Source organism: Motacilla alba, chromosome 2 (assembly GCF_015832195.1).
Source record: "Motacilla alba alba isolate MOTALB_02 chromosome 2, Motacilla_alba_V1.0_pri, whole genome shotgun sequence".
In the NCBI taxonomy this organism is placed as follows: domain Eukaryota; kingdom Metazoa; phylum Chordata; class Aves; order Passeriformes; family Motacillidae; genus Motacilla; species Motacilla alba.
Window position 1 is genome coordinate 68289763 of NC_052017.1, and position 118166 is coordinate 68407928.

At 43.8% G+C, this 118166-nt stretch overlaps 2 protein-coding genes and 1 long non-coding RNA gene across 5 annotated transcripts; 2 read left to right on the top strand and 1 right to left on the bottom strand.

Moving 5' to 3' along the window:
• Positions 1-248: 248 nt before the first annotated feature.
• LOC119696911 lies at positions 249-17333 on the bottom strand. Of its 2 annotated transcripts, none has more exons than XR_005255687.1 (3): positions 10743-17333; positions 7435-7751; positions 249-6693 (listed from the first exon to the last, which is right to left on the bottom strand). It is a non-coding gene; the product is annotated as an uncharacterized LOC119696911 (long non-coding RNA). The 2 variants fall into 2 exon arrangements; XR_005255686.1 differs by having other exon boundaries at positions 249-5312; positions 5895-7751.
• Positions 17334-17542: 209 nt separating this feature from the next.
• DUSP22 (dual specificity phosphatase 22) lies at positions 17543-60990 on the top strand. The gene is made up of 7 exons (XM_038126843.1): positions 17543-17808; positions 23753-23786; positions 31373-31455; positions 47157-47206; positions 52503-52577; positions 54092-54263; positions 57159-60990. The coding sequence occupies exons 1-7, from the start codon at positions 17788-17790 to the stop codon at positions 57342-57344; spliced, it is 621 nt and encodes a 206-aa protein (XP_037982771.1). The 5' UTR covers positions 17543-17787; the 3' UTR covers positions 57345-60990.
• A 17261-nt stretch (positions 60991-78251) lies between these two features.
• On the top strand, positions 78252-93867 carry IRF4 (interferon regulatory factor 4). 2 transcript variants are annotated; one of them, XM_038129501.1, is made up of 9 exons: positions 78252-78401; positions 79988-80285; positions 80749-80935; positions 81701-81789; positions 82334-82475; positions 84256-84363; positions 85742-86095; positions 89991-90103; positions 92028-93867. In XM_038129501.1, the coding sequence occupies exons 2-9, from the start codon at positions 80082-80084 to the stop codon at positions 92169-92171; spliced, it is 1341 nt and encodes a 446-aa protein (XP_037985429.1). In that variant the 5' UTR covers positions 78252-78401; positions 79988-80081; the 3' UTR covers positions 92172-93867. The 2 variants fall into 2 exon arrangements, with proteins under 2 accessions (XP_037985429.1, XP_037985430.1); XM_038129502.1 differs by having other exon boundaries at positions 78268-78401; positions 79991-80285.
• The last annotated feature ends 24299 nt before the right edge of the window (positions 93868-118166 follow it).

Genomic DNA, 118166 nt, shown 5'->3' on the forward strand with positions numbered 1-118166 from the left:
GTTACATGGTATATTTATAAATGTTCTTTAGTTGCCAATTCACATTTTTATTTTCTGGCAATTTTAGGATATTCCTCTGTGACAGTTCTTTCCAATTACGCTGTTATAAAATTTCATTTATAGATCAAGAATCTTCACTGTTTATATAAATCCCTGTATGCAAAAAGCTTTTATTTTTCTGCTTATGCAACAGCATTGTCTCTTCACTTGGCACTCATATCATATCCCAATAGTGGCATATCTAGACATTGTCCTGCAATGCATTGGATGCTGATTTATAAAAAAAGGTATTCTAAAATAAATCTGCTCAGGTGTAAGTGTTAGGGAGCTCATCAGAGCTCTTAATTTGTACTGTATTTATTAATTGCTTATTGATTCCCAGAGTTTCCAGACTGAGCATACATGTTCTATGGAGTCATTATACTTGACTGTGGTGAAATATGGGATGCATCTGCTCTAGCAAGTAAATAAGATTAAACTAAATAACTTGATACACAGTTATTTGCAAAGTGCCTAGAGTACTTTAGAAGTAAATTTTATTTGGAAAATGTGTAATTTACAGAAGGATTATAGTATTTAGGAACTCTATACAAAACCATACAATAATACAAGGACAAGACGTAATTAATTTGCATATATTTCTATAAAAATATTATTTTTATTTAGGTACCATAATCCCCTTTGCTGTCAAGGTGGTTCTTTCATCTTGGAGCTTATAATCTAAGAGTAACCCAAAAGCATAACAGTGGAACACAGTCTGGTAAGGAAGATGGAACTTAATTTTTCCCTGTTAGCATAATTGGGACTCACATGTGTTGTAATGGAGCGTTTTACAGGGAAACATGAAGGCACACATCAGCAAGATAAAAGAAAAAAGCAAAGGTGTAGATCTCAAAATGTGACAGGTGTAACAAGATATTTGAAAGGACCTCTACTACTCAGCATTTCAATAGGAAACATGCAGTCACTAGATGAGGGTCTAGACTGTGATGTGTCCTACAAACAGAAAACTGGTTGGGTTAAATCTCACATGATTTAAAAAAGCAAGTATAAGAGGTGTCTCAAAAAAATGAGATGAAATAAAATATCTTACTGTAGCAAGTTTGTCTTTGCTAAAACACTTGTGAGGTGCAAGACTATGTTGTCAAAGCCAGGAAAAGCAATTATTGGGGGAGAGCAATTAACCATATTAAGCTTCCACTGATGATTATATAGTCAGAGTGAGCTGTTGGGAAAGATAGGCTGAGTTGTTAGCCTGGCTAAAATGATTCATGGCTAGAGTGGAAATGTGGATCTGTAAGTGATGAGTATGAAGCTGTTAAGTGAACCAGGGAAGTGATTATTCAGAGGTAAGGGGCAGGAGAAGAGAAGGAAACCAAACCCAGGGTTTGATAGAACACCCCATCCTCCTTGCAGTGCTGAGGTGAAATGAAGATACCTCCAAAGAGCTTTGTGAGCTGTTATAGAGGGTGGAGGAGAATCAGGAGAGAATGGAGACCCTGAAGCCAATGAGTGTGAAATTTTCAGAAATTATGTGGTTGTGCCAAGAACAATCAGCAGACCAAGAACTGGAAACCTGCAGTGCTAGAACTGTAAACTGCAGGTAAGAAGCCACTAGAGACTATGATGAAAACAGTTTAGTTGAACTCAATTGACAGGAACTGAACTGGTGGAGGCCTGAGATGTAATTAAAAAAGCCAGCTCTAGACAGTGTGCTTACAGGAGCCATGTGCAACATACCTGGAGTATCCAAAATCATGGGTTAGGTGCATTTGCTAAGTAGAGACCATGTTACAAAATAATTCTAAAATAAAGTTCTTCCATGTTTCAAGTATCAAGCCTGCAAGAAATAGCTCTAGTAAGTTCAGGGAGAACACTGGTAGTGCAGGATGAATTACTTGAAAGAAATGAAAATGTGGTAAGGAAGAAAAACTGAGTAGATTATTTGGAAAAAAACAAACTCCACCCAGCATGAAAACCTCACCAATGCAATGTAAACTAATCAAAACAAACCCAAAGTAATAATGGTACCTAGTGAAAAAAAGGGGAAAATAACACAGCTGTTGGAAAGTAACAACTAGAAATAATTTATGGAGTTCAGAAAAAAATACATTTTTAAAATCAACAGGAAAAGCTTTGTTTCCATTGCACTGATTTCAAGGAGAAAAATATGCTGCTCACATTTCTGTCAATATCCTGTATGTGAATATTGGCAATGTGTATGTGAATTTTAGGCATTTTGCCTTATTGATAAAAATTGTATTTATCTGCTTCCTAATGAATCTTATTCCAACAGAAATGAGAGCAAAAAGTCTGTAGAAGTAGCAGAATTAAGAATAGAATATAATCAAGGTTATTTTTGTTGGGAGGAGAAACAGGCAGACAAGAAAAGCTTGTCTGCAAAAGAGACCAGGAGCTGGAATAGGAAAGGATCATGATGGCAAGACAAGATGTTAAATGAGGAAAGCAGATAAAAAATTAATACTTGTGAGGTGAGAAGAAGGAGAAAGCCAAAGAAAAGGCATGAGCACTTGAAGGCAAGCTAAAGCGAGGAGGAAAATCACAGTGTATTTAACCAGTTATCACTGGAAAGAAACTGATGACTTCTGGTATGATTTAGTACATCTTCTATGATATCCTAAAAGTTCTCAGCCAGAAAAGAGACCTATTAAATTACACACTAAATAGCTGTAAGGACTCATTTTAATAGTTTTTCCTGCTGGGCCTTTTTTGTGTGAAATAAATTTCTTATCCCAAGTATGTTCTTTCTGATCACAAGTTCCAGCTCTAACTAACATTTGCCTTTTTCTTTTATTAACTTTTTTTTTTTTTTTCCATGCGAGAAAGATGGTTAAAAGCATTTGCTTTGTTCTGGATTATTTGTTTACTCTTCAACTCTCACTTTATGAACCTACACTCTTGTATTAGAAGGTTCTTCTGCTGACCACAACTGAATGAGTGGTATTTCTCATAGGGAGAGATAGGGAAACTACCTTTCATCTTTTATTTCCAAAATGGTATCAAGAAGCTGTATTCTCTATGGTTCAGTTTTCTTCAGTCCTGTTAATTCTGTCTTCATTGCCTGTGATGGAAGATCAATTTTTTATCTTCCTTATTCAGACTAAAAGTCTTCTGGAAATCACCAGATTTGTTTGATTGTGGTCTGTATCTCAGACACAGAGGTAATATTTTAGGGCTAGCTTCACAATAGAAGGCTAAAGGGATAGATCTGAATGGTGAAATGAAACTTGGGAGTACTTGGAACATCGCAAGACAGCAAACCGTAATAAAATATTTTAGGTTCTAATTGGAATGCACCCAAAACTAGCAAAATGTTTCAGTCAGGAGAAAAGGGTGAGAAAGGCTTTGGGAAGTTCCTGCAAAAGCTGAGATTTGATTAAAGCTAATCTTGAAGTTCCCCCACCCACATATGTCACCTGATATTCAAAAATACTCTCAGAAAACAGAAACTACATGGAAGATTTTAGTTTCAGCTGCATTTCCTAGCCTAACTTACAGGACCAAGATGAAATTACAGAAGTTACTCTCACTGATTTTCTTAGAAAGTGGAATCTCTTCTTAAAGGCTGCAGCATAGGAAAAGATGCATTTCTTAAAGGGCTGCCCTTTAAAAGCTGAAGCAGTACAACCTGATGGTGGTGTTTTGTTGTTTGGAGTGATTTTGGGGGCTTTTTTTTTAATCTCTTCACTTATTCAAAAGAGTGAATATCCAGTTATTCCTTGGAAACATATTTTAAAATATATTCCTTGCTGGAAAGAGGTTAAAATTGTCATACCCAGAAGAAGGTTAAGAGGGTGGAAACAGTGTTATCCCCATTTTTCTGAGGTGCAGCTTTAGCTTTAGGTTATGTTTACCCTTTAGTCTTCAATAGGTAAACAGATACCAAAGGTAGGTTAAAATAAAGAACTCTGCTTTCAAAATGTGAATTAGATGTCTCAAAGTCTTCATGTATTTCAACTGAAGCACTGCTAATTCATATGAAGCTCTGCACTGTGGACTTACTGAAATGCAGGAAACAACACCAAGTGTTATGAATCTTAAATTCACTATCTTTGCAACCACCCTTCCTGTCATCCAATAGTAAAGATACGACATGAGAACTAGAAGGAGAGCTAAGACCATGGTGTTCATCTTAATTTCAGTTTTCAGAAATTACCTTTTTCAAAATTGTCTGATTAAGACAATTAAAAGATTAAGTCTTTTAATAAAAGAAAAAACAAATGGAAAGCAGAAAAAAAAATCTGTGAAACTGTAGAATATCTCAAGTGAGTCATCAAAAAGTGCAGAAAAAAACCAACCAAATAACTCCCACAAAATGATGTACAGAAGTAGATGTAATACTAATATAAAGCTCACATCTCTGGAACCCTATCTTGGGCCCTTCATTACTGAAAGGGAGGGATGAGTGTAAGAGATTTGATGTAAAAAGGAACGACAATGTTTAGATACGGTCGAATTTGTAGCTTCAAAAAGCTGGATAAGAAAAAGATGGTACCTAACATTGAGACTAAACTTGAAGGATTTTGGAAGAAAGGCTTGAAGTTCTGTCTGTGTTTTCTTTAAACTGATGGCTAGACACCATGTGAAAACACTGAAGCAGGGTATTTATTAGGGAAAAACAATTGTGAAAGGCCAAGGCTAGCAGGGGAGAACTACAATAGCTGCATTTTTGTGTGAGATCTCCCATAGCAGTGGGTGGTACATGGGAAAAAGAAGCAGAATCATTGAGTCCAAGACTTACTTGAAGTTGGAAGGAATCTCTGGAGGTCACGTAGTCCAAGCTCCTGCTCAAACCAGGGAGCATGTCACAGATAGATCAGGTTGCTCAGGCCTTGCCCAGTTAGATTTTGGCTGCACACAATCTCTCTGGGCACCTGTTTGAGTGCTTAACCACCCTCCCTATGACCAGGCATGAAACTCTAGAAGACTGTGTAGGATGTTGGATAATGGTACAATCATTAATTTTAAAAGGATGATTTCAGCATTAGGACAAAGTGCCAGAAGTTGTCGGTGAATGAAGTTTCAGAAATGGCAGGTCAAAAGCAATTTTGTACAAGTCCTTGAAGTATGGCACCAAAAGAGTTGAGACTTTTAGAAAAGGCTCCTATGAGCACTAGGAATAAGAAAAGTTAAATTTTATTTTAATTGGTAGACAGATAGTTAATTCTTACGTGATTTTGCAGATGTTCTTGCTTTCAATGGTTGACCTGTCCACATTTCTAAACCAGGTTTTTGTCCCCATTTGTCTGATATGTTCATAGTCAGATACTTTTCCCAATGTTTAAAATATTCTGGGGAAGCAGAGACAGAATTAAAAAGAAAGATTTAATTAGCCAAATGCTTTCAGGAGCAGGTCTTCTTTTGGAGGTTCTTTTTGGCCCAATACAAGATGAAATGCTTTATAGTGCACAGCCATCACCCAAACTCAAGGTCAATAAAAATACTGTTGATTTGTTGAAAGCAGAGTTAGGCTGACACTTTGCGGTTTTGATGTTTTAGATGACAATTGAAACCACTCAAAATATTAACTGTGATGGAAAAAATGCATAAGTAACAAAATTTGAGACTGAGAGTTACATTGCACAGCTAGTAAGGCCATGTACTTGTATAGGTGCTAGATCAGCTCAGTTTTCTCACCTCCATGTCACAGGCACTGTGACAGCCAAGGCAAGGCAGAACTATTGTATTATAAAAAGAGTGTCTCAGGGGGCCACAAAATAATGGAACAATAGCTTCAATGTCATAGGCACACAACAAGCAAGCAAAGCATGTATCAGGCCTACAAGTAAACAGCATCCTGGATGTTTTTTCAACTGCTGAGTAAAATTTCAGGTCCTAGGGAGGGACATGCACCTTGTCTAAGTTTAGATTACCTGCTGGAGTGTACATTAGCTCCTCACAAGGCTGTGCATCTAGGCTTCATTGCCAATGTGCCAGTGAGTGTGATTGTGAGGTGAGACTCCAGTCAAGCTGATGTTTGGATGCAGCTAAGGCTGCATCCTGGTCTCAGGAACTGGATAGTTTTCTTCTGTTTCTTAATCTTGAAGTAGCTTCAAAGCCTGTCTTTCATTTTCAAGAAGTGTAGTGCTTCTGATTTTGCTGCTGCCCCATGCAGCTGTCACCATTTCTCCTGCATTTTTGCTGAAATAGCAACCTTCTCGCTGGTCAGCCACCAAACGAACATCACAAGAGGATCACTGAAGGCTCACTAAAAAGAGATCTGTGTTTAAAGCCAAGAAGAGCCAAAGGCCACTTTAAATATGACACTCTTCTGAAGTCACCATGGAAGAATTCCACCTTCTGTAGGAGCAGCTGTCATCATCACTTGTGCTGAAGAAGGGATTTTCCCCTGATTTTACCTCTGTGCAGCTAGGTGACTAACTAAAGGAGGTGATACTTGATTCAGTTCTGCATGAAAAAGTTCAGGCTTTGGAAGCAAGGACTTTAATGCCTTGACTCAATGTACACAGGAGCACTCCCTTTGTGTCACATTTTATTTCGGCCGCTCTGAAAGTGGTGGGTTTGCATAGAATCTATTAAGGGACATAATATAATACTCTGAAGAAAAGTTTCAAGAAGGAAAGAAGCCATCACAAACTTTAGAGATCTGGCTGAATTTATGCTATCAGACTGCAGAAACAAGGTACTCTTTCTTCCACATAGGCAGAAAACCTGTGTACAAAATACAAAAGCTGTTGTATTGAGTGATGATTCATTACTGCAACAGAAATTGACATGCAAACAAATTTACACTTTCTCATTTCACATGGGCAGAGGAAAATAGCTTCTTAATTTTAAAAATTAGCATCAAGACTTTCAGTAGATAATCAAGTATGCATTGAAGGTGCCAGACTGCCAAGTGCACCAGAAGGTGCACAGAGACTGAAATCCTGCCTGTAACCACAGAAAGGCTCACAAAGGCAGTAGCAGTGTAGACTTCCCAAACACAGACATACAGCAATCTTGTTCTAAGGGTATAATTCCTTCCATCTCTCCCTCCCTCCTTCCCTAGTACTAGAAATGGCTGAGTGATCTCTTCTACGTCAGCAATTTGTTGGAAACCTTTCAGACTTAGGGGCAAGTGATACAGCTCTGCTGATTTCAGTCAGTGTTGCACTTGATGGACTGGAGCTGGCTGATTGTCACCTTTTGGTTTCCAAGAGAACCTAAACTACATTGGCAGTTTTTGAACACACAGTCATACAATAGTTTGATTTGACTCAATAAAATCAACCCTTTTTATGAACATTATATTTTGAATTCCTTTTACAGTCAGAGAGGCACTGAGTATGCAGCATGGGCAGCATGTCATAGCTCCTGTTCCTCAACAGTTGGTGCTTTGCCCTGTTCTATTTCCTGATGAACTGCGCAAAAAATTATTTCCTGTCATTTGTGCTCTAAAATTATACCCACTGTTGGAATGAATAAATCAAAAGAGGTCTGCTTGTTTCAGAGAGCATCCTGATGCTCCATAGGCTGTCCACCAAAATGTCAAATGGAAACACTTCAGTCAGATCACTCCCACGGGTGTCAGGTGCGTGTAAGTGGAGGAGGCTTCAGCAAGGACGGGACAGAACAGGCAGGGAGTGGAACAGCTGTTATCTTTTGTGAGAACACTTTTTCCCTTGAACTTCTTGAGACTGGTGTTTCAACTAGAGATGTTGCCATACCGCTTCAACCATAAGATATTGCCACCCGGACTAGCATCAGCTCTGCTGCTCAGCTGAGACCTGTATCACATATAACAGAGATATAGTCTTGGGACAATCAGACCAGCAACTATTTACCCCAAGGAACATGTAGCTTTCATTTTCCACCAGCCCTCCCCCTTCCTACATCCTTTCTCCTCAATACAACAACACACAAAGAGACATGGAGAAAAGTTAACTTGCTTATCTTTCTCATGTTGCTTTCTGTTTCCTATATTGAAGGATACAACATATTTGATTGGTGACCCCAAGGTGTGGAATGAAGGTGAATCTAGTGAAGATGTTTGGATTCATACATTGTATTTGTAAACTTCTTCAGGTTTGGAAAAGCTGTGGGGTTTTTTTATATGCCCAGGCATATTTTCTGGGCACCGAATCTCTGGAAACACTTCCAGGAAAAGGGATCTTGTAGTCCACCTGCCTGAGGTAATTTTTCAAAGCAGTTTTATTCTAGCAGCTTTTGACTCCATTATTTCTTTCCTACTGTGATATTTTATGCTCAACTCTGCAGAAAACCTGATGCCATTAAGCCAGAGCCACCTCATTGTTCTGCGGTGCTTCCAATTTGCATGGAAAATTATTCATGTTAATAACTCCCCATTGTTCATGTCTTATCTTCCTAAGTCATGTCAGAGAGCTACACAATGCAAGCCCTGCTATCATAAGGTTTCTGTACACTTAAAGGCATGAAGCCATTTGCCTTCAGTGAATTCAAATGAATTAAAGGTTTTAGGGACTTATGTAAAATCAGACAGAATTGTTAAGATTTTCTTAATTTCTCCTCAGGTCACATTATCCACCTCTGCCTCTGCTAGCAGTCTTTGACCCAAATACTCCTGCCTGTGCTACTGCTGAGCCTTGTGTTCCAGAGGGAGGCCACCTGTCGTTCTGCGGCAATGGGAGGTGTTCAGCCCACAGTGCAAGGGAATGGTGCTTTCTCAGCTGTCATCAAGTTAAGGTGTTGATTACAGATGTCACTTGAATTCAGCAAACAATATTTGGCCTACCCTTTCATTCACTGCGAAGGAGTTTGCCTGTTTCTACAAACCATAAGCATAACTGCTGGTCAAGTGAAGTTAACAAGGCTTTTAGGTTTATTGCACTTTTCTCCCATTAGCACACATGCTCTAGATAAAAAATAGTGGGTTTTAGCAGTTAGGTTCATAAGCATGTTTTTTTAATCTTCAAAAATTGCTGACGTGCTCATATTACAATAAAAAAGTGAATATTTGACGGGCATAATCCAAACTACAGAACTAGCCTGATATAAGAAGCAGTGCCTTGGACATAATCACAGAAAACTCTAAAATTATTTTAGACTATAGGGGAGTGCTTTAAAAACATCAAAGCATCTTTTCAGTTGCTGTTTAAAACCACTCTTGTTTCTCAGTTTTTAAGCACTATCACTCAGCACTGGTTTTGCTTCCTAATGTTGATTTACTTTGAGGTGAGCTTTTGTTTCGCAAACTTTGTGAAACACACCTGTTTAAACCCTTTGGCAATATGGAGCAAATCTGAAAATGGCTCAGTATCTATTATTTCATAACTGAAACCCAGTCAGGTTTCTTTTGTATTTTAGTATAATATTGTAAGCCACACAGGAAACCTACCTTCATTTCTATAGTGACTTATTGTAGAATATTGTTCAGATATTATCAACCATATGATATATTAAAATTACTCAGTGTTGGCACCACTCCTAAATACAAGCCCATGTACATGCATTATAGCTCTATTCGGATATTAAGTTTCATTTTCTGACAGATGACAAATAAAGTCACCATCAAAGCAGGTGGAATAATAATCAAATGAAAAAAGACACTGTGAAATTTCCTGAAACGTCTTCTTTCACTATTTACAAAAAGATAGGTCAAGTGTATCTTGTATGACAAATGGTGCTCCTTTTCCTACTGAAATCAGTGACTAAGCTACTCTGACTTCACTGGCAGCATAAGCTGTTCCTGCCAGGCAGTAAAAATGCAAACCCTGGCTGTGTCTTCATGGACTTCAGTATAAACTTGCATTAACCCCACCCAAGTCTAACTGGAGTTTGAGTATGGCATTCCCTTCCAGTGGGTTTGACTCCTTCTGAACAGAGTACAATTGTTCACTATGAAGACACAAAAGTATTCTTGCTTACAAAACTGGGTTCAAAGAAATTAGTAAATGAAAAAAAACCACCTTTGTAATTCTACTAATAAGCTGAACATTCAGCCCATGTTATCAGCATTGCCAGATGGATTCAGTGGAAATATGCTGCCTTTTCACAAGTAGTGCTCTGGAAGACTACACCATTTTCTCAGGTTAAGGGGAAGTTTAAATATAAGAAGACTGAAACCTTTCTGGTCCCAAAGGCAAATACATATTCTTGCTTTCCAGCACTCCAATTTCCCCCAGCATTTGTGTAATAGCATTTTTCAGAAATTTTTTTCAGAGGATTCCCCAAACCTCAGAAGGCTCATTAAAAAGCCTTCATTTGAAGGAAGATCATTTTGTGAATTAGTAATGGATTAGAGGATGAAAAATAAAGGTGGGAGCTTCTGATCATCAGTTAAAGGAATTTTCAAAAAGGCAAGCACAGGAGATCAAGACAGATCCTGCATTGTCCAACACATCCACAAATGGGCTGGAAAAAGATGGTGGATAGCCAAAGTGGCTAATGATACAAAGCTGTTTCCAACAGTCAAAACTGAAATCTGCCTGAGAAAGTAACACAGGGATCTCACATTATCAACTGACTGGGTAGTAAAATGGCACAAAAATACAATGCTGATAAATACAAAAGAGTGCATATGAGAAAAATACAGCCCTAATAAATGCAGCTCAATTAACTGCTTCTGAATAATCAGTTGTCACTCAAGAAAGAGCTCTTGCAGTCACAGTAAATGTCACCACAAAAACACCAGCTTAACATTCAGTCCAGGGACTGGGTGTGCCCTTGGCTCACAAACTTGACCTGCTGGTTGCCAGAAACTGGAAGATATAAAAGAGGAAGGAACCTTCTGTACTCACCCTGTTTGTCATAGGTATCCACTACTTGCCACTGCTGAGAGAAGATGGAGCTGGATGGATCTTTGCTATGGCCTAGAACAGCTGCTCTTATACCCTTATGTCGAAGGAACAGTTCGAGAGACTACATCTAACCTGGAGTCACAAAGGAAAGTGAAACCATGGAGGTACACAACCTGAGAACCAACGTCTCAAGTTCCAGACAAAGGACCAAAGCCCCAGAACAAACAAAAAAACCTCAGAAGAGACCACAAGGAGACCCTGAATTAACCCTTACCAGTTTAGAAGATTACTGGGTGTTCTGGTGCTTTAGCACAGGGTTGATGACAGTCCAAAATACCACAATAAACATGACAGTAAGACCTGAAGAGTTCAGAGACAGATGTACCAATATCTCCTGCAACTGCAAGGGGTTTGGTAGATGCAAAAAGAGACAGACATTGGCTTAGAGAGCAGAGTGTAAGCAGAGAAGAGAGTATCAGCAGTTCCAGGAGTTTTTCTCTTGGAAGGAGGCACTGATTGAAAAGAAGACCAATGAACTGCCAACCTGAAAGCAAACAGTAGCCATTCCAGACTAGTAATGCTTCGGTGACACAGCTTTACTGATGACTGTGCCTGTAATGCCAGACAAGGCATATTGGATATTATAATATCTGAAAATATCTTTTGCTTAATGACCCTGAATTTACACCATGTGCAGTGGAGCACAGGTTTACATATCAGCATCAGGTGTCCATCTGTACTTAACTGGGTCGCATCAGTGGGACGGTCTGTCAGCAGTGGATACTTTCCTCAGGAGACACAGCGCTCAGCAGGGGATGATGATAGAAGAACAGGGATTTTTCCAACAGCAGAATTTGAAGTCCTGGCATTGTTACTGCTTCCTGAGCTTGACATGATTCACATCCACAAAGGTATTTAACCATTGCTGAGAGCAGCTGCAATCATACTGATACAGGGTGTCTCAGGTGGCCATATACTTGGAGAGAAAACACATTTTTAACTTTAACTTGCAGAAAGCAGGAAGGAAAGGGGCACTGAGTTTGTTGCTTAACCTAAGAACATCTAGAGGGTTTACACCTACACACTCCAAGAAGCACGTTTCTTAGCTGTAAACATGCTCTGTGCTCTGCTTCCCACTCATCTCTTGTTCCCAGCTGTGCTACAAACCACTCCCAGACAGCACAATGAAGTGTCCTGGACATGCTGAATCACAGACGCACTGAAGCCAGAATTTTTAGGTAACCATGTAGCTTGGAAGCAACTTTGGAGCAACTCTTCTCACACAGATAGCTGCAACCAGCTAAAATAGTGAAATCAAGTGGAAACCCTGCAAGAAAAATCAAATACTTAATGCTCCATGAAAACACTCTTGTACCAAGAGTGAGCCAAAAAAGCAACAGTGCAAGGGCCTCACAGGGTAACTAAATGTTCTTGGAGAATGTGGTCTTATAACTGTTTGTATTAGTTTTTCATATGTGGTATTTAAGGGCTATTATCTCAAATTTTGGCCAAGAAAACAAAACAGAATTGAGATTGTTTTCAATTTTTCAAAAGCAGATCTTAAGACAAATCCTATTAAGGAGAGGCTATTGGGAACATTCCATCAAAATAAAGATCTCTGTCCAGCATTTTGCCTGGAGGCAGGCCCTGATTACTGAATACCACACTGTACAGTGAGTATCATGTGATGATGGAGGGACAGGGAATTATCTCCTGGCATTGACCACAGCTTTTTGTTGCACTTGATTCAAAGATTTCTGCTGATTTTGGGGGGTCAAGCCCTAATGCCTCTCAACTAATGGCTGAAAATCTCAATGATGTTCACTGAGTTTCAGTGGGAAGATCAAAAAACCTGACCTCTTTCTCCTCTGAAGAGTTTCCATGGACCCTGCAAGAGGAGTCCAATGGCTATAATGGTCTGTGGGCCTCCTCCATTGAGGTGTTGTGAAGGCTCTGTTGTGTTTCTCTAGGATTGTATGTACATGGCCTGGAAGCAGAGGTTAGGCTATTATAACATTATTTTTCCATTTGAGGACACTTTGACGCGTGCCCAGAGAGAGGAATACATGCTTAACTTATCAAGGGAATGCATTTGGATATTTTCACTCACACTCAGCAATGGACTATTCTTAGTAACTAATAATATGCATGTGCCTTGCAGCATGCTCTTTGATAGCCTTGTTTCTATTCCTTAGGGATCTAAGATTTTACAAGGAATCCTGGAGTAAAAGAAAATGTCTTTTTCTTTCTATAACATGGCAGTTTCCTGCAGTGAAAAATAAACAGAGCTGCTGCTAAAACCATTTTCTTTCTTATAAACTCATTTGAGGTAAAAGTATCAGGTTGACCTGATAAATACCAATCATGTCAAGGCAAAGCAGTACAAATGCAAGGTTAAAACTGCCCGCTATGACTGTTAAATAAATTATGTATTTTTTAGCCACTTACTGAAATCAGAATTTTCAAGGGCTATTCTTTTCTCTATCTCTATTTTCTAAATGTTTAAACCAAGCATCCCACAGCAGTTCCAGTATCTGCACATCATTTGCAACCCCTCATGAATTTTAAGGTGGTTTAATTTGCTTTAAAGCCTGAAGTACATACAAACAAAATTAGCTGCTGGTAGGTTTAGAGACACAGAAGTGGAGTAATTTGGTACATGGTTGCCATGGCAGCTAACCTACATCTAAATTATCCTACATGCTTCTCGCAGCCATTCTCTGGCATTGTTCCTTCTGTCTGAATTGTTGGTTCCCCCTTTTTTTTTTTTTAAGCCCTGCCTTCTGCAAAGTCCTTCTTTGTGCCACCTTGGCCTCATCTGCTGGCTCAGCCCTCATATCCTGACACACTCTATAAGCTGCTGATATTACCCATTAATGGAAAGGGGAAGCAAGAGGAGTACTAGTACACTCTTCCAGCTACTCTGCCTGTTGAGAGCAGCTTCCTGAAGGCTGATTTTCACTGAAGTAAACCACAGTGGTAATTCCCCTCATTTTCAGGACTTAAAGCTTGCTGCAAAAATCATTGATTTTGATGAAGCTATTGCAGATTCACAGAGATACAGCAAAAGCCAAATTTCGCCTTAAGACAGTGAATTTATCAAACGATTAATGAACTTTGGTCTGAGGCTACATGGCAGCAAATCAAGGTGTTATCTCTTCTATCCAGAGAAAACAGCTTTTGAAATGCTTCGGCAATGTTTATTACCAAGTAGAGATAATAAAAGGAAGGGCTTGAGTCCTCCAAGATCTTTCCCTACCATTGATCTCCCTCTCAGCACAGTTAGAAAACAAACCCAGTGCTATTTATGAATGTTAAAGTTTTGCTATTTATTTCTGATGAAACAGTTCTTTTCTATAAAATTCTTGTTTCAGAGGAAAACCATCTCACTGGCTATTTCTGACCAACCATCCTTTTTATCTCCCTTCTTGCCACCTCTGAGAACTAAGTTGTGACGCTGCTTCCCAGGAACCCAGCCCAGGTCTTATCAGTTCCTGACAGATCACAGATAGCTGACATGCCTTCTGCCTATGGCTGCATGAGACCTTAGGGTTTAGAGAAAGTGAGATCAGAAGATAAGAAGCAGAGAGTATTTACTTACTTAACATAGTAAGCTCAACATACAGTCAAAGCAGAAGTTTTATCGAATTTTTAAGAAGGTTCAGTTTCATTATCAGTTTGGTTGGTTGTAGTTTTCAGGCAATTGCCTAGAAAACGGTCACTGCTGTTGAAGACTTGACATTGCCAGATAATTTGTGTGTGAAGTCAAGAAGTGGGGATTACTCTACTTATGATCCTCATATCACAAAGAAGTAGGAAAATCCCTGGATTTGTGGGATTACAGGCAATGCTAAAGTGATCTCTTTTCAGGGATACTGACTGAAGACTATGAGATTCAGACAGAGCTTTTTGCTGGTTTCTGAGATCATTTATTCAGTCCAGTCATCTCAGGATAGCTTGCTTTTTAGAATGAACTTTCAAAATAGTAAGAACCATGCAGATACTAAGCCCAAGGAATAAGAGAAGTAACAATGAATCTTGAGAAGTGACAATGAATAAACACGTTATGAGGATTTAGGCTTACAGAAGACCTGCCCCCATAAATGCATTCTGCGGTATTTTATTAAACAATTGTCTGAAGAACTAAAACAATCACTTTTTGGAATAACTGGGTAAGAGAGGCAGGTCTGGCAACAGTATCAGGATTCCCCCTTGTAGATCTGTGGAGAGGCAAAGGATATACTATACACAAGGTTTACGAAAGAAGTGGATTTCCTCTCACTGCTTTTCAATTTTGGTATGTTATATTCTTCCACTCTAATTTTTGTTCTTTCACTGAAGAACACTGCATGCATGCAATAAAAGTTTAATATGGGAAAACAGTACAGGCTGAAGTAAGCATCCTGAAGAGAGTCACAAAACTTGAAACTAAAACAGAGGATCACCCTTCCCATACAGAAGAATGAGGATGTTTAACACTTCCTATTTAGAAAAATGTCAGATACTAAGTTAGATATACTTGTATTACTTGCATCTGTATTGCCTAATATAATAATTTCATATTAACTCCCCATGCACAGTACTTTTCCAGGGCTCTTTGAAAAAACGTCAGAAATATTGTTATTCAAGTTTTTCAGATAAAGGAACTGAGTTATGGGGAAGTAAACTGACAAACCCAGGCTTCCAGAAAATTGACCACAATGTCTCCCAGTTATCCTGGACCAGCACAACACAGATCCCTGCAGTTATTATGGATATTTTTACTTTTTATCCTTCTTGCCAGAGTCTTTGACAACTTTCACTTTGGGGATACAATGTGTTTAGCAGTTATTATGGTAAGCTGTGATTCATACTGTTTGGACCCCATTCATATTTTGTGTGGCATGAGAATAAAGTAAATTACATCTTGGAGAGCTTTGCCAATGAAATATTAAAGCCGATATCTGAGATAAAGCTCACTGCTGTGCTTTTCAGCAGTAGGGAGGGAGAAGGGGCAACACATTAAATCTGATGGCTATTCTTCCTGGCTTTACAGAGACTGCTCTGATGTTTTTGAGGCTGATGATGACACGATACAGCCCCCAAACTCTGTGGAGCCTCAGGGAAGGAGAAATTCAGAAATGGTTTTCCATCTTTTTATGTACCCAAACTCAACTTCTGCTGGCTTTCAGGCGTGCCATTGGCTTCTGTGGGAACAGCATCAGTTCTTGATCAGGCTGGCCCTGATCCCTGTCTCTGTGTGCACTGGTCTGACCCCACAGGGAATGGGTTTGTGATTCTTCAGCTTTCTACAGGGCTCATTCTCTGAATTAGTTTGGTCTTGGGTCAGACAGGTGTCAAAGGTTGCCTAAGGAAAGGGGAACAGAGGTGCTGTCAAGGGCAGCATGAGAATGCCAATGTTTGATTGCAACTGGAGGTTGTGAAATTGTTCCCTTGGAGTTTGCTTGTATTGGCAACCACTGACACTAGGTAAGACTCCCCTATCACTAATCTATCCATTAGAGTTCATCAATCCCTTATTTCATACCTGGCCTGGCAGCCTATTGGCTTTACCATGTTCTCCATCTTTCACCCTTTCACTGGACTGTGCTGGACTGCAGACACCCCTGACCTGCCCAGTCCTACCAAGGTGTGCCCAAAAACATGACATCTTCACTTTTTACAAACATCTACCACTGACACAGGTATAAATGTACAGGGAATCTGATGACGGCCACACAGCAGCATCCTCCTTTGTCTTACACTTGAGCCACTAAGGATTTCAGGTTTTTTAGGTAGTGTTACTGCACTGGTTAATTGGGAGAGACCTTATCCAGTAGTATCCTGTCCCTGCATATTTGAACCCTGTGTATCCCCTATCAAATTAATTCTTGGGATAAAATTTCCACCAGACCCCCATCACCACACCTCGAAAAAACACATCCCCATGGGTAGGGGGATGTGACTCTATCATGTCACGCTTAGCTGTGCGTTAGGGAGCAAAGCATGAGGGTGGAAGTAGTGAGCATGGCTTTGAAGCCACGCCTGCCACGGCTCAGCAAAAAGCGTCTTTCCCTGCTCGAGGAAGATGGTTGGAGCAGGCAGCCTCCAGAGGTGTCTCCCCATCTCAGTCACTATGATCTTGCGATGTTTGCTTCAAATTATTTACTCTCTCTTGTGTGTCCATCTGTTTGAGTTAAGAACACGAATGTCCTTTGTCTACCTGCGATCCCATCTTGCCCGCAGCGTGGTTGGGATGACAGAGCAGGAGCCACCGTAGGTGCCCTTACAGGGCACAGGCGGCCGGGCGAGGCTCAGCTTCACGGGTGGGCAGCGGCACACCGGAGCGGCACGGGCTGGGAGCGGGCAGCTGCGGCAGCAGCCCCCGGTGCCCAAGGCCTGGTGCCTCCTGCCAGAGTCCTTTCATAGCCGGAACCAAACGGGTTTCGGGATGGCAGAGGCTGGCGGGCAGCACCTGCCCGCTCCCGCACCGCATGCCGCAGCCCTGCCCTTCCTGGGCGCACTGGCGGCGGGCGATCCGCGCCGAGGAGCGACCGCAGCCAGAGCCGCCGCGGCCAGCGCTTATTCATCCTCCCCGGAACGCCCGCCGGGCGCCGCCGGCCGCGGCAGGTGGGGCAGGTCTGCGGCGCGGGGGTCGCTGGGACGCGTAGTTCCTTGGGGCGGGCGGCGGCGGCGCGGCGCGGCGGCGCGGACTACAAGCCCCAGGGCGGCCCGCGGGGGCCGCACCGCGCGTGGGGCGGTGGCGGCGGCGGCGGCGGGAGGTGGTTCCTGGCAGCGCGGCCCCGCGGCTCTCGCCGCTCCCGGGGGCGGCCGAGCGGAAACCCGCCCCCAGCCGCCCGGCATCCAGGAGGGCGACGGCCGCGGCCAGGGCGAGAGGGATGAGCCTCGCCCTGTCCGACAGCGGCGAGCAGCGGCCGCCCTTAATTAGCAATTAGCCCGTCCCCAGTCCCCCCTCGGCAAGCACTATCCCATGAACGCCGACCCGCCGCTGGCAGCAGCGGCCGACGGCTTCTCCCGCGGTGCTGGCGTGCGGGTCGCTTAAGCCATGGGGAATGGGATGAACAAGGTAACCCCGCTCGTCGATGTCGCCGTGCGCGAGTGCATGTGCGCGGGCCAGCGCAGCGGAGCCGGGGGCGGCTGTCCCTCCCGCCTCGGGGCGGGCGGGGTGCCGCGGCGCCCCCGCCTTTGTCTCGCCCCTGCGCCGCGGGCACCCGGTCCAGGAACAAAGGGCAGGGCGAGAGGGCTTTTCCCTTCGGTTTTGGGGGTCCCCCGCCTCGGGGTGAGGGCGGAGGGATGGAGACCGCGGCCGCGCCGCTCCCTCGGGGCGCGCCGTCCTCTCCTCCCCAGGCGCAGGGCGGGCGAGCGAGAGGGGGGCCCTGGTTTCGGTGATGTGCCTGGGCTTCCCCTTCCCGGGCGAAGGGAGTTCCCGGCGGTCGGCGAGGGCCGCCGTGTCCCCGGCGCCGGGCTTCAGTGCCCTCTCTGTGTCCCCCAGCCCCGGGGGCTGCCGTGGAGCGGAGCCGGCACTCCCTGACGCGCGGCAGGAGCCGGGGCGTGCGGTGTCAGCGAGCGCGGCACCGAATCGGGTCACTTGGGCACAGCGCGCTCCGCTCCCGAGGCGCGGAGCAGCCGCTGGACACCGGCTGTCGCTGGAAGGCTGGGCCCGCCCGGTGCCGGTGGGACAGGAAAGCGCTCGGCCCCTGTGGAGATCGCAGCGAGGAAGAGGAAGGAAGATGGATCTGTTTTGCAAAGGGTGTTGGCCTTTTGGCAGTAGGGGGCTTATTGTACGCCCCGATTCCCCTGGCATGTCATGGTGGTTACCTAGGGGCCACTGTGATTTTTCTCAGTATCTCCACCTCTGTTTGAAACCCAGGTTTGAAAGTGTGGTGGTAACTAGCCTTTTATATATAGCTTACTATCAGGAACAGAAGTTGAGTCATCTCCTCTGTCTTACATCCTGCTTTGAGTGCTTTCGGAGTAGCATTGCTGTGTGGCCTCTGACAAAGCAGAGGAGAACAGCTAGAAATAGCTCCTCACATTTTGTCCCAGTCTAACATCCTTGCCCCTGGAAGTCAGATTGATGAACATCCAGAGTGCTTACTGTGCCACCTGGAAGGGGAAGCTTTTCCATCCTATGGGACATTGAAATAGAAAACCTTCGGCAGGGAAAAGATCTGGCTGCTGAGGAATCGAGTTAGTGTGTAGGAGGTAGAACCTCCCTTGGTCCTTTTCTCACTTTTTACTTTCAAAGTCTGGGAATAATGCTGTGATATTAGCCACTCATTGATGTTAGCCTTCTAGGAATGGCCAGTTAGGAAGAAATACAGCTAGAGAAACTCCTTTGAGGGTTCTGGTATATGTGTAGTATTTTTCTTGGAATGCTTGAAATTATCAGAGTAATTAGAGGGATGCAATATGGGGTGCTTAAGTTGCTGTCTGGGGAGAAAAAAAAAACAAACCAAAAGGACAACTCTCAGCCCTTTGAAGCTGTATTACATTTTATTGTGGTACTGTGTGGGTAGGAATTGGCAATCTGTGACTGGCCAGTTTGGTCATTTTAATTCTGTTAAATGTTGCCCTGACATGTACCACCTGGTGCTTTCAGGACAAGCATAACACTACTTGAATTTTTCTCTCCTTTCTTATAGCTGTATCCAAGAGGTTGATCTGTTCAGCAGTTTGGGAAGGGCTGGCTCCTTTAAGGAGGCTACAGTCATGTTGGGTACTGGCCATCAGGGTTTATATTTGTAGGGGTCCCACATGTTGGTCTGGAACTTGCCACCTTCTGATTGCAGCCCTGGATCATCTCTTCCTCCTGATCTCGTGAGTCGGTGAAGCTGGAGGGGCAAGGGAAAGCATGGAGCCATGAGCACAGATGGCGGTGGTATTTGCTTGACTCAGTGGAGTCAGTCAATACAAATTGCCTTAGTTTCCTACTGAAGTGTGTTTCTTGTGGTAGAGCTGTATACGGATGGTAGGAAAAAATAACCAGCTTATTTGATGATGGATTATTTCATTTTAAGAGTCCCTTTGTATATCTGCCAAGGGAAGAGGATTAATGATGGCCTGGAAAGGGTGTGGTAAGAAAGAGCTCCAGGGACTGCTGCAGCCTCTGGATGCTGATCCTTTCTCAATGGCATGGTCCCCTCTTTATTTTTCTGTCCCATTATACTGATGTATTTCATAGCAAATAGCAATTGCACGTGACTTTATGTGGCCATTAGAGTGATAAGGGCTGGAGGCCTGGCATTCTTTTTAGGTGAGGTTTGTCTTTGCTAATTTTCTGTGTAAAATTAGCCTGGCCTAGTTTTTTTTTCTAATGCCCATCCAAGCCTTCTGACATTTCCTGAATTAAACTGAAAGCATTTGTTCATAGATACCTTTTTTATTCTGTTCGGAGAAGGAGAATCAGGTTGTGAATGTGCATTGACCTGCCTAGTATTAATTTTCAGTACTTCAGTGTTTTTTCTTGTATTTTTAAGATGTATATTTTACAGAATGAGTAATGGAGTCTGACTTAGGAAATTGTCTCAGCAGTCTGATTTGTGTTCATGGTTAATGTCTAACTTTGACTTGTATTCAAAGTTCAAGTTGAAGTCTGTGGTTGAAATGTAGAAAGATGTTTTCCAGGAGCTGAAGTCTAGCGGCTGAGATGGTGACAAGATTTGACTATCTGTGAACAGGATCTTGGTGAAGAGCTCTTCCTGGGGTTTAGTTGTTTAGTGCTGTTAAAGTTAACTGACAATTATTCATGTAAACTCTTCAGAAGATTCGAGCATTATCTCTACAAAAAGAGCAGATAAGCCCTGTTTGTTGTAGGAGCGGATTAATAAGAAATTTAACCCAATGTGGCTAGTTACAGCTGAGGTCGCTAATTTTATGGAAGTCAGAGAAGCTGTGCCAGTTCATGTGAGCAGCAAATGCCCCTTGCTGATGTGTGCCAGTCTCGTGTACTACTGGACAAAGGTAGGCTTGTCTTCTCCTTTTGCAGTGCCCCGACATCTCTAAGAAAGCCCCATGGACTTCTCCAGAGCGCCCATCAGTACTAACACAACCAGAAGCAGTGTTAGGCAAGGAGTTAGATGCTTTATTATAAGCATTTGTTGGTAGAGGAAACAGCAGCAAAGTAGCCCTTTAAGCCATTTTCCAGAGAGGCGTGTTGTCAGAGAGGACTGACAGAAGCATTAGCAACTACTGTCTGTTCCAGGGCTCGGTCTTTGTGCAATGTGGAGAACGTGAGCTGCTCTCATGTGCGGTACAAACTAGGGCAGACGTTGGTGTCCTTGTCCCTTGGTTGTGTATTCTTCTACATCGGTTACTTGGTCTGTGGTCATTTTCTGAATGTTTCGGATCATATAAAGAGGCTACTGTTTTTATTCATATAGCAGTGGTTGAGGAGTTCACAAAAACAACCACGTTATTTTTCTACTCTTCTGACTCCCACCCCTTCTCTCTCACACGCCCCTAGCTGCCATCAGCCTTCATTTTGCACAGCGCGGAGTTGCAGTTACTGAAGGCAGTGTGAGATGACACAGCTGAAAGTTCCCAGCCATAGTTGAGTGCTGAAGTATTAGTCAGCATGACATGAAGATTCACTTCTTTTCAGGTAGCTTTCACCCATAGTAATGTTTCTTGCTTCCAGAATGACTAGTACAACAGGGATAACATCTGTCCTTGGTTGCACGGTGTCCTAATTACCTGTCTATCATACAGCATTGCTTCCTGATGCACAAGTGCAGACTTCTGGATTTTTCCTCCTTTGCCAACAAGAAACCTCGTTCCTGCAACCCCCCCAGTGTTTCTCACTATCTTGATTTCTAATGTCAAAGTTTAATGACTGTGAATTGAAATTAGGCTTTTATTCTCTCTTGAGAATGCACATTTGATGCAGAAATAATCTCTAGGAGTATAAAATGCTATAGTCTTCAGTGGGAGTGGTGTGATGGAAGATTTGTGCTGCAGATAGGAAATACCAGACAGCTATTTACCAGAAAGCTTTTTTTCGGTTTTTTTTTATACTGAAGTTGAGGGTGCTCACTGGAATGATCTTGTTAGTGAAATTCATTCATAACTTGAGTCCCTTTTGCTTTAGAACATGATTTTGTCTGCAGAATTTATCCTCTTTGGCAGTGACTCTTGAGTACTGTCCTCTCTGGAACAGCTACTGGCTTCTTTTTCCTAACCTAGGATGCAGCATTAGAGCTGCACTCCTGGCAGTGTCATAGAGAGTGCTTGAAATACTGAATTGTCCCTTGAAACCATGAGTCTTGTCCCCGTGGACGGAGCCAGCAGGATGTTGTAAAGCTTCTTTACCCTACACGAAACTCTGGCTCTGGAAACTGCCCTGGGCATTTTTGCTGTCTTTGTAAGAATGTTGAATTTGTACAAATGAAGAGGGAAGGGAAAGGGAGAAAGCTGTCTGAGCTTGTCTTTGCAAAATGTACAGGTGCCTGGTTGTACAAGACTAAAGAACTGTTTTCTTGATGAACCAGTGCTGTCAATCAGCCCTTAATTTTCAAGCAAGGGTCTACAAGCAGTAAGGTACAGCAAGGGTCCTGGAGAAGCTGTCTTTTTTATTGGAGGGGGAGTTGAGCCCTGTGTTCCGAGCTGGTGTGACACAGCAGGCAGAGTGATTGCCCAGCAAAGCCTAAAGGGAGGAATGTTAGCACAAACCAAAGCTGCAAGGAGTGCAGGAGATGCTGCAGCCTTACTGTTTCCCGCAAGGCTTGATAAATAACAGCGAACATGATGCTTTGACCAGATGAAAGCCGTGAAGTTAGGGCAGGTCAGAAGCTGTTTTACAGGCTCTTCTGCTGGCCCTGCTAACCTGTGTATGGTGAGCTGGGTCACCTTTCAGCAGGAAGGCTGCAGTGAAACCGAGTCTGTGGCAATGATCCCTGATGAAAAGTCCTTCATGACTTTCCTAAATGGGTGGAGTTTTCCCTTTAAATAGCTGTGCCTGAGAGGCTGTTGCTGCTGTTGTGGTGTCACTGGGGTGTCGCTAAGTCAGTGCTGATATATCTGTACTGGTGGTGTGCTATGCATGGACTGAAGAAAAATGGATCGTATGGTTTCACTGCCACAGTTCTGATCTCCTCAAAGGATGTGGGTGTGGGTCAGGGACTTCAGGTGGCAGAGAACAAAAATCTTGGCCAGTTGTTCGGTGTGCCTGGCAATTTTTTGCTGTCTGTACTGCTGTTCCCAAGTTTGGGAGGGTTATGAGAGAGTAGGAGGGGTAGCACTACAGTGTCACCTGCCTCTGTGTCTGTGCATGCACGTGCCCTTAAGCACATGCTGGTCCTTGGGCAGACCTTGAAACTCCTTGATACTCCCCAAGTACCTAGTACCTGGTGCTTGTTATGGAAAGAGGCTGAAGTGAAGTTAAAGAACGTCCTGTAACTGACACCTATGCAGGCATCCGAGAGTGTGGGGTGAAGGGGTAGATCTGGGAGAGAAACATGCATTTCTCAGACTTTCAGCAGTTCCCTTGCTATGTGAGCACACAGGTCACTTTTTGCAGTGATTTCCTTTAAGAGCTCCACAGTGCTGTAGCCCTGACCTGCATGGCTTTGCACTTCAAAAGCCTCAAAGGATGTCATTTTGCAGGGCTTTGTCCAGCTTCCTTAGCAACTTTAGGCAAATCACCTTTGCTGTGTGAAGTTTCATCATTAGTTCCATGAGGGTAGCTGTTACCCTGCTGCGGGGGGCAGGGGAGGGCTGTGTTGTGAGGCTGCTTTGTAATTTGTAAACTACATTTGCTGTCCTTGGAGAGCCTCCATTAAGTGAAAGAATCCTCACGATTAATAACCCCCATCTGCCAAGGAATGCTGTCAAAGCTCAGCATGCCTAGAGCTATCTGGTTTGAGAAGGTTGCAAAAGTTGTCAGCATGTTTTAGATTGCATTTCACAATAGTCTGCTAAAGTAGTATGTTCCATCCTGTATGCAAATTGAACTTTGTCAAATTGTCTTACCACAAGATATCTATATTTGATACTATATTTCTTTCTCACAGATTCTGCCTGGCTTGTTCATTGGCAACTTTAAAGGTAAGATTAGTTTTATTATTATCTCTAGGATTACTTAGCATGGGTCTTAAGGTGTTGTTTTGCAGGCACTCAGAATTCTCTGGTATCTCTATAGCTTTTTAGCCCCATCTTGCTTCATGTCTGGATTCAACTGGTAGCACTTAAAGAAGAACTCGTTTACTCTCTGGTCTGTGTGCTGTGCTGCAAGTACTTTGAGAAAAGTAAAATGAATACCATCTCCTTGGAGCATGCTTCAGCTGGAATTCCCAAACATTGCCCTGCCTTAAACGATTCCCGTGCTTGGCAAGGAAGCCTGTGAGCCAGGCAGATTCTTTGTAAGGCTTATTGCAAGTCCTCCTTATAAGTAAAGGCTTACTATACCTCTGGCTCATTGCTTTCATTATTTTGGTTATTTATAACAACTGCTAAAGAGTTCTGTTGTCACCGCTTGTGAGACTGATATGTCTGCTGGTTGCAGCCTGACCACTGATACTCACACTGTCTCTGTTGCAGATGTAAGTTTCTATGGATTTTTTTTTCCTTCATGCATGAGGTTTATTTTTTGTGTACAGAAAAACAGACACGTTTAGAAATCACAGGAAACCTTATGCAGACATCCAAATAAATGACCTGTTCTCAAAACACTCTTAGCAGCAGTTCTGGCTGACTCTCCCTACTCAGAAGTAAACCAGTTGTGCATGTACAGTTGTTTTGATAGATGTAGACTCCATATTTCCTATGCTCGGGTAAAACAGCAAAGTAGGGCTCACAGGAGCTCCTGCAATAGATATCCTGTCCTTCCTGGGCTGTCTGATACCACACCCAGTCTGTTAAGGCTGGCAACATCTACACTGAATTTAGATGGTGCTGCACCTTCTCTCTGCCTCATGCCCACTCTTCCTTCCATGCCTTCCCATCCCAAAACCTGTGAGTTCAGTGGTTTTTGCCTGATTTACCTGCTTCTGGATCTGCTGACCCATACTTTGGATCCAGTGCTTGCTGCCCCTTGGGACATGGAGCTAAGATAAGTTTGGAAGGCAGCCTGGAGGTACATGTGAGGTTAAAAACTGCCTTTTGCCACACCATAAACACAAGTACAATGGCTACTGTGTGAGGGAATTAATTGTGCCATGGTAAGGAAAATGAGAGGATAGAGGTGATTTCATGCTGATAATGAAAGAAGAAAAAAGAAAAATATAGGAGAAAAAAAGAAAATAAGGCCAAGAGGATAGTTTTGAAAGCCCTTTGGATGGACCACTGCATGGTCTGATGACAAAATTAAAACTTGATCACAGCCATGTTGCTTCCTCTTTTTGTTTTCTTTTCTCTTCCTGAAGTAATTCAGGCAAGGGGTGGAATTGGGAAGATGTTTGATCATGGAGTCCTTCAGGTTTCAGGTAGGGTGGGCAGGATGGGCTCTGGTAACGTGGCTCCCAGTCAGTCCCTCTCACCACGGCCATCCCGTTGGTAAGCCCTTGCCCAGGGGAGTGAAACTCGGTGGGAGCATCTGTTTGCTGGTGCAGCTCTGTTCTCAGAGCAGGGGACTTGGCCAGGGTTGCAGAGTGAGTCAGCATCTCTGCCCACGCCAGGCCTGTGGCCCTGTGTCTCTCGGTGTGCCTTGGGAGCGGCCCTGGAATGGCAGGGCAGGTCACGCCCGCGCGGAGAGCAGAGGCGTGCAGGTGGAGCTGCTGTGGCTGGGGAGTGTTAATGGGAACCTGCTGAAAACGAAGCAGAGGGTGTAATGCTTCTGCTTACCTCCGGAAAAGAGAGGATGAGTTAAATTTAACCCCTCTGTTTGTTTTATGGAGTCTGTTTTTTAAAATTGATTAAAAACACAAACAAAATGTCCGTTTATTTACTGCTGTGACCTTTGCTTATATTGCATTTAATCATTACATTCTACCCTCACAAGTACCTGCTATAATCTCAGATAAGCTACCATACCTGGTGAAGAAAAGATAAGTGTTAAAGTACTTCACTAATACGAGAGTGTGCTTTTACAATTGTTACCCTTTCCTGCATTCCTTGTCCCTCAGCATCCCCTTGCCTCACTGCTTGGGAGCAGTTGCAGCAAGCTCTCTGTGCGGTGAAGTCATCCCATTTAGGAACAGGTTGTTGGTTAATTACCAGTGTATTTTTATGGAGGAGTTTGATCCTGATGTTCTTGGGGCGTATTCTGCTTTGTGAGGCTTTTTTAAAAAGTGACTGGTGAGTGTTGAGACTGCCACGAAGGGGATCACTGACTGAGAAATACTCAGCAGCATGTGCAGTTGGGATTGGTCAGAGTATCCTGATTTAGGCAGCTGAAATGACTAGCTACTCATGAAGGGAGGGATTTACAAAATTATTTCCTGTAATGCATTTTTGATCAGTCTCCCATTCTTCGGCTTAAGATTGATAGCTTGAAATTGGATAAAGTTGCATCTTGTCAGTAAGAGGAGGAAACTCTGAATCCCTGGTGTTGTGCATCTTGCCCAGACACAGGGCTGAGAATTCGAGGCACTGTCTGAGTCCCTGAGCTGGGGTGGAAAAGAGGGAGCTTCTCCTGAAGCTGAGTCAGGGGAATGTCTGTAAATCGCTCTGATCTGCCCTCTGGAGGATAGTTTTCCCCAGTGGCTCCTCAGGGAGCCTGGGCATGCAGTTTCCAGAACTAAATCAATGTACCATCCTACTCACACTCCTGCCTCGCTGCTGCATGGGAGACCTCTGGGAACACTGGCAGGCTGGGAAAAGGCACAGTTCTTCTAGATGGGTGCCTTTCTGCTGAGTGAAAGTAGGATATTTGAGATGTTAAACACTAATTCTGGAGGGCTTTGTCTGGAGAAGGCATTCAGGAATTGCTCTGATTGGGGAATTATTATTCACCATTCAGCTATATTTCTGCTTTTAGGCCTAGTAAACTTAAATGCAGTCTGTGACAGAGTAGTGCAAATTCTGCATTTGACTGGGAGATAAACTGAGGCCCAGAAACAGCTTGTGAAATGAACCTGTGGCAAAAATGGGAGCTGAGCTTGCTGCTTCTGCTTTGTTTGGTGCTGCACAAACCTCTAAGCTAAGCACATAGACTTGAGAGGGGCTTTAATAATCACCTTAATGGTTTTTAGGGTAGAAAGTTACATGTAGTGCTGATTATGGAAAGCACTGAAGTATCTCCTGAAATCCCCCTAAGTCGACAGAGCTTGAGTATGTCTCTGGAAACCTTTCCTGAATGAGCACAGATCTTGGCATGTGTTCAAGTGCTATCTTACAGGCTCTATAAGCATGATTCAGCTCATCAGTAGCACATGAAAAGTGTGGTATGCTCCTGAGAGGTTATATTTGAGATTGCACAGCTAGAGGGCAGAAAAATTCAAGAAGAACCATAGATGTCCATATAAAATACAAGACTTAGTCTGGTCTGAAAGCCCAGAAGGAAACAGCACTTGGGATTTTTCTGTGAAAGTGAAGGAGTAGTTATTTCTTTGCAAATGGCAGAGTAGAGGGCTAAGAGGGAAAAAGAAAGAGGAAGTTAACTCCTCTTTCTGCCTCTGGTTTTGGAGAAAATTTGTTTTGTTTCGTTTGTACCTTACAGATGAAATGCAGTCCTCTCAAAAGACAAAGAATTCATTGTGGGACTGCTTGTCCACTTGTCTTCTGCACTGGAAACCCGATGGCCCTTGAAACTCACCTGTGCTCACAACAAAAATGGTTGCTTTGTTCCTTAAGGGACTGACAGGACAGCCTGATTCTCTGCACAAATGGAAAACAAAATCTGTTTCTTCTGATGAGAGATTCTTAGTGGATGTTCTGTTTGCTTCCAAACCAAGAGGTGTGGCAGTAGCAGAAACCAGACACTCAAGAGTGTTTCTACCTTGAATATTCAAGCACTTGTGTTCTTCCTTGTTTGTAATCATTCAAGGTTTTTTCCATGGAATATTTGGGGGCTTTTTAATTTGAAGGGGAAAACCACAATATGAGGTTTAATTTCCCCAAAGAGTCCAGTGTTGCTGTGGATGGTCTGGAGAGTCTTGGGGAAATTTCTGCCCTTCCCATTACTAAGTGTATAAAAAGGCAATGCCCACCAAGTAGTTCTGCTGTGTTTCTAAAGTCAGTTAATTCCTGTTCTCATCTGCTTACTATTTTTTAAGTTCCATTTCCTAAGGCTTTATATCAGATACTGAAAACAGGAGAAGATGGAAATACCATTACCTTTTTCAGCTTCACCTTTTGAAGGAAGACTATTGGTACTCCATTAAACAGAGTACTGACCTCTTTTCCCCACCCTTCTTGCTCCTCAAAAAGGTTCTTCTGAGAGGATGGGACAAAATATATTTTAGAACAAAGCATGAAGTGGAGACAGGAGAGGTGGAGGTTTTGTTCATGAACACAGATTGTGTGTGTGTCTGTAACTGCACATAACTGGATTCAGGAACAAAGCTCTCCTGATGGGAAACCATTCTCAGTAATAGCTCTTAGTGCTCTGAACCACTGCATAGGATATTCTTCTTTAGGTGGCTGTCTCTATATCTAGCTCTCTCCAAAGCAGAAGAGAAAGTGTAGACAAAAATTTGCCTTATATAATAAAAACAAAAAGATTTGATGATGAAGTTGTCTCTATACATCTGCAGATTGAGACTTAATACTCATGTACATGCTGGACTCACTTGCCTTGTCTGAGAGGAAGTCCTTATCCCTCACCTTGCATTTCTGTGGAGGCACTAAAACACTGAAGTAAGAGAGCATGGTTGTAGGTACATTTGGAGTATTGGAGTTGTTCAGTCATTGATGTGCTTTAACTGCAGTGGTTGGAGCTGTGTCTCTCTTTTGCTGACGGGGATGGAAGCCCACTGCGCTTGGTGATTTTCTCCCCAGCACATAGTAAGGCTTCCCAGAGCTGCAGGGAGACAAATTCTGAGGCCCTGGTCCCATTTTGATGACTTTGGCCTTACTTTTGTGTATAAGTGTTTGCAGCTCTCTGCACGAATAGAGGTTGAACGTGGAGTGATAGTATGAAACGGAGGGAAAAAAGGCTAAATGTGGGAGGGAGAGAGGAAGACTTCCCCTGTGTGAATTGTGTCATTTTGTGTGAAGAGAGAATTTCCCAAAGGCTTTACTCAAAAGTCCAGATCTGCATTAGGCTGAGAAGCATTTTTCTGTATTAAACAGAATGCTAGGTAAGCTGTTGTTGAAGAATAATACCGCATTTGAGGCACCCTTTAGGGGATGCACAGGAGGGGGCTCTAATAGTAGGTTTAATCCTAACATTTGAAAATGGAGTGTTTCACACTGTGATTTCAAAATGTGAGCTGGGATGTGCTTGTACAGCATTGTGCTACAGCAAAGAAATTAGAATTGCTGTGGTGGTGGTGGTTCTTTTGGTTTTTGGTGGTTCTTTACATAACTTCTGAATTTTTTTTTGTTATTTATGGTATGAGACAGGATATCTTATTTGTACTGCCGTTTAAATAGCCTTATCAGTAGTATCTGTAGAGACTTAAAGCAGGTGCTGGGGAACCAGGGGAATTTCTTTTGTAAGCTGTTTAAAATTCAAATCCAGATAGTAGCTGGGAAGCTTTGTCTCCTCTGCTTTAGTGAATTGAATGCTTATTTCCCAAAATATTAAGGACTTGCTGGCTACCCAGTGATGTAGGTCTGAGATGGCCATTTCCAGCTTGTTTCTAGGGATATCTGAAATCTCAGTGTATAGTTTTGATTTGCTGAAATTCCTTTATCCAGAGTCTCTGTTAACTGAAGAACTAAGGTATTTCAGTCACTTTGAGTTGTGCTATGTCCATTAAGCCTTTCAAACTGGTTCAAAGCAGTCAGCATTTAATTTGGATCATACCTTCTTTTAAAGCAGTTTGCCTTGTGTGGCAAGACATTTCTTACCACATAGGTCATACTGATAATTAGAGATTGGAGTCTCATTGTGCTAGGTGTACCTTAACACCACGAGTTCCAGCCAGCAGGCTCTGAAGTCTGCCCTTCGTCTTGGTAAGACAGAAAACAGTGATTTTTAGGGGCACTTAGGTTTCTGGGCTTCCAAATCGTTCCTGCTTAGGCATTCCCTAAGGAATTGAGACTGTCCTACAAACTGTTAAAAAAATCTGAAGGTCAGGTGGATTAGAGGACGTCGCCTGGCAAGCATTAGTATTTCTCCTTTGAAATGTTTTCTCTGAGATTTTTAGGAAATTTTATTTGTTCTGTGGAGCTAGGCTTTAATTCTGTTTCAGACACAATTTGTGCTAATTCTCTCTTGAAGGATTAGGCATCTGTGTTGATCATGCAGGCTTGAGCAGTAGTGAATAAAATCCTTGCAGTTTTAACTCTTTTCTTAATTTTATTAGCTGTAGAGAAGCTTTCATAATTGGATTAGGTTTAAATTTCATTGCTTGTTACTGTGCTCACTTGGATCCTGTCTATGGGGCAGTATAATTAAATGTCCAGCTCTTCTTTGTGATGTAGAAAAAGCATTGAAACTTTATAGCAGGTGGATAAGACAACCCAAGAGATGCTAATTGAACTCTTGCATGTACATAAAGAACGTACAGGTGATGCTATTATTTTTGTACCTAGAGAGAGCCGTTTTGAAACCTTTGTGGTCAGTGCTCTCTTTTTGTGTGCAACCAGGCTAATGTGAAAAGATTGTATGGGCAGGTTTCGAAGGCAGGTGTTCCCATCACAAAACCACTGCTGTACTTACCATGGTGTGCTGTGCCATTTTCAAGTAAAAAGGTCAAAAGTAGATGGGCACAAGCTAACTTTTACCTGTATTAGTGGTTCTTTCAGGTCGTTTTTTGACATGCTGATAGTTTAGTATGGGGAAAGTTGCTTACTGATGACAGATAGTCTGTTTTACCCTTTTTTTCCTCATAGAATCAAGCCTATGGTGTTGCCATATCTAGCATCAAATTTTCAGTCACCTCAGTTTTCTTTCCAGTTTTGAATGTCTGAAACCCCTTGGTTACAGGTCTAGGAACCACCTTTTCAAAACTGCAGTTCCTTGCTGTAGTATTTTGCTTTTTCATACATTCGATGTCTTTATCACCTGTCTCTCTTTAGACTTAAAATTATCATTTGTATTGGCTAAATGCACATTTTTCTCTGCTGGTTCACAGAAAGTAAGAATCTTGTTATTGTCTTGGCTTGTCTACAGAGACCTTAATTCAAGTGATCTGGTTGGCTTCCCTTCTCAGACCTGGATATCACAGGGTCTGTTTCCCCAGTGAAAATGTATTCCCTGAAGGGGGATTTGTGGGTAGAGAGGAGGTCAGATACTTCTTGTACAGCTCTGAGTGCGGGTTCAGATGGCCATCACCTGCACACAGGCATGCACAGACTTACATTTCAGATGCAAAATACATGAAACTTCTGACTTGAGAACACATTCCTGAGTCACTTAAGCTTGGTCTTTATATAGTATATAATTTGTTTTGGAGTTAGAAGTGTGTCTTCCCATTACCCACTCTGATGATGGTGTTCTAGAACAGCTGCATTTGAGGTTTTGCCTGACTTCATGCAGCTTCAAAAAGAAATGTATCAACAATAAGTAACTTTTCAACATGCACAATGGAAATGCTATTTCAAGAGATTAAAAAAATTATCTTCCTTTTTTCCCTCTATCACAGATGCCCGAGATGTAGAGCAATTGAGTAAGAATAACATTACGCACATTCTCTCAATCCATGACAGTGCCCGCCCTATGCTTGAGGTAAGAGTTGTGGGGGACTCCACAGTAAATCCTTCCTTTGCAGTTGACTGTCACAGTCATCTTGGGGTTAATTTTTTGTTCTGTGCAATTGATGTTTTAAGACTGATTTTCTTGAAAGCTGTAGTTTTGAGATCCAGCCACAGGTTTTGTTGTTCCTGCCGTTACAACAACAAGAAATGTAACAGACAAGGGAATAGAACTACACTGGCAATCTGTATAACACAATAATGGGATTATGTTATAATTTTAATAGTAAAGGTAAGTTTCCTTCTGTGTGTAGTTTAAGCATCACATAAACAACATTCCTTCCCCAGTACTAACCCTTCTGTGTACTCTGGCTCCTTCCTTGTATCTTTATGGCAGATGGGTTTGCAGTCCATTTCTATGTGAAATTGCCTTATTTAGGCTTGGAGTGTGGGAGGAACCAGTGATCCTCACATAATAGATCTAAAATAGCAGGCCATCTCCAAAACTTTACATAAAGTATTATTCCCATTTTACTGAAGGGAAACTCATCTGAAGACCTGTATTTACTGTATTATCTTGAGCAGGGAAGGAGCTGGGAACAGGATACAGGTCTGCTTTGTTGGAATGCTATGATTTCTTCTTTACACCAGCTTACCTTGGAGGGGAGTCTGCCTGGGCTTTGCTGCATCTTAAAATCTGGCTATTTGATTTATGTCAGGAGATATTATCCTCTAATATTTGTTTATTCCTTCAAAAATGTGGGTAAGGCAGTTGTTGGTGTTAGCCCTCATATACCTCTGGGAATGTCTGCTTTTCTTTTTCTTCATGCAAAATATCTCCAGTGATTTCAGTCCTTAAACTACAGAATTTCCACTTCTCCCAGGCAAGTCAATAGGTAAGCCAAACAAGAGGTGTTCCCAGCAGTCACAGTAAACCCCAATATCAAGATAATGGTGAACTCTTGGTTGACCTTGAATTTATAAATGTGCTGAAGCAGATTTGTAAATGTGCTTCATAAAGTAAAATGTGCTTTAGCTGTTGACTTTGTTACGCTGTCCATTTGACTTGTGTTGTGCCTGATGCTTGTTAAGTCTGAAACAGACTGACTTCCAAGAGTGCTTTAAGTCAAAGAGATAAACATTGTGCTGAGTAAAGGAGGTGTCATGTTGCCTCTAGGGTGCTGGTCTTTCAAATGAATGGAATTTTGTTTTGTTTTATCATGATTAGAAAACTCGAAAGACTGATTATGGTACAGATCAGCTGCAGCCTTAGGCCAGTGCTTCTGCTGGTGGTGGTGGTGGTGGTATTGGCAGCCCACACCCCACCTCCTTGCTTGTGGTGATGCATCTGTTTGTGAGGCTGCACGGTAAATAGAACTGGGAGCTTTTGTGGTTTAAATATAACCAGGTCACCATTTCTTCCTCTAGTTATCACCACAAAAGACATGAAGGATTGTGTTTACCCAGCTCTCTTCCCAATCTGGTCCACAGCAGTGTCTCAAAAGTAATAGTGGCACATGAACAAACACATGAAAAACACGACTGGTTGAGGATGGACTTGTTTTAATCACCCCCTGCTTCCAACTGTGCCTTCAATTTTCTCTGCATGCAGTATAGCTCCTTTAAAACTCCTCCCCAGTTCCTAAAGTAGTGTAAGGATTTCAAATTCCATTTGTTTGGGAGCTGAGCTAATTTTGATTACTTTATCAGTCATGGTCTTACTGCAGTGATTGTTTGCAGTGAATGCTTCTGTTTAGGAACAAGAGCCTAGAAAACTTCTGTTAGGTTTGGTTGCTTCCTTTGTTATTTACATCCGTGCCAGGTTTTAGGTGGGTTTGTTTACAGCTTGTGTGTCCACATTGTGCATGGGGATTGTTCTCACGTCCGCTGAAATCAAATAGGAATGTTTTCCCTGTGTGTATCACTCACCACCTTTCTCCCCAAATTTCACTCGTGGAAAGTGATTACTTTTGTGTTCAGAAATCATCTGATGTTATTCAGACTTCTCAACATGCAATTGCAGTGATAAGGGAAAATATTTTCCTTGAGATTCCCTGTTTCATGTGTTTGCATTTATGTGAATACTGATCACCTGTAAAAAGCTGCCTTTGCTTCTGCAGTAGTTGCCTTTGTCTTTAACTAAGAATATTTTATCTCCAGTATTCCCTAGTCGTGTAGGAGATGTAGGAATCTGTAGGAAATTATACAAATAATTCATTAGACAAAGCTTTCTGTGCATATTAAGGAAGGTAAGTGTTTTTAGGCATTGAAAAGCCAGTACTGTTTTAGTAGCTTTTATCAAAGAGAATTTGGTCTTTTCTGCCCCTGGATGGAACAAAGAATATGGATGCATACTTTAGCTCTCAGAAGTCACAAATTAACCACATCTTGCTTGTCAGATTTTGAAGTTTCATCACTGTTTTGATGCAATAATACCCCTGAGTGGAGCACTTAAAGTGGTGTATCAGAAGTACTGATTCTATACACAGTGGGTCTTGTGGGTAGAGAATGAAAATGTCCAATTTCTCTTTGTCTTTCATAGTCAAGAATGCAATACTGGAGAAATGGAAACAAACATCAGTTTATGCAGTGAACACCAACTTGCTACAGATTGTAAAACTGTTTTCTACTGTAGTAACTCAAGGCATTGTCCCTCTCTGTGATGTTACAGACTGTATTTACCTGGTTGTTTGAAATTCTCACATTTCCTTTTAAAAAGTGCTTTCCTGTGTGACTTCGGTTTTGGGTATAGGTTGCTTCAGTTCCTCGTAAGTTAGTAAGCTATTAGAAAATGATTGAAGAGTTTCACAACCAAGTATTATATTGGTTTAGGTCACATGTGCCTACTGAGATATACTTAAAAAGAAAGTTTTCTTATAGAAATTTGGTTTTGGACATTATCTCAATCACCATTTACAAACCCTTATGGATGTCTGATTCATGGTGGCTCATAATCAAAGTTTAGGAAGTCATGAGTACTTTCAAGCTGGAATAACAGGAAAAAGTAAGTATAAAATTAGTTGGAGTCAAAGACTTCTTCCATGTTCTTTAGACATGGCTAGTTTGCATTAAGTGCATGACACAGAATTGTTTGTAAGACTTCAAGTGATTTACACTGGAAAAAAATTGCTAAAATTTGGCCTGAACTATCTTGCCATATTTCCCTTTAGTTCTTTTTGTATAAACTGTTTCAAAGAAGTTTTTCCTCTAATAAAACTGAGTTTGAAGTATATTCAGCGAGCATTCTAAGGCTGTTGTTCCAACGAAGCGCACCGTTAGTATACAGGATCTTAACCAATTTGGTGAGAATTTTGTAGTTTAAAGATGCATGTTTATAGCTCCTGTGATAAAAGTATCTATCATGGAAAACCCTGTGTACAAATATCTATCACTTGCAAAACCCTATGGGTAGCAGGTAGCATGTCCAAGAGAAAGGTGTGCCTGCAGTACGGAACGAGGTTTGTTATTTCAGATGTAATGAGTGAGAGCGGTGTCCAGCAGCACCATGTGTGCTCCTTCAGATGCACAGGGGCAGCAGCCTTGGTGAATCAAGTTTTTTCCTCCAGAGCACTTTGGATGGCTGCCCATGGGACACTCACAGATGTTTTATAAATCCACATAAGAGCCATGAACAGAGGAGAATAATTAGGTTTCTTGCCCCCTGCTTTTTCTATTCTATTTCTCCATTAGTTTAGGTTTTAAAATTTTTATTCAGAATATGAGACAGTGAAAGGTAGATGGGGGAACATGTCTCCAAATGTGCTTTAGATAATAGTATGTCTGGCAGTGACCTGTAGGATCCATCCAACAGAGGTTGTCTTGTGTCTGGACTTCTGTAAGGCCTTTGACATGGTACCCTGCAACATCCTTCTCTAAATTGGAGAGATGAATGTGATGGCTGGACTGTCTAGTGGATGAAGAATTGGTTTTATGGTCACATCCAGAGGGTCAGTAGTTCAATGTCCAGATGGAAACCAGTCATGAGTGGTGCCCCTCAGGGGTCTGTATTGGAACCACTGCTGTATAATGTGTTCATCAGTGACATAGACAGAGGGATCGAGTGCACCCTCAGCACATTTGCAGATGAGAAAAATTTTTGTTCCAGTTGCTTGAATTAAGGTATGTAAAGGTAAATCTTGATAATCTTAACAGAAAAAGAAGGCTGCAGGTCCATTGAGGTGTTTGTCTCTGGATTTTCCAGGTGTTTACCACTCTTCTGGGGCTTTCATGGAGATGAATCTGAGCCCAAACTAAATAGACTGTTGATGTGGATTGTGCAGCAGCTTCAAAACAGCTGTATCTCATTCTGGAAAGTGTAGGCTGTGGTGGGCAGTCATGTCCAAGAAGCTGAATTTACAAGCATTCTTATTCATTCTCTCATCATTCCTGCCCACAACCACAGGTTTAAATGCTGGTAGAAGGAAGAATGCTTCCTGTGCTGCATTGGGCAGTGGTTGCTGTTTGTAAAGCAGGAAGGAGGACAGCGTGAGTCCTGGGAGAGGGAGGAGTACTGAGCTGTTCTTGTCAAACAGGTGCTCAGACCCCGTCCCAGAGAGGTGTCAACCCCAAAGAGAGGCAGGGATGGATAGGCATTCTGTGGATCCCCGTGTGGAAAGTCCACATCAGGACTGCATGTCATTGTGGCTGGCAAATGACGTGTCTCAGATGCAGACTGGAAGTAAGCAAGACTTTGAGTGTGCGGGTTAGTAATTGCTGGAATATATTTCTAGAGATAAAGGTGGATTTTCTCATATGCTCCATTTTTGTGTGGAAATTGATTCAGGTAAGGTTGGGTTATAGCAGTCTTTAAGCTTTGCATTTTAGAGCCAGAGCATTTCACAGTCTACGGTCTGTCTGAGACACTTTGAGGTGCCAGTTGTGGTGACTGTTGTGAGCATTGCAGACACCTGTCCATCAGTCAGGAAATGGACTGAAACCAGCAGCTTCTTTCTCACAGTCCACCACACATTTGTCAGTTACCAGTAATTTTGCTGCTGCTCTTGACCTGCACCAGAGGTTTGATCTAGTAAATGTATGAATCCCTTTACCAGTTGCCTGTGATTGTGGAGTCCTTTGGCATTAATTTATTTATAGCATTATTATTGTCAGATTGACTCCTGTTGTGTCACAGGAAGCTTTGATGCTGCACTCATCTGGTAGACATTGTTAACAATCACAGTAATGTAGATTTTAAATCAACAAGAGTTCATGTGGGCATGCCTGTACTGTCCCCTGCCACAAGCTCTCAGCTGTTCACTCAGTTAATGAGGAACTGCATTAAGATTAGCTTTTTGCATGTGTGCTGCCTCTGTATGCATGTCAGTTTTCTTTCTTTGTTTTCTGTGGCTTCAGAATATTTGTTTGGTTTTTATTTTCAGTATGTTGATTTTTCCCCCTCATTCTGCAGAGTTAGCCAGAGCACCCTAAGAGGACAGTTACCTGTTTTTCCTTTGTATTCTGGTGCCATTAACAATATCGTCTCAATCTGGTACATGCTGTCTCCAGAGCAGTGGTTTTCCCCTCTTTTTTCCTGAATTTGACTACCTAAATAAGTGTTGATATGGTGGGTGGGTGGAGGGCTGGGGAAGGCAGAGAAAAGCTAGTTGCTGACTGAACTACTGTGTGTGGTTTTGTGCACCACAATATAAAAAAGACACTGAGCTATTGGAGAGTGTTCAAAGAAGGGCATTGAGGGAAAGCCTTCTGAGGAATAGCTGAGGTCACTTGTTCTGTTCAGCCTGGAGAAGAGGAGATTCTGGGGAGACCTCAATGTGGTCCTCAGCATCCTCACGAGGGGAAGTAGAGGTGCAAGTACTGATCTCTTCACTCTCATGACCAGGACTTAAGGAAACAGCATGAAGCTGATTCAGGGTAGGTTTAGGTTCGTTTTCAGGAAAAACTTTTTCACCCAGAGGGTAGTTGGGCACTGGAACAGAATCCCCAGGGAAGTGGGCACAGTACCAAACCTGTCAGAGTTCAAGAAGTGTTTGGACAACACTCTAAGGGAACATGGTGTAACTCTTGGGGTGTCCTGTGCAGGGCTGGGAGGTGAACTGAATGATCCTGACTGGTCTCTTACAACTTGGCACAATCTATGATTTTATAATCTCTTTTGCCTAAGTCTATCAGCTTATGCAGCCAGCACAACTTAAATGAAATGTGTCTTTGGAAATAAAGAACTTCTCAGACAGGTTGCCTTATAAAGAATTTTAAATACTTTCTTCCTTTCAAATTCTAAAATTTTTATCCTAATAGAAATAGGGTTTCAAAGACTTAGTCTGAAAGGGAACAACAGTTAAAAAGCTCTGTGATGATCTTTTAGAAAAATCTTTCATACTTCCTGAGTAGACAGTCAAATGCATTAATAGAATACAGGCAATGGAAAAAATGCTGTAACTGGAACTGAACCAGTAAGTGTGAGGAATAGAAGTTGTGGAAAAATAAGGATGCTGTGGAGAAGATGTATAATTTCTCTGCACCAGATTAATGACTGCTGAATGCTGTGATATACCTGTTTTATAAGGTATTAAGATGAGAAGCTTGTATCTGGGGAAATCACAAGAGGAAGTGCTGAGTCAAGATTATGAATGAAATATAAAGTGTACAACTGGCTGCTAAATTCAGACCTTTGGAAGAAAGTGAGGAGCTAAACGACTGAACACCTATCAAAAACTGAGAAATGTTTATAAGATCAAATGGTCATAGCCTGAAGACCTGGTATGGATAATGGATTCATACCAGCTTGCATTAACATATGGAATCTTGCTTCATATTTTTCAAGCCTGGCTGTTTGTTGTAAGTCTTAATGCAGTTTTAGCTGAGCTTGATAATCTTGCATGTTTACCTGTGATCTTTAGACGATATATGTGTGTTTTTTCGAGAAAGCAAAGTCAGCTATTTTAGAAGAACTGAACTGGCAGCTCTGGCACAATGCAAGTAATCTGGTTAGCACAGTTTGTGGATTGCATTTTTGCAGCTATTTAGGTTCTGACTATAGACACCTATAATATTTGCAGTTAGCACTTAATGTGATAATTTTGGCCTTACCTCCTTCAAGTTTTCTAATTCTTTCCTTCCATTACAAGTTTGGGGAAACTTCTTTCTCTCATGGCTGCACTTTCTGGATTGACTTAATATTTTTATGTGTATGTATAACAGGAATTACCCTTAAAAAAAAGAAAAAAAAAGGTCCTTTTTTTATGCCCCCACTTTCCCCAGCTGACAACTTTGGAAGTGCTGAAAGCTGCTTTAGTGATTTGTTTTGTAGTCATAGATTCAGAAAATGGCTTAGGTTAGAAGGGAATTTAGAGACCATCTCCTCCCAGCCCCCATCTGTGGACTGGGACACCTTCCACTACACCGGGTCGCTCAGAGCGCTGTCCAGCCTGGCCATGTACACTTCCAGGGATGGGGCATCCACAGCTTCTCTGGGCAACCTGTTTCAGTGTCTTACCTTCACAGTAAAGAATTTATTCCTAGCATCTAATCTAAACCTACTCTCTTTCAGTTTGAAGTAATTTTCCCTTGTCCTATCAATACATGCTCTTGTAAAAAGTCCCTCTCCTTTTTTCTTGTAGGCTCCCTTCATGGACTAGAAGGCCACAATTAGGATACCCCAAAGCTTTCTCTTTACCAGCTGAACAATCCCAATTCCCTTAGCCTTCTAGGAGAGGTGCTCCATCCCTTTAAACATCTCAGTAGCCCTCCTTTCCAGCAGGAAAGTGTGCTCCTGTGCTCCTTGTGTTGTGGCCCTAGAGCTGGATGCAGTGTTCCAAGTGGGGTCTCAGCAGAGCAGAGCAAAGGGGCAGAATGCTTTCCCTTGCCCTGCTGGCCATGCTGCTTTGGATGCAGCCCAGGATGCTGTTGGCTTTCTGGCCACTGAGTGCACATGGCTGGGCTGTGTTGAGCTTCTCATCCTCCAGCACCCCCATGTCCTTCTAGGCAGGGCTGCCCTTGATCTGTTCCTCCTTCGCTGTCTGAGGACTGTCCTCACACAGATAGTAGTCCAAAAGCATTTGTCTGGACTCAAAGGCATATCACTGCTTAACATGAACTAACTAAAAAGGGAAGTACTGGGAAACCAATCAGCTGTAATTTTCTTTTTTTTAACAAAACATCAACATATGTTTATTCTGGAGAGATGCTGCTCAGGAAGTGAAAACAGCCAATCTGTTAAAAGTGTATTGCAATATTGGATAGCATGCAGAAGTCTTGAACTGTAAAAGGCCTTTCATGTATGAAAATTGCATCTTGATGACATGACAATTGAAGGCCCTGCTGGGTATCCCTGGGCAACATGTGCAGGCTCTGTTGTCATTGAGATCCAACCCAAACACTTATAGGAACTGTTAAAGAGGGAGATGGCACGACAGCCTTCAAAATCAGAGTGCTAATATCATATAGAAAGGTCATGGCTGTTGTATAAAGACCAGCTCTACAAATTAATAATTTAGTCAAGTTGGACTGTTGCATTTCCATCCGTAGCACTAAACTCATATATCACCAGTGTTAGAAGCTGTTGGTTTTCAGCCATTGTGTTAACTTCAAGAGAAAGTGGACAAGCACTTCTTCTAACAAAAAACCTTAACTTTCCTCTGCGATGTTTCGCTGTCTTTTCATGGTAAAGGTTTCCCCTCATGAGATGTTTCAGAAGACCATGCTGAGCAAAACAGCTACCATTTTTCTTTCAGGTGTAGCGGCACCAGATGATTCTAGTTTGAAGTAATGCCCTGCCTGGGGCACTGATTCTGCTTGTGAAGTTGGGAGTTCTGACTAATTTTTCAAATATTACCCCAGTAGCCCACTAAGAAGCCACTAACAGACTTCCATAAAGCAGCTTTTAAAGTGTGTCAGGCCAGGCCTTCATGAGGGGGTACCCCTGGCAGAGGCTGCTCTGGTGATGTACTAAATTAGTTCATAGTTTGACTTGCTCATCACACGCGAGCTGTGTCAAGGGAAGCACATTCCTGTCATGGTAGGTGGCAGGGAGGAGAGAATGAGGACTGCTTGGAGCTTTCAATGGTGAGCTCTTTGCGTGAGGGATGTTGAGACCAGTAGATGTCTGGTGTTTCTAATTGCTTGGTTGTGGTGTTAACCAGAACAGGACAAGTGCTCTGACCTGCCTCTGCAGAGGACACTATATGGAATGTGTTTACCCACGCTTCTAATCACAGAATCATAGAATGGTTTGGGTTGAAAGGGACCTTAAAGATCATCTAGTTCCAACCACCCTGCTGTGGATGGGCAGGAGCACTTTCCACTAGACCATCCAATCTGGCCTCAAACATTTCCAGGGATGGCGAATCCATAACTTCTCTGGGTAACCTGCTCTAGAGTCTCATCACCCTCGCAGTAACGAATTTATTTCTGGTATCTAATCTAAACTTCCTCTCTCTCAGATTGAACCCATTGCCCTTTGTCCTGTCACTATGTGCCCTTGTAAAAAAGTAAAGTGAGCTTATTCCAGAGGTCTAGTGATCATGTTCCAGCATTCCCTTAAAGAAAGAGGCAGTTGTGATATATTGTTTTATTTTAGCACTCAGGGACCCCCTTGAGGGTTCAGGGATAAGTGTGGTTGGTAGTGCTCAGATATGCCCTGACGTGCCTGGGAGCTTGAATAAATGTAGTCAAGGCAGACTAACAAAGTCCTCTCAGCTGAAGTCCTGTAAATACTCTTTGTGTGTCCTGAAGGAGATAAACCACAATTTAATACAAAGTCATTAGTGTTTTCTCCCACTCTGCATTCTTTCATGAGAAAGGTTAGAATGAGAATTCAGGGTTAGAATTAGAAATAATAACCACATATCTGTGCAATTAAAACAAAATCCTTAAATTTTCAACGTTTTCCTCCTGTAATTTTAGAGAGGAGAGATGGGGAAGGAGGGTTTTAACAGGATACTTTCTATTTGTGATTGGCACATTCCAGCCTTAAGGAGCTTTTCAGAAGTGTCACTGAGACTACTTCCTAAGAAAACTATGAACCAGCGTTGTAAAAAACTCTGACATTGTATTATTCCTGAGAGCAAGAATGAAATGTATGAATTCCATTGCAGAAACATCCCATTTGCTGCTGTTCATATTGTTCATGTAATTGCAATTTTGTTTATGATATTTTTTAAAGCCAAACCTGAGTGTGTTGTTCGCTAAAGTCAATCAGTAGTTATCCCTGGCTGAAACACAAATGCATTTTCTATGAGTCATTAATAAAATCAGCACTAATGGTGATTGCTACAGAAAGTAACTGAAAGGACAAACAAACGGTTGAATGGTTTTCAGTTTAGCAGGTTCAGTTCAGTGCATTACTGGACTAAACCCTTTATAAACTCTCATTGGTTTGGCTTGAGGAAGCTTTGTGCCGGCTGTTTCCCACTTTAGCTTTTTTGCTGAAATGTCCCTAAACAAAAATAAGTCCTCCTGTCCTCATCTGTTGATGTGACGACTCAAATTAACACATGGTTTTTGACTAACCTGAAAGAACTTGCCAGGTGCTGGAGGTTTTCTATTTGCATCTCGGTTCACAAATATAAGTCTAGGGTTTTATGTTTAAAAAAAAAATTCTTGGAAATTGTTGATGGTATCTTTACATAAATTTAAATAGAGATCTTTAATGCCAAAAATACAATACTGCTCTTTTTGAACTTCTTTTTACAGACCCTTCCCCCTACTCTTTGCCCTTGGAGAGCAGAAATTTTGTATTTTGAAGTTCTTTCCCCCTCTCCTCAACTTTTAAAATCTGATACTCTAGATTCAGCCTTCCAGTGCCAACTAGAACCTCAGAAATGTATGTACAGCAGTGGCAAAGATGATATTCTGAAAAATGTCTGTAAAAACATTACTTGGAAAACCCACTGAATATGAAATAATGACTGGCACTTTTAGTCCTTCTTATTCTCATGCAAGCTGTTTTGTGAGTGCTCATTTTATGTAAGAATCACTGGACAGTTTCCTTTCACATATAAAACATATTAGTATGGTTAAGATGTAATCAAACTGATTATCATTCTCATTGACTTCAGAATATCTTCGATCATTGCAAAGGAGCAGCCATCTGTATAGGTGCTGCATTTGTCTTGCAGTACTTTTTGCACTTTATCCTGTTCAGAGCCGAAATCATTCTTGGTATTGTACAATTGAATTTGCGTGTGCTCTGCAAAGGTCCTGTTTTCAGTCATTGACCCATTAATTGACATTTGGCACTTAGAGATATGTCATTCTGCTACTGCAAAATTCTACAAGTTCTTCCAAAAAAACCCAAATGCCAGTTTTTACGAGTTTAGTTAAAATTAATTCGGAGTTTTTAAAATAAGATTCTGTTTAAGTCGAATAGAAACAGAGTTTTCTCTATACTGGACTTCTGTGTTCCTTAGCACTGAATGAAATACTGGATTTAATAGCAAAGATGTAATTATCTTTTTTAAAAGCTAATGATATTGGGAAAGTCTTGTTCTTTAGTCTTACTGACTTTTCCAAATGTGACATAACTGTTCTGTTTCCGACCTTAGTAGATCAACCTCTAAAATAATTAGGAATTTGAATATTGACAGAATTCCATTAATACCTTATTGAGTGTAGTGTAAAGCTTCTGCATATGTATGTATGCACCTGAAATCTGGTTTAATCGCTTGATAGTCACTGCAGTAGAACTGGCTTATTAATTCCAGAATCTGTGATGAAAGTGTTGTTGTTTCTCAAATAACAGTGAATTTTAGAAATTTTACTTTACTCTCCCTTGTTTCAGCTTTGACAATCTTGAAATCTGAATACTTGCCATAGTTTTGTTAGCTCTCACTGTATCGGTTTAACTGCAGCACTCAGTTTCAGGGCCTACAAGAGAAATCTAGTTTTGGTGGTTACTCTGCTGAAACAGAAAACAAAAAAGTAAATTATATTTTATTTTACTGATTTTTTTGGGACAATGATAACACGTTAAATGACCAAAAGAAATGGAAGCACAGCTTTTATTTGATGTGGGCATCAGTTAGGCTCACCATGTAAGTAATAAGCAAAAATTCTGGGGGGTGTCTGTGTTGGAAGGTAGGGGTGTTTGGTGGTAAAGGTGATTGAGGGAGAAAGGAAAGTGAGCAGTGATTTCAAAGTAACAAGTGGAAAGTAGTTGTGAATCGAGATAAGCAGAAAAATGCTGTGTTCAGCATCTCATTGCCCTAGGAGCTTGGGTCTGTAGCCATTCCATATGTTTGGGATGTTATATTACCTAATAAAATACATAAATTCTGTGTAATTAAAAAGGCTGGATCAATAGATTTTAATTTGGTACTCTGAGGAAAAGTGTGTTTGGAGAGATAAAGCATGACTGACATAGCTGTCAGCTGAAGAAATTTTTGAATAACAATATATATGCAAGAATATGCAATAAATAAAGGGGATGTATTACTTTGTATAGGATTTTAAATGGTGTTTCTCTTGTCATCAGTTTTTAGGCTTTGCAGGCTTTTCCCTTTGTTTCCAATAAAAACCATGCCTTGAAATGAGTAGGTGCTCTGTTGCACCTAATTTAGTGTGTGTAGGTGAAGTTGGCACAATACTTGTTTTGAATTGTTCTGTCCTTCCTTCACTAAATAATTTTACAGAATTGTCATTCTTAGGGAACAAAGTGTCCTTAATTTAAAAAGATGTAAATAAAGACTTCCATATGGTTGACATAAATTTTGTATTTGTCTTTCCATCTTTATTAATAAGTCATATTGGTTCAACTGGGATATTGCATCTGCAACTGGATTCGGGTTTATTTAATGAAACCGCTGACTAGGACAAATTTGGAGCCTGTTGAAATTTTCACAAGAAGCTGGTTTTAACAGTCTTTGATTTAGCTTACTCTGTTATAGTCATTGTTCCAATGATTGTTGCCACCTAACATTTTATGCTTTGCAGTTTGAGAATGGCAAACAAACTTCTAGGTAAGAAAATAGTGGGGTTTCTGTCTTTCTTGCATGCTAGTACCCTACACTAAATGTCGTAGGTAGCTGTTTGTTTGCTTGTCAAAACTTTTCTGCTTGAAAGATCCCTTTGGGGACAGTTCTTTGACGCTACCCGCAGGCTTTGTGCACAGGAAAGACAGTAGTGTCTTGGGGCACAGATATACAAATATTATGATCCTGGGTAGTTTTTTTTCCAAAAAGAGTCACAAACAGCAGGGCTCAGCAATTGTCTTCCTATTGCTGATATGTTTAAAACAAAAGAAAGTCTGTACAGTATGTGTGAGGAAAATCTAATTCCAGCAATCAACATAGGAATATCTACACAAAAAATCCCGAATCTCATGTGTACCTGACTCATACAATCTTGTGGTGATGTTGTATTTCAAGTATCCAATTACGATGAATGGTATTTGATCCTATTATTATAATTATTATTTCAACCAAGAGAAGCAAAACTAGATGGTAGGGTGGGATCCTCAGGAGTTACCAACTCTGGCCAAACTGTGTTTGGCTCGAAGTTGCTGAGAGTTTCACTGTTGATTTTTGTGGGAGATGGGTTAGGTCACTGCCCAGTACTTTTGAAATCCCACCTCTAACTATTTCTGAGTTGAGTGTGTGATTATTTCCTCACAGGGAGGAGTCCATCACCACAGCCTTCCAAAAACACAGGTGATATACATCAGTCAAAATACCAAATTCCAGTAACTTACACCATCTCCTTTCTGAAAAGATTTATTAATAAAGCTAACAGGCTGATGCTGAGCATTTGCAAGTCCAGTAATGAAAGGTGTGCTGTGGGCTTCACTGGAAGTTGTAAGTGCTGAAGATGTCCAGGATCAGGCTTTGCATGAGCCATTTGGGACCATGTGTGGTCTCTCATAGGCTGGTTTCATGCGTGCTTGCAGTAGTTGGAACTAACCAGCCATGACAAAAAAAGGAACATTGCAGGTCTTAAATTTGTGCTGGGTGCTACTTCTGCTTTTAGAGTGAACACGATCTGAAAGCCCCTCTGCACTCAGCCTGTGAAAAGCACTCAGCATGTGCCATGGCTTCTGAAATCTGCGGAACCACTTGCATCAGTGCGTGCTGGAGGAGCGAACCTTCTGGCATGCACTGTACTCCAGAGCTAACCCATCTCCTGCCCTCAATTTTCAATTTTTCAATGGTATGGAGTTGCTAGAGGTGATGGGCAAAGAATAGCATGTAAATTTACTTTCGGGTCTCAGGCCCTCATTCTACTGGAGTGGCTCACTTGAAGGGATACTAGTGTCCAACATAATCCTCTCAGATGTGTCATACAAATGCTCATTATCGTAATTAATCTGTCAATATAATTAATTATCCTTGGCTCAGCAGCCTATCAATATAGGTATTGCTGCTGCACTCTTTCTAAATTACTGTGTCTGTACAAGTTGTTTTGGATCAGCTTTTGGCTGTGGAGCCCTCCTGGCTTCCCACAATGTTTCTGACTGTTTCTGGTTGTTTCCCACAATCTCTCTGACATAATGGTGAAGTTTGTGCACCTGGCAGAGGTGTGTCATGATGCTGGGGTCAGGATCTCTTGTAAAAGGGCTTGCTCTTTGTGCAATGGCAAATGGAGAAACAAAGTATGTGCAGGGGAAATATGGAGGGGTTTCTGAGCCAGCAAATCAAAGGGGTTGTAGATAGTGCTGCCTTAGGTAGCCACACACTTGAGCAGTGAAAATTCCTCTTCTTTCCCCAGCTGGCAAATAAAATGCCTGGTAGGTGCAGATTGTGTTCCACCTTGTTGTCAAAGGATCTCTTGTACATAATTATGCAACTTTCCACGTGTGGTGTTGAACATGTGGGATTATTACAGGAGTGTACATCATTACAAAAGGATACATTTAGGTGCATTTTATAATGGCCCTTTTGCTTGAATACTTGTTTTTACAAGTGCATCTGAAGAATTCATAACTCAGCATCTGAGATAATTCATTAGAGTTCTCATGAATAATGTAGTTTTTGTGTGTCTGAGCTGCAGATTGTATTCTTGGAAGTCCTATTTGAGAAGTCACCTAAATGTGCTTTCAGAAGTGTTCCATTTCTTAACAGTCATAGGAGCAAAAAAACCTTTGAAAATAAAATGACAGTTGAAATGAGCATTGACAATGCAAAGCAGTAGTGTAGGATTGTACATATGTTGTTTTAAATATATCCAGTAACATTTTTAATGCATCAGAAATGGTTATCTAACTTCCCTACTTGATCTTGTTGCTTACTATGATAGCTGACTAAGAAAGAGAGGCTAATTTTGTGGAAGAAAAGTATGAGTTTTATGGTTGTCCTTCTTAAAGATTTCCAAAAATAAAAAAAACAAAATCCATACAACAAACATGTTTCTTCTTTGGAATACATTTTGTTTGGTTTATCAACTGCGTAAAGAAAAATGATTGTGTGATTTAAAAGAAACCGCATATCACAATTTCAGGTTGTAACATCTGTTCAGAGAAAGGGAAGGGCAGGAGAAGATGCAGCTTCATTTTCCTAGAAATATAAGAACAACTGTGTTTTTAGAAAGGAGTTTAGATCTTTTTAGTAAAGATGCTGCTTTTTTTTAGAAGCTCACTATTGACCCTTGGGAGAAGCATGACTAAGCTATATGTTGGTGCAAGTGTTTTAAAATCTGTATAGACATGATCTCTGCTTGTCTGAATGATGATGTTGCTTCCTCAAAATCATTAATATTCCACCAGTGTCGAGCAGAACTTGTGCTGTGATGGATGAATGTATTTAACTTGAATCTTTTCTTCTCATACCTTTTTGCTTCTTTACACAGGGAATGAAGTATCTGTGCATTCCTGCTGCTGACTCACCCTCGCAGAACTTGTAAGTGTTTTTAAAAGTAAATCACAAAACCCCAGAAATCCCATGGTACCGTGACGCCTATTTTAAAATTTGCTGAAAGCTCTGATTCTGATCTCTAATGAGTTTTACATAAATGTGGGGTCTAATCCGTTAAGAAAACACAGTAACACTTCATTTCACCCTGCTTTTTGTGTGTGTTTGGAGGAGTCTCAGTATGTAAACACTCTTGATTTGTGGTCTTAAACTTCAGGAATTCCTTAGTGAGTCTGGGCCTAACTCAGTCACAGTTTATTCTAGCCATTGTGTTTGTAAATCTTTGTGTTTGGTTCCTCTTTTTTTTTTTTTAATTTAATTTTATTTTTTTTAGTGCCAACTGCAGCCATTAACAAAACAAAATATTTGAAAGAGGTTTGAAACCTGGTGCCTCAAAGGTTGAAATAAATTGCTCACAGTGGGCCTTCAAAACAAAATCCCTGTATGCAAACTACCCCTGTGACAATCTGCTGGGGACTTCTTGAACCTGCCTCAGAAGTCCCTGCTGCTCTTAGTACAAGCTGGCGTGGCAGGGAGTTTTCTGCCCTGCAGTGACTCTCACCTTGAGGACATAGATACTGCAGCTAGGGTATCCAAGCCTTGCTCTTTCTCATCTCTGCAAAAGTTCACATAATGCTAATTGATTTACCTCTGGTTTTAATTGAGCATGGCAAGTCTTGATTCCAAAGAGAAATCAAAACAAAAGAACTTGGATGGTGACCAGCTCTTTTTTCTAGAGCTTACTCTTTATGTTGGGGAGAGATGAGAGGGGTTTCAGCCACATCCTGCTACCAAGTTCTGGTAGAGAAACAAGTAGTGGAAAGAGGCCTGGTAGGTACGGAAGGAAGTGCAGCACTGCTTTTCTCTTGTATCACAGCAATTTTCTGGCTCATGCTTTTGGGCGATATTTTTAGAGCATGTGTTTCTCATACTCTAGAAAGATTCCAGTGTGGCACTTGATGTGTGATGACTTGCCTTTTCAATCTGCATTTATGTCATGATTTTAGGGGAAGGGAAAAAAAAAAGCACCACACCCCATCCGCAATAAAAAACACCCTAATCCCGTAAATTTGGGGTCTGTAATGAGAAGGCAGAGCTAATGTCTTTGTCATGGACAACTTCCATGGCCTTAATATTTAGAATAAAAACAAATACATTGAAAGAAATATAATTTTGGGAAGCAAAGCTAATATGAGATAAGAGGAAAACATTCACTTGTCATTAATTGTTCATTGGCATTTTGAAGTGTTTAGCATTTTTGACAACATTTTCTAAATTTACTTCCTTTGTTAATAGAGATAAATTTGGAAATGGAAAGAGAAAGGATGGCATTTATGATGAACATTAATCAATGTACAATTCCCTCACTGTTAGGTATCAAGGAGTTTTTATATTGAAAAGCCAGCTCCTGTGCTCGAGCTGTCTGGCGCAGTACCAAGGCTCTTAAGGCTTCAGTAAGAAGATAGAATATTTGCATGAGTATTGTTTCTGTTACGCTGCAGGCATCTAAAATACTTGCTTTGGTATCAGGTGGTTGCAAGCAAACGTCATTACTTCTAATACTGATACATTCTATCACTTAAAATAAAACTTGATGAGTAACTGATTTTTCTTCTTTTACTTTATACAGTCCAGGCCTTCAAGTAAAATCAAATCATGATGCTCACAAATAGCACCATCGCTTGCTTTGCACATGCAGTCTTCTGAAAGAAAGAGGAACTTATTTTTGTTCAGCCTGTGAGGACTGGAGGTAGTCTTATCTAGGAGTGGTTAACCATACTGCCTGTGCCCACTGTGGAGGGAGGGATAGCTAGGGAACAGGAAGGGAATTGGTCCCTCTGCAACATCTTTGCATGTCTCCCCTCTTCTTCTTGAAGAGGGATTATGTTGGTTTCTTTCCAGGGAGAAAAAAACAACACAGCAAGCAGCATCCTGTATTGCAGGTCCTTGTGTTCTCTTAGCAGTGGTTGAAAGGCACAACTGACAGGGTGCATTCTGCTCTCTTATCTGTTTCCCAACAGCAAGGACCAACTGGAAGCCTTTTACCCACTGAATTTTGGGACTGTGAGCTCTTAATGCACTCAGTTTTTCTGAAGGAAACCTCTGGTTTCTTTTGTGTATGATGCACATTTACTCCTAGAAAACTTGTTTAGTGGAGTTCTTTTCCTCAGAGGGATGACTTGCCAGGGAAATACAGCAGGGATTCCCCTGTTAGCATGAGGGTGTTCACTAAAGTGTCTCAAAAGCTTTATTTTACTCCCCTGTTCTGCCCCTAGCAAGCATAGGGAGAAAGCAATCGCTTTTCATACTCAAGGTACTTCCTAGATGTTAAATCAACATTTTCCCTGGTCTGTGAGAATTTTACCTTGGGCCAGTAACTGCTCCAGAAATGTCATCCTCTATAGAAGTCATCACTAAAAAGTTATCTCTATAGAAATAAAATCTTCCCTTCCTACCCTGTTCCAGTTAATTGTCTTTGGCTGCCTGCTTCTAAGGAATTAACCTCCAACAGTCAGGTGGTTAGTGGTGATAATGCAGAAGCCAGATGACCTATTTAGAGGAGAAAATTTTGGTAGATTTTTTTTCTTTTACATCACCAAAGGAAAGAAACATCAAGATGCTTCGTCGTATCTGATTTGGATGCTGTCTTTTTAACCTTTGTAAATCTTTGTAGAAGTCTAACTAGCAGCGAATGAAAACACAGCTCTAGTATCATAACTCTGCTCTTGGTCTGGTTTTGAATTATACAGCGTTCTAATGCCTAAGTTTAGATAACTTCTGCAGCATACTGGTGGGGGCATTGTACTGGTGGTTCTTCCTGTGGTGTTTTCCCACTGTAAAGATGATGCAGTTCAGGACCCAGCTTTCAGCTGGGAGATGCAAGAGCCAGATAATCATGTAATAAATTGTCCTGAAGTCCAACAAATGGGCTGCAAATCAACGCATTTGTCAAGTGCTTTCCTGTTAGAGATGATAGTCAACTGTTCTGTGGTTAGTGTAAGACTTACCATTCTTCTTTGTGTCTGGCATTTGCCACACAGCTAACTGGTCCTCAATCTTAGTTTTCATCTAAATGTGATGTTACCATAACCTCGAAAATGAGTTTAGGCAACTGTGTCTGCTGCTCCAGAAGAGACGCTGATGCCATGGGGCTGTGGAGGAGTACGTACCTCCTATTTTCTGGCTCAAGGTGAGGAGGGGCCAGCGTGCTATAGCGCAGCACTAATTCTAGATGTGACTATTTCTCTTCTCGTTTTCATGAATGCCTGTAAACACATGTGAAAGCACATCAGCAGACTGAGCATCAGCAGTGAGGAAGGGTGAAGAAAACTGGATGAATGGAGTTCACGATGTTTAGTACCTTGCAAGGGTGTTATGCACAGCCACAGATATTTTTCAAACCAGTGTGGAAAGTGTCTTACCAAAACTTGTGTGACACCATTGAAACAAATTCACTGGTGCGTGAAGCTGCCCTCCTGGCCAGATTTTCTAGAGAAAAAAAAGAAAAGATGAGAAGCTCAGGTCAGATAATACAGACCTAACCAAGGTGCATCTGAGTGAATGCTTTCAATCTCAGCTAAGCTCTTCATTGTGCAATAGCAAAGCCTCTTGCACACATAGCCAGAGATCTCATTTGTCCTCTAAGTTTGTTTATGTAAAACCTCTTGTGCTCCCCTGGCAGATCTGAGCACCATGATTTGTTAGAACTCAGCCAGTGACAGTGGTTTGGCGTGGCAGTCCAAGTACACGTGCATTAGTAAGCTCTGTCTTCACTTATCCCACATGCTTCATCAGTTCCTTGAGAAACATAAAAGCCTCAGTTGCCCTGCTGTCCTAAGGCTTGGGAGTGCATTGTGCCTTGAGATTTTCCAAATAAGCTGCTCAGGTCTTCTCTAGCTGTGTTTTCCATGTTGTATCCAGTGATGCAGGAACTGCATTGGAGAGGAAGTCCCGTGCTTGGGGTCTTCTTTTTGTTTATTCCAGTTAGATATCCTTGCCTTTGCAAGTTCTGCAGGCAGTGACACTCTGTTGCATCAGCGTTGTCCTTCAAGACAGGAGTGTTTACAGTATCAGCAGCTGCACTGTTAGGCAGGAAGGGAAGCTTCCTTTTATGTGGGTATTCCTGATTTTTGTGTGGCTGCTGGTGCTGGGCTGAGGTTCTTTTTCTTTTACCCTTGTGGTATAATATTCACCCAGAAAGGGGAAACATCTTGAATACAGGACGTTGTGTTTCATGGGTGTTGAGCGCAGTGTGCTTTCAGGTTTGACCTTGCCAGCAGGCCTGGCAATGACTGCCCCCTAAGAACCTCTTTCCTCTGCCTGTGTTGCCTACACTGCTACTGCTTGTGAGCTTGAATTGCCAGGCACTCAAAGGCCACCATGAACTCCGGCTCTTCTGAGCTAAGAGGTGCTACTTGCAACTGTGGTAAACTGCAGGCAGCGCCAAAGGCTTTGCAGTCAGAAAGGCAGGGTGTGCAACTTGGAACTGGGATGCAAAGAGGCAGTGCTGCATATTCACTCAGATGATGACAGCTGCCTGCTTGCTATCCTTCATTGTGCCCCACTTAAAGTGAAAAGGGCATGTGTAAAGGATAACGATATTATAAACCCTGAAGTTTGTGAACGGAATCTTCTCTAGGTTTTCTCCTCTGCTGCTTTAAAACAGGCAGGCTGTAGGCTGACACCCTGAATATGGGCAGAAGGGGTACTGCTGTCTGAAAGGAGAAGACTGGAAGGAACTAAAGAAAATAGGGCTTGAATTGAGAATTTTTTCATAGCAGACACAAAAGGGAGTGATTTCACATAGCCAATGTTTAGACATGCCCTAGCACATGGCTTGAAGGAGGAGGTAGAATTAAAGTTAAGCATAAGTTTGGGTAGCAGGTAGTGTCTCTTTGTGAGAGACATTATATCTGGAGAACTGCTTGTGTAGTTGTGCCGAGTTCCACCTGATATCTGAGCACACAAGGATATCTGAGGTCAAGTCACATGCTTTTAAGAATCAAACACAAACCGAAATACGGACGACAGTCATCAGAATAAAGTTTATCACACTGTAGTGCCTAAAATACCAGTCTCTTACTTGGATAGAGGGGCAAATAACTTACACCAGTGAGATCTGTGTTTCACTGGCAGACAATAACTTTTACTTTGTAAGACCTGTATTCAGTTCTAAATTCTAGAAACAGCGTGAGGTGAGCTTTCGGATATATTTCTTTCTTTCTAAGTAGTGATTTTACTAAATGCAGCACTTTCTTTATCCTCCTTCTGCTTTTGTTTTCAGAGCAAGGCATTTCAGAGAGAGCATCAAATTTATCCATGAGTGCCGGCTCACAGGTGAAGGCTGCTTAGTTCACTGGTATGTATACTGCTCGCTAAAAAACTTTTTAAGGGTTTCTCTACCTTGATTTGGATGTTCATAATTTTAATAAATTAGTGGTCATCTCTCCTCTGCAGCAAAATCCTCTTGCACTGATTCGACCCCTTTATTCAAAAAGCCCCAGGAGATTTGCAAATGCTATTAAAGCCTTTTGCTAGGACTTCCAAGTCTCTGGGGTGGGCAGCTGCTTGGAGATGAAAGGAGCCCAAGAAATTCTTCTTGACCTTCTCTTATCAAATATTTTTGTAGGATTGACTAGGAATGTGTTGGCTGAAGACATACTATTTATTTCTCATCATTTTATTCACTGTATTTCTAAATGTGATTTCCACAATCCTAATAATTTGATTAGTTTCTCTAACAGCTGTTTTGGGGACTTCAGAGTTGTTAAAAAACCTGTCTGAACAGAAATTGATTTTTTCCCCCTCTTTCTTTTTTTAAACTGCTGAAGTATTCAAATGTTGCATTTGTTAATAGCAAGACCCTGATTGGAGAGATGGTCCTGGGACTGTAAAGAATAGAAAAGGAAATCCCACCCTGGGTTTTTTCTTGCTCTCTGCTATTGGTTGTGGTCTTTGTGCTGTATGTCCAAAGGACATATCTGAGTCTATATCTGGAATCAGAGTCATCTCATGATTTGAACACTGGACTCATACACAGGCCCTGAGTATAAATCCTCACTTTGCTATTGACTCATGACAGGGCTATGCATGAGCCATTTGGTCAGTCTTGGTGGATGGAAAACAGTAATAAGTAGTATAAATACTGATAGAGTTTTAAAAAACTTAAATTTGTGAAGTATTCAGAAACATAAAATGGTGAAAGAGTCTGGTAACTCTACTTTTACTGTGGTAAATATAACTCTAACACATTCTTTATACTCTCAAAATAGAAATGATTCTGAGTTTGTCCAGTGTTGTCCAACCAGACATAATGAATGATTCTTACTCTATCCCAGCTTTTCATCTGGGGAAACTGGAGTCCTGAGAGTTTAAGCTGCACAATGCAGTCGATAGTAGAAAGAGGAACTCAAGCAACCAGACATATGTACCTCTTATTGGTTCAGTTAAAGTTCATTTTGGCCCCATGAAATTGCAGCCTGTATTCATGGTGGAGAGGAAACAGTCTTATTTCACTGCTCTGATCTTTATAAACAGAAGAAAGAAAGTGGGTGACTTACTTCTGCCTTTTTAAAACCCAAATCTAACTTAGAATGTGTGCACTGTCCCCTTCTTTTGTGACTACTTCATACTTCTTTCTTCCTTTTCAGCCTCATATGAGTTACCACTCAAAACCCACTTTCTTGATCATGGAGATTTTTTTTCTACTGCATTTGAAAAAGTTGCACCAAAACCATTTAACTCAAATATTATAATATTTCTTCCTCATGGCAAGCAACACGGCAGTTTGTGATGTTTGAGAAGCAATGCTTTTAGTTGTGACAGGTGAAGTACAGCACTGCTTCAGTGTATTGCACCCCCTTTTCCATGCAGCCTTGCAGGTGTCTCCAGGAGTGTCACACTAGTGGTTGCCTACATCATGACCATCACAGACTTTGGCTGGGAAGATGCGCTGTCTGTTGTCCGCGCGGCGAGGTCCTGTGCAAATCCAAACATGGGCTTCCAGAGACAGCTACAGGAATTCGAAAAACATGATGTTGATCAGGTAAATGAACTACAAAAAAGAGCTGTGAAACACAACTCCAAGTCAGATCGTGGGCTACTTCTCATTATTTTGTGGTCTGTGTGGTTTATCTGACTCCCCATTTTTGCTTTGAGGGCATGGCTTCTTAGCCCAGCCAGTTCCACGAAGGAGATACAGATAGATCTGAAGGTATCAGGGCATGCTGGATGGGAGAACGGATTAGGCACAGCATCTAAACACCTCCTGCCAAACTGTGCTGTCAATCTGGTGGTTGCTTCATGTGAGCTAAGACACAGTTGGAGATTAACACCTTTAGAGGGATAAAAGGCAAAGGGTGAGTTCTCAGAACATAGGTGAAAGGCCAACCTGTAACTACCAGTTGTATAAAAGTAGTGAGTTTCCCCCCAACACATTCATTTGGAATAGTAAGCAGGAAAGAAATCATCATCACAAATCTTTCATGTCCAGGAGTTAAACTAAGCCCTCATGATTTGTGTGTTATGACCCCCCCCTCCCACCTTCTGTGGCTAAGACTTGATAAATTTTCTGATCTTTAGGGCAGCCTCAGATGGGATCCTTTTATCTCTTATTAGCCTTTTGAAGGTTTTGCAGGACTAGGAGAATCAATGAAAGGGTAGGATTGCTAAAGGGGTTTCATAAAACAAGAATTAGTTTCTTACTCCAAAAAAAACCCATCCTACGCAAAAGACCTGCACCCTGTGGGTGATTGGTGACTTCCACTTATGTTACCAACCTACTGTGGCTGTCCCTTCCATTTTCCATTGCTCAGCATGTTGTTGTTGTTGTTGTGTGGGCTTTTGTGCCTGTTGTGCTTATTAAAAATAACAACAACAGAGGTGAACCAAAGTCGGAAAGCAAAATGCATGAGACAAAGGATGTTGTTTTTTTTTTATTCCATCCCTGTCATTGTGCTGCAGAAAGCTCACAGTTTAGAAATGACCATTTGTTTTGCATGATGCAGTTAGCAACTGTAAATATTTGCGTTTTTTTTAATATTTAACTGAATGTTTCCTGGATCATTTGGAACTGGTGTAAATGGTAGAATAACTGATTTTTAAGAGACAAAATTCAGAGAGGGACTTTCCAGACTTGTCTCCTTCCTCCCTTACAGTCATTTCTACTCTAATTGGTTTGGTCTAACAGCAATGACAATTAAGGCTGTATGCAAATAGCCTGATAAAGACAGTAACGAATCTCTTTTTTCATCCATCGTGGACTGTGCATTCTGTCTTTATTCACTGAGGGGGAGGCAGTAGGTTGCAAAAAGAAGTATCCACCTGTATTCACTGGCTGGGCTTAGTTTCTTACTGTCTCTTAAGAGCAACCACATCCTCAGCAGGTGTCTGTTTACACACCTGATTTCGATGGAATGATGCCATCTGCCAAGGGCGTGAACTTTTTTCAGATTTCAGCAGCATTTGGTGTTTTGCTGTTCCGCTAAAGGGTGGTGGTATCCTGTGGCCTCTCTGGAATGTTGTCCGCTAGATCTTGGTCTTAAAGGATGAGGTTTAGTCACTAAGGTCACGACACAGTTTGCACCTGTTCCAGACATCCATATGGTAGCCTGAGGCTTCAGATTTGCCTGAGGACCTCTTTAAGGAATGAGAGCAAGTATCTGTGTTGAGGTCTTGTCTCCCAGTATCCTAGTAAATGACCTTTATGGATCAAGCTATTTCATGAGCCCCAAACAGAACAAAGCTATGAAGGTTAAGGTCTGGAAAATTAATATTATCCCCTTTGGGACACAACAGTTGGAGTTTACTAGAGTTTACTAAACAGCTGTGTTTACTAGCTGCTTCTGCAGTTGAGCTCAACAAAATTGTCAGGAATTGGACAGTTCCTCAGCTGAAATTGTCCTCAGCTGGACTCAAATTCTCCAGCAAGCAAAGAAGTGTCAGAGCTGAGTGGATAGAAAAAGTGAACTTGTGAAATTTCTACTCTTTCCTATGAGACAGAGTTATCTGTTGGCAGGTCCAAATCAAGGAAAAGGAGCGGGGGATTTATATAATATGTACTTATGGAGCTTGTTGGAATACAGGTATCTTATGGCTAAAAACATGTGGATTTAAAATGAGATCTTACGACAAAATAATTAATTTGTGTTATCAGACACAAAGATACTGCCTTAGCCTCTGAGAGCACCTGAGCTGAAAATTGCTGTAAGCTGAGGAACTGGCCAGGGAGAAGGTCTCAGCATTATTGCCCTGCTGTTGCTTGATTCTTTCCTCATCATTTATATCTGGTTACTCTCAAAGCGGATACAGAGCTGGACTGACCATCAGCTGGGCCTGGTACATATGTTACCATGTACCAAATTCAGTCATTCATATCAGTGACGTATGGGGTCCTGTTCTATAGCTTGTAAAACTCATAGACTGTTTCTTCCTAGAAGACACCTATTAGAATATCCACACTACATTTTTTACTACTGGTGTTTGTGAGCTCAAGATAAAAAAACCTGTAAGAGTGGTTCACTTTCTGATCTTCAACCTTTTTGCAGCCTGTTGTGACCTGGACAAGTTGGCCGATCATATTGGCTTCCGTGCTAATTCCTCTTATCATTTTGTGTATGCATCAGGAACAGGGAGATTTTTAAGTCCAGGATGTCCTTTCCCAGCAGGTGTTCCTTACTCTGTATTACTCCAGTCAGCCAAGCTGTTCCACAGATGTGTCATTTCAGGAGATGTAAAAGGTCTCAGTGATTTCAAATATGTGTCCCTGTGCTGTGCATTCTGTGCTGCTGTTGAAGGACATGCAATATTTGCACTGCTTTTCTTTAAACTATATATGATCCTAAAGGTTGTTGAAATTCTGTAGGACAGGAAGAACAATTACTTCTCCATCCATTTCATGTTACTGTTACATCATTTTGTATATGTGTTCTCAATTTCTCAGTTCAGGCAGTGGCTGAAAGAAGAATATGGGGAAAACTCTTCTCAGGATCTGCAAGAAGCCAAAAATCTTCTGAGCAAATACAAAGAGCAGGCAGAGTTGCATCAGACTACTGGAGGAAGGCAGTGGAATAACAACTTCTCATCTGTGCCATCACTCTCATACAGCAACTACACAACAGAGACCTAGTTGCAAGAGGTCGATTTTTTTTTTTCTTTCTACTTTTGCAAAACATCTTGCCATGTTTTCCATCCCATCTTCAAGACTTTCAGCAGTAAACCATGCAAACTGTTGATTTATAGAAAGCTTCTTGATGACATTATGTGTGTGTGTGTATGAGTGTGTTTCACACAGTTTGGTAATTCGGGCAGGATCAAGCTCTGTTTATGCTCAGAGACAGGATCCAGTTTCTGTGGCTGAGGCAGTCTATCTGCCAGCCACAGTTATGTCCCCTTCTGCCCTCATTGCCTGGCATTTGCTGTGAGGTTAGCTCAACTCCTCTTGTTGTAGGCTAGCAAAAAGGGCTTGGAGAGATGAAGTCTGGTGATTCAAGCTGTGGCAGTTTGGCATCTCTGCACTCTTAGTGTGGCCAAGGTGTTACTGCACCTGAGGAAGGGAGCTCAAGTCTGTGTCTCTGCTGCTCCTGTTCACAGTCCATTGGCAGGTAATAGCGTGGAGGTGGGTGTGAACTTGAGTGCAGGCTGAAAGCTGGAGCAGATGAGACAGGGGCCCAAGTACCTTTCCCCCAGCAGTGGCATCTAGGAGAGAAGTGGGACAGACAGCTCTGAGTAATAACACCTTCAACCGCCACAGTTGTCTTTGCTTCAGTGCCCGTGAGACTGAGCTGTTGGCAGAGCTGCCACAGACCAAGAGCACCCAGGCTGTTACCACAGCTCAGCTGGTGTGCAGTGATTTAAGCCGTGGTCCCTTGACTTTGCATCTGGTCTCCCAACATAAGCTTTTCTGGAGAATAGTTTATCATGTCTCCAGAGCCACTGAACTTCATTCCCCACGGAACACGTGCCTCTTCAGCACACGCCCCTGCGCACACGATAACGCGTCTCCAAAGAGTGGGCTCGGTGTGAGTGCGAGCACCTGTTTCTTTGCTTGTGCTGTGGTTTGCTCTTTGACTTCAGCTACCTCAAAAATGCTGTTCTTGTCATTGTGGTTGTAAATGCAACCTTGAAAATTGCCTTGTGTAATCTTAATCTAACACTGAGTGAAGTAAGTGGGTGCGTGTGTGTGCGAGAGTGCGTGTGCATGTATATTTCAAAATGTCTGTATTTGAGAAGTTTATTGTTTTATTTTAAAATTGCCCATATTTCTCACTGGTTTAAAGATTGAGTTGTTGGAATTCAACTTTCCTGCCATTTAAACACCACTATATATTTTGCTGTGATCAGATTTATGGGAATGCATTTGTACAATATATTTTAAACTAGGCTGAAACTAGGGGCCATACTGCGCTCTTGGTAACGCTGTGTTTTTCTGGAATGGAGCCATTGCCTGACTGAAGCAGCTTGTAAGAGTGTAACTTCAAACATGTCAGTAGGGATGCTGGGCAGTGTATTGATTTCTGATGGTGTAATGTGGAGTGGCCCCGATGCCAAGATCATGATTTCTTGTCTTTGACTTGGAGTATGAAAGGCCTACTTTTCTTGAAGATTCTAGAAAATAAAAAATACCATCCAAACAGCCAAGATAGAAAACTAAAACCAAATCCTTCATTTGTTCAAGTGTGGTGTGTATCATGCTAAAAGCTGAGCTCTGAAAAGCAATCAGCATACTAAATAGTATCCAAATTGTGTCTCTTTCAATTTCTTCGGTACTCTGGCCTCCCATTCTGTCACAAGACTCCTCTACCTGTGATTTCCTGCTTGCAGGTGGCAGTGAATTCTTTGGATTGGAGCAAGGCTTTTGGGCCAAGTAAACTCTGGCTGTTAAATATCTGTTGTTAAGTATCTTAAAAAAATACTGGCTTGTTATGGCTTGTGAAATACGGGTCGTGCATATCAATAATTGCCTAAAAGGAAAAAAGGGAATGGGGTGGAACTGACCTGTCCGTTTCATCTGAGGTCAAGCCTGCATCAGGGTTCTCATTGCACTAAGTGCTTGAAGTGTACTGAGCACGATGAGAGCAGGATAATCATATCTTTGTTGCAGTAAGGGATGTTGCTGGATTTGGGAAAAGTGCTGGAACTGACCTTGTTTTCAAGCTTGCAGCTAAATAAACTGCTGCCTGTTTGGTATATCCAGCAGTTGCTCTGTGATTGCCTGGTAAGAGAGGTATTTAGCTGTTCTGAAGATGTTGATCTCCAAATAATAGTCTGGTTAACAATTCCAGCCCAGCAGTGTCCACGTTGGCAGTCCCTTCTGTGCTCTGAGGGTAGATGTAATAATTGGAAAACGTTTTCCTCGGTAACAGGGTCTGACACACGTTCAGGATTCGGGTCCATTTGTTCAACCCTCTACTCATGATAGGATACGTAGGGCAGCGTCAGCCCATCCCGAAAGGGCAGCTTTGTCAGAAGTATTTGCCTATGGTCATGCAGGTATCCAGCCAGTCCTTCTTGTAGCTGGCTGCCAACGTTATGTATCCTATAAAACTCCTGGCACTCTTGTCCTTTCAGTAGTAACGCTGTGGGTGCTGGTAAGTTGGCAGTTCTTTTACTGTTCTGACACGTACAAGGCAGAATGTGAGATATCTGTTAATTTTCATGTGTCCAAGATTAATCTGCACTGTTTTTTTTTAAATAGTTTGGTTATCTCCAAAGAGTCAGTCCCTTGAACAGGATTTTTTTTGGAACTGAGTTTGGCTTTAAGGCCATATAGCCAACATCAGTGTGCGTTATGCTGCAGCTCCAAGGCAGATACAGGGTAAGCTGGGAAGACGGAGCAAATGCTATATTGTCAGTGAGTGGAAGTGCTTCTCTCTTTTTGAAAGGCAGAAGAGGTATTTTCTGCAGTCTTCACCTTCAACATCTTGTGTAGTGGTCTTTGTGTACTGCATACTGCAGGTAAGAGCAGTATAGGAGCAACAGCAGCCTAAAAAAATTTGAATCTGGTTTGTCCATGTAGAGAACAGAATGATGGTTTGCTCCCTAATTACCACAGGTGCAGAAGAAAGAGCTTCAGTTCTCACCTTTAGCCTTTTAGAGAGGGAGAGGAGCTAATGCAGACTGAGAATGTGACATGATTTGTCTTCCAACCAGCCTTTCAGTGGCAATTTGTAGGACTTTCCAGCTATCTGGAACATGACTAGACCCAATTCACCTCTTAGTAGTTGGCCTTTGTAGTGTAGATGATGCATTCAGTTATTTTGTTTCTGTACTTCAAAACACTGTCCTCATTTTGATGTTCACTGGAAAATGTATAAAGTTTATAACACCTTATTGGATATTCAGATTTGAAATGTATAATCGATTTTTTTGGGGGGCTAAACTTGATATCCATGTGTGATTATAAGCAAATGTCTAGTGTTTTAGAATGTAGGTAATGGGTAAATGCATCAATAGTATTTATTACTAAGTTTTTTAACCTGGAAAAAGTTGCTTCCTTACATTTTGTGGTTGAATGGGAAGATATGGCAAATCATATCTGTTTTTTAAAAGGGATAATAACTTTGGTTGCTGTAATGGCCACCACCTATAAAGATGTCAGTGAAAAATGATAGCAATTATTTCACTAGTTTAAAAATTCTAAATCTGGTAAGCTTCTTGATTCTGTCTTCCTCTTCCTTGGCCATCTTAGCGAAGCCTTGATTGCTTTTTCCAAATGTTTGTATTTAATATGTTCTACAATTTTTTTATAAATAAAATTAAATGTTAACACCTGATCTGCTTTTGTATTTCTTGAAATCAATGATAGTGTCCAGAAGGTTTCTACTTGCTGTTTGTATCCCTGCAGGTACAGTAAGAGTACAAGACTAACTAATTTTGGTGTTTTGATTACTTTTTCCTCCTGCACACAGACTTCTTGAAACTACCCCTCTTTTCACCAGCTACTTCCAGGTGAGTTCAAGAATCTTCAGCACAAGCACCTTTTGATAATCTCCCAGGAGAATCTTGCATGTTTCTGTCTTACTGATTGTTGCTGGCCCATCATTGAACAGGGTATGTGGTGAATCCTATGTTTTTTATTATTTCAAAATACCTTCTTTTCCATTGCACACTGATTTGGGGCTTAACCAGCTGTAAAACTTACCTAGTTTTCAGGCTGCCAGCGTTCAAGGCTCTCAGTAGTGGTCTGTCAGAGGAAGCTGATGTAAGTGGCAGATGATTCTCAGGGGAAAACATGAAAAAACTTAGGGTGTAAGGGAGGAAATGCCCCGTTCAAATTCCCACAGATAACTCACTGAATTTCTGGTTTGACACTACCTCTGCTTAGAGAGCATTTCTGACATTTGGGCAATCGGGAAAAAAAATTCCAAACCTAAACCAAAAAGCCCACCAACCTGAGATTATAATCAGTCAGATCATAGCCAGATCGCATGGCCACTTCAATCATTGCTGAAGGCTGAACTGTTTTTGCAGAGGGACTCCCTTATCATGAAGGCAGAATTAGATGCTCAGGCACAGTGAGTTCTGAGTCTTCTCTTTTTTCCCTCTCCTTCCTCTCCCAGCACTTGTTATTTTATATACTATTGGGAATGTGTGATTCCTAAGGAATCTTGGGCATTCAACTAATCAGTAATACCCTCCACTAGAATAAAGTAGATGTGTCTGTAGATAGCTCTGAAAGTGATAGATGCATCTTGTTCAAATACATTTCATTATACATAATTCATCTTCAGTGTAAATGGGATGACTCGGATTTTATTAATGTGTGTTTCAGTCCTCTTCATGTCTTTCTGTGAAGAGACTTTGAATTCAGTACAGCCTGCTAGGTGACACTTGAATTAGTAGTGGCATTACTTTCTTTCTCCCATCTCTTATCCACAGAAGTGTCTTAAATGTATGTGCTACAACACTGATGAGACAGAAAACATGCTTAAATAATCCCTTCTGATCTAGGGAAACCTCATAAGCTTTAGAGAAGGCTTCTCCTCTGCCTAAAGGAAAACAGCAGTTTCCAAATGAAAAATGCTTTACTGCTTAATCTTCCTTTTGACTACTTAGTACTTTTCAAGGGTAATTTTTAACCAAATCACATGCAAAAAGTGTGCTGGAACCGTAGTGCTGTAGTGGTGTTCCTGACTGTGTATCTCGTTCCCTCCAGGGTTATGTGGAACTGTTGTGAGTTCTGGAAAGTGGCAGTTTTGATCTAATTCCTGGAGTCCTGTCCTACCATGCAGTCAGCTGAGGGATGTAGAGGGCAAACCTGCATGTCCTTAGATGTGCTTATAGCCTGATAAGGGGTTTTGGCTTTGCCAGGAAATTATGAGAGTCCTTCCACCTCCTCAAGGAGATTGCATTGGCAGAGGGAAAATGATGATGGTCTGTAGAAAATACTAGCATGAGGAAATGATGTTGCACTGTGCAATGTTTCTGTAGGCACCCCTGGAGACACAAGGCACGTGACAGAAACAGCTAATTTCACACTTTGTTCCCAGCAGAGCTTTAAATGTGGGTCTTGGTTTCCATATGGCCCAGCTCCTGTGCTTAACTATTTCACTGCTACATTAGCTGTTCTGTGCAATATTATTATTCTGCCCTCAGCCAAGGAACAAATTCTTCTTTATATATTTGAATGTGTGCTTAGCTCTAGTGAATTGTGCCAGCTGTGTTTTACCAAAACTGAGTAGCTTGTGAATAGCTACAGGTCACTTCCTGTAGTCACTAGAGGTGACTTCCTTTAGTTTTCCATTTAGTTTCTAGTGTAAATATTAGGAATGGGCATTAGTGAAGTGTGAGCAAGAGGTGACCTGGATTTCCAGCCAGACCTGAGCCCAGTTTCCATTTTAGATGAGACAATTATCAATGTGCAGGTTTGTATCCTCCATTATTTATTGAACTATGGGTAGAGAGGTCAGAACCAATATACTGAAGCTACTTGAAATGTGAAGTGTTCTTAGGTTGTTTGCTTGATTGGTTATTATTCATACAGGCATTGGCCACACAGTGTTAGACCTGGGAGGAAACATTTACAAATGGACTCTTTGAAAGTCTGAGTTCTGATTCTCTTTTTTCCCCTTCTTTCCCTGGAAGCAAGTGAGTTTTTATTTAATTTGTCAGCGAATACGGCAGTGAATGCGATTTTTGTTACAATTTATTGCATTTCTTCTCCTCCTTACATCCTTTTACCTTTGTTTTCTGTGTGTGGGTTTGTTTGGGTTTTTTGTTTGGTTTGGTTTTTTGTTTGTTTGTTTGTTTGTTTTTAAATAACTAGTATTTATGCCAGACTTCTTGAGTCAGGGTAAGTGCCAGTATGTGGCTTGCAAACAATTTGTTTCCTATAAGTCTGTATTTATGTTAATAAATGCTCTTGTTATAAGGTTGCTGATTTACTTAATTGTATTAGCAAGTACACTTTGGCTGTCTGTGTATCTGTCCTGCTATGGGTTGGGGTGGTTTTCTCCAAAACCTGATGTGCCTTTTGTTGGATGTTGTCATCTTCTGTGACCTTCTGGCTCTTGTACTGCACTGGATAAGTAACACTGATCCATGAGAGTGTTGAGCCTCTCATTAAAAACATTCAAAAGGGATATTTTATTTCTGATTTCTATGCCAAAAAGCAATGTTCATTGGTGGACCTGCATCCTGTGCAGGTTACTACTAATTGCAAACATTTTACTTGATCCTCTCCCTTACATTTTAAGGCAAGATGGGACTTAGTTGAAAGTTGCTAAGTAGGGAAAACTCTGTCCTGTGTTTAGAGGAAGTATATGTTAAAGGTGTCAGAATTATGGCTGTGTATATGCATGCTCACTCTGAATTTTTCCAAGGATTACATTTTGGAAGTCTTTGTAAGTTAAGTCTGCAGCATGTGACTTTCCCAGCTAAACAGCTTATAAAATCCTTCAATGTCTCAAAAGAAGTGAAGAAAAGAGAAAAAAAACAAACAAAAAATTCTTATTTTTGCACATATTTTTTACAGGCTGTGCAAGTGTACCTCTTTCATTTCTCAGCTGGGTAAGGCTGTATGAAATTAGCCATCAGTAATAAGTCTGGAGGATGAATGGGAAAAGGTATAACCACCAGTGGGTATTAATGTAATATAGTAATTAATTGGAAATGCACTCTAACTCTGCTGTCACTGAAAGAGTCTTACATACTTTACAATATTTTCTTTTCTTTTAGAGTTGATCTGCATTTCCCTGGGTTGGTCACCATACATCAATGTTTCCCTTGGGAGATCTCACATATTTCTAGCTGGGCTTCTCTCCTTTAGAATTATACCTCCCTGATAATGCACAAATTGCATTCATGGCATAGAAAGGGTGGCAAGAGCACCAGTGTTGCAGTAAGACAGGCTTCTGAGTTTCCATAATCCTTTTTGAAACAAAGGACTTGTGGTTTTGATACCAAGAAGGCATACTGAGTCCCTCACCTTTGTCCAATCCATAAAATGCTGGACTGAGCAGCATTTAGGATTCTGTTACCAAATCTCCTACCATACATCTCCTACCATATGATTATGCAAGTTATTTCAGTCTGGTTTGCTTCATTTCCCAGTAAAATGGGGAAGCAGCTACAACTTTCCCTGGTACAGCTTTGCGATGCCCCTGCATGAAAAGCACTGCATCAATGTTGGTTGTGTATTGTCAAATGAGGCACCTGCCCTCCATCTCAGGGGTGGTAAAATATGTTTGTAACAGAGAGATCCTGAGGCAGGGCAAGGAGCTGTGGAGGTCTCAACACCTTCATCCCACCCACAAATGAAGGTGTGCAGGGTGATGGTTGGATGCAGATGGGAGAAAATTTGAGATCTTACTCCCCCAGGAACCGTTTGCTGTATTTCAACATGAACAATAAAGTGCAGCTGTCTTAATTTCTAAATGAGAAAAAAAAATGGAGTGAAGAGAAAGAGGCCCAGAGCAATTCTGGTTGTGACTGTCCTAGGTGAAATTAATCCCTCTGGTACATTGGTTGGACATAAAATCACAGGTAAAAATTAAATGTTTGGGGTATGTAATATGCTTGTGATTTCAAGAATGATGGGGGGAGCAGGCAGGCAAGGAGGAATAACACATGGCAAAAAATTAAAACATTGGAATAGCTAAGGATAACGTGGTTAGAGCTCCTGAGGCATGTGCTGATACCTTCCATGTACTCCAGGAAAATGTCTGCAAGCTGAAAAAAAAAAAAAAGGGATTCTCCACAGTACTTTGGGTATATGGCTATGGTGATAGAAAAAAAAAAAAGTGTTGTCCTGATTTTCTTCTTCTGGAAAGAAAGTGCATATGGTGAATACATCTAAAAAAGGCTGTTCTGGCAGATGAGAACTGGAGGAAGAACAAAATCAGTGTCTCCCTGGCCAAGCTGCTGCTGCTACTTTTGGACTGCTTCGTGGAAGACATGAATTTGATTAATTTCCAAAGACAGCTTGGAAACTCCAGGCAGCAGAGGAAGGGACTCCCCCTTGACTTAGCTGTTTTTCTTTTGAGTGCATTGCATTCTGTGAGATGCCGTCAGTGCCACCTCTCAGGTAATTTCTGAAGGAAGGTCAGTGTGTGGGGACTCAGACTGAGTGATCAGGGAGCCTCGGTGGCTGGAAACACATTGAACTTCTTGCAGGGTTGGGGAACTTGCAGTGCTTGCTGTGGGCACCCCAGTTTAAAAAAAAAAATCCTTAAATTTCCAGCTGGAGTAGATGCAAACTATGTATTGGAGAAGCCCCTGTCTCTCTACTGATGGCCAGTCTCCTTGTCCACTCCAGGGCTGCCTCGAGCACTAAGCTGGGTAATTAGGATCCTATTAGTCCCTCCAGGATTTCCTTCCTCCCTTCAAGACTGAATGGAGGTGGTTGCTGGATTCTGTGATGATCACTTGTTTAAGAAAGCCTAACAGTTTAATCCACTTTTAATTACGGGAATGTATATTAGGGTGATTAGAAACTAATAGATTATTTACCTAGCTGAAAATAACATGTGTGGGGACCAGGCTGTGGAAATACCAGAGGTAAGAGTAGGGAGAGCATGGTTTGGTGAGTGCTCTGAGTGTGATTTGCTAGCTCTGATGGGAAACAATAAAGGGGAGGAAGAGACAGTAATCGGTGAATCAATCCGCACAGCTCATTTAAAAATACCTCCTTTCTTGTGGCTTTGGTTACAAGAATGCTTTGTGGGCTGTAGAAGAAAGGCATTAGTAGCTGTTTTAAACCAGCCATATTCTAATTTAATATTTCATGAAGTATTGTGAACCTCTGAGCAAGAGAATTTCCACCTGTGTGCTTGCTGGGAGAGGGAGGGCAGATGGGCAGTGGATATTTTAAACAAGAGGTTGCAATTACAGCAAGAAGGAGCCTTCTGTAAGTAGTGCTAGGCTGCAGCTGGGTACTTTTTTTGAGAAGGGATGGAATGACACACTATGGAATGACACAACCCCATTTCAATAGAAGATGCCAAGAGGATGCCTGAAGGAAATACTCAACAATGGAGTTGTGTGAAATGGCTGCATTCTCCTGGGAGATGGTAATAAATAGGGTCGTGTCTCCATCACCTTGAGTGAAACCTGCACAGAGAGGAGGGCTGCCAGCTGTGCATGCCAGCTGAGACACAGCATGCCCTGGCTTCCCAGAGGGCTGATGAGCTGGGACAGGCCCACGCCGCGGCTTACTGGCAAACTGCATGAGCCATACCCTAGGGAGCTGGGAGCTGATTGTGCACTGGTTCAGTCTGGGAGAGGATTAGCCTGACCACCTGCAGGGGAAGCTTTAAACATTTGAGTGCAACCCTAAGATAAGCCTTTAATGCACATTTTCAGAAGTCAATGATGCTTTTGGCAGTTTTGCTTTTTGGCCATCCTTCAAAGCAGGGTGATCAATATTTGTGGTCTGTCGCATGTTGCTGCAGCTTCATGGAACAGCAGCTTCACGTTTCAGGGATGACTTTAGCCAGGCCCTGCAGGTACACAGTCATTCCTGGAGCGGAGTCATGGCAGTCACAAAAAGGAAGACCTCTGCTGTGATAAATGTTCCTTTCCACCTGTCAGTAATATCTAGATGTGGGAAGAGATTCTAAAGATCTTCTCTAGAAAGGCATTATTTATTTATTTAGACAAGACTACTGACAGAGTATAGCCCAAAGTTAGGGTTTCAAAAGATCTTCCAGCAAGGTGATGTATCCTGACATCTGATAGCAGGAACAATGAACGAGAGATTAGTTTGAGTTATGCAGGTATCTACTGGATCATCTTTAAACATAACACGTAACATTTAGTAGAATAGAAAAGCTCGTAGTCATTGTAGGACTTTGGGCTGTCATCAAATTTCTCTTTCCTACAGTCTTCTAGAGCTTTGCATCAGTGACTCTCAGTTTCTGTCACTGTAGGTGTGTTGGGCAGCCATGGTGCACACTTGTTAAGCCCCTGAAGTGAACAGTCGTAACAGACAGGCTGATCTTAAGGGGGTTTATAGTGCTCTAGCTTAGTGAAGGTAAGGAGAAAAGCAAAATGACATTTTTAGAGGAAAGCCAAGTCAGGCTCTGATTTTGGTCTGTTGGTTTCCTGCTGCTTTATTACAAGGGAAAAACTACAAGCAAATAGTGGCACTTGTGGGAGCTGGAAGGAAAAATTGGAGGAACTTCCAGGAACTGTGTAAGTTTCCTGAGAAAGACACATGAGGTAGAGTAAAGGTTTTGTTCTGGAATTAATGAGAGGGCAGAAAAGATGGCTAATATTGTATGTAATCAGAAAGGTGAAAGGAAAAGGACACTTACTCGGAGAATTACATTGACTATTTTATCTCAATGTACCAAAAAGTCCCCCAGAACCCAATAATGAAAACATGACCAAACTGATGGTTTTAGTCCAGAGTGAATACACAAACTAGCTGCCAGTGAGCTGCACTTGACAGGCCAATGGTTAGAGCACCATTCCAATATTGTGGAACAGGAATATGAGGAAGGAGCATGAATGCATTGGTAGAGAAAATTGGGCCCAATGCTGTTCAATATCCTCATCAGTGATCTGAATGATGAGATCAAGGATACCCTGATGAAATTTGGTGATGATACCAAACTGAGAGAGGATGTGGATACTGGAAGGGAGAGCCACCCTGCTGGATAGATTGAAAGAACAAGTGAACAAGAACCTTATGAAGGACAAGTGTAATATCTTGTATCTCGGAAAACATAATCCAAGACTGTATCACAGATTGAGATCTACCCCGACCCAGGGTTGGTCTTGGTGGACAAACAGCTTGAGAAAAGAAGGCTCAGAGAGGACTTTAAAATCATGTCCCAGTATTTATAGGGTGGCTACAAGGAAGATGGAGACCCCCTTTTAAGAGGAGTCATGTGGAAAATATGAGGGGTAATGGGTATAGGTTACTCTTGGGGAGATTACTACTGGTCACAAGAGGGAAATGTTTCCCAATGAGAAGAATCAAGCATTGGAATAATCTCCCCGGCCAAGTGGTGGATTCCCCAACACTGGATGCTTTCAAGAATCAGCTGGACAGGGTGCTGGGCCATCTTCTCTAGACCATGCTTTTGCCAAGAAAGGTTGTACCAGATGAGACTTGAGGTCCCTTCCAGACTGGTACTCTGTGATTCCAGGGTAAGATTTAGTACTTAGAGGCTTAGGCTACATGAGCCCATGCTGACTTCTGATGTTCTGAGCAGATCCACTTGGTACTGATATTTTTTATTTTAAACTCCTGCCCATGTAGAGAGGTGAAAGAAACCAACAACCTCTTCTCCCTTAAGCTCTGAGGAGCTTCATGGAAGTGCACTGAGGTGAACAGTTTTTCTCAGTTCTGCAGGTATAACATCAGATCCTTTGCTTGTGCTGTTTAGTGGCACCAACAACTGTCCTCACCCCAAGGCACTGGAGGCATCTGTGACCTTCTTTGAATGGCTTCTCTGCTCTGAAAATGTGAGTTAGTATTTTGAAGTGTAAATTTATAGACTGAGAGTTGCTAAAAGAATCCTATTTGATCTTCTGGCGAGTGTCAAAATTATGAGAACTTGATTCCGGGGGACCTTTGAGGGAAGAGGAAAGAATTGGTCCCAAGCAGAGCCCTTTTAATATGGATTTCCAAATGAGCCTTGGGCAGCAATAATGATGTTCTTGAGTTCCCTGTCAAACACTTTTTTTTCCCTAATGAGGACAGCCTGTCCTGCTGCTTCTCCAGTACTATATTATATGTTCCTCATTTGCCTTATGAAAAATAAACACCAGTCTTGGAGCTTTCCCAGAATCTACATGACAGGACTTTATCTGACTGCCTGATGTGGAAGCACACACCTATCCCTGGCATGGGGTGACTGGACTACCTAGGCATTGGTCTCTGTTGTACATTGCACATTAAATGGATATCGGTCTAGGCTGGAGTTCAGATGGATTGGGAACAACATCACTGAAGCTGTGTCCTGGGACTGCTGTCAGTCATATGGTGCTGTCAGTGCTGTGCTGACTTGGAAGTAACTGTGGCAGTAAAGTCCTTGCCCCAGAGATGCCTCAGAAACCAAATACATCTGCCATTTTATGTGGAGCATTTACTGTTACTCAAGAAGCTTTACTGTGTCAGCAGGGAATTTTATTTGCATCCCCTTAAATGCTGCTCTGTCTGTCCTTTTAAAAAAGTCTTTTTAAAAGTCATTGCCTTGCAGCTGTGGAGGGAAACCTCATAATTCACAGCTACTGGGACAGTGTAGCAGCAGGCAGCCCCTTGCACTGGCAGCACTGGGACTGTCTGTCCCTGTGCAATGGGCAGCTCGTGGCCTGGACACTTTGTTCCCAGTCAACAAAGAGGGGGAACTTCTCCCCAGTTCAGTGACAGGAGGAGTAGCAGTTTAAGGCCACCAAATGGTCATTAATTTATTTATTTTAATCCCCCCCCCCCCCCCCCCCCCGCCTTTCTAAAGGCAGCCAGCTGCAGTACCAGTGTGGGGGAAAGACTCAAGTAGCAATAGAGAGATGTAACAGGATTTAAAGAAAAGGGTTAGAAAAAACTTTAAAACAATGTAGCACACTTGACAATATGCTTCTTACAGCAGCCAGTGACTTGTGTCCGGGACAGCAAGAGCTGGGGAGCACTGCAAGGGGATTTTGAAGGCCTTTGTAAGGCTGGCAGGTCTCAATATCCAGGGGTGACCTGTCCCATGATGGGCCTGAGGTGCTGCAATAAAAGCAGCGACAAGGTGTTCATATCATCTTGCTGGGACCAGTAGCCCATGATGCCTTCCCACTCAGTCACAGCTGAAATTGCATTTGCCATAAACAAGCGTAACAGACAGCTGGGTTTTTTAAGGGGCAGTGTATTTAATGACCCAATCCACAGCAAAAGGGAAAGAAAAAAAAAGAATTATGTAACAAAATGAGTAATGCTGAGTGGGTGAGGGAATTTCTTGGTGTTTTCTAGCATGCAGCTACCTTCAGCAGAAGTGTGTGTGGCTAAGCTTTCATCACTGACAATGTGAAAAAAAAATATTTTGCTTCAAAAGGGAAGCATTCCCCCATGCTAGTAAGTCACCCTTCAGAGCATCCTTCCTGTTCATGCTAACCATGAGTAGCCATGCATGCAAAGATCTCTTCTTTTTCACCTCTAAAAGAGAGCAACTTGGTACAAAAGTCAATGAAAGAGGCCATCCAGGCAGCATCAGCTGTCAACAGTCACTGCAGCTGTTCAGTCCTCAGAAGGCATCGTGGGCCTGCATCAACTGCCAGGCAAAGTTAAGAGAATATTCTGAATTTTTCTGAGATAGAGTGAAATAAAGCCATGCAGGCAATGTGTCTAATAAGGGGAGTATTTCCCATGCCACTGGAAGTAAAGCAGCAGTTCACTGACATTGAGAACTTCCCCCTCTACCTTTGCAAATCTGCCCTTGGTGATCCCAGGTGCTGTTCCACCGATTTGTTGTGGATACAGCGCTACACTTGCCATGGCCCTTCCCTTTCCAGTGATACCAAAAGCTGCTGTGATCTGGGGTGGAACAAGGAGGGAGGAGATGTAATAGTGTATCCTTACTCTAATTTCACATATTTGTTGTTCTGGGAGACATTTCCAAAAGCAGCCAAATCTCTTATTCCGAAGTGTCCACTGTGTCACAATGCTGTGGAGTTTCCTCCTGTCTTCTGACAACATTTCAGCTCTTATGAATTTCCCCTCACGTTTAGTGGGTTTATCCTGCATCACCCAGGATGAGAAAAAGCTGCCAAAGCTGCTTTAGGCTGAAAGATGCTGACATCCCAGGAGAGAGGGGTTACTTCAAGCTTGTCAAGCACTCTCCATGCTCTCATTCCCTTTCATTTATGGAGGTACCTGACAAGGAGGACTGTAACACAAACGTCCCACTTGACACAGGACTGCAGAAGGATGAATTTCCCCCTGCAGGATCTTGCATTAAAGCCCCTGCCCAGGAGAGCTGGCCAGTGGAGGGCTTTGTGGGGCCTGCTGATCCAAGGGCTAGAGCTGAAACCACTGAGCATCCAGTGGTTCATCTGGTATTGTGCTGTAAAGTGATTTCTGGTTGGATTTGCTGTTACATGTTTTTGAAAACTTTTAGAACGCCTTCCCCAGTTTATGTATGTGCTAGACTGATCACTGATAGCAGGAGAAATTCTGACTTGCTGCCACCCGTTCTCGCCCTCCACCAAAATCCTTGTTTACAAAGTCCTGTTTCCTTTTAAATCATTCTCCTGCACATCTAATAGGGCCGACCTGCTTCTTTTCAAAGTGAAATACCACTGCACATTCATTTAGGGCTTGATTGCTCATTCCCTGTAGATCACAGCCAAACTCACATTGCGCCGCTGTGAATGATGAGCCAGGTCTGCCCTCAACAGAAAATGAAGGCATGATATTTTTGTTGCTGCCTAAAGAAGAGCAATAGCTAAATGGGTTTTTCTTTTTCTTTAAATACTTTAGGTTATAGCTCTCCTTGCTCAGTAAGTATTTTTCCTTTGGGGCTCTGGGTTCCTCTTTTGTCTATCAGAAAGAAGAATGTAACAAACTGTTAGACCATCACCACCTCCTTCTCACAACGATCTGCATGTCATCACCATCTGTTCAGTAAATCAGGGCTGGGGATTTACCCCTCGCTAATCAAGACAGGATGAAACCGAATTATGCTTGAAATGGTGAAGCTCCTTCCACAGTGTCGTTTCTGCCCCAAGTGTGCCACAGGCAATCCTCCCAGTTTCCTCAAAGCAGGGAAATCCTAGTGGCACCCACATCGATGACTTTTGGGGAACTTCTGAAAGCTCCTTTCCACCTGAGTTCCTTTCTCTATAATTTTAATTCCGGCTTTGGACTGCTTTTCAGAAAGATGCTCCAGTTCAAAAGGACAGAAACTCCAGGTAGTTTTAAATTTAATGGACAATTGTAGTAGGCAGCAGAAGCAGGATGGATGACACATATACAGTATATATCTTGTGGGTTTTTTAATATTCAGTGCTTAGTTTTTAATGAGTTTTCTTGCTGTGCCACCCTAATCCCTCCCCTCTCCAAGTAATTTTCTTTTTTAACAGGGCTCCTTGCAGCTCACTTCCTTGGAAGTGGAACCTCAGCCCCAAAGTATACAAAACCAAGCTGATCTTTTGAACCCAGAAAATTATGTGGGTTTGAACTCAGACAAAAAGGAACCCAAGCACATTGCTTACATTTGCTGGTATGAAAGCTGGCAACAGTTGGTTGAGGTATTTAAAGTGGTTGTATATGCAGCCTTCCTCCCCCAGGGCATGGGGCTCTCACAGCGTCCCAGGGTGTCCAGCACTTGGAGTGTCATCCAGCCACAGACTTGACAAGCTCGGAATGTGCCAGGAATCAAACAATGTGTCAGCCACACAGTGCTCAGTGCTCCCCAATTCCCTGGAAACTCCTTCCTTGTTGGAGGAATGTATTTAAGACAGTGAGCAAGATGCACAGGTGGCAGCACCCCTGTCACCAGCTCTCTATATGTCCCACAACAATCAGCCTGTCCCTCTCCTTGTGTGTCCCACAGTTTGGAAATGGACTCCAAACATGGAATGTTTCCAAGGCAGGAATTCAGTCTTTATCTTGTTATTTGCTGTAATAAATCACATTTAGATCAGCTACCACCTCTGGAGCAGTCCCACTTCTCCACTATGGTGAGAATCCATCCCTAGTCTGGCCTTACTTCTGCAATCAAATTGCAGTAAGTGCTTTTTTGTCAGTGCCCTTCATATTTGGGATGGCTTTGAGTGCAGTCTGTAAACTGCCTTTATGGGAAATACTCTGAGGACACAACATAGTTGAAGAAATTTGGTCAGATGGGCTGTTGGCCTGAAGCTCCTACCTGTCACCCCATCTTTTTATTGCAAATAAAGGAGGTTGGAAATGAAAAAAAAAGATAAATCCTATAATTTGGATTTGCCTCTTCCACTGGATGAAGGGTAGCACAGGTTCCCAGGTGACAGTGAGCTGGACCTGTTACTCCAGGGAATAGGGGACACATGGCCACGCTGTGCCTCACATCTCTGGCAGAGGATCATGATTCCCGTGCCTCCATGCCAGCAGTCCCAGGCAGTCCTTGGTAGCTGCCCTGCAGAGATGGAAGTCTCAGATTATCTGAGTTCAGGGAGAGGTTGCTCTCAACAGCTCCTGGCCTGCATTAGATGCTTTCCTTTTTTTTTTTTTTTGTTTTAATTTGAAAACACTTATTTTTTTTCTTTTCCTATAGTTTTCTTCTTCTTCTTCTTCTTTTTCCTTCTTTAGATTCATTACTGCTGCTTGCTGATGAAAGTAGCTGGAATACCAAAGGTTGAAATGCTTTGGGGAGGTGGGTAGATGGTTCAATCAGGAAGCAAGGAGCCTCTTTGCTTGAGCTTCCTTGAGGAGCAGGAAGTCCATAAAAATTTTGCTGCTGGTTTTCAGAGGTGAAAGTGTGAACCCATGGTTTCCAAGCTCTTGGCCTGACATCTGGGCACTGGGGAAGGGCACCACACTACTTGTGTGCCACACTGGTTGGGTGTGCTTGCCAACTTTTTCTCCCCAAAGGAAAGCCACAGAATAGCATTTTAATGTGATGCTGATTTGCAGGTTTTTCTCTAAAAAATAGATTTTGCAGTTCATGTATTGTCTTATCTTGCAGTGGACTTGGCCAGTGCTAGGTTAACAGTTACTGATTTTAAAGGGCTTTTCCAACGTAACTGAATCCATGATTCTATAATGATTTAGGAATGAGGACAGGTGGTGAAGGGCTCTTTCAGTCCCATGCACAGGCTGATGTACAGAGACATGAAAGCAGCCTAATGGGAATTGGTTTGAAATATTCTTGGCTATGAAGCAGAGGGGAAGTATCAGAAAAAAAAACAAAACATCCACCAAATCCACCTAAAATAATGTCAACTGGGCTGTGAGACTCTTCTGTTTGAAAGACATAGCTATGCTTGCCAGTTTGCTTTGTTTCTAGTAGTTTAAAATGTCTCTGCAATAAGTATTATGGAAAATATATGACCGACTAATACTGTTTTAGGAGTCACTATTTTAAATGGAGGAACTGCAAATACCCTTCCAAAACGAGAAGGCAGATCTTATGACAGAAATTGAAGTTGCTACAATAGAAGATGCAGAATAATAAGAAGATGCAGAAACAATAAAATTGTTGCTTTTGTTTGAGCCATGTTAGACTGCTTACAGAGCAGGTGCTTTGCTGGAATAAACCAAAGTAATCAGAAATCTGCCCCGAATTTCCACAGTGCCTCTGAATTCATTCAATTACATCCACATACATATTTCTGATGTACGAATGATTTCTGAACTCAACCTCATGCCTCAGGGCTGTTGACTGAAGCGTGGTGTTGGGAGGCTTTAACAGTGCCCCTGTTTGGGTCTGAGTTGTGCCGCTGCTTTGGGCAGTGGAGGACATCATTCCACAGAGACTTGCAACCAGGGGTTGGCAAGGACTTCTGAGGGATGAAAACCCCACGGTAGAAACCTGTGCCACCAGCAACCTCCATCTTGGGGAACAGGTTTTGGGACACCTAAAGGTATAGACAGGTAGCTGCAGGCTTTCAAAAAATACTTTTAGGGGCTTAATGCACTCCCAAAAATGCTTTACCAATGTTATTTGTCAAAGGGCTTCAACCCAAGGTTTGCTTGGTTTCTGAAGAGCCCTGGTCAGGGTGTTCACTTGAGAGGAGAGCTGGGGAAGGAGCTCGCTTGCTGCCACGCTCCTGCTCACTGGTGGGTCTGCTCTGGGCTGCAGCCAGAGTGCAGAGGGCCAGACCTTTACTGAGCACCGGGAGCTGCCCCCATGAGCAAACTCCCAGCAGAGCCACGCGCAGATGGAATGCCAGGGCAGCCAGGGCAGAGGAGCGCCACGGAGTGGGTGCCCCTCACTCCCCTCTGCAGGTTCCTCTTCTGCACCGTGGAACTCCCCCGTGCTGATGCCCGAGGGGATTTCACGGTCTCTGGTGCAGAGAGAGCCCCTGAACAAGCCACAGTCCTCAAAAGGTCTCTGCTGCCAGACTTATTGTCCCAGGCATACAGGGGACAACAGGTCCCTGTTTGGCTTTAGGACTGAGTTCACCCAGTGGTATTTTAGGGAGACAGGAGAGCCTTTGTACTCAGAAAGGAAGGGAAATCTTCCTGAAGGAAAGGAGGAGTAAACTGCTGGGAGCAAGAGCATTTAATATGTGTCCTCCATGGCTCTGCACTGCCCCTTTCTGCAGGGACCCACTTCAGAGAGCCCTTGGCAGCTGCTTTGACATGACGTCTGTCTCTCTTTGCTTTTGTACCTTGTGTGCAATTCCCAGGTGAGTCAGTTGGGACTTCAGAGGGGTTTGGTGAAAGCAGAAGCCATCTTTTTGTGCACTGAGGGCTTGTTAGAGACTGTTGAAAAGAAACAGTCACTTTTCCTGGCATGCCTTTAGTCAGTGTGACCTTAAGAGTGTGAAAAACAGGGGGCCCGGCAGTGACTGCCGTGGTTAAACAGCAGCAAGAGCATTTTCACAAGAGGACTTCAGTCATTAACTCAGAAAACTTCCATGAAGGCAGCAGGGCTTTTCACTAAGGTTTGAAGAGTCAGGCACTCGCAGTGGTGTGGAAAACACCAGAAATGGATGAACAGGCTGTGAGGTGCTGGAGTGTTCGTGTTACTAGCAAGGCTGGTTAGGGAGCAATAGTCTCTTAGGATATGCAAAAAGCACCCAGTGATGCAGCATTTAATGAAGACACCACAGCTGAGTTATTGGTCAGAGCTTTCTACTTTGCAGACCAAAATGGTGGTCCTACATATTTTTGCCATCCTAAATGGAAATGGGTGATGTCCAGAAACACTGAGTAATGAAGTCAGCAAAGCTAATGAGATTAGAATGTCTTACTCATGAGAAGACTGATTTGCAAAGGACGAGTGTGCATGTAGGGGTCTGGCTTTAATCATCTCCTCTAGCATTTAGGCAACTGGAGACAGTTTTCTAATAGAGTTCTAGTTGCACAAAGCAACCAACCACCCAGCCAGGTAATTTCCTACATAGGTACTCTCGGGGGATTTTATGAGTGACTTTATCTTCTCTTAACATGCTACTTACCTACCTCTCCATCTATACATGGATTTCTTTGGACAAGAGCTACTATTTTTTAAAAAAATATTTTCCAGTGTTTGAGAAAGAAGGTTTTTATTTTTCTCATTAAGGGTTTGACCTAGTGCAGATCCAATCTGCATGTATCACCTTGGTCCCAGATTTGCTGGTTTAAAAACCACAAAAGAGAAGACATGAGAAGCGCTCCTTTTACAGTGATATATTTCAAGATGATTTTATACTTGGTGAAATTACATCTGGCACCCTGAGTACCACACAGTCTTAACCCTACAAACTGCAATTGGATTTCTAGGAAGTCTTTCAGATGCCTTTTGGTAAAGCTGTGGTTACTTGTCTTGATTTATGGTAGCGGTCACCTCCAATATCAAAGAGGTATTCCAGTGTTCCAAAGGTGCCTTGGCTCATGGCTGAAAGGATTTCATACTGGCCCTGCCAATGCTTTTTTTTGGAGGATGGATGGTGTGTTACAAACCCAATACCTGAAAACGCCTGCACTTCTCAATTCTCCCTCCGAACGCAGCGATAATTACATTTAAATTTCAGAAGATGGCGTTGAAGATTTGCAATTAATATCCTAAACCTCCGGCGCAGCGCGGTGACAGATTCTGTCACCTGAGACGTTGCAGCAGAGAGGATGTGGATGGATGTGCGCTGGGGACGTTAGAACAGACCAAAACCAGAGTGTCGTGGCACCACACACGTGCTTGAAACCCGAAAGGCGGCAAGAGAGACTTTCATGCAAGCCCGGAGCTCGCTCCTTCATCTACCAGCTCCCCACCACGTTAGGGCAGGAGGCTCTGAAGGCAGGAGAGCCAGTGGGCTCCAGCCCTGGCGCCTCAAGATGGGCTTTGCGGAGGCAGCATCCCCTGGGCTCAGCGGGGAGGGAGCCGCTCCCGGCCGGAGCTGGTGGCTGTCCCTGCTCCGGCGGCTGCCGCCCCGTCGGGGTTCGCTGCCACCAGGACCGGCGCCGCTGGTGCCCCCCACTTTGCCCCCTAGCTCACACCTTTTGGGCTGCAAAACACGCAGTAGGCTGGGCGGGGAGAGCCCGAGCCCTGGTGGGGGTGAAAGGAGGCGGGTGTATGTCTCATTCCACTCCGCGATCCCGGCTCTGTGGCCCGAGCAAAGAGGGGCTGGGTCGCAGAGGGTGCCGGCGGGGGGTAGCGACCCCGGGCACGGCGTGGGCTGGTGGGCGGATGCCCCCGCGTCTCCCCGAGCATCCCGGGGGGCCGGCCGGCGCCGTCTAGGACGATTCTGGTGGGTGTAGCGAGCTGGGTCTTTACAGTAAAAGCCGCCCGGCTCTCACTGGTAGGAGTTTCCCTGGGCTATTTATGTATGTGCGTCTGTCTGTAAAGATTTTAAAAAACCCAACCCAGCGGGGACGCGGAGGGCGCCGGGCTGCACGCCCTCCCGCCCTCACCGTGTTTACCAGCAATGGGTATGTGTCACTGCCTCAGATGTTTTCCAGCTCGCCTCCCCTCCGCCGGCTCCACCTCCGGGCCCGCCTCCCCCCCCGCCCGGCACGACGCCCTCCATCATATAAAGAAACTTCCCGGTGCCGTCGGCCCAGTCGCTCCGCGCCCCGTCTTAGCAGCCGCCCGGCAGCCGGCGGCCCCTGCCCGCTCCCAGCGCCGCGACAGAGGTAAGCGAGGGGCGGCCGAGCCCCCCGGGACCCCCAGCCCCCGGCGGGCACAGCGCTCCGCCGCGGCACCCGGCGGGCCGGGCAGGGAGGCGGGGTGGGCGGTGCGGGCGCCTCGGTGTCCCGCGGTGGGCACTTCTCCTGTGGCTCCTTGTCGGCACCTGAGCGAGCCCTTTGCCCTTTTTTTTTCCTTTCTCTTTTTTTACCTTTTATTCCGTCCCCCTCCCCCAATTATATTTTTTTTCTTAATTTAAAGCAAAAGAAATAACACTCCCCCCGTTATCTGCTCCTGAGGTGAAGGCGCGCACCGGCCCCCAGCCCGGCCGGTTCCCGCCACCCTCGGGAGGGTCGCGGGAATGTGGGGGAGGGATCCGCTTCGTGCACAGTGAAAGGGGGGAAGTGACTTTTTTGGGGTCTTCGCACGGGCTCCTATGGGCTGCGCGCTGGGGAGCCGAGGTCCCGAACGCGCCCCATTCCCCCAGACGCACCGTGTGCAAGGGAGATGCCGGGGAACCGGGTTTGGTGTCCGGGGGGATGCTGCTCCTGCGGAGGCGCGTAAGGGGCGCGGAGCGGTGCTACCCGGCTGCCCTCAGTAGTGTGCGCCTGTCTGGCAAGGGTCTCGGAAAGGCTCTCCGTGGGTAGAGGCAAAGATTCCTGGGTGAGGAATCGCTTAATTTTGTTAGATGTAATAGAGAGTGGGAACCCACCAAACTGAGATTTCGGGCATTCAAGCATTTTCCTGATCGGTGAGACAAACCAGACGCCAGGTCCCCGTCTCTGGTGCCGGTGTCCTGGAGTTCGCACCTTCCCTGCGGGTGCCCATCCCTGCGGAGCCGCGCCGCTGTCCGTGCGCGCCTGCGCCTCTGCCTGCAGCTCTAGGGCTCTGTGTGGTGGGCTGCAAGCTCCCACGTCCCTGGGGACATAAGTGCCCTTATGCCGGGCTCTGTGGGCTGCTGTCTTTCCACTTTTAGGTATATGCAGTGTATAGATTTGAATGTTGCTATGTGTGCGTGCTGGGAGCAGTTGGAGGGGTAGATATGTATAGGACATCACATGTTCAAGTGTGTCTCGCTGAAGTGAGCTTGTGAAAGCTACTTTGGTGTTATAGATAGATGCCATATAAACTGTAGCTGCGTGTGAAGCCCTCCAAATCATGTGTGTGATATGTCTGATAGCACATACGTGCACCATCGTATGCAAGTCTATTTCAATGCAATTTTTTTCCTTGTTTGATTGAAAAGTAAACTGCCAGTTGAACTCTCAGCAGGACAAGGGAGCTGTGCCTTAAGTCACAATAAAAATTTCAACAAGCGATGTCTGTTCATGCATAACAGTATCGGGACAGGGGGAAGTCTGTCAAAGTCTGCAGCACAGGCAGTGCCTGGGGAGGGCCGTGGGGGGCTGTGCCTGGTTTCCTGAGGCTCTGTACCGTGTTTCCCGAGGCCCCCAGGGCCCCACTGTGCACCATGGCTGCTGTTTGGTGCGGTGCATGTGGCATCAGGGACTGGGCACCGCTGGTGCGGACTTAGCCCAGAGCTTAACCTGTGGGTTGGCCTCTTCCCACATCCTGCCCATTTGCCCCTCCTCAGCAGCCTCCCAGAGAGCCGGTGCTTGGACGTGAGTGGAGAGGTCAGCTTGGTGGGGCACCCCAAAACCCCCTGCCCAACCTCTGACACGAGTGGCATGAACTTGGAGCCGGGCGAGTGCGGGATGAACTCAGTGAGCTGTGGCAATGGGAAACTCCGCCAGTGGCTGATCGACCAGATAGACAGCGGCAAGTACCCCGGGCTGGTGTGGGAGAACGACGAGAAGAGCATCTTCCGCATCCCCTGGAAGCACGCTGGCAAGCAGGACTACAACCGGGAGGAGGACGCCGCCCTCTTCAAGGTAAGGCTCAGCCTGGGCTTGGGATTGCGGAACACTGGTAGGGCAGGAGGAATGCCCCTCACCATCCCATCCTTGCCACCTGCCTCTGCAGGCTGGTTCTGCTGGTTGGCTGCTGATGGACACTGCCTGGCTGGTGGAGCTGGCTGTGCCCTGGTGTCCCTGTGTTTGCGGGACAGCCCACCCTTCTCCAGTTCTCTGCGTGGAGCTAAATGCTTCTGGAACCACAGCACATCTGTTTCCACATTCATTCTCCTTTCTTATGCCCACTGAACTGTTTTTTTGTACCTTACCATGCTGCTATTTTTTAGCCTAAACATGCAGGGAGTAAATTCATGAACAATTCATGCACATGTAAGCACACACACATATGCTGTTTCAAGCATTGTGCCTTGTACTTGATTCTTTTTTCCTTTTTTTTTTTTTCCCATTTTCCTGCTCTTTTGATTATGTGAAATGTTTCCAGGCCTGGGCTCTTTTTAAAGGAAAGTTCAGAGAGGGCATTGATAAACCAGATCCCCCTACCTGGAAGACAAGATTAAGGTGTGCTTTGAACAAGAGCAATGACTTTGAAGAACTGGTGGAGAGAAGCCAGCTGGACATCTCAGATCCCTATAAAGTGTACAGAATAGTGCCAGAAGGAGCCAAAAAAGGTAAAGCATCTCAAATTCCCTGTGTAACAGAATGTGAATATGTCTCGTTGCAAGCATATGAGGACTGAAGTGTGCTTTTCTGGAATGACCCTGCAGCCTTTTTAAGTCTTTTAAGGGACCAAAATGAGGGCTCAAGAGCAGCTTGTTCTGGTGACTTGAGAGGCTGGGTCTGCGGGAGGACTGCTGGCGTTTGAGTTGGAGCACTGAAAGGGAGCCCCTGCAGGAAGATGCAGACAGGCGCCTGCACATCACTGGAGGAATTGCTCTTTTAGCTGGAGCCTCCCTGCCAGTTCTGTGTAGTGAGAGCCAAGCAGGCGGCTCAAGGGACAGGCAAAAAAAAAAAAAAAAAAAAAAATTGCATGCTGGATCTAGGTTCTGAATACAGGGAAGAGCAATTTTGGGGCAGACAGTAGGTAACTGCCTTGGGTGGAAAGAGCTGGAAGTGAGGGATGCCCAGCCTGCAGCCTCCAGGGCAGGGGTGGGGCCATGCCTGCTCTCCAGGAAGGCCCCAGTGCCAGGCAGGGCTTGTGAGAGGCAAAGGCTTGGCATCATTGTGCACTAGGGGACACACTGTGCTGTGGGGCACTGCAGAACCCAGCAGGACAAGGGGGGCCAGGGAATCCAGTCCCAAGTGGGCACTGGAAGGCATTTTGGTCCTCTCTCTGTTCAGTGGCAGGTTGTATGGATTTGTCTTTATTGTGCGGATTTTGGATTTCCTTAAGATCTGGTTGACGTAATTTATTTTCATCCCTCTGGTGAGCACAGGTGCAAAACAGATCAGCATGGAGGAACAGCCATTGATGATGAACCATCCCTTTCCAATAACATCTCCTTACACTGCACTACCATCCCAGGTATGGCATTAGTTGAGTGTTTTCATTGGTGCCTCTACGCTGAGCAGCACAATTGTCTGTCCTTGCTTGTGGGGCTCTCAGGTTCTCCCTGTGAAGAAACTTCATTATGAGAACTGAGAAATTGAGAAGCAACTTTTCTAATGTCAGATGAGGCCACAGGGCAGTTGATTTCCCTTGGTGTTGTTTATCCCAGAGTAATAGCTCTTTTCTGTTGGACAGCAGTTCCTAGTGCACTGCCATTCTCTTGGTGCCAGAATGCGAGCACCCAATGAAGCCTTGCTCTTTCAAGCAGACATTTACCAGCAGTGCTTTGACTGCCTTTTGTTATTCCACTCCTCTTATTATTTACACCAGTGGTGAGAAACTCATTTGAAAGCCTCATTGGTGGTGGTGGCCAAGTGCCATCCGCGTAGCCTGGGCACAGCTCAGACCTCCATGGGCTTTGGCAGGGAAAATCAAGGAGCTGAGATGAGAAAGCTGATGCAATGCATAGCATTAGTTCTGACAGCTGCCTACTGAAAGAATACCTCATTAAATTGAATAGGTACCGAACTACATGGTGCCCCATGAACGGAACTGGAGGGAGTTTGCCCCGGAGCAGCCGCATCCTGACATTCCGTACCAGTGCACCAGCATCCCCTTCGCCGCTCGCGGTCATCACTGGCAAGGGCCCGGCTGTGAAAATGGTAAGGCACCCCTGCTCAGGACTGGTTGCTGAGGCTGGTCGCCTGGAGAAACCCCAGATTCATCAGGCTTATTATTTGTGGCTTTGATCGGAATTAGCCGATGTGGATGTACAGGAGTGCTGGCTTCCCTTGAAAGGGACCCACCTTTGTCCTGGCTCTTGCATCCGCTGCCACTGTATGTGTGGTGTGTGGGCTGTGCCGTTCTCTGCATTGATAGAAATCAGCCCCCAAAAGTCCTCAGCTGTCTCAAAAGCCCTGAGCAATAAAGAAGGCAACCAGCCCTCACAAAAACCCCAAATGGGAACATATGTTCTTTAGCTTTTTTCTCTGATTTTGGACTTTTTGAGGCACACACCAGTGAGGTTTTCCCTCCAGCCTTGTGGTTTAGACTGACATTATTCTCCCTAGGGGAAAGCTGAAATTATTACTTTATTTTAGTGCTGTGGCAGTGGGACAACTTGTCATGGATTGAGACTCTCTTGGGGCTGGTACAGCAGAAGCAGAATAAAGGAATGTTTCCTTCCCCAAAAATCTCGCAGTACCAGAGCCTAACACAGTCATGGCTTTCAAAGCTTTGCATCTGTAGGAAAAAGTCCAAATTGTGAAAATTGGCAGTGCTGAAGCTTGCAGGGAATAAAACATAAGAGAAAGGGAACTGTGTGCTGTAGACCCTTGCAGGGTAACTCACCTGAGGATGCAGGCATTTGCTTTGTGATGAGAACCACCTGGTTCTGAAGGGCAGGAAAGGATGGGAAGCAAGAAAGGATCTTGGAGTAGGTGCTATATTTTCAGAGGACAGCTCTCTCCCGGTTTTGATGCAGAGAAGTCTTTGGATCTGCTAAAAAGTAAATACTCAGTGCACTGGAACTTTTGCTGGCAGTATATTGGAATTACTAGGCAGAATGTTTTGATCTTTAGTTGAGTTATTTGCTAATAAAAAAAAAAAATCAAGGTATCAGAATGAGCTCTGCCCTGAAGTACATCTTCTGCAGCACTTGCACACGTTTGGATCCTTTGGATCCTTTGCTGAATTTGTAGGCTGTTGTTAGTGGTTGATACTGTGTTTCTCACTGGGCTATAAAATGCATCAAGAGATGTGGGTGTTTTTTATCCCAGTTACTCCAGGTCCTGATTGTGGTGAGTTTTGCCACTGGGAAAGGTAATGCTTTCTTGTCTGCAAGTCACTTGCATCATCCTCCAAAGACTTTTATTGCTATTAAGAAGCAGAGGAAAAACATCAGTTGTCCATGGTATAATCCACTTACTCAAAGGCATTTGTTGGAACAGTTTAGTAGTTCTAAATAGTAGTTTTGCTAATAAAACCCTAATAGTCTTCTGCTGCACATATTTCTTCACCTACATTTAAACAGTGTTAATCCCAGCTTTATTGTTATACCCTTCATTAGTAAAGTTTTTTGGAAATATGAATTGTTTCATGCAGGTGACTTTTAAGAGCACTGTAGTCTAGTTAAAAATGTAAATTATTTCTTTAATGGAATAACATGTTAACTAAGGAAAAGGACTAGGAGGAATATAGAAACACTAAGGGACTATTTCATGCAGACCCAATTGAAAATATAGTCCAGGTAACATCTGGAGTGATTGGTAGAGTTGGCCTACCCAGAGGAATTAGGAAATAGGACCTTTTTAAGAAGAAGGGGAAAGAGAGAGAGTTCCTGTTGGGGCCCAGGAAAACTCACTTTTGCATTGCTGTGATCTCTGCCCTAGCTTTTTCTTTAGGATTTAGGCCTCTGTCACTGACTTTTGTTTGTGAAAACAGGTTGTCAGGTGACAGGAACCTTTTATGCTTGTGCTCCTCCTGAGTCCCAGACTCCTGGCATCCCGATTGAGCCAAGCATAAGGTCTGGTGAAGCCCTCGCTCTGTCAGGTAAGGTCCATAACCCCCCGGACTTCTGGGGAGCCTGACAAGAGACTCCCACTTCTGACTTGCCCAGGCACCATCTCTTCTTTCAAATTAAAGAAGAAAAAAAAAAAAGAAAGTGAATCCTTTTTAATGAATGAATGAATTTGGCTGTATGGTTGTAAGTCTGTTTTCCAGGCTACTTAAGCACTTCCAGCCCCAGCTCCAAGGGATGGAGGTGGTTAAAACTTATGGAAGTGCTTTGCTGGCTTGTGGTGTTAGTGCTGGGTTGCTTTGGTGAGACACCAAATCAGGCCTTCCCAGGGGCGTTTGGCAGTTTAGGAGTGTCAGTGACTTAAGGCTCAGGTTTTCATTTGGGAGGAGCCACCACCCCCCCCCCCCCCCCCAAAACTGGTGTTAACCTGGTTACCTTGAAGTGCTCCTTTTGGTGCCATCTGGCTTTGCTCTGCTTTGTTATTCCTGATGGGGGGAAAAAAATACATTCAGGAAAGAAAAGGGAAGTTATTTCAGCCAGGTTTGCAGATGTCTGGGTGCTGGAGAACTTTCTAAGTAATTCTGGGAAAAGGCGTGGGGTTGTGCTTTTCAGGGAAATAATGGATAGACCTGTAAAGTGCTGCTTGGTGGGTTTCTTAAGTGGGATTGTTCTGCCCTGAGTCAGGGTCAGTGTGGGTGTGTAGATGTGTGTGTCCTTGTGTGTGTATGTGAACATACATTGTACACACATCTATGTACTATATATATATATATATATATATATATATACACATATATATATTCACATATATATATATATATATATATTCAGTGCTGTGTGAATTCGTAGGAGTCAGCCAGCTGGACCAAATGGCCATTTGAAAGCAAGGCAGGGGATTTTGGGTACAGCCCTATTGGAGCTGGAGCCAGCAGTTGCTTCTCTCCAGGCAGCTGAGTGCAGTTTGCAGGTCCCCTGTGCAGAAGCCTTTTCTATGCAAAGTCTGGGGGGAAACACAGCTACTTCCTTGTTAAATCTGAGGAAGTGTTCTGAGCCGGTGGGTTTAATTGTGACGTGAACTTGGAAAATGTGACCAACATCAACTTTTTCTGTGCAGATTTTTCTTTTTAAATGGAAATGTGAACTTGGTGGGATTTTAGTTCCTACCAAATTCCCACGCATCAGTAGCCCTTTTAATGAGAGAGCATTAATGCTACTGTGCCCCAAAAAATTTAGTATTTATATTCTTTTTATTTTTTTAACTAATACGACCTTCTGAGTGGCGCTGACCACTGGGCTCAGAAATCTTATGCAAACTTGTCTCTTGGGCTTAGCACAGATCTGAAACATTAAACATCCATACTAATTTATCACAGTGATTGTTTTCGTTTGCCTGTTTGTTTCTCCTTGTAGACTGCCGACTCCACATCTGCTTATACTACCGTGAAATACTGGTGAAGGAGGTGACAACTTCCAGTCCTGAAGGCTGTAGGATATCCCACGGCCAAAGCTACGAGGTCAGCAGCCTGGACCAAGTTATCTTCCCTTATCCAGAGGATAATGGCCAGAGGAAGAACATAGAGAAACTACTGAGCCACCTGGAACGAGGAGTAATTCTATGGATGGCACCTGATGGCCTCTACGCTAAGAGACTTTGCCAAAGCAGGATCTACTGGGATGGGCCAATGGCGCTCTGCAGTGACCGACCCAACAAGCTGGAGCGGGACCAAACGTGCAAGCTCTTTGATACTCAGCGCTTTTTAGAAGGTAATTCCCACTATGGCTTTGATACCCTTTTGGAAATGTCACCTGGGCACAGTCCAAATCAGCCTTATGGGAGTGTTCTTTTTATTTAAGTGAGAATTGCCCCTTGATACTTCTGGGCAAATGCAGGCAAGGGGTGCTTGAATCCTGAGTAATTCTATAAATTTCTGCTCTCTGCACATATAATGCCCCTGCACAGACCAGCAGGAGTCAACTGAGGCTCAGCTGGTGACACCCAATCTCTCTCATTTCTATATGAAGCATAAGGAGGAACATAGCAAAATCGTTTTTCCATAAATTGACACAGAAAACTGGATCCTCATCTTGGATTTACTAATCTAAGTCCTGGATAGGTCTGTGGTCTGCACCTGCACTCCTCTCAGCCTGACCCAGAGAGAGCCTGAGGTCTTGCCCAGAGTATACAAATTTCAGTAGCAAGCCTTCTTTTCAGTCTGTGCCAGTGTCTAAAGGATATCTAGGAATTCAAAAGGGTTTCACAAACTCTGGAATTTCAGGACTGCCTAATATTCTGAGCAAAGAGGTGCGTATCTCACCAGAGCTCTCTGGAAAGCTCTCATTTTGCACAAGGCAGTGCAGAGGGAGCAGGGGAGTGCTTTAGGACAGCCCATGAAGGGAAGGGACAAAGCTTCAACCCCACTTCCCAGCACACCTGCACAGTAAGAGAGAGGAGAGCTGTCCAGTCAGAGGAAGTGGTGGGAGATGGTCATTGTCCCAGAGGACGGCTTGGGCAGCAGGAATAGATATTGGTCCTTTCTGGATATTTCTGGCATCACTTAGAGGTGAACTAAGTTGCTATGGTTTGGTATGTTTCATTACTAGAACAGGGCACCAGCACTGGCATGACACTCTCAGGGGAATAATGCCTTGCAAAATTTAAAAAAAACCCAGCAAATGAAATCCAAATCATCAGTTTTAGCATACTTTATATTCCAAGGTTGATACGCTGTCCTAGAGAAACGGCCAAGAAAAAATTGCATTTAAAGAGAGAAATCTTATATAGATGTGAGAATTGACAGTTAGAAAGGGGAATTTGAGGTCAGGCATTGGGTTGGGCTTCAATCACATGCTAATTTAAAAATGTATAATTCTGCGCCTGGTGATGGTTTTGGAAATCCCTTTCCCTTTTCTCAGGTGGTTTTTTAGATGTGATCTGGGTTCTTCCAAATGGTTGACAGGACATCTCTTTTTAGACACCTAACCCCAAAGATAAGCTCAAGCAATAGTTATTTTTCACCCCTCCTAAATTACTTATGCACCAGTGCCTGTGCAAACCCAAGTGTGTGGTTGCAGTCACAGTCTGTGGCGTGTGCAAAGTGAGTTTTTGCATGTGATGATGCTCAGTGAAGTTTGGAAGTGACTTGCCATGGGCCTGACACATCTGCTGTGTTAATTCAATGTGCTGAGGTTCCAGCCTGCAAGCCAGCTCAGGGATTCCCCTATGCTGGGAAACTGGGACTCCCCTGGGAAGAGAGGCAGATGTTCTCTGCCAGGAGAGGGAATCATGAGCAGCAGAGAAAGGGACAGATGCAGAACTGCTATGAACCAGCCACAGCTCTTGGGAAACCACTGAGGAGCTGAACCCTACAATGCAAACTGCACTGGAGAATTGGGGCCTGTGCTGAGAAGCCTCTGCAGCTGAGCAAGCTGAAATAGGGCAGTCAATCAGAAACCAGGAGAATGGTCTCTGTGGAGAGAGATAGATGCATTGTAATTGTTGTAAATTGGGCTGGCTGGAGAGGGGAAGAACAGAGGAAGAGAGCTTGGAGCGTGAGGGTGGCAGCCAGAGAACAGTTGGTGGGACAGAAGGAGTGGCAGCTGGAGCAGGAGGATCAGGAGGTGGGAAAGGTTTGGGGAGGCACATGGGAGCCCTTTGGTGTTGGATGGTGCACTTGGGCCTGGAAGGGAAGACAGAGCGAGTGGAAGGTTTTGGAGAAGCGCAGGGCTGAACTCAAACCATGATTATCCTGGTGGTGGGAAAGAAAGGGCTTTCTTCTCCAGGTCTGTGCTATGGGCACTCCACTGGTACTCAGGATTTGGAGAATTGCTGAGGCCAAGTAAAACAAGGGAAAGAGGAAGTTGAAAGAAGTTGCACATGAGCTGGATTAGCCTTGGGTGGATCCTCCTTCTTTGTCCTGTAGCAGCACAGAGGGAAGTAGAGTCCCATGGAAAATATCTCTTCTTTCTTGCCTTATCCCCAGAAAGCTCATGGCACGTTTCAGGGTTTTTTGGGGAGACTTTGGGGAAAGCTACATTTTACTCCATGTTTTAAGTGAGCTGCCCATTGTTTTACTTGTTTTACTGGCCCTCTCAGTAAGAGTAGTAGTCCAAGCCAGGGTTGGGATGCTTTTGTGATAGCCACTGAATCCACACCTTGGTCTGAAAAGCTTGCAGTTAGAATAGGAATGGCAAGGGTGTATTTTGGGAAAAGATGCATTTGTCATGTCAAGTTCAAAGGCTCTCCTTTCCCTTTCTAGCAAGGAGGGTACTTCATTATAATACATTGGCTTTAATATTAATTGCAGCTTTTTCCAAAAAGCATGGACAGGGTTATAAATTGAAATGGAATATCTACCTATCAGCTGTGTAGAAACACAGCACTTAACGCACACTTTAGCAAGGATATTGTGTTAGATTGAATTTTCTCTTTTCTGGATGGAAGTGCAGTGTCAAAACAGCAACATTTGGTCCACAACACTGGAGATTTTGGTCTGAGTGGAAGTACCTTATAAAGGCCTCCCCTGCTACACTTCATAGGGGACACTGACTATTAGAATAATATTTCATCATTTCACTTTGCACAAGGTTGTGGGTTAGCAAAGAGAGTGCAGGGGCACAAAAGACACTGAAGGCTCTTTTGCTGGCTCGGTACATGGCTGAAGTAGAGCCCTTTCCCCTTCCTTACTTCAGTGTGACAGTGACCTTACCTCTGTCACAGTCTGGCTGTGGCTGATTTTTGTGCCTGGCAGTATTTTGTATCTCTGGCACTACCAAGCCATTACAGTGCTGCTCTTGTGCATCTGCTTGAATGGTTCCCTTGAATGGTACCAGTAGCGTCTGCTCCAGGGGTTCTGCTGCCAGAGTCCCATAGAAGTAAAAACTGGAAGATATCTTGGCTTGTGCATATGAAATTAATTGTGAGACAAAGTAAGAACCAAAAAGTCAGAGTGTTGTAACCAGCTCCTCCTGATCTCCAAACTCAGTGGAGTTTGCTTACCTTTTGTCTTTTTGCTGACCTCTCTCATCAACCTCTGGAGTTACTTTATCTTCTCCACTGTGCTCCAAGGTCATTCACAAAGTCTGTCTTACTGGCCTGTACTGGTTTTGACTGGAGCAGGGTTAATTTTCATCATAGCAGTCCTTGTGGTGCTGTAGTTTGGATTTGTGACCTAAACAGTGTTGATAACACGGGGACAATTCAGCTGATGTTGAACAGTGCAAGCACAATGTCAAGGCTTTCTCCTTGTCTCACTCTGCCCTCACAGGCTGCAGTCTGGGGTGGACAAGAGTCCGGGAGGGGGTACAGTCAGGGCTTCAACAGTCCCAGCTGAGGGATATTCCATTCTATATGACCTTGTGTTCTGCAGTAAAACAAGGCATGGGGGAATTTGCCAGAGGTTGCTGTTGGTTGGGCGCTGGCTGTGTGTAGATCAGCCAGTCATGAGTGATTGCTTTTTCCATCACTTGTTTTTCTTTGTTTTGTCTTCTTTGTTTGTTTCTTTTTACCCATTAAACTGTCTATCTTAACCCACAATTTTTTTTTGCCTTTTGCCATTCTGTTTTTCTCTCCCATGCTGGTGGTGGGAGTGAGTGAGTAGCTGTGTGGTGCTTGCCTATCTCCCCTGATTATTCCACAGCACGGTACTTTCTCTCTTCCCAGAGCTGCAAGCCTTTGCTCACCATGGACGTCAGCTGCCGAGATATCAGGTCGCTCTGTGCTTTGGGGAGGAATTTCCAGATCCACAGAGGCAGAGGAAACTAATTACAGCCCATGTAAGTAGGATTTCTGCCTTACCTAAACAAGCACACTCCTTGGAGGATATGAATCTGCCAGTCAGGCTATTGTGCCTCATGTAGATTATGAGTGAGGTAGTAAATTGTTGAAGATGCAGCACTTTCCAGAGCAAGGTTTAATCCCCAGATCTACCAGGGACTGACTGGAAGCCCTCATTAGGGCAGAGCACCTGATTTTCCCTCTCTACAGAGCATTTTGTGATCTGTTGCAAATCCCATCTAAAGCTGGAATGTACCTGGAAATGCTGGGCTGTGCTGTTACTGCTAGCAGTCCACTTGTGCAGCTGCTTGGGCTGCCTGGCCACTGCAGGATATGGTGCTTTTACACCCACTGCACCTGAAGATGCCCCAGAATCCCAGGCTGCATCTCAAGGGCCTCAGCCCTTGATGGGATGCAGGGGCTGCCTGTGCAGCTTCAGGGTTCAGTAGCTGTCAGGCTCATGGGCTGGCTGACCTCAATTCACACACACTCAAAGCTGCTGTTTCGGGATGTTCTCTGAGAGAGGGTGATGGTGGAGACTGAGACCAGATACTTTCTGAATTGGTTGTATTGGCCCATAAAACCACAAGAGAGGTAGTAGTGCTCACATTAGTGGCAGGGCTTCACTTAACTGCATCCTTGAGAAGAAAACTGGTGTCTCTTTTAAATTTTTCAAAAGCCCCTTCAGTAGCAGGATGGGTGCCAAGTCAGATTTCTGCCATAAGCTGTGGCCTCTGCTTAGCTGTGTAGTTTTTGTGCTGCCACACTGCTGCCTGGCAGATCTCTGGGGTGGAAGTTGAGAAGCTCACAAATCCATCCTGAGCTGTGCAATGACTAGTTGCCCATCCCTGACTCTCCTTCAACTTTTTCCCATTCTTTTTTTGGCTTTCCAGCCTTCCATCCCTGCTTCATCGCATCCTCCCTCCAGCCCCCTTATCCATCTCTTGTCCTGGTATCTTCTCTGTGAGCCTCTACCTCCTGCTCTTTCCAGACCTTTGCTTCCCCTTTGCCAATTTCTCAGTCTGCTCATCCTCTTGATCTGTCCTGGCTTGTGGGCTGGTGGGACTCTACCATCAATTGTGCACTGAAAGCTGCCTGGGGCACCTGTCCCACTGCCTTCCCATCTCCACCTTAGCATTTATTTGCTCCAAAACAGTGCCTGTGTCTTTTAATATGGAGGGATTGGCTGACCAGCAGGAGAGGGTTGTGGACAAGGGTCATCCAGCTTGTCCTTCACTGAGAGTAAGGAGAGCTTCAGATGTTTGTTCTCATGTACAGCTCAAATATTTACAGTCAGAGCCCAAAGCCCTGAGAGGGAGTGGTGGTTTCTGAAGGGACAGAAGTGAAGGCAGTGTTAACTCATAAAAATCCTACTTGGTGGTTGAACAAATTTCTCATCAGAGCTTGAATGAACAGAAACAAAAGTAATATAAAATGTTAGGTTGAAATCTAACTTCAGACACAGTCATTTGGTGACACATCTCAGCCTACCTGAGGACTCCAGCATTTCAAGTGAAGTCCTCAAAGTACTTTGCAGTGCAGACAAGAATTTTGGCATGTTCAACCTGTGTTTAAACACTTGGAGTGGCGGTGGGCATATGTGTCCTGTGGGCATTGCTCACAGCCTGAGGCTGGCTAAGAGACTGCAATTTTTGATACATCATTTGTGTCACTGCTACGGTCCCTTATAATGAAGGTGGTGAAGGTAAGGAGTGTGTGCAGGTAGTGAGACACTTGGCAGCAGAGCTATGCAAGACCTAGTTTAAAACAGAGATTAGTGAAACCACTGAAATTGTATTCCCATTCTGGTAGGCAGAATTTTTCTGCCCCAACTTGTTTTTAAATTAAAACCACCCTGAATAACTAAGATGAGGAGCGTGAAGTTTTGTCACATGTCTGATTAATACTTTGTCTGTTCTTAAGGTTGAACCAGTGTTTGCCAGGCAGCTGTATTACTTTGCTCAACAAAACAGTGGACATCTGCTGAGAGGCTATGATTTACCAGAACTTGTGACTAGTCCAGAGGATTATCACAGATCTATTCGCCATTCCTCTATTCAAGAGTAAGAAACTCAGAAGGAGTGGTTTTAAAGGCACTGTAAAGATTGTGCAGAGTGGAAGAGCAGATCTGGGTCACGATTTGGACATCCACAATCCCAGCTGGTTGTGTTCAGGGGTACAATGATAGGAAAGTGAGCAACTAGGACAACTGTATTGTACAATAAAATTGATGGGTCTTCAACATTTGGATGCTATGTCTCACGTGGGGTTCCACTGTTGCTGAGAATTAACTGGAAACTGACAAAATGATTGCTGTGTTTACGTTTGCTTAATGTTCTTGGCTTTTGAGGACTGATCCTTACCGAAGACTTAAATCCAGAGTTTACACTGTTACCTTTGCAGGGCTATTTATTTTGGATTACTGATCTCAGGGAAAGTACATAAATTTGCGGTGTTCCCAATTTGAAACTGTAGCTACTGTAGCTGGGTAGCAAATGTAGACGGTTTATTGAGAATAGCTAATACATGTACGTGGTTATAAATTTAGATTCATAAGTGTGATGCCTATATTCTTGTATAGAATATTTCAGTGTATTTTTTGAAAACAATGCAATTCTTCAGAGACGTATTTTTTTAATGCCTGACTGGCACTTGTCCTGACAATTACTTTTGTTGCTGCCATTGTTGTTATTGGATTAGCCTCCAAGATAGCATTTTCTAAAGTAATGCATTTATAGTACTGTGTTAAGAAGAGTGACCGTTCAACTCATATTACCCTTGAATTTAGTGGATTAACCACTAAAATTCTGGAGTCCCAAAGAGCAGGTTTATAAATAAATTGCATTTTTCTTATAATTGTAAGCTACTATGCATGCATTATACATACACATAGATATGTACGTATGTATGTATGTATGTATGCATTAGAATTAAGTTTGCAGACCTTGCAAATAGCACATAAATGGTCCAGCTACCCCTTTTTGATGTCACATACATAAGCCAGGTTAAAATAACCACAACCCGGGACTTACACAGAGCCAACTCTGCTGTCTGTGTGCACTTGCAGCTTTCTTCCAGTGGTACTGAAATGAATGTGAAGGGAGAGCTCAAGGAGAGCAGCATTTAGCCTTCTGTACTAAGGCAGTCAAGGAAATACTTGTTTGAATGTTTGCAGAATTTCATGCAGTTTGCAGCTTTCAGTGGTAAGGTGCTGTGAGAAAGACAGAGAGGTCTGATGGGTGTGTGTGTTCAGTGAAGTTTCCTTGCTGGCAGGCAGACCATGTGGTCTTAGCAGCTTTCACTCCAGAACATGATCCCCCTGTGCTTAGCAGACATACTTCACTTGACTTCCTAAATGAGGAAGAAAAAACGGTACTTGGTCTGGCAGCAGACTTGTGTTAGGGACTTTGAATTTATACATCTTAAAGATGCATACTCTTTTGGGATATATTATCCCCCTCCTTCTCCACAGTGCCAAGCAGAACGAACAGATCATTTCTACTTTGTTACTTGAGGGGTTTTTTTTCCTGGCTTAAAGATTTTTGTAGGGGAGACCTCTTTCTTAGACATTAAAAGCAATGCTCTAGGTGACCATCTGAGATTCGCACGTGCTTTTGTCCTGCGCATACATTTTACTGAAAGGGACTCTGTGTTCAAACTTAACTGGTACAATACAAATATTTGATGTGTTTTTCACTTTTTTTCTAGTGGTTGTTGCTTCATTTGCTCATTGTTTCAGCTCACGTCTTGGAATAAAGTTCTATTTCCCTACCAACTCAGTGCGTATGTGTTGTTTTCAGTAGTGGGACAAATCTAACGCATGTGGTTCTGCACTGTGAACCTGGGCAGTGCTGCTGGCTGTCTATGGGGAACTCTGCTCTGAGCCAAAAGTGCAGAGAAAGGTCAAAAGGTAAGGATTTTTGTTTACGGAAATGTCTGCAATATTAGCCACAGGTAGCAGAAAAAGGGAAAATAGGGAGGTTCCCCTTCAGCTGTTGGTTTCCAGGTCCATGGACAGTGCAGCAGAGCCCCTGCAGTTGGGGATCTGGTGCTGCCATGCTCTGCTCCTGCCCCTCCAGGGCTTCTTGGGCTGGGGACTAGGCTGGTACTCTCATGCTGCCCAGTCCAGCATGTTGGGATCTTCTGACTGCCACTTAGTTCCTGGTTGTTAGAGTTTCCAGTGCACTTTAAAGTGAGTAAAGCTAGGAAAGGGTAAAAAGGAGGATGGTAAAGTGAACCAAAGTAGTGAAGTTGCAAATGGGAGGGAGTTCACCAGGTAGCCCCTCTTTGTTGGAAATCAGGGTCCTGAAGGGTTTTTGGGTGCAGGAGCTTACAGAGCAAGCAAGGTGTGAAATAATACAGTCACGAGATCTGTAAAGTGTCTGAAGAAGGGAGGAGAGTATTTTATCTTTTTCTGCAGACTCCTATTGACTATCAAGGTGCATTATAATTTCTGGCTTTGGAATGTGCTTTTCATGATTTTCCTTGAAGTAGCATAATTTACAGCCAGCAGCTGTGGAGAAGCGGGGAGGGAGGCAGGGAGGGAGAAGAATGAGAGGAGAACCATCTAATTTCTGGCCAAACCCAACTTGCTTGGAGGAATGGTGCAGGGGGGGTGAGTGGAAGGAAAATCAAGCTGTTATTTGTACCATAAATTGTTTTGCAACTTAAAGCTGCTTTTACTTTTGTAGCCATTTCTTACTGTTCAAAATAACTATGAATACCTAAAGTGGGGAAAAACCAAAAAGCAAACAAGAAAAAAACCTGGAAACATTTTCTCCTTTTAGTATCTTTTTTACAGTCACTACATGAAAGCATTTGAGGTACTTCCTACCTCTGTTAAATTCTGTTTATAGTTTCTGAGGTCTGCTTCCTTCCTGTTATGTTTTCGGTGGCGTTGTAAATGACATGTTTTACTCCTGTCAACACTGAAGGCATAGCTGTTTGGTTTTGTTTCAAACGTTTTTTTTGTGTCAGTATTGGTTTTTTTGATTTTAATACAGCCACAGTTGCAACCGTTTCTTGAAAGGATTTTGTAGCAGAGAAGCACCTATATTCCAAATTTGGTTCTGCTGAGTAGTTTGTCTGTAAACTGTATTAGCCTTAGAGGGGTTGTAGGTTAACCAGAAACAAGGAGATATATTTTAAGCTGAAGTACAGTGTAATGGGTTTTGTGGAAAAAACGCAGGATTCACGTGAAAACCCCTGTGGCCTTTTAGACGGGCATATTCATGGTGTTTACATCAGCGTTTGTCAGCAGCGTGGAGGTGGGGAAACACCACCCTCGGCACAGGGCTTTCAGGAAAAAGTAAAGCATTTTCTCTTGCACGCTCTCAGATCACTGTCTGTGTGTACTTGTCGAGAGGCAGGGGGGAGGAAGGAGGAGGGAAGAGAGAAAGAGAAAGAGCACTCACCAGAAAGGCCAAGCAGATTGAAACAATCGTATCTCCTTTCCCAGGCAGAACTGTGTGTCAAATTTAGATGAACTTGGATGGAAAGATAATAAAGATTGACAGAGTGGTTTTTATCTGAACTCTGATCTGGCTGGTAGTAGGCTGAGAGCTACTGATTTTTGATTTGATGGTTATGAGTTTGGTTGGCTCTGAAGAGATATCAGCAGGTCCTTGTGACTCAGGGTAGTTGTGAGGTAGCTGTGTGCAGCCATTCCAGCACTTAAATTTCAAGTGTGTAGTCAGGTGAGCACATCCTTGTTGCATCCCAGAGGAGCGGTCACATCCACTGTGACCCACAACCAGCTCCACTGCTGGGCTTCAGGAGCCAGCTGGCCCAATGCCTGTAGAATGCTCCATGCCCTGACTGAAATGACAGTGAAGGAGGAGCTAACTTCGGTGTCTCAGAATAAGACTCTTGTAGCGATAGATGTTAAATAACTTACGAACACACTGACTGGATGGGTTGTCGTCGTTCTTTTGGCAACTGGCAATAGGAAAAGGCAATCACCTGTGACCAAGTAGAAACTGAAAAGCAGGCTAGATGACTTGCTTCTGGGGTTGGATGTTGCAGTTTGTTTGAGGGGGCCCCCGGGGAGTCCCCAGGGGCCCCCTAAGCTGTGTGTTCGCTGGTAGCAGCAGGCAGGCAAGGAGACTCCACACGGCTTCTGAGGGTGCTGATTAGATGAGGGTTTATTGGGGGTCCCACCTCAGGGAGCAGCATGGTTTCTGAGGGGGAAGGGGGAGGCAGGGGGAGAGAGGGAGAGCCTAGGGAGAAAAAAGACCAAGAGAGAGTCTGGTCCTCTCCGCACAGCTTAAGAGGGAGATTCAAAGTGGGTGCGGAATAAGACTCGGGACAATGGGATTACGGATACGTGATACTGCAGGGGGGGATCACAGCTTGGAGTAAGCCGTGCATTTTCGAGGGGTGAGACAGAGCATACCATTTAACTAAAATGCAACACCACAGTTGGATTTGTTGTTCTGCTTGGCCCTAGCAGAGGCTGACTGGACAGCTGATGTCTGAGTGGTTCTGCCCAGGGTGATGTTCCACGAAAAGGTAATTATCAAGGGTGTGAAGAGCCCAGTCCAGATTTTCATCTCTTAGATAGGAGTAGTGTCTGGTAAACAATGGCAATGAAACACAGGACTTCATTTTGCAAATGCATTTTTATTTTTTCTGCACAGCACGGCTGCCTCCTGCATGTCTCTGCAGGCAGCTGGCAGCCTCCTGCCACGCCAGCTTACAGTGCTGCCAGCAGAGGCCTGTTGTGCTGGGTACTTCTCTCAGATCAGTCTTCCAGGCTTCAGCTATCCTTTCCTGCTCCCTTCAAAAGACAGGTCATGAATTATGCAAAAAAATGTGTCTTTTAAGCTAAGATAATAGACAGATCCAGGTGACTTTTCACAAACCACAGCTAATGCATTCCCTCCATATTTCTGGGAAGTGTTTTCATCTCTGACCCTTAGGCTTCCTGTGTTTTGATTTTGAGACCAGCTTCTGAATTCTTTCTCTAGGAACGTCTGAAATCAAAAAAATTATGGGCTCTGGTTGTCCTGCTTACCTTTCCTAGCCAGGCAGAAATTATGGCCATGGAGTATCAATGAAACCACCTCCCAGAGCAAGTTCTGTGAATATCCATGTTGACATGGTGAGGTTAGAGCAGACACTCGCATCTTACCTGAAATATGCTTTCCAAGCTCTCCTGCTATGTCAGTGCAAGTGCAGTGTGTGCATGAAGCACATTTCATCCCATCCTCACCGTATGGTTTATCTTGCTCCTTCTCACTTCCTTCATGAAGATGTTTAAATCTGGATCAGGCAGATGGAGAGCCCTGATTTCCTCAGGTTTGCAAGATGCAGATTCTCTCTGACCTGGGAATGGCCAGCGCAGGACAGGCAGTGGTCAGATGCTTTCAGGTTCAAGCACTTCTGCTGTGTGTCTCCAAAATGCATTAGGCTGTCATTGTCCATGGATAAGTCCTACTCGTATATCAGGGACTATTTATCTTATTCAGTCTCATGCCTTCCCTTCCTGGAGTAATATGCCTCAGCAAATGGTCATCAAGAAATTTCCTTTTTTCCTTGTAGTTGCAGCCATCTAGTAATGTGCATTGCTAGGTACCTTGTTGTGGTCTAGCTAACCCTTTTGACTCTGTCTTGGGTCCTCTATCAGTTTTCTTCTACACTGGCAGCAAGATCTAAAGGCAGACAGTGCCTCTTAGTTGAGCATGCCAAGCAGGACGGGGTACAACCTTTGAAGGTTAGTTTTCAGACAGCACCACAATTCCTGTAGTTGTGAGTAGGATGTTCTTCTGTCTTCCCAGTTGTGATTCTGACCCTCAAGCCCATGAACTGATCAGCGGAATATAATCATGGAGATCATTTAAGCTAGGCTTTCTTGTAGGAAGCTGGTGTGCAGCTTCTCTCCACCCAAGGCACCACATTCCAACTGCAGTTTCTCAAGGTGATTGAATCAATGGCTTCTCATGCTCCTGTCAGAGCCATTCATAACTGTCTAATAAAAGCAAAGGCTGAGCATTTCTAGTTTCTAGCACAGAGTATATAGCCTCCTATAAAATTGCTTTTAGAGCTAGATATCCTACTTTTTTATTTTCAAACTTCTGGGTTTCATTACTTTATATCCTCAGAAACTAAAGTTATGGGTCAGGCCTTGATACATCTCCAATAGCTCATTTTCATTTCCTTTTTCCACACATGATCAAGGGGTTTAGTCCTCTTCATGACTGTCCCCTCCCACAGAAAAAAACCCATGCAAGGAGTAGTGAGAGAGAGGCTTCAAAAACAGGGTGAGTGACCTCATCTACTGTGGAGACGTCAGTCTCCAAGAAATAGGAAAGGTCAGAGCTGTTTAGAGCAACGGGGTTTTCACAACTCAGCTAAAAAACCCAGACTGTGTCTGAAGAGTTCTTGGTGCCCTCACCCTTTGTCTGATCTTTTCCCAAACTGGTTGGTGACCCTCCATCCATCAGAGCGGAATTGGCCGCTCTGAGGTTTTTAACATCGATTACCATCCTGTGTTCCCTTGCTTAACATGGACTTTCCAAGGATAGTGGTGAAATAAATGACAGATGTTTGCATGGGAATATTGCAAATTCTTTTCACCCTTTAAAATGAAACACAGTGTTTTCTTCTTGAGCTTCTCCCACCCCCAATATAACGGAATCCTGGAAGTTTTAATTGTACCATCTTAAAAATCTTATTATTTGAACTAATTAGCTGGTTTGGTTGCTGAGCTTTGTGCAGCTGTCTGTGTGGGACACAGGCAGAAGGGTCCTCTCGGCGGTGGTGGCAGGAAGCTGGAGGAGCTGGGAGTTGCCTGTCCCTGGTGCCGCGGGCCAGGGACGGGGCTTGCCTGGTGTCACAGGGCGTGGATGCAGGTCACCCGTACCCGCAGACAGCGCCAGCCTGGAAGATGACTCTGAAGTCTCGCTTTCCTTTAAAACCATCACTCTACAAATAAAATGGCTTACCTGCAATCCCCACACAGTTACAGGCACCGTTTAAATATAGCATCGATGTCTATCTGCGAATTACAAGGAAATGAATAAATCGAGGCGACGCAAACCGCAAGAAGGAAGTTGAAAGCCTGGAGCTGTGATAGGCTGCGTGTGCCGAGGGAGCCGCTCCAACCTGCACCACCTATCTGCTCCGGAGGGGACACCGCCGCCCGACTGGCCAGCCCGTCCCGGCTCCCCGGCACGCACATCCCCGTGCTGCCGCTCTCCAGGGAGCTGGCCACGTGGAGCGGGCTGGATCTGTGCTCTGGAGGCACCTGCACCCCCGCAAAAGCCAAAGGCGCCCCGGGCACCCGGGGTCGCAGCCGCAGGGAGGGGGACGGTGCGGCGTTTTCTGGAAATGAATGAGTTCATTTCTGGGAGGCAGTGCTGGGGGTGCTCCAGCACGCAGGGGAGCGCGGGGAGGATGAGTGCAGGAAGTTGCAGCATGACTTCTGTGCTGCTTACCATCCTGCAGCCTGCTAGCTGCAGATACCTGGCAGAGTTATTTGGCCTGGCTTCATTTGATATTGCGAAGGTTAATTACATTTTTTGATTGCAAATTTTATATCAAAGCCGGAGTCATTAGGTAAAACATGTAGATATTGCATAAAGAGAGAGAGTGTGTGTCTGTGTGTGTGTGTGTGTGTGTGTGTGCGTGTGTGTGTGTGTGTGTGTGTGTGTGTGTGCAGCTAGCAAGCCACCCTCACCCTTCTTCAATAATCTTTTACACAATTGGCAGGGTTTATTCCCGTGTGAAGGAGGTGCTAATGACACCCTAAACATTTTGTGAAAATACTGGGCCGGGGAGAGGAAAAAAGATCAAGTGCGAATCAGCATCTGCTGCAGGCTCTCAACACATATTAGGCACCTAATTTTTCAGACTCCAGCAGGGGAGGAGTGTCCACTGATGCCTTGTGCTTTTTTAAGCCCCCAACACTGCACTGCAGGCTAATTCTTCTGCTTCAGAACTCCACCTTACCTGTAAGGTCTTGTGGAAAACAAAGCACATACCCCAAGGGCCCAATAAACCCATTTCTCCTCCTTTCACATGCCAGGTGTTCCCAGGATGAAGGCTGTAGCTCCTGGCACTAACAGCCCTTTCCCCTGGCCACCAGCTTGGGTGATAGGCTGACTGTGGGCAGGGGAAGGTGAATGCTCATGTGCAGCCTCTTCTTCCAGCCCCTCTGGCACATCCCTGTGGGTGGGATAGTACTGAAATTAGTGTAGCAGGATGCAAGGAACATCAGCACTGCTCTCTACCATGCCAGCCAAAAGGTGTCTTTCCCAGGAAAAACTCTGCATCTTTGGACAGAGGAGGCAGAGGACAGTGGCTGCAGGCATGAACCCGGTGAATGCAAGGACAAAGTGTGGAGAAGGACAGGGGTTTGAGGACAGTTCAGTTGCAGGTATGGCTGGGGTTCATTAGGGCCATTTAGTACGTTCTGCCTTTTGCAAGAGTCTGAAGTAGAGAAGTGGGTTTTGGCCACGAGGAGAAGTCAGCGAGTTCTCAGAAATAAGGCAGCACGTGCAGACATGGGGAGCAGGAAAGGCATAAAAAAATTGTAAAAATAAAAATCAGTGTAGAAAGACAGATCTTCCCCTCAAAAAAAAAAAAAAAAAAAAAGAAAGAAAAAAGAAGGACAAGCTAAATTTGGCTGGGAAAAGAGGTGGACAGGTATAGAGGTATGCTGCTTGTGGCCAAACGGAGTCAGTTATGGGGGGATGTGGGGGGTATGGGAGCTGTTATGAGGGCAGGTCTAGAAGAGCTCAGTGAGAGTTGAGAGAGGGATACCATAAGGGAGTGGGCCAGAAGACAGAGACTGGAGACCATCCTAGGGGAGCATGGAGGAGGAAAAAGGGAATGAAAGGGCGCCCCAAGGGGCAGCGGTGGGGCCTTGGCCATGAGGAAAGGTGACAGTGGGGCTGCTAAGTGTGGGTGTAAGTGGAGGGCTGGGGGGAGTTTGAGGAATACAGAGTAATGAGTTGTGCTCGGATTAGGGGAGGAAGCTTGAGGAAGACCTTGGAGAGAGAAAAGGAGCAGAAGGCAGCACAGCAAGAGGGATGCTGCAGCCACAGGTGCTCTGGCAAGCAGCAGGAAGGGAGGCCAGGAAAGAAGAAGACGATGGAGAATGATGATGGTCAGAAGTAAGGATCTGGTTGTGTTTAGAGGAGTCAATTCGAGGAGTTGTGTTTAGAGGTGTGTGGCTGGGTCCCGAGGAGCTGGAGGAGAGGGTTATTGGAAGGCCTTGCCAGGAGGCTTTCATCCACACTTGGAGAATGGGGTAAAAGTAGCTCATGAGCTGGGATAGAGTGAGCCAGAGTGAACCCAGTGCTAGAGAGAGATAAAATCAGGAGACTCAGAGCTGTTGGAGAGGACCTGATGGATCTTTGTGCAAAGGGACAAGGAGAGGCTGAAAAAAGCAGCAAAGCCACAGCCAGTGATATAGCCAAGGTCACAGCAAGGCCAGGTGGAGAGACAAGAAGATGATGCTGAGGGAGAGACAAAGGTGGCCATAGAGAAGGAACTGAGAGCCCAGAGATCAGATAAGGAGCAGAGCATACCCTGAAGAACGTTTTTAAGAGGAGTGAAAGTTAGCAAGTGGTCCTGATGTGGTGAAGCCTTAGTGAAAGTGGGATGTTGAATATTTCCTCAGTTCCTCAACAAAGTCAAGCTAAGCTTCCTTGGCTTCAGGTAAGTATCTCCCCACAGACACCCATGTGCTCCTGCCCAGCAGTCTCCAGCTCCATGTTTGGAAGTAGAAAGTGAAGAGTATTACTTTTGGAACAAAGACAGCAGTTCCTGTGCAGCCCACCAGGGAATCTCGTCAAGACTGCCATGGGTTTAAAGAAAGTTGATTTTAAGTAGCAAATAAATAGTTCAATTAATAATTGATTTTATTGCCAATTATGAAAAAGCATAGGCTGCCATTGCTAGTCGACGCTTCTTTTCTGGAAAGCCCAGCACCTTGGACTGCCATTGCCGTGACCACGCTCCCAGCAAGAAGGTGCTGCTGTGAGCTGCACAGGTGCAAGGAAGTGCTATGTTCCCAGAATGCATGGGATTGCTCTGGATCACACAGTCCAGCAGAGATGTCCTTCCCTTTCCATGAGCATGCAGCCAAGCCTTGCACAGCTATTGTCTCCATCTCCCCCCCAGCCCCTTGCATTCTCTCTGTAGGCTGGGCTGGGGGAGCCACTGTTCCTTTCCCCCATCCCATGGGTGGAGGGGAGAGGCTAAATGCACCAGGCAAAGGTCACTTACCTGATGCTTCAGAAGGATTCATGGGACGAGGTCTTCTGCTGGGCCAGAGGGAAAGTTAACCTGCCCCCAGAGTGAGTGGGGAAACACCTGGTGAGGTTTGCTAAGGGGCAAATAAAAGTCTGGGGTGGGTCCAGAGTAAACCCATTATTAAAGGCTACCCAAAGCCATTCGTCCACCCCCAAGACAGTCCTGTGCTTATTTGTGAGAAATCATTCAGATTTGCTTTTAAAGGCACTGGAAGGAGATGAGTTTTAAGTTTTACATAAAGCAAATGTGCCGTTTATCACTTCTTATGCTGATGATCAAAGCAAAGGTTTTCTTTTCTCTGCGAGGAATATTGTGAACTGAGTGAAATTGTGTTAATGACAGCAGTAACAACAACAGAATAAGTATTATTTTAGTAGAAATTGAGGTGTTGGTGAAACACAATCTAAGAAGGGGAGAAGGACAAAGCTGGGGTAGAGGCTCACAATCCTGACTCCACTGACTTTGTGGGCTGTAACCCCTGAGAGAAAAGTCTATGTTTTAAAAAAACAGAGATTACTTCAGTTATTTGGGAGTGGATCTGTGGTGTTTCCTAGCTGCTGAGGACATCCCATGAACCTCACAGCCTGTGTTTTGATGGCCAATTTGGAACTGAAGCAACTGATGTGGTGGAAATAATTATCTCACCATCTGATTTAGTCACTCCAGCAAGGTGTTTGCAGAACTTAGCGCTTTGTATAGGATAGCAAAAAAGCAATGGGCTGGCTAATTCAATTAAAAGCAAATAACTACAGTCTAGGCACTGACAGCATGTGGGAGGAAGTGGTGTTGTTTCCACTGTGACTGGCAGCGAGTGACTAGCGAAAACAAGGTGGTTTGAGGAAGGCTTGCGTGTTAATGGCATTTCCCTGTTCTGTTTGTCAAGTAAAGGTGGGAATATAGAGTCAGAGTTTACTTGAATCAGTTCCTTTACAAGAATAGATGGGGGGCCTCCACGGGAAAGGTGCCGAGTTGCCACGGCACACAGGCAGCCCTGAGCTCGCTGCAAAGTGCCCGTGAGTGCGAGGGGCAGGTACCCAAAATTGCTGTGGCTGAAAGAGAGCAAAAGACACCAGGGCTGTGCATAGGGCAGGTAGGAGATGGAGGTCTGGCTGCAGGGAGTGCTGAGCTGCTTTCACTCTCTCTCTCTCTCACAGCCAGGCTCCCACTGCCTACTGTCAGCTGGAGGTTTGTACCTAGAAAAAGTCTGCCCATGGCATGGCTGATTCACTTTGTACTTGCAGCAGTCGCAGGCCCACTTTGCAGCCAAGGGCCCAGCAGTCTGCCTGCGGTGTAGCATTTTTCCAGAAGTGAATCAGTCTCTGCCTGATGGCTGTGTCAGGCATGATAACCCAAAAGTGTCTAATAGCACCTTCCTCTGTCTCTGCCTGTCTGAGTTCATCTTTCATCTTTACAAAGATAAAAAGGCCACCTGTACTGATTCTGGGTGCTCCATCCTACAGGACAGCCTATAGGATGTTCATTCCCTCCTAGCCACCTCAGATGACTTTGCATGAGGAGAAAATATTTCTGTATCAAAACTCACTTTAAAAGAAAATTGCCCATAAGTAAGTAATTCCAGCCTTTCAATGGCTCAGTCTTTCAGTCAGTGTCTTGCAAGAGAGCCAGAACTGAGGTGCAGCACAGAGAGGGACAGTTTCTGGGCTCCCAAGTTTGTGATGCCTTTCATTTCTGGCAGGGATATGCCAGATATGAGCAGGATTCCTCTGCAGTGCTGCTCTCCTACTCACAGCTCTTACTCTGACTTGAAGTCTGCCAGCCCTGGCTGGCACCAAACTCCTCGTACTAATTCAGGCTCAGCCTTCTAATAGGTCTTGTTTCTCCTCAAATACATAACAGCAAAAGTAAAGTAAGTGTGTAGATTCTCCCCCTCCTGCACCAGCTAATATATTTTGTCAATGGAAACAGAGAGGATATGCTCTGAACTTAGCTCTGTCATTTCAAAGATGTACAGAACAGCGTAAATCTGGAAAAGCTCAGACTTGGACTGGCATTACCTCTAGCCCATACTGATGTTCCCATGCTGGCTGTGGTGAGTTTTTTGTCTGCGTCTCATCTTGGTTCAAATCAGACTACAAGCTCTCTGGCATAGTGGCATTTCTCTGTCACTAAGCACTGCTGGCTCCAGCTGGGAGCTCTGTGTGGTGTCACACTATAAAGTCTGGGAGAAGGTGGCAGGGTGAATATGACAAATGCAGCCAAGAAGTAGCATTGCTATAGCACATCTTACAATGCACAGAGGGCCAGCACACACTTGCTGGCATCTCGTAGAGCACAACTATCCTTGCCATGCTGGGTGCCTTGGAAGACAGAGCCTTCAAGGGTGTCCTGTCCTCTACCACCAGCCACAGGGGCATCTCCAGGAAAACAGTGAGAAAAGAGGCAAAGGGTCTCCTGTGCAATCAGAGATGCCTTAATGCCACCAGATGTGTGCCCAAAATCTCTCCAGGACATTAAAAACCCTCACGACAGTATAACCCAAGAATGTGCCCCAAGCAAAGCTAGCAAGGACATGGCTGTGTGATGCACATGTCCACACCACACAGCTCCTGCCGTTCCAGGGCTTTGCAGCCCTGTGTTCTCAAACCATGTCCACAGCTGATGGTACTGGATGTTTTGTCTGTCTGGAATAGTTTTCATTTTCAGCTGCTCCTGAGAAGGGCAGCTCCTGCTGCTCAGTAACGGGGATTGCATGGGCTGGGCACTGTCAGGAGGGACCAGGATGCTTCACCTGCAGGTAAAACCCTTATTGCTGTTGGGAGCCCGCCGGAAGAGAGAGCAGCTACTTGACCACATTTACTTAGACCTAAGGGTAGTTCCTTTTGTTCTGTGGTTGGCATCAGGAACTTCACACCAGTGATTTTTTTTTTTTTAAGTTGTTTTTTCTCTTACCCAGTTTGAATGGAGCTGCCTCCTACTCTTCCTTCCCCATTGCTTGTTTATTCTCACTTAGTACTTCTGCCTCCCTATAATTCAGAAGCACTGGCTGAGGAGGGAGGCAAGGTGGCTCCCTGGTGTTCATTTTTTTGCAACAGCTCCATTGTCACTGCCTGTGCTGGTTTGGCTTTGACAGGCAGCAAAACAAACTCCATGGTGTTTGTGTGGCCCTGCCCCATGTTAGACTCCTCTCCAGCCCCATGGCATGTGGAAAGCCCTTGTCCTGCATGATGGGAAAGTCTCTGACAGCACACTCTCCAGCACCTCATTGCAGCCTAGTCAATGCTCACAGCAGCAGCACCTCGGGAATTGAGCTGCATCCCAAGTGGAAGTGTTTGTGTTTTTTCTTTCTTGTTTGCTTTTTTTTTCTTTCCCACTGCTGCCACAGGTCTGTCTGCTTTGCCTCTGCCTGTCAATAAGTTGGGGCTGTGGGACAATAAGAATTCTGTTTTGCAAAAGAAACAGGGAGTTTTGTGACATTTGGAATTTGGGCTTTTTTTTTGTTGTCTAGTTTGGAGATTTTTTTAATTCAGCAAGGGATGGGGAAAAGAAAGATTTCATTAAGATATTAAGATTTTTCTTGGGGGAAAATGTCTCCAAGAAACAATTAAAATAAAATAAAATAAAATAAAATAAAATAAAATAAAATAAAATAAAATAATAGCAAAAGGAAGCCATTCAAAAGTACTTCACACCAGTAAGAAAGTTTGAAATCAGGAGTGGGGGCCTGGCCCAGTCCGGTTTCCCCAGTCACCTGCGTGCTCAGGTGCTCATGACACCTGTGCCATGCATGGGTGCAGGTGACTCAGCAGAGATACTGAGATGCCCAGACACTGCTGTCCCTGGAAGCAGCAGCCAGGGATGAGCAAAGGAGGCTTGAAATCAGTGCAGCAGAGGCTCACTGGTGAGGAGGACACCTCTTCACCTCTGCCAAAATCAGTGACTTCAAGGCTCAGCCCTCAGCCTGCTGGGAGTACTCCCGGCTCTCCAGAGCTGTGCTCCGTAGGTGCTGAGAGAAAGCCCAGCAGAGGGGAAGGCTCTCCAGGAGCCAGGGTTTGTCTGTGTGATGCAGCTGGAGTGTGGTTTTGGGTGCTCAGGCAGCGAGGCAGGGCCTGGAGGGAAAGCTGGTCCTTGCAGGCTGGGGCCCCACTGCAGGCGCTCGTGGCAGCACAGCGGGGCTGAGTCGCTCAGGGGCTGGGCGTGCAAAGCTTGGCTTCTTCTAAAAACAGGAGACTTACTCAGAAGCAGAATCCAGTACTTGCCTTTGCTCCAGCTCTTTTATATATAGTCTCCATTTCTCCTGTTTTTACTTGAGCAGTTGCTGTATGAATTGCAGCTCTGAAGCGTGTGCAGGGAGTGCAGGCACAGCTGAGTTCTGCTGGCCAAGGTGGAGCTGCTGTTTTCCTCCTGGATGTGGGGTTCCCTCTGCAAAGGCCATATTGGAGAGCAGACTTCATCCTCCACATGGTTGGTGGGGGGGGGTGTCTGGGGCTTATCTCACCTTAAATGAAAGTGAGGGGTCTTCTTTCTTCCCAGGGATAGATCAAGAACATTTTTATTAGTGTTTCCCTTCCTGTTGCTGTTTTTTTTCTTTCCCTCCTCCCCAACCCCCCAATTTTTAAAAGAAATATAGCCAAGCTGCAAAACTAAGAGGGTTTTTTCCCTGCAATGCAGGATGATGCAGAACATGGATTATTCCTGGTTTATTATTTTCAAGGGAGGTATCTGATGCCAGGAAGCGTGTTAGCCCAAAACCTGTGCTCAGAGGGAAGGAAAGAGAGCAATGGTGGATTGACCTTACCTCCAGGAACGCTGGTGCTGGAGGCAGCAGTAGGCCTCCCAGCTTATCTGAAACTCAGAAGATCCCCAGATCCACCAACCAAATGTCTCAAGGAGCCGCAGTGTTCCTGCTGCCCTTTCCCAGCACACAGCGTGGTGATGGGAGCTGGTGCTGCTTTCACTTCAAGGATTCCCAAACAGATGAATCCAGGCCTCTGTTTATGACAGCAATTCAGAGCACACATAAATGGGGGGCTGGCTTCTTCTTCTCCTGTCATTTTTATAAAGCCATGGCAACATAAACAGGGATTTGTAACAGCCAGAAGAGAGCTCAATAGAGCAGTCTGAAGTATTTTCCTAGAAAAGATTCACACAGACAGAAGTCCTTGGCCCACGTGATTATAAGCAGAGATAAATAGAAATGTTTATCTCCTTTTAAACACTGAGGCTACCCTACTTGGAGTTAGGGAATTTAAAAGCAAGGGACATCTTTCTATACTGGTCACTTTAAGAATCAACCTGATTTTCCTTTTTCCAGCACTAACAGTGTAACTTCTGAAAAAGCAGCACATCCTATATGAAGTTTCCCTACCTCCATTACTAGAAACAGGCACAATCAGCACACACGTGTATGCAGAAGACACAAACACAAATCAGGTCCTCTTTATGTTGGAGTCAAAATCAAAACAGAACCAAAAAACCCAACCCCAAAAAAAAAAAACCACTCAAAAAAACTTACAGATTTGATTTCACCTCATGTGAAGGTGAGCTTGAGACCATCAAGCAAGAACTTTCAGGCATTTGATTGCTCAATTTTTACTAATGCTCTCTTCTGCTTTACTGTCTGGACACCAAACCAAAATGAGATTGGCAGCTGCAGTAGCTTCTAATAAATGACATTTCTTGCCCTCAGAAGTTTCCTGTCTAAGTCAATGGGGCAAGTGGCAGAAGAATGGAAACATTACTAACTAGATCCCTCCCCTGGCACCTCTCATTATATCACTTGAAAAAGTGATATAATGAGAGGGTTGATAAGAAAAATATGACAGTTTTGATAGTGGAAAAAAAATTAAAAATAAGGACAGCATTTTTTGAATGGAATCATATGCTTACAAGACCTAGAAATCACACCATGGAGCCCTTTACAGTCTTGGCCATGAGACTGGCACCTGCCCTGGGTACTCAGGGCTGCTGCAAGGAGCCTTTGGGCTGCCCAGCTCCAGGAAGGCCCCGTAACTCCCTCATGAGCTCATCTCTCAGATTTTGCCCTTGCCCAGGTAGTGCTGTCCTAGCTGGGGGTGAAAGGAGCATTTCCAGGAGCTGAGGCTGCTCCCTGTTTGTCCTTGCTCACAGGCAGGTGAGAAATGAAGGATTCCCACAGCTGCAGACAGGGCCGGCAGGAGGCTTTTCCAGCCCTGCGTTGACAGTCAAGGTCTCAAGGCAGTGTACAGAGATGAGGCGTTGGTGGGGGACTTGTGGCATCAATTCACAACCTGTCCCTTTCCCAAGGACTCCAAGGAGCCAGCTGGAGCAATGGTGGGATGGTGCCTCGTGGCTCTGTGGAGGCGGTGAGAGGCTGGTGTAGGCCCAGGGCCTTCATAGGCCTACATCTTGCTTTTGACTGGACAGAGCAACCATCAATACCTATCAAAAACAAAACCAACCAACCCCAAGCCCCAGCAACCTATTTTTGTGAGCAATTGCATCCATTATCCTAATTGAGAAGGAAATGCCAGAATTCTGACTAAGGATTGGGATTGACTGGAGTGATTACCCACCATGTCCTCCCAGGGCTAGCTAACTCTGTGAGTGCAAAAGGAGGCTAAAAAGAGTTGAAGAATGAAAGCACAGCTCATGAAAGGTCTCTTTGGAAAGCTAGGGAAGAATAGCAGGGATAAGGGATGGTTTTGGCACAGGTCTCAGAATACAGAAAAGCCTCATGGCCCATGATTCACAGGTGCTGGTCGCCGCTGTAGCACTGTCTGAAGTGGTGGGTGTTCAGCTTCTCAAAAAGTCAACCCTTTGTTTACAAACCCCCTCATCACTTACAATCCTGCTTGTTTACAAAGCCTGTTGATGAAAGTACCTCGCCTTGAACTCTCAAAGGAAATATCTTCAATCACAAAAATCTCACACTGCTTCTTTGCTTTGGGTTGGTTTTTCTTTTATTCCTATTTTGCACTTCACTTACAGTATTATCCAGACAGAGGAGAATATTATGAAGGCCACATGGGCAAAATTAAAGGATGTCAGCATTTGACTTGTCTGGGCAGTGTTTGTGTGCCTGGGTATGTGTGCCTGGGTATGTGGTTCCCTTAGCTTAAGGAGACAGAACTGGAAGGGACAGCAACAAGATGGGAGTCCCTTTCACTGAACCCTTTTTGGCTGCAGCCTGATGCTAGACCTCCCAGAGGTACTCTGGATTGCCATCCTTAAGATTGGTGCTCACCCAGTATGTCCCAATGTGCTCCAGGCACTTCCCTTTCCCATCACCACCATGGCACAACTTCTCTCTCCCTCTCTCATCCCTCATCCCACCCCAAGCCATGTCTGCCCTCCCCTCCACCCCCAGCTCCTGCCTTGTCCCCAGCAGCTGCAGGGCTCAGGCTGCTGCTGCCAGCACTGTTGGTGCCTGCTGTGGTGGGAGCTTCCTCCTGGCTGAGACCCCACCAAGACCTGCTCCCTGGAGCTGCAACACGAAGTTCCCTGCAGGGGGGCTCCGGTGCAGACCCCAGGGGGGCTCATGGGGGACCCTGGGTGTGGAATAAAGCTAGGGAGGAGTTTTTTAGCTGTCCAGCTCTAGGGAGTGCTGTGAGCAGGATGATTTATTTCTTCAGAGGTTTATAACTTGGCAAAATTTGGATGGAGGTTTTTTGCAAGCAAGCAGCACATTCCTGACACCCAAGCCAAAGTCCTGCCACATTTCAAGTCCTTTTTCCAAAGCCTGGGGACATGAGGAAAAGGTCACCAAATTTCTTGAAGCATGGAGCAGGGGAGAAAGAGTATATTTTCTTCCCGCTAAATGATCAGCAAGTACTTAAAATTTCCAGGCAAAGAAAGTAGACTGGGGCAGACTCCAACCTGGGATATTTTAGACCAAAATTACAAGCAACTGTAACTGAGAAGCAAGAGGCAACTGCTGGATTTCCTTGTGTCCCAGTTTTGCATTTTTCAAAGACTGAAATTGCTGAACAGTATATTTGCTATGGTTGGGAAGAAGCAGCACCCTGCTTTGCTTCTCCCCCCCACCTCCCTTTATTCTGAATGAAAGTGTTTTACAAATGAAAAATGAGGTTTCCTGAAATGATGGGTTGCTTTTTATTCTGAGTTGGCTTCCATGAAATATATTTGTAAGCCTTTTGTCGTTATCTCTGAACTTGCTGGGGGGTGAAAAGGGTCACCCCTCCTGTCCTGGTCGGCCTGGCCAGGCAGAGACCAAGACCAGCGGGGCATTTGAGGAGGTTCTGGTCAGCCCCAGGAAAAGGCTTGTCACTCTCTTTGTTGCTTGTCCCCAGATTCAGAATCAAACCTTGTCTACCTCTGCTTCTCCTCAGGGCCTGTTGGACATCTGGGGAGGTAGAGGCTGCAGGAGGGCTGTGTCCCCTGTCACACCACGGGGCTACAATCCCAGCCAGTGCACCATCCTCCTGACATCCTGGGCAAAGGCTTGACTGCCTGGGCGTCATCACCCCACTTGGACACCAAAGGGTTCTGGTTCCCCAAACCAGAGTGGGGGAAGGTGTCCCTGGACTGCTCGCAGGTATGACCTGCACTTGCCCTGAGTGCTGCTGGCTAGCTCACTCTTCCTTATGCTTTCTGACTCATCTCCATCACTTGTCTCGGAGTCTTCACTCTCTCTGTCGCTTCACTGAACTCCCTTTGTGTCCTAGCCCCTCTTTCCCCTACTGCCCTAGAGTGCCACCAGGAAGGGTGGGAAGTGCTAAGGAGTCCCATTCCCTGGAATTCCACACACCAATGTCTCCAGAAATGCAGCCTGACCTGCACGGCCCTCTGGGCACATGAGACAGTGAGGAGGCTGCGGGTGTGTATTGGAGAGTGTGAGCCAAGGCCACTGTGACTGTGCCTGGGAACAGCTGATACTCATAAGGGAAGGCTCCATATGGGAATGGAGGCACCTCAGTACACTTAGAGGTACTTGATAACTCAATGAGCAGCAAAACTCTCCCCAACAAGGAAAAAGCAATACAACTGGGAATGATGAACTGTTGCGTGGGTTAGTATAATAATCTGAATGGCACATGAGCACAGGAGCTAAAGCTTGTAAAAACCCCCAAACTTGCTCACTCTTTCTAACCCATGGATTCACCGCCACAAAGCATTGCTGGGGCAAAAGCTCCACAGAAAAATTAAAAGCCTGGTAAGTCAACCACTTGCCCCTCATCTATATGGCTGTTGGGAAGAGCAGGGCAGTACAGCAGATGAAAAACCATCTTGGTGCAGTCTTGTGCAGGTGGTAAGAGCTGCAGGGATGCTTCAGTGGAATCTTCCACCAGGTATGCAGGAAGGGCAGACGATGTCCCGTGAAGCTGGAGCACTTACTCCTCCTCACGCTCAGGAAGGCATTGTGCCTTTTAGAGCAGTCCTAGCTTCAGTTTTCATCCTGTGGGACCAACATAAAAGCAAAAGGATGTGTATTTGTGTCTGTGAGCAGGGGTAGATCTACTAATGGACAGGTCTGAGGAGACTGAACCTTTGCTCACCCTTAACTCCTGCTGGTGTTGCTCCCACCACACAGCCTCTTCTTTCCCAGGGCCAAAATGGCACAATTTCAGATGTGATATAACAAGATGTGTAAAACATTCTGTTTTGCCACAGAGAAAACCTTTGTTACATTGAAGTTAAGCTGAAATTTACATTGGTGAAAAGTGTAAATTTTTTAGGAAAGGAAATATATTGCCACTGCAAAATCCCCTTCAGGTAACATCTCCTTCCAATAAATCAAATATATAAAAAAATCTTTTCCCTATAAAAGTCCAAGCAAAACACATGAAACACAAACACCAAAAGGACCAACCAGCCCCAAGACTCTGACAAAATGGCAGCAGCCGGGTTTTATTGGAATATGAGTAACTGAATAGAGGTAAACCCAAACAAAATGCAGATATGAGAAGTGGGAAGAAAACACAAAAACACCCCAACAAGATGAAGAATAGAAGGAAATAAACACTTGGAGCATCATTCCAAAGAGCCCACACTTTGTGGTCTGAGTCATTTCAGATGATGCTCCACCAGCCTACTGTGTCTTTGTTCTCCTCCCTGCTCTCTGCAGCATGATAAAAGCACCGGAAGGATGTTTGATGGCAAATTGGCCATTGGCCACTTTCAAAGGAGAGTCATTTAGTGAGATTCACTCATATTTGTATAAGCTGAAACAAAAAACAAAAAAAAGTTAATAACATGCGTAAAGCAACCAGACTGATCTTGCAAGGACACTTCATTTTGGATCTGGCTGATGAGAAAAACACTCCATTAGAGAGAATGTGACACTATGAATACAGATAACACCTCCCAGCAAGCCTCAGACACCTATTTCTAGATGAGTGTTTACCACCATGTGGTCAGTCGTGGCTGACCGTGTCATGTACAAGTCTGATTATTACACCCCTAGTGTATCAATTTTACTTTTCTTAAGTATAGGTGTGTATGGGGGAGAGGGGGTGTGTGCCTGACTCGCTCTTCATATCTGTAGCACAATGGTGTAGTCAGCTTAGACCAGAATCTGTGAGCTGTTTTTCCCAAAGTGGTCAACCTGATAAAAAGGCTCCCCAGAAAGGTGGATCCATTTTTATCAGGGAGTGTTTATCACTCACTATCATTGGTAAAAGCTCGCTAGTCAGACTGAAGGTCATAAGAAAATAGAGGAAACCCACAACGTTTCTTCAGTTATTTGAGTGACGTGCTGCTCCCCGAAAGGCTGAGAAAGCTTTTGAAGACTCAGTAGTTTTTCATTCATGAGAACTGAGTTGGTTTTACTGTTTGTTTGTTTGTTTGCTTGTTTTTGGGGGCTTTTATTTTTTCTTTCTTTTGTTTTTTGCTTTTAAACCTGTCTTAAAACCTGACACAATTCACCACAGGCAGGAAACCCTGGAGGGTGCAGTGTGCTGGGTAGAGCAGAGGCCCAGGGCTTTGAGTGTCTCACTTCCATCCCTGCCACTGGGACTGACTCGCTGGCTGCTGGAGGTGAGTCACCTTCTGGCTCCACAGCTCCTGGGGATGTGGTGGCACACCTGGTGGGACAGCTCTGCTACTAAAGACAGTGCCAGGCACATGGTTTGGGGGCTGTCGAAGCCAAAAGGTGGTGTCTGTTGGCTTTCACAAGTTCTGGTGTTCATCCCTGCAAATTGCACTTGGAGTCAGAGATCAAAGGTGTCAGAGAGTGCCACAAGACCCTACGCTGGATTTGTAAATTGACTTTTCAGTATGTTCATAGATTGTGTGTGAGGGTGGCAGAGGAGTGAGAGCACCTCTGCCTTCACTGTAGCATCAAGCATGGCTTGTCATGTATGAGCCACCCAGATGTACCATGACTGCTCCAGGAGGACTTCAGGTTCATGTCTCTGCTCTTGCATCAATGCATGTGGCCACAGGGGAGGCACCAAGGCTGATCTCCTGTCAGGAGGGGAACCCTGGGCACATTGTCCCACCTCAAGCAGGGCTGCTTTTGACTCTTCGGCCCTAGACCATGCATTCTTTGTCTCTTCCTTGTTCCAGCCCTTGTGTTTGGCAATAATCTGCTCAGTGATCTGATGCCACAGATGATGAATTTGAGGCAAAGGTGGAGTGCTTGGCCAGGGGAGTGATGCAGCAGCCTCACACTCCCCCGAGCCAGCTGTTTCCAGCTTTGCAGTTCCTCAGTCCCATAGCAGAATCTACTCTGAACATCATAAGAAAAGCACAAGTGTGCCTCAAGAGCATATCGGCTGCATGAAGAGGCACCTACACAAGTTGTTAGAAGAAGTCAGAAGTTCATATTTAAACAGTCCTTAGTTGCAACACTTCATCAGTCTTTGAAACTGAGACGTTGATCTTCACATGTCCTTCACATGTTCTCACTTTCAGCAACAAAACACCACTTGGCTCCTTTTTTCAGACCAAAGAAATCTTGAATTCGTGGACTCAACCTTAGAATGTTTAGACTGGAAGAGATCTTAGGTCTCATCTAGTTCCAGGCCCCCTGCCATGGTCAGGGACAGTTTTCACTAGACCAGGTTGGTCAAAGCCCAATCCAACCTGGCCTTGAACACTTCCAGGGATGGAGCATCCAAAACCTCTCTGGGCAACCTCTTCCACTGTCTAACCACCCTCATAGTAAAGACTTTCTTCTTAATATCTAATCAAAACCTCTCCTCATTAATTTTTAAGCCATCCCCCCTTGTTCTACCACTATACCTCCTTGTAAAATATTCAGCTCTCTTGCAGGCCAACTTTAGGTACTGCAAGGTGCTAGATGGTGTCCCCAGAGCCTTCTTTCCTCCAGGCTGAACAACTCCAACTATCTGAGCCTGTCTTCATAGGAGAGGTGCTCTCAGAGGAGCCCTCTGATCATCTTGATAGTCCCTCTCTGGATTTGCTCTAACATGTTCATGTCTTTCTTGTGTTGAGGGCCCCAGAGCTGGATGCAGCACTGCAGGTGGGATCTCAGCAGAGCAGAGCAGAGCAGAGCAGAGGGGCAGAATTCCCTCCCCTGCTCTGCTGGCCACGCTGCTTTGGGTGCACCCAGAACATGGTAGGCTTTCTGGGCTGTGAGTGGATATTGCTGGAGCTTCTTGTCCACTAGTTCCTTCCTGCACAGCTTAAACCATGGGAACTGGGACTCCTTACCATAGTGCAACCTACAGCAGCCTTCATCTCATCTTAGGTGGCAATATCTGCTTGTGAAGCTGGGTGCAAAAAACAATGGGATTGATACTGGAAAAGTTGACACACAAGTCCTGATTTGCTATGGGATGTGTCCCCAGGTACATTCACGAGGCACGACTGAAGTATGGATTAACACAACTCAGGTGGGTCTATGCAATGAGTACTCTCAGGAGCAGAAAACCACACACATAGAGAACATATTGGCACTGGCACACAGGGTGCCCAGAGAGTGGAGTTTATCAGGGTTTAGAAAGAGTTTCAACATTCACCCATATGGGACCCTGAGAAAAACTGCTTGTTTTGCCCATGAGCTAATCCATGAACCACCTGGGTTTGTAAAGCTCAAACTGACTACAAGAGCTAGAAATCAGTTTTCCCATTTGACTCTACGCTTAAATAATGACCCAAAAAGGTCAACCTGGGCAGCGCTGCAGCACAAGGATAAAACGTGCCTGCAAGAGACGTCTTCCTCAGAGATGGTATCTGAACTAGTCCAGTTGAGCTGCTCATTTTGGAAATTTCAAATTGTAGAGTAGGTTTTATCCTTGTGAGACAGAAAATTTTGCTGGAGTTCATTCTATTCAGTTTTGTAGCACTTTTAGTTATTACAAAGAATCATCTCACCTTCTGTACCATGATATCACATTCTCCTGTTCTCCAGCATGAGTAGGTGGAGATGTCTGAAGAGACGGCGACGGAGATTCCCTTTCCTGTGCAGGCTGTACCAAAGACAGCTAGAACAGGTGTCTACCAACATTTTTTACCCAAATGGTTCAGAGTTCTCTGATCTCTCCTAACTTATTTTCGAACCTATGTCTGCCTGTCTTTCTGTCAGGTTCTAAAAATAAGTGTCACCGTTCACATTTTGAATTTGAATTATCTGCTGAATATCTAAAAAGATAAGCTGGAACGGGAAGCCCCTCTGTGAGCAGAAGTACAATCTAGTTAAAATGAGTGAAATTTATCAGAAAAAATGAGTAATGAGCAGTGAGAAAAACTGTCTCATTTCGCTAATTTTACTTTATAAATTATCTGATTTGACATTCTGTGCTAAAAATCTGCTTATGAACCAAGAAAAGCAAGGCATGTGCTCCACTTGGTCAAAACAGAATCTGTGGCTGCAAAAATGTTGCTGCATTAGTACTGCAGCACAAAAACCTGTGCCACCAAAATGAAGACTCTCATGGTTGTTTCTAGATCGCTGTGTATTTAGAAATAACTGGGTACACTAGGCTTCAGGTTTGAGTTTACGCTGAGCCCCCTGGTTATCTGCAGTCACATCAGAACTGCAGTAATTTCACCACACAGGTGTCATCAAAGCACGGAAGCATGCAGAAAAGCTTTCCTTTCCCCTACCTGCACCCCATTTCAGGAATAAAGGAAAAGATAAAATGAGTGAAAAGATAATTCTTAATCCTTAACTGGTATTTAATGCATTTTTCATGAGCTATATTGAGACCATCAGCCCTTTTTATTTCTGCACTTTTGCCTGGGACTGGCAATGAACTTTTAATATTAAAAGTTTTTTTTTTCACAAGAAAGAGGTGAAAGGCTGCCAGAATAGGCTATAAAACGGAGCATGTGTTAATAGCATCTGTTACAAATAAGGCTGGATTCCACTTTCCATTGTCTTACTCCTTTTTCCTCAAGTTGTTTAAATTTTCCAATTCAAAAGGAATTTGGCTGAAGATATCCCTTACTTGGTCTTGAGCTCAAGGAGGGCTGCTTGCAGAACAGTTGTACAAAACCTACTACAAGCCTTTAAATAGTGGGGTTGTGAGAGGAAAGGAATACAATTGTCTTCTGGGATGATTAAGTACAACAAAAAAGCCCACCCAGTCCCCCACTTTGCTCCCCCAAAAAATCCTTCAGATCTGTCGATGCAGCTGCTCCAAAAACTGTTCTGTGCAGTGATAGATGCCACAAACTGTGGCATTTAAGTTACTCACCAAGGCACTTTGTTTTAAAAGACTTCAAGGTTGCACTGATGATTGTCCAAAGGAAAGCCCCCTTGGGTTGTCACGTAATACTGAAAGGAGTATATAATCTACATGGTAAACACCTTGTTCTGAAATAAATATACCATTTTGGACCCACTCTCTTAATACCTTTGTTAAAGACAAGCCTTTAGACCTCTGCAGCTCAAAAGAGCACAAGAGAAATGGAACTGAATTGCACATATCTCCTCTTTAACCCTTGGCAGCACTGTATAAAACCAGAACTTAAAAAGGTGAAGACAGAAATGGCTATCGTGTTCCCTTATGAAACTGTGTCCTCTGTTACTCCCAGTTTTGTCTTTCATTTCATGCCAAAAGAACTCTAGTAAGTGATGCTAAGTCAGAAAACAGCCTGTCAACAACATGAAGCCAAAACACTCTTAACACGTAACACAGCTTGTGCAAAATTATTTTTGCCTATAATTAACCATCTAGCTCCCTTTTATATGGCTCTCTTTAAGGATGTTGAAAGAAGCAAAGTGTCCTGTGTTAGCTCTGCAGAAGCATTTCTAGCTATGGCAAACTCATGTATGCACACTTTGTACTAATGTTTGAGACAGAAAAACAGGAGAACTGCTAATGAGGCCATGGCAGGTAAATTGGACCATCTCTCTATCACTCCATGGACAGGCTGGAATGTAACGAAGGATGCTTTTATCTTTGAATGGTTAGCACACCAAATTATTTCCTAAAAATCTTTTAAAGGAATTTACCAGTTACAATTTTTATTTTTTTTTATTTTCAGATGAGCATAGTCACCCAGAACTCCCCCATTTACACAGCTAAACCAGAAATGCCAAAGGACCAAAGTCCTAGTTGAAGTCTATTACCACGTTAAACAAATTCCCAAATATTTCAACCTGTCTGGAAGGCTGACTAATTCAAATTATATTTGCATCTTACTAGTTAAATAATGCATGTGCTGTGGCTTGTTTTGACAGTAGTCTGTCTATTACTAACTCCTGACTAATGCTAAAGTTTTAAGTGCTGTACAGGAAGTTCAGCTCCTAAGAACCAGAAGCAGATTGCAGATGCTAGATATCCTCAGGAGTCTCTCCTTCTATCCCTGGATAAGATGCACTTCATCGATCAGATCCAGGGAACCAGAGCTTTACAAGGTTAAAGATCCAGATGTGAATTCTGAATCTCAGGCTTCAGCTGGGGCACTGCATTAAATTTTCAGTTTCAG

What these genes read in the sequence shown, in the direction of transcription:
- DUSP22 (XM_038126843.1), top strand. Translation starts at nt 17,788, where the DNA reads ATGGGGAATGGGATGAACAAG. An exon ending in TGGGGAATGGGATGAACAAG is followed by an intron (nt 17,809 to 23,752) that starts GTAACCCCGCTC and finishes TCTTTCTCACAG; the next exon opens with ATTCTGCCTGGCTTGTTCAT. An exon ending in GACTCACCCTCGCAGAACTT is followed by an intron (nt 47,207 to 52,502) that starts GTAAGTGTTTTT and finishes TTTTGTTTTCAG; the next exon opens with AGCAAGGCATTTCAGAGAGA.
- IRF4 (XM_038129501.1), top strand. Translation starts at nt 80,082, where the DNA reads ATGAACTTGGAGCCGGGCGAGTGCGGGATGAACTCAGTGAGCTGTGGC. An exon ending in AGGACGCCGCCCTCTTCAAG is followed by an intron (nt 80,286 to 80,748) that starts GTAAGGCTCAGC and finishes AAATGTTTCCAG; the next exon opens with GCCTGGGCTCTTTTTAAAGG. An exon ending in AGGGCCCGGCTGTGAAAATG is followed by an intron (nt 82,476 to 84,255) that starts GTAAGGCACCCC and finishes TTGTGAAAACAG; the next exon opens with GTTGTCAGGTGACAGGAACC.